Source organism: Rousettus aegyptiacus, unplaced genomic scaffold, assembly GCF_014176215.1.
Source record: "Rousettus aegyptiacus isolate mRouAeg1 unplaced genomic scaffold, mRouAeg1.p scaffold_m13_p_5, whole genome shotgun sequence".
Classification (NCBI taxonomy): domain Eukaryota; kingdom Metazoa; phylum Chordata; class Mammalia; order Chiroptera; family Pteropodidae; genus Rousettus; species Rousettus aegyptiacus.
Genome location: NW_023416308.1, coordinates 74,918,250 through 75,033,709, shown reverse-complemented (window position 1 = coordinate 75,033,709; position 115,460 = coordinate 74,918,250). Strand labels below are relative to the sequence as shown.

Here is a 115,460-nt window from a genome sequence, read left to right as displayed (position 1 = left end):
TAATTCACTAATACATTTTACCGAAGACAAAACAGTTCTGAGATCAAGATCTGGCCTAAGATCATCCAGTAAATAAATAGTTGTACCAGAGTTAGATCCAGATTTTGTGGAAACTGAAACTTATACAATAGTCATGAGGTAAGAAAGTGTTTACCCAGAATAAGAAAAGAAGTCAAAACAACTACACCACACAATTTAGGAAAACAGCACAGTGTTTTTTACTAACTGTTGTGAACATCTCTAAAATACATTTTTTCCCCTGACAATCAGAAGGATTTCCCACAGACTAGCTTCTGGTTCTGTATATTTCAAACCTGTTTCTCGGTGTCTCCTCTATTGCCCACATAAAACACATCCATGTCATGAAATGACCTCTGGATACAATACCTTGATACCACAGTGCTGAGTGAGTTGGACAATGGTTAGGAAGATTCCTAGAAACCATTCTCTACAGGAAGGCAGCTAGCAGTGATTTATCTATACGCAGAGGTGACTGAGAACCACAGAGCTGTATCCCCATGAACCTGAATTAAATTGATCCCCAACTCAGCTCCCACTTAGCCAGATCTTAGAAATGCCATGGCCCCTCCAACCACCTCACATAAAGGGAAGTTGGGACAAAGGCAAGTTGGAGTGGAAAGAACTAGCAATCTTAACTGACTGTGGTTGAAGTGTTGTACCTTTGCAAATTTCCCAAGGACATGATATGAATTTTTTGTGGAGGCCTGTCCCTGGACCTAGGGAGAGGCCCTAATGCTCAAGCAGCATTAGCTTCCAGCTGAACCCACCTCTGGACTGAGCTAAGATTTGAAGGAGAAGATGAATTCCTTGTGCTTAAAACCTCTCAGGATGGTCAGGGCGAGGAGACTCCAGGAGTCATCACAAGAGGGACATGCGGCCAAGAACCAGGGTTGGAGTAGGTATGCCTGAAGGGGTACCCAGGGACAAGGGGTCCAGGGAGTAGTCCTCTTCACTAATATGGCCTCTGGCCAGCAAGAAGCCACGAACAATTGCATCTGTGAGCTTACTTTCTTCTCACCCTATGCATGGCAACTGGGAGGAGAAAGTATGAAGTCTCCCTGCACGATTCTACTGGTGATAAAATCCAGCAGAGGATCAGACTGGGACCGGAATGAACATCCCGACGCCTGACCTGGAGTTCCTTTGGCCAGTGCAAACCCATGCTGGGAAGTTGCAGGACAAGCAGGTGTTCCATAGGAGCCAGGAGCCAGGAGCCATGATTGGAGCACAAACAAATGAGGAGCAAGAACCCATGGCATCCTTCGCATTATTTGGAAATGTTCAATTCTTTCCCCCTAACATGCCCCTATGTGTGATCTTCTTTACCTAGCTGGCCTTCTTCATCTCCACCTCACTAAATCCTACTTCATGAAGTCCTGCCCAATCTTTCAGGCCCAGCTCAAAGGCCACCACCTCCAGGGAAACAACATGGTATAGGCGAAGGAAGGTGGGTGACAACACCTTAGGGAATCTAATAAAAGATACAGACTCTTCCTGAAAAATGCACACAAATATATACAGACTTGTGCATCTGATTTCAGAGGCTGGAACCATCTGAAGCCTGGCTCTATACCTCCAATGGAGTGAAGTAACAAGAACAGAGCTATAGAATCAGTCAGATTTGAGTTCAGATCTTGACTGTACCACTTACTCACTCATGGTGTGACCCTAAACAAGTGATTTCACTTTTTTGCATCTCAGTTTCTTCACCTGGGAAGTGAGGTTGATCATTCTCATCTCCTGTCTCCAAAAAGTGAAGACCAAATAATGATAACATACTTGCTCACAGGCAGTGCACCTGATGATCAGTATTTATAAGTTTCCTTCTCCTTCCCTGGTCCCTGAAAGAATTTAAGGAGTGCGTGAGTGGTGGGGAGGGAAGGCAGAGAAGACAGAGGGAGGAGGCTCCACTGAAGGGAGACACACTCCCTTTGCCCTGCCCTGGCTACAGCCCTACTTGTCCCCGTATCTCTCTTCCACTGTCAGCCAGGGCTCAGCCTCCCAGTCTTATCTCTCTCCACAGCCAACCTGGGACAGCTTTTCTCAACCAGATTTACATTTTTATTGATTTTCTTTCTCTCTTCCAGAGCGGTTCCTTCCTTCTGTTTCCCCCTTTTGCTTTAAAGTGGGCTTACCCTGGAAAACAGCAGTTCTGGAGCTAGCCAAGAAGTAGTGATTACAGGATATAACCATTCACCATTCATTCATTCATTCATTCAACCAACTAACAAATTCTACATGGCTGCTCCAAGCAGCTATGCTGATCTTTCTGGGGACACAGCCATGTGTCAAATACAGGAAACTCCCAGTATAAGTAGGCGAGCTGACAAACAGTAACAAAAACATGAGCAGTCACATAGGAGAAAAAGGGCAAGAAAAGGAAGCCACAGACTCTTCCCAGAACCACCAGGGAAGGCTTCGCAGAAGAGGTTAAATCAGAGCTGGCCTTCAAAATTAGGCAGGAAGTTCCCAAGTGGAGAAGATGGGAATGGGCATAGAAAACAACAGGGTGAACAGAAAGGAAGGCACGCGAGAACGAGGCGTGTCTGAGATAAGAAACAAAAGCAACATGGCTGAGGTGTACTGCGCATGCAAGGCAATCAGAAGAGAGAGGAGACCTGAAGCTGGAGACTCCAGCAGGGCCCAAGCCTTGAGTTCCAGCTGAAAGCTTTGGATGTCTTCCCGAGAGCAAAGAGGCGCTCTTAAAGCATTGATTGATGGATTATCCCACTGGCTGGTTATTTTAAGCAAAGAGTGACATGACAAGATTTGTTTTAGAAAGGCCATTGGCTGTACCCTGGGAGCTTTGAGTGGAAAAGAGAAGCTGGAGGCCAAGCACTCAGGCAGGAGACTGGTGCGCTAATCAAGAGGAGAAGTAGGAGGCTCTGAACCAGGTCAAGAGAGGCATCCTAGAAGTGGGGACATCTAAGCTGAGTCTTGAAAGATGAGTAGGAACACACCATGTGGAGAAATTGGGAATAGTGTCCAGGAAGAAGAAACTGCACAGATAAAGGCTCAGCATACAGAAACCTCCTGGCAGGCTTGCAAAATTTCCACTAGTTCAGTACGGCTGCAGTGTGGCCTAAGAGAGAGGTCACAGTGAGGAATGAGGCTGAAGAAGTGGGCCGGGGCCCCCAATTTCTCTCAGGTGGGAGAAGAGAGGGAATACTGGCCACTTGTATAGAGGTGGCTATATGGGGCTGCAGACCACGAGAGCCCTGGGCCAGGGGTGTTCTTTACTCAAAGTGAACCTTTCCAGGATCACAACACTTTACGTATTACAAAGTCCCTTCATGCTTGATGCTCACGGTTTCCTAGTGAGAAATGTGGAATTGCGATTATTATCCTCATATATTGGATAAAGAAACCGAGACCTACAAAACTGCAGGAACCTGTCCAAAATCACTCTTAAAACTCCAATGCTTTTTCTAATAAATCTACTTGTCCCTGAAACGTATATACAATAGATGTTATGGCTGCTAACTAAAGTTACTGAAATGAAAAAAAAATAAAAAAGAGGGAGTGAGAAAACATATCAGGAAGAGATTACCTCCTCCTGTCCTCAACCTTCACCCTGGAGCTGGAGACATTCCAGCTGAGAAAACGTTACCAGGTACCCTCTGCTTCGGAATCCAATAGACATGGGGCAAATCCCAGCACACCCTCTTTCCAGATGTGGGAAGTCCCAGCTTGGTTTTCTCATCTGAAAAATGTGAGTGATAAACCCCACTTTTCAGGGTTTTGTGAGGATTTAATGTGATAATGCAGCACTATTGTAGTTAACTATGGCTGAGTAAAAAATTAGCAACCCAAAACAACAAATATTTATTATCTCACAGTTTCTGAGCTTCAAAAACCCAGAAGTGGATTAACTAGGAAATTCTGGCTCAGAATTTCTCAAGAGGTTGCAGTCAAGGATCAGCCAGGGCTGCAGTCATAAGACGGCTCAACTGGGGCAGAAGGAGCCACTTCCAAGCTCATCTCTGGTTATTGTCAGGCTTCCATTCTTTGCTGGCAATTGGTCAAAGGTTCCAGTTTTTCTATGCAAGCTTCTCCATAAGGCTGCTCATGACATGGTGCCTAACTTCCCCCAGAATGAATGATCCAAGAAGGAGAATGTGTGTTACCCAGATAGTAACTGCATCTGTTTATAATCTAATCTTGGAATTGATATACCATAACTTTTGTCATATTCTATTGGCCACACAGACTAACCCTGGTAAAATGTGGGAGAACACAAAAGGGTATGGATACCAGGATGTGCGGATCATTGGGAACCATTTAGAAGCTGGCTTCCACAAGTGCCCAGCACAGTGCCCAGCATACAACAGGTACTTATTTGTTAGTAGCCGCTATGATTCTCCCAATGTTCAGACTTGCTGAAAAGACAACATTCAGACATAAAAAGATGACAGCTTGGCAAAGTAGACTGTGACTTGAATTAGCAATGCTGAATTACATGGTAGAAGAGAGTTTGCTGGGCAAAGGGGTAGGAATCAGGGAAGGCTCCCTGGAAGAGGTGGAGAGGAGAGAGGAGGCCCATCTAGAGAGGAGACAAGAGGGGGTAAAGATGGCAGGCACTGTTGGTTGCCTTCCTGCAGCCAATCTCCTCTTCCTATTCCAGTAGCAAGGTGTCCAGCAACAGGGATGATATAAACCATCCATGGCAATGCCTTCCCCTTTGCCAGTGAGTGGCCTAAGAGTGGACATGTGACCTCTTTTTGGTCAATGAGATATAAGGGGATTGTCTGCTTGGAAAGCTCTCTTCCTAGTTAAGAGAGAGGCATGAGAGGAGGAGATCCTTTTGCTCCCATGCTTTTCCTTCCTGCTTGGGAGGACATGGTACTTGGTGCCACAAGAAACATTTTGCAATCACAAAAGGAGTCTCCCTCAAGGCTTACAATGGGAAAAGCCTGGGTCATCAGCAACATGGTTGAATCACCAGACCAACTCTGGCTCCACCTTCCTCTGGCCTCCTTGTTAAAGAAACAAAAGGTTTAAGCCACTCTAAACCAGGTTTTCTCATACTTGAATTCTAACTGATTCAGTGAGCAAAATATTTCAATTCCCTCTGGGGTTATTTCCTTTTCCTGAGGAAGGTAGAGTGGAAATGTGGAACAGGAAAGGGCCCTTGGTTGGGAGGCAAGAGCCCTTATTCTAACTCCAGCTCTGCCTCTGAGTTTCTCTGTGATCTTGAGCAAGTCCCAGCCCCTCTGGGCTTTTTATAATCATAGCTGATATTTATTGACTGTTTACTGTGTGCCAAGCAGTCTTTTAAGAGCTTCCCTTGCATTATCTCATTCAATACTCATATCAACTCTGCTATGTCAATATTATTATTCTGTTTTATGGATAAAGAGACAGAGGTCCAGAGATGTTAAATAATTAGCCAAAGGTCACACAGCAAGTTAGTGCTGTATCTCTGGATTCTGAATTACAGCTCATCTCTCCCTAAAGCCCATAATGCTATACTGCTTGGTGATTAAAGGAAGCCTCTGGACAACATGACCTCTAAGGGCCTTTTCAGCTCAGATGTTCTTTGATTTGCTATCTCGTTTCTAGCTACATTATGAAAAAACCAGCTTATCCTAGAGAAGAAAGAAATAGGGACTGTCTTTAGCCATCTGAAACGCTGTCATGTGAATGGGAGATTAGCCGTACTCAGTGCAGCTTAGAAGACATGAACTGGACCAGTGTGGGGACACTACAAGGAGAATGCATCTTATATAAGGCAGAATTTTCCAGCTGCTATTCGGCATGGGGTAGAGGTATGCACAGAGGTTATGACTCCCCTGCCAAAAGGTTTATGGAAACCTACATTTGATAAACCTTTGTCAGAATTATTGTATTGAGGAGGGATGGGGCTGAGTGGCTTAAAACTTGTGGTAGGAATTAAATGGGATAACATGCTAGAATACTCCCAGCACTGATAAAAATAGAGGAAGTGGATAAACTACTGTTTCTTTTCCCCTTGGACACTGAGATTCTTGGATTTTAAGATTCTCTAATATGGATTTTGGGCTCTTTGGTTCTAATATTCTATAATTCTAAAATTTCAACACACTGTGATTGTGCCCTGCTAAAATGCTATGATTTTAATACTCTAATTTTCCATGATCATGCGCCTCTAGAAGCTGAGCAGTCTATGACTTTTATTTAATAGTCTGTAGCTTTAACAATCCAAGATTCAATAAAGTATCTCTCACCAGCTCCAGAAACATGAGGGAGTTGCTCTAAATAATGTGCTTCAGTGAACTTCACGCACCTAGGGCTACTTCCTCTCTCCCTTTTATCACTTCACTGCCATCCTCCCCACACCAGCCTTGGGCTCTCCATTCCAACCGACCCTCCTCCCTGATCCCTGCCCCAGCCCCACTCTGCTATCTCCAAACCCACTAAATAGGTACATTCCCTCTATCTGCTGGTGATAGTTCATTAAACAAGAGCCTTCTCTGTGCCCAGGCTTGTGCTTATTACAAAGAGGATATAAAAGAATGAGAAGGCATGGTCATGATTCACAGGGGGCCTAAGATCTAGGGACCCAAGTTCTTTATTTTCCTTTAAACTCGACTCAAACTCATTTCTACCAGCAATATTTCCTTGATTGACACCAAATATAAAACTCATTTCTACCAGCAATATTTCCTTGATTGACACCAAATATCTAGCACCAGTAAACTAATTACATGTGTGAAGATCTGAGCTCTTTGGTTGGTTATTGTGCACAATTCAACTTATCGTTTAATTCTATCTCCTTGCTTATATTTGAGGTTTCCCCCTAAATCAAGAGCATGTCTCTTCAACCAGACTGAAAGTTTTCCAGAGGAAGATCATGTCTTCCCCACCATACTGGAGGCTCCATGTAAACAGGAGCCATGACTCCCTTATATCACATTTGAGTTAGAGTAAAAATAACATAATGCTCCTCCACCAGCTTAATAAATTCTCAAAGTCAATTTCATGTCTCTACCATTGCACTGAGGATTTTATAAAAGTAGAATCCACATCTCCCCTTAGAATGAGGAAGTCCCCAAAGCCAAAGACTGGGCTTTCATCCCTAAACTGGGCGTTGTCTCCTTGAAAGTCAAAGGTCTAGGGCTCTCTCCTCTCTTTTTATTCCTTCAATCCCAGCCTGGAACTCTGGCCAAAAGAAGGGACATTTTTTTCTAAGGCAGATAAGGCAGAAAAGAAAAGATTCAGGAGGAAGAGAAGGAACTCAAGCCTCTCTTTAACATGTCCAGACACTCTCTTGCTTCATACGGGGCCATCTCCTAAAAGCTGCCATCCTTCTGCCGGTGCGGGCCCCTCCTAGATCCTCCCAGCAACTCAAGCAGTAAGTGAAGATGTCAGCACCTTGGACAACGCCCAACCCATTAGAGGACTCTGGAGCCAGCGGAAGCCAAGCTCTCCAAATCCGTTAGCCTCCGAGTGATGGATTTCCTCGTTTCTCAATTTGATTAAAGACCAGTAGATAACCAGAGCGCCTTGTTCCGTTCTCTTCTCTCTTCCTGATGAACATAATTAACTCCGTCAGGCTGGGAATACTTGTTCTTAAATACTGCCTGCCCAGCCCCCACCCAAGCACGAGTCAGTAATACACAGCTAGAACACTGAGAAGACTCACACATTTTTTCCTGGGGAATGGGGGTAGGAGAGGAAATTCCCTCCGAGGAAAATAGAGGCTGCGAATGGAATTTGAAAGGTGGTAGTTGGGTAAAGAAAACCCTGAATCGAAAGTCATAAAACTTGTTTAGTTCTGGCTTTGCCACTAATCTAGATATGATCTGGAGCGAGTCACATGTCCTTTATGAGTCAATTTTTCCATTTGTAAGATGAGGATGTTGAATTAGACAATCTCAAATGCTATTTTCAGTACTAAGATTCTATGGCAGGCAGGGAAACCTTTAAAACCGAGAGGGAAAGAGACTTGACCGAGGTCACGTAGCAAGCCTCTGGCAAAGCTGGGTTTGAATTCAATGGTTTCTGGTTTCTAATTTAATGCTATTTCACTTGCACAGAACTTCCCCCTTCATCCACATTACAGAGTTTGTTGCCAAGGTATGAGGCTGAAGAAGTTGAAGACAGGTGGAATTGAATTCACTGGTGCCAATAAAAGAAAACAAAATTTAAGATATGTGGAAATGCTGATCTCTCTACAGAAAGCAGAAGGAGTAGTAGAAAGAATTAAAATTGTGGGAACAGACCACTTGATAGAGACAGAAACACAATCTCAAACTCAGAGAAGCCCAGAAAGATTTTTTGACTTGTGCAAGGTCATCTAGTAAAATCCTCTTAAAGAGAAAGTGTGAACTCTTATTCCAATCAAGGGTGCTTCTGTCAGATAAGAGAAGGGAAAATATTGATCAACGAGTATACATTAGGTTATTAAAGTGTGCACAGCTCTGTTCTATGCATTTTTGCAGGGATATAAAGAATGATACAAGAATTATGTTCTCTATATCTTTGATGTGCTGCTACTTCTACTTGGAATTACTTCCAATGCATCTATGCATGTCCAAGTACTGCTGTTCCATTAAGACTGAACCAAAAGTCTCCCCTGGAGGAAAGGCATCCATAACCTTATCCAAATGCTATTTCTCCCTCCTCTAAATCCCTAAAGCATTTTGTTTCTGTTTTCTAGTACTTAGCATCATCTGACTTATCAGCTTCTATTCCTTCCCCAAAGAAGAGAGAATGGGGGTGAGGGGGATAGAAAAAGAGAAATGTTTGTATTTTACTCAGCTTGTAATCACTCAGAATTCTCAACATAAGATTTGAAATGTAATAGAATATCAGTAAGTATTAGGTAAATGGAAGGATGGATGGATGGATGGATGGATGGATGGATGGATGGATGAATGATGAATGTAGATGTATGGATGACAGAGAATAGATGAAGGGATGGATATGTGCATTGGTGAATGGGGTTATGGGTTTATGATGGGTGAATGGATGGATGGACAGATAAGTACATGAACAGATAGGTGGATAGAAAATGGATAAATGGGGGCAGTCTATTTGACCTCTGACCTTGCAAGTACTTCCTTTTCCACTTCCAGGGATGGTGTTGGGCATTCAGAATGGTCCAGTATTTGACATACCAGCAGAGGCTGTCCTACATTACAGCCTCTATCAAAAATAGGCTGTCTCAAACCCCTGGAGATAGAATTGTTTACCTTTATACCAAGAAGGTTAAGAAAGCACCCCAATTGGCATGTGGTATATGCAGGCTGACTTTGAGGAGTTTGTTTTGTGAGACCTAAAGTTCTAATGAGGTTGTGTAAGATGAAAAACATGTTAGCAGGGCCTATGGTGGATCCATGTGTGCTAAATGTGTTATTGAAGAGCAAAAAAATGTTATGAACATGTTGAAGGCACAAGTACAGAGTCAGAAAGCTATATTTTAAAAAATGAAGCTTTTTTTGACCAATGGAAAAGAAAATGGATAGATGAGTTGGTCAGTAGGTGGGTAAATGGAGAGGTGAATGAGTGCGTGAATGAATTTATGGACAGCTGAATGGTATGTAGGTAAGTAGTGGGGTTTGTGAATGGATGGATTAATATATAGTTAGTTGTGTGGGTGAATGAGTGGATGGATAATTGCCTAGTTTTATAGAAAGATAAATGTCAGGGTAGCTCAAAAGAAGAATTATAGGAAAGGAACATGGAGATGTTTCTAATATTACAAAGATCATTTTCATGGAGACCTTCCATTGCTAATGTCAGAAAAATGACTATGGGGGTTAGCTGACTCTGTATCTAAGCTGAGTCAAAAATGTAGGAAGGCCCCAAATATCTCAGGCAATTTCAGGCTGTATGTATCAATGGAGGTCTAATATCAAGATCAAAAATAGGTGATGGTCCTGCCCTGACCCAAGCTCCTCAGGCTGCCCTGGAGCCTGTGTGCTGCTCTATGCATCTGGGATGATAACATCTATGGCTTGTCCACAAAGGAGAGAGAGTGAGGAGTAATCTGTGAAGTCTACAAAATAAATTGGTAAAAGAATCAGGAGTGTTCAGTCAGGAGAAGAGCAAAGTCAGGGGTGATAATCATCATTTCTCAGTATCTTGCTAGCTTTCCAAGGGCAAAGCTGGGTCCCAGAGGAAGTCACAAGGCTGAAGTCTCAGCCCCTTGTGAGAAAGACCATAATACAAAGGAAGGACTATCTTAGGGGAGTGAGTTCCTCATCTCTAGGGGTACACAAGTAGGATCTTTACATCCTTTATCAGAAAAGCTGCAAAGTGGGGACATCTCTTCCCATCTCAACATTTAATCATCTGTTTATTTCTTCATTTCTCAAAAAATTAGGTTTAGCTGTGCCCTGTGCTCAAATCAGAATGCTGGGAATTTCTGTCCAGAACTGAGGGTTTGGGGAGATTTGAGAGACAAATAGGATCTTAAGGGACCCTCAACTTTCTATGTAGGAGAGGCTTGAGGAATGAAGAGGAGCTGAAAATATTCCTTTAGAGATCCAAATGACTGAGAAGGGGGAGAATCAGAGCCACTCAGAGCCAATCCATGACCTAGATTCCTTGTAATTAATGAGCCTACGTCACTGATGTGTTGGCTTCTGATCAAGGCTGTCTTCCCAACCCCGCCCAGCTCTCTGGTATGAGAAGATTAAATCAATTAGGAGGAGGAGGAGATCTGGCTGGCGCTGGTTGGGAACAGCGGATAATTCACTTATATAACAGGGGATTGAGGTTTAGACTTGGCCCTTGAGTAGTGGGGGTGGATCCCAGACCCAAGGCCCTTGGGGAGAGACACCAGGACTTGGGAATGAATGTGAAAGGGGAAAGGGAGTCCAGAGGAGGGGACAGCAGAGACCCCAGGCAGAGGTCTATCTTCCATCTTCTTACTAAGAACTAACCCCCTGTTCTCTGGGCTATGAGAGAACAAAATTTAAAAAATCACTTTTTTTTTCTAATGAGGGGGTTCAACCATCAGATCATTCAACAATGAAAATCTTACATCTCCTTAGTCTGGCATTTAAGGTCCTGCAACCTCTCTAGCCACATCTCCTGCCTCCAAGGGGTGAGAGTAAAGGTCCTGGTTTGTCCTTTGTGCCAGATCCTAAGCACTGAAGGTACAGAGAGAAACAGACCCAGTTCCTTTAGAAGTGTTACCTACTGGGGGGACACATACCCACAACACTCTGTGCCAAGTAGTATAACAGAAGCCTGCAGGGGCAGGGCCCAGAGGGCATACAATGAAGAAGCCTCCTAGGGCCAGTTCCTAAAGGCTTCCCAGAGGAGGTGCTACTTGTACTCACTGAGCCTTAAAGGAAGGATGGATTCGTCGAGTTCATTGAGCTGACCTGGTTGAGGGAGGGCCTTGAGTGGAAGGAACAGCACGTCCAAAGGCATGGCAATGTACAAAAAGCTTGGCATATATTCGGGGAATGAGTTGGTGTGGATGGAGCCTAGAGCGCAAGGTAGGAATGGGGATATGAAGCAGGAGACGTAGCCAGGTCCAGGTCTCACTTCTGATGGCATGCCAAGAAAGGCCTGAGGCAATGATACCAGAGTCTGATCAATCCAAGTTTCCTGAGCAAGGACAGTGGGCCAGGCCTTACACTGGAACTGGGAGTAGGTGGGAGTAAGGGAAACAGGCGAACCAGATTCTGCCCTGCCCTCCAGGAATTCTAGAAGGGCACATGAGTATTTCCCCATGCCAAGATGCATAGTTACTGCTTGGCTCTGGGTGGGATCCAGATCTGGCTGCTATCTCTGGAGTTCTACTTGTTGGCTGAGACTGCCCACAGCCCCTTGCCTAAAGACTGAGATACTCAGGCAAACAGTCTTGCTGGTCAAAAGTGAGCTGGTCTTGGGGCCTGTTCCTGCAACCTAACTGGCCTCCTGAAGACCAGATCTGTGGCAAGCAAGGTCCCCATAAGCAAAGTCAGATAGGCAAGAGATAGTAATGGGCTGAGCTGGTGTCCTGGGGATGGAGGCAAGGTATGGATTGAGAAACGTTTAGAAGGTATACTGGAAAAGTCTTGGGAGACATCCAGGTTTTTTATCTGGGGTGTTGCCATCCTCTGAGAAACACAAGAGAACGTAAGGGTGGGAGAGGAAGAAGATAAGTTGCAATGGTTTCAGACTGCTCAAGTCACAGGATTCATCAGGCGGAGGCCCAAGGAGACAGGAATTCAAGTGAACTGCGCACAAACTGCCTTCAGGAAATGGGCATGTGGCAATCCCTCTCTTGCCTGCTCTCTCTCTTCCTTCATTCTTTCCTTTAGGAGTTCTGAGTACCTCCTCTCTCCAGGCAGGCTCTGGGCTGAGCAGTGAGACACAGATCTAGGGTCATCTTGTTCTTTGTTTAAAGGCCAGAATTAAGCACAGCACTTCTAGTACATCGAGGACTTGTTTGCATGAAAACTTTGGCTTGGAATTGAAGTTAGTGTCTAAAATTTATTCTACTGTTGAAAAGATTTAGGAACTAAACTTTGTGGCCATAAGTTACAGAAACTGACTTACACTAAGCAAAACAGAAAAGAAGTATTGGCAGTTCCACAGGGGAGCTCAGAATGGATGAGAAACCTGGAGAACCGAATGAGTGGGCAACTGAATTCATAGCCAAGGTCATGCCATAGGCACAGCTGGTCCCAATGCCTTCACCAGCACGGCCTTCGAATATCTCCACCACACTGCACACTCCCATGTAGCACAGCTACATGACAAAGCACAAATGAATTATAAGAAATCTTCCTCCTAACAGCACTAATTGTCACATCAAAGTTCTGAGCCAGGTAAGTCAGGCCAAATTGCCAGGGTATGGCAGTAGGAGAGAACTGGCCCTCTCTGGGTTTGCAATGGAAACCGGGGTCCTAGTTTCCATAAGGACTCACCTACTGGGAGATTCGCTCAAAATACAAAGCAAGAAATTAGTCATAGGCAGCAAAACATGCGACAAAATGTCCACAACACCTTCACTGAAGGCTCACTATGTGCTAGGTGCATGATTAGGAGTTTTATGTAAACAAATCTGTAGCGCATCTCTCTAACTGGGTAGTGATTGATCCCATTTCATGGCTGAGGAAATTGAGATTTTAGTGGTGATATAACTTTTCCAAAGAAAGTGATGGAGCCAGGATTCGAATACAGGTGTTTTTTGTTGTAAATAAATTATGCTGTCTCCCAAATTGTAAACTCAGAGCACTTGTACTTATAGTTCTTAACTTTAAAAAAAAAAAAAAGTGTGAGGCACATGTCTTCACCCAACGGTTGATGGGATAATGGGATTCTGAGTAATTTTTTCCTGCTTCTTAATGTTTTTCTCTACTTTCCTTTTTTTTTTTTTAAAGGGGCATGTTTTACCTTAGTAATCATAAGAAAAAATAAAGTAAAAGTGTTTTAAAAATTATAGCAGTGTTAACAAAATTATGGAGAAAATATGCACAGAAAAAAGACTTGTAAAGAATTCGTCAAAAAAGTCTGGATCGTGGAATCATGGGTGTGTTTATTTTTCTTTCACCTTCCTATTTTTCAAATTTTCTATAGTGCACACACTGAAAACAAAAGTAAAATAAGTTGAATTTTAAAACCAACCATAGAAATGATATTAACAAGGAGATGGTACTGCCATGTCTTAGTCCTTCTAAATTCCTATAGTCATGTCCTAGTGTGGTTTGGAAAAAAGGTAGTTCTGGGTTTTCTGGGGGCAGCCTGGCAGTCCATCGCAGTATCTGCTGCCAGAGCTGGCATAGCTGGCATGGATCAGAGTCACCAGTTATCTCAGACTGAACATTCTGAGCCAGGGTGGGAACAACCCGGTGTACCCACCTCTTGTAACAATGTATATGTTACCAGGTCCTACTACACTGTGAGGATTCTGCTCTGGAAATTGGAATCCAGCTCTCTGCTGATTTTTTTCTCTTATTTCCCAGGCTTTGAGTTTACCTTCCCCTTTGTGAACAGAGCACGGCTGCTCAGTCATATAAGTTTTTAGGCCCCTCTGAGATGCCTTCTGCATCTCCTTGTCTAAGTTGCGAGCCTCTGGCCCTCTCTCCTCCTTGCACTCCTTGTTGGCATTGGCCAAGAGCCATGGGTAAACAGAGGATAGAGACTTGGTCCTGTCCTGGCCTGTCTGGAGGGGGAGAGAGTCCTCAACCTCAGGAAGACTCCAGACTATTCCTTGCCTCGGGAATGTTCCAATCAGATGAAAGAGGCAGTCCCTGTTTTACAGGAGCTCCCAGTGTGATGAAGAGACAAATGGGGAGAAAGTGGGGGCTGATGCTTACAAGAAGGAACGAGTTCCTTGACTCCTAAACCTTCTGCCCCAGGACTCCCACACCTCCCCACCCCAGCCTCCAGGTTGGACAGTCACTGTTGTGAACCCTCCTGCCCTCCAGGGTCCTCTGTTCCCTCCCTCCCCTACTTCCCCAAGCACAAGAAGGTTTCTTGTGCTCTGTGCATCTTCAGGTAAGTCACCGCCACACACATTCACACGCCTATGCACACATCTAAAGTGCTTCTCAGTTTCTTCCTGGGCAAATTGAGGGAGCTAGATAATCTTGAAGGTCTTCCAACCCAGTGGGGACATTCTGTGTCTCTTTAGCCTCTTCCCAGCTCCTCCCCCTTCCTCTCCCTTCTCAGCATCTTCACTGATCTACTCCCTCTTCTCCTTCCAGGTACATCTCTTCTTGCCAAGCCCTCACAATCTCCAGGCGGAGGTCCACTTTGGCTCCTGCAGTGGCCAAGCTGCTGCAGTAAGGGATGCAGTGGGGTAGAGTAGAGGCAGCCGGGGAGGGAAGAGGGCCCAGGCCAAGCCCGAGGTCAAGGAGGCTGGGCAGCCAGCCCTAACAGCCCAGGCCAAAGCTACCTCAGCCACTTCAGCTAAACTCTAGCAAGGCATCTACACTTAGGTGGCAGCTCCAGAACTGAGAGGCTCATGGGGGTGGGGAGAGTCTTCTAAGGTCAGCACAGTCTCCAGAAACCTCTCCAGAAGCCACAGAGAGTCCCAGCCCAAACCCTGGAGTTAGAGATAAGAGGAAATGACACTTCTTTCTCCCTAGGAGAGGTGACTCAGGTCCTGGAAAGCTAGCATCCAGGGCTGAGAGGGTCCCCAGAGAACACCTGCTGGATATAGGAATCTCCACCACAGGCCGTAGAGTCTCTGCCCACATGCCTTCCAGGGCAGGAAGCTCATTGCCTTCTACAGGAGCCCACTCCTTTGAGAGTTGGTTCATGCATCAATTATCAAACTGCCACCAATGCCTCCTCTGTGCCAAGACCTGTGCTGGGCTCTGGGGTTGCAGAGATGCATGTGGTCCCTGCCTTAAAGGTGCTCCCCGCCTACGGAGAGAGGCAGATACTGCCACTCACCACAATGGGGATGCCATGGGAGCCCAGAGGTGGCCCTGAGCCACCCCTGGGATGGGGCTTGGGGGTAGGGCAGTCAGAAACTTCTTCCCAGAGCAGACAATGGACCATGGGGGCCCTGAATAAGCAGGCAGTTTCGATTACTACCTAAGTGCTGACAAATTCCAGCTTTGCATCTCCAGCCCTGACACAGCTCTTGAACTCCATACTTAAATATCTAACTGGCCCTTCAATATCCCCACTTGGCTATATTGGCATCTCTAATTCATTAGGACCAAGGCCAAGTTCATCCTCTCTGCCCACCGTGTACTTGGTCTTTCCACTCTCAGTGAATGGTCTCATTATCCATTAGCCAGACACCCTGGAGCCATCCTTCCTCCTTGCCCTATATCCAGCCTGTCACCGAGCCCCAAACAACAAAGCCATCACTTCTCTCCACTGCCACACCACCACCCAGCCCAAACGCAAGAATCTTCCACCTGTAGTCCTTCAAGTTCTTATTTGCCTTCTTACACTCAGCCCCCTACAATCATGTAGTGATGGTGATCTTTCCAAAACGCAAGTAAAATGGTCACCTCTCTGCTTAAAAGCCTTCACTGGCTTCTCCTTGCCTTTGGAATAAAGGTTAAAATCCTGAACGAGAACTGCAAGGGCCAGCATAGCCTGCCCTTCGCAGACCTTGCCAGTTGTATCTTGGCAGTGCCCTTCTTCCATCTCGACCTTTTGTCTCCAGCCCACCTGGCTTTGTCCCCCACCTCAGAGACCTTTGTACATGTTAACCACTGTCTCCCCCATAGGAATAAGGACTTGGCCTGCCCTCCTTCCCTCTTCCATATGACTCCCAGGACATCTGTTCTTTGCATGTTCACTGACTTCGAACACCAGTCTCTGGCCCTTCTCACTTGAAGGAACAGCTGTGGGACACAGCAGGTGGTTTACAAAGTAACCAGCATGCTCAGAGCCTGTGGTTCCAGAACCTCCCAGCATTCTGAGAGGCACGTCCCTGATTCCAGCTCCCAAATGCCTTCCAGAACTCCTACTCCCATCTTGTTCTCTTCTTCCATTACCAGGCTGGGGGCTGAGAGTGGACAGTTGGCAAACCTCCCATCCCCTCAGCCTGGACTCTTCCAGAGCCTATAGTGGAGCCCAGAGATGAGGGCAGAAATGAAGTAGTCAGGCTAGTGCACTCCACCTGGACCCTCGACCCACATGTTCTCTGGGTTCCCGGACAAGCTAGCCATCCTCAGGCCTCAGGCCAGGAATCGTATCCTCTGTGCAGTTTGCTGGGAGTCCCGGTTTTCCCTGGGCTCCCATAGCACTCAGTATGTCCAGCACTGTCAAATTTGCCTATTGTATCAGTTTCTCTCCCAAGACCAGAACTTGGCTTAATCAGGGGCTGTGTGTTTTCATCTCTGCACCCCAAGTCTAGGTCAAGGGTGGTTTTAAAGGAGAAGCACAGTAAAACCTTGGCATTAGAATTCAGGACTAACATCACATAAATATACGGCTTTGTTTTCTTTTTTACATAAACTACTGTTCAGCTCTGTCTCCTTCCTTCTGAACTTTTTGTGAGAAGGTAAACCTAAGAGTCTGACCACTTCAGTTTTGATCTCAGCTTCACTCCTTACCAGCTGTGACCTTGAACAAATACTTAGCTTCTCAGGGCCTGTTTCTTCCCCTATAAAATGAGAACATCCTTCTCTAAGGGTTCTCATAATTAAATGAACTATCATATGCAAAGTGTATGGCATATGGATCCTGGTGACCACTACATTTTCTTCCTTTTCTTGCTCGAGAATTCTTTCCCCTCTCCCTTACTCCAATCTTTGAGCCCTGGTAAGGACTTGACATTGACCTCCACAAACTTGAACCTATGATTGTCACTTACAGATCAAGTCAATTCAGATCATTTCAAAACCCGATCTTGCCATCTGACACAGTCACTCTCCTGCCCAACAGATTTTGATACACGCACTTTACAATATGCCTCATCCAAGTCCTTCGAAAATACATCAGGCCAAGCAAGTCAGCTCGGAGGACTAAGCCCCAAGCAGTGCTCTAGTCTCCCCTCTAGGCTGCCATTGATCGATCCACTTATCGATTCTGCCCCACTGGCTGTCCAGGTAGCCAAGGACTCCCCTGGAGTATTGCTATTTGATCCCGCCCCCCATCTCACATTAAAAATACTTTGGGAGATGTTCCAAATGCCTTTTTGAAGTCAAGATTCGCAGGACTCGGATAGACCCCCTATCTGTCTGTTCTCCCAAAGGCACAGTCAGGGAGGCCTGGCTCGATTTCCTTAAGTAAACCCATGCTAGATCCTGGAGACCACTACATTTTCTTTCTTTTCATTTTTAATGACATAAATCAGTCTTTTCCTGCTGTCTTTATTAGTGCTGTTAAATCTGGAGAGAATTTTCAGTCCTCAGTGAAAGGTCTCACTTTAAAATGATCAGATTAACCTAGGCACTTGCCTCAACAGTTGGCTGTTGGTCGAAAATCGTTCAAAACAATTAAATGAGAACCTCTCTCTACCACAAGAAATTTGCTTTCTGAATGAAGAAAGGTTTTCTATAGGAAGAATAAATTTCTGTCCTGCTCTTTTGAGTCCTTATAAATGTGGAATAGTGAAATTCAAGTAATTGCTGTCTTCTTGTAATCTTGAGTCAAACATTCACTTGTTAAAAATATAACAACATTGTGTCTTAATAAAAGCTTAGCTGTATATTTTAAGACCAAGAATATAAGCTTGGCCGACTATGACTTTCAAAGTTTTGTAAGATTACTGAGAACACAAAAAGCTAGTACAAGAGGGAACATAATGAAATCCAGCAGGAATAATTTGTAATTAGAAAACACCGCGCAATTCTTCAGCCAGGGATAATGGTGAGCCATCTTAAAAACACATGTGTCCCATGCTGGGCACTGATGAGCCTCATCAGACACACTCCACTGACGTTTTTCACAATACCGAAGGGCCCCTAATTGCTAGTGGGTGCAGAAAGGCCAGCTTCTTTCTACTCCTCTCAGGAGATCATGATGATTAAGAGCAGGCCTGGAGCCAAACAGCCAGGGGTGGTATCCCAGCCAACCTCCTATTCACTCTGTGACCTTAGGCAAGTTACTTACCCCCTCCGCCTCTCAGTTTCCTCATCTTTAAAATCAGGAATGAGTATCACTACCTTTCAGGGTGGTGGTTATGAAGACTGAACCAGCTGCCATGGGAAGTCCGCCTGACCCAAAATGTTTCTCTCCTACTCCCTGGTTGCTACTGGGGTACAAATGGGCAGGACCAAAGAAGGGTCTCCTTCCCCCTCCCAATACTGCTGCCTCTCTCCTTTATTAGGGACACTTGGCCCCTGCCAGAAGATCCAGGCTGTGTGGAGGCGAACTGGGGCCACAGTGGCCCTGCCCTGAGGTCCGGGTGTCCTCTCCTCCTCAATGTCCCCAACCCCACACTGGACGATGCCTGGCCCTGGCCCAGCTGGCCTGCTGGTGATCTGCCCAGGCTAAGCGGGGGTGGCTCAGCTCCAGGAAGGGCTAAAGGTTCTTCATTTTGTTTTCTCTACAGCTTAACCATCTGGGGTGGGTGGAGGGGTAGGAGGAGTGGCAAAAAGGGGAGAAGAAATACACTGTTCCCATACTCCTTCTTTCCTTGCCTCCCCCGTGGACAGGCATAGGTTGTGTTCATTCCAGATTGTCCTCAGCCCCAGGAAAGCTCCCCCCAGGGGCCCCTTGCATGCCGTCTTAGGGGATGAGGGTGGTCTGCCTCTCCTTCTCTATAGCACACCCATTATTCTTCCATTTGCCCTCTCTTTTCATGTCCTTCTCTGGCTCAGCAAGTCCTGCCTGTTGAGTTCAACAGCTCTTCCCAGCCCTTGCCACATGCCTGTCCCTCCCTGGGCTGAGCACAAGGAGCAAGGAGACGATGCAGGCAGGGGCTCCGCCCTCCAAGCACTCATTTTATAACAACATGAGCACAGGCTGCAGAGCACACAGCCTGAGCTGGACTCTCCACTCGGCCGCTTTCAAGCTGTGACCTTGGGTCAACTACTTAACCTGAGTGTCCACTTCTTTATTTAAAAATGGGGGCCAAAGTACCTCCATTCCAGAGAATTAAATACAATCATATGTGTAAAGTTCACAACTCAGGGCACTGCATACAGAAGTTACTCAGTCAAGTCTGCCTGCCCTCTCTCCCCCCTCCCTCCTTCCTCTCTCCTTCTTTCCCTATAGCCAGCTCTCTCTTCCAGAGGAGAGGATCATAACGGAGTCTATGGTAGATGTAGAGCCCTCCCCCAGTGTGAGGAGGGGAATGAGCCAGGGTCAGATGGGCCTGTGTGGGGCCAATCTCTGTGCTGAGTGGTGTGGGGGTGCAGATGAGCCATGACTCCGCCTGCCAGGTGCTTCCCTTCAGAAGCAGACTCAGTCCTCTGACCTCCTTTTCTCTCTCCCAGTGGCTAATTAGGGCTGATTGTGGGCTCCTTTTTAGCCTTTCCTTTTCTGAACTTCCAACTGGCTTTTCTTTTCCTTCCCCAAGGCAAGGGTACAGATACACTGGCAGGGCCAAGCTGAAGCCCCACCTCAGCCAGGCCCGGCACTAAGGAATGGGTGAGAGCTGTTTATCCTGTGTGCCATGGGGGCTGCTGAGGCACAGAGTTTGGGATGGCCCCAACAGAAAACTACTTCTTGACTGCTCAGGCTGCTGTATGTCTGTCCTAAGGTTCCTGTCCTAAGTCCAGGAATATGCGATGCAGCCAATAATCAAAGTCCTGGTCAGTCGTCAGGATCTTCCTGCCCACCCAAAATTTCCAGAGAGTAGTGAGCTCAGAGATCCCCAGGGATCCCTACCTGAGGCTGAATGCTTTCTCTACCATTTTGAAACACAGTTGAGGAAATCTAGAGATCTAGAGCCTGACCCACTGGGGGAAACCAGCACTAGATCATCCTGGTAAATGGCCAGCATGAGGCTGGAAAGGAAGAGAGGCTCCAGGGTGGCAAAGAACCTCCTGTTCTTGAGGCCTCGGCTGGGGGCAATAGATGGTCTGTCTGCAAAGAGTAGAGCTGTGGGGGGCTCCTTCATGAACTGGGAGCTCTAGCACTCTAGTTGTAGGAAGTGAGTCAGCCACAAGTCCCAGGACCAGGGATTAACTGAGACCGAAGGTGGGACCCAAATATCTTCGATCTCTAAGAAAGGACTGACACCATAGTGAAATAGAGCTGCTCCAGCTGGGCAGAGGGAAGGAAGGCAACAGTGGCTGGAGCAAGGTAGGATTGCCACTTACAAAGAAGCACAGATCAATGGAAAGAGTAAGCAAGTCAGGGCGATGTCACGTAGGAATTCTGAGAAGCAGCAGAAAAGGAGACAAGAGGGTAGGGGCAGAGCAGTCATCAGGAAGTCTTCCTGGAAAAGAAGTGTCACTATGGAGGTCAGGAAATCTGGTGTCAAGATTCAGGAGGTGGCATCCTGGGTGCCAGGGCCTGTGCTGGAGTTACCTCTGCATTCTAGGTGGATGCTGGGGGTGTGATGCTGGAACTACTCAGGCCAAGGTGTCCTCCATGCTTCAGCTCCAGCGGGCAGGAGGCTGCCACATGTTCTCATCACGCCTTCTCACCTGGAGCCGGAGCCTGCTGGCTCCTCTGATAATGGCTTCCAGGTGTGTCCTCGGGCCCCTGGGGGAGACATCCTGAAGGACGTACTTCCTTCTACCCAAGTCCCACCCCTCTCTGATCACCTTCAGCTGCAGAATCTGGGCTGTCCTGGGACAGGTCACAGTGACTTGCACAATATCACTCAAGGTGGAAGAGGTATCGAAAGTCAGATTGCCTGCTTCTCTAATTGACTACTGAGCTCTGACTCCCCTCATTAACACCATTTCTGGCTCTTCAATACCTTCAGTGTGTGGGATCCGGGGGTAGCATGAAAGTTGTCTTATGGAATAAGATGACTGATAGCCTTCATCTCTTTAGGGAAAGGGGTTGGCCTGGTGTTTCCTTGTGAGACTGAGTGTTTCTGTGGCTGTGGGTCTCCATGACTGTGAGCCTATTTCTTTTTGTATGTCTGTAATGCTTTATATGTGTGTCTTTGCAACTATTTGTCTATTTCTAAGGCTATGTGTCCAAGTGCTTCTCTGCGTATTTCACAGCAAAGTTTCCTTGACCATAACAACAAATTCCATCAGCGTTTATTGTCTAATAAAAGAAAGTCCAATATTGCCCTTCCTGCTTTACCTCCCTAAGGCCCTAAGTTTCCATTCCATAGTTATTTCCAGCCTAAATGGGGAGAATCTGATTTATGCTCTGCGGGGGGTGACTTGGACTCAAGAAGATGAGAGGCTTGAGGCTGATGAACTGCAAAACAGCAGGGGTGTCAGAAATCACTTCTTTGTGGCTTGTAGCAGGCTCCCAGCTCCACGTACCTTGTATTCACTGCAGTGGCCCATCTTTTGGTATGCTATTCTCTTGGTCCAGGTGGATGCTCGAGTGAGTCTGTGCTGTTGGACCAGAACTTATATTGACCACCAGTTTTATTATCACTATCCTCACCACTCTTTCCTTCATCATCACCACCACCACCACCACCACCACCATTACCATTATCACCTCCTCTACTGACATCACCACCACCACCATCATTCCCATTTCTGTCACCATCAGCACCACGCCTAGTATATCACAGTCACTGTCACTATCAACACCACTGTTCCACTAGTAATGTCAAGGATTTCCAGTTACTTTTCAATAGCTGTTTCCCCTTCTTCCTCAGTAATAAGTACCACAACTTTTTGCTGGCACACTGCTTCCCAATTAAGAGTAGTATATTTCTCAGGCCTTTTGAGGCTAGTTAGATATAGCCACATAAGTGAAAGTATTGAATGAAATTATGGAAAGTACCCATAAAGGCAAATGGTATCCTTATTTACCCTTTCTCTCCATCTGCTACCTGATGTGATGGCGCGTCCTCCAGCAGCCTTTTTGTACCGCAGGAATTAGGACTACATACTAGAAAAGGCAGAGTGGGAAGACGGTAGGAGTGTTGCTTCCTCATGACTGTGGAGAAACCACTGAGACTCTAGACTGTTACATCTGGACCTTCCTATGAGAAAAAAATGAACTTCTATTTCTACATCATTTAAGAGAGTGTTGTTTGGGGCATTCTGATGCGTACGGCTGAACCTTAACTTGATTAGTATACATCACCACATATTAGTTTGCTTTTAAGTAGTCCAGGCCAATGATTTCTAATGAGAAATGGCAGGGGATGGGCAATGCGGGGGGAGAGGGAGATCGAATTCTGGAAGACTGAATGATTCCATGATTCCTACCCTTAGGAAGCAGCCATTCTGACGCAGACCGTGGCCAGGATGAAGACATTCAGCACCACGGACAGATCACAGAACACAGTAGTGAGGAGACAGGGCAGGAGAAAGTGAGAAGAGTTGTGGTGGTGGTGGTTTTCCTCAAGATATGTCCATTAACTCCAACTCTGTGTCAGGCATTGGGCCAGCAACTGGGATAAATACCAAGACACATTTCTACCAAGTCCACATTTCACTCCCAAGACCAGAGCAAGCAGATCAACATAAGAAAGCTTTCTAAAGCAGAAGGGATTGAGAAGCCAGCTGAGGTGGGGACAAGAAGACTGTGTGAAAGAATGGACAGAACACTGAAGAATAAGAGACCTGTGAGTAGGGGGGGGCTCCAGGTTGGAAGAAGGTGAGTAGGTCATATGGTCTATGAACTAAATGAGAGTATAGCACTAGGTGGGAGTTAAAGAAGTTCACAAGACCCTTCTGATCTTCAGATACTGAATCAAAAATTCCAGTTTCTGGCCCCAGGAACCTACAGATTGTAGAATCTGTGACTAAGATTCTACAATTCTAATCCTAAGGTGCTGAGTCAGTTATCTACTGCTATATAACCACCCTCTCACCCCCAGAACTTAATGATTTAAAATCACAACCATTTTATTTGTTCACAATTATGAGTCAGCAATTTGGGCTTGTGTCAGCTGGGTAGTTCTCCTGGTCTTATCTGGGATCACTCGGGCAGCCAGAATCAGCTGGAAGATCATGTGGGGAGCAGGTTGGTCTAGAGGGCTTCAGCTGGGATGGCTCATTTCTTTTCTCTTCTTCTGAGAGGTCTGCTTGGACTTCTACATATGGAGCTCTCAGGAGAGCAAGAGGAAGAGAGCCCTAATGCACAAGGACTTTTTAATCCTCTGAGAGGTCTGCTTGGACTTCTACATATGGAGCTCTCAGGAGAGCAAGAGGAAGAGAGCCCTAATGCACAAGGACTTTTTAATCCTCTGTCTGCATCACATTTGCTGATGTCTCAATAGCCAAAAGAATTCACATGGCCAAACCAAAGTCAGTATGGAAAGAATGGGACAGCATAAAAGTATGGGTACAGACAGGCAGGATTTATTGGGGAACATTCATTTGACAACCTATAGAGGATCTAAGTGTTTCATTCACCACTATTTATATTACCAGTACCATGAGCATCTTATGTTCTGATTCAAACAGATGATGGTTCTATGGCTGAGTCTGTGGTTCTTAGAATTCAATGCTTTGATTTCAAGATTCTATAATTCTAGACGTAGAAGGCTTGGCACAGCCCAGGAGGATTATGAGGATGATGCAAAGGAAGTCAAGCAAACTAAGGTCACTTCCAGATCTAAGCATGAACCTACCTGCCTCTCCATTCCCACCCTTTCCCCCAACTTCTTGCCTGGAGTAGAACAGTGACATGAGCACTAAGCTGGGAATCAGAAAAGGTATATCATTAATGTGAGTGATCCCAAGCATAGCCCTTTAATCTCCCAGTGTTCTCATATAGCCAACAGAGACATTAATCCCTGTCTTCCGAATGACACAGAACAGTGGTGAAGCTTGGAGGGCTGGGCCCACTAACTTCCATTATTAGGAGGTTAAACCCTGACACAGTATAGGAAGAAGGTTTTGCTCCCAACTATTCAAACAGCATCTACAGAGGCTGAGGCCCTGAGTTTTTAGAAAACTAAGATTTAAATAGGCTATTGCCCTTTGTCTGTCCTGATCTCTACTTAAGAAAGAAAGGAAGGAGGGGAGGAAAGAGGAGAGCAGGAAAGAAGAGGAAAAGAGTCCAACTCTGCCCCTTCCTCTTTCTCCTATCCATGCTTGCCCCTGACTCAACTGAGTTTACACTGGAATCCTGGGGCCAGATCCTACCTGGCCTTGAGCCTCAATCTGCTGCCCTTTAGCTTCCCCAAAAACAGAACTGTGAAAACAAACAGTAGCTCTATGAGAGGAGACTTATAACAAGGAAGCAATTCATGAAATTTTACAGCTAGAGGAACCAGTGGCAACCCACCAGCTGAACCACCATGAAGCACAAGTGAAGAAATAGAAGCCCGGAAAGGGACAGGGTCTTGCTCACAGTCACACAGCTGGCCAGCAGTAGACCAAGACAAAAAGCCAGATGTGGGGCACTCCCCTTTTCTAAAAATCTCAGTTTCCAATTTCAAACCAGGGATAAGAAACCCAGCCAGGGGCACCAGTTAGAAATTATAAAGCACTGTGTTAATGTAAAGAATCAGGTTTCCCCCCCATGGTCTGAGAGTCTGGGGGTGGTGGTAAGAGTGGGTTGGGGGATACTTATGACTTTCAGAGGACTCAACTAGCTCATTTTACTCTAGCCTTTCCCCAGAGGCCCAGGCCACAGAGTGGAGGAGGAAGGTATTAAATATCAGAGAGTTATTTAAAAGCCAGTTGTTCATCCCTCAGAAGCAGAGTGTGGCCTCTGCTGACTCAATGGAGAAAATGAATCTTGGGCCTATGGATTTTCCTGTGTCTAATGGAGGGGAGGGGTAGTGAGAAATGGGAACGGCAAAGCTTGCAGTGGAGTTTTCCCCTCCCACCAGTGCAGAAGCTACACAAATGGAGAACCTGGGACATTTCCCACTATCTAATGACTGAGCTCCATCATGTCAGCCCTGACCAGCTCCTCCTCCACTGCCTCAGAGAAAGGGGGAGCAGAGGGAAAGAGAGGTTGCGATGATAAAGGGATCCTGGATCACTGGCTGCTACATCAGACTTAGGAGAAACCCCAAACCATTCTACCACCACTTACTTTCTAGTTGGGATGGTGCCAAGTTCAAGGTCACACATTGAGAAGGTAGGGGCATCAACTTGGACAAATCACAGTATTACCTTCCTCTCCATGATCCCCATCCCTAAAAGACCAAGGGGCAAAGGACTCAAAAGCCTTCCAAAAGCATCTTGTCTTCATACATACCTTCTTTGCAGATAGGGAAACAGATCTGAAAAGACAGACTTGCCCAAGGACTTTAATAATGCAGACCCCTCTGGCAGACAAAATGAAGCTGGAGGTGGATGGCAGAGGGGCTACCCACTGTGTGACCTCAGGAAAGTCACCAAACCTATCCAGGCTCCCTACTAAGGCTCAGTGGAGCTTGCAGAGGGCAGGACTTTTGTGGGGGAGGAAAAGCCCAGTGGAGGAACTAAGTAGAGGAGACAGTGCCTTGGAAGGCTGAGAGGGGCTCTCAGGCCCAGTGTGATAATAAGTTCAAGAATTAGGGTCCAGAGTGGCTAACATGGGGGATTCTTAACCCAGCACACGGAAGATGATAACTTTGCTTGAGAGGCTAGGGGTGACTCACCTGCTGAATCCTAAGGAAACCCTGAGGACATTAGCTCTATGCCCACAAACTCCCTTGGGATCTGACCCAGTCACAGAGAGAAAGCCTAGGATGGGGAGGGCTGCGGCAAAGGAGAGGAGCAGGAAACCCGAGCTCCTATCAGGCTTGGGTCCAGTCAGCTGTGCAACCTTGGGGAAAAGCACTTAACCTTTCTGAGCGGCTGTCTCCTGGTGTAGTGTAAATGGGGGATCCTCACCTAGCCTGCCTCACAGGGATGAGAGGATCGAGCCAGAGATTGTTAAACCATTACACAGGAAATCAGTCCTGAGCCCTAGGTACTGACAGTCAGGGGACTCAGGGGAGCTCTAGCTCTCTAATCAGTAAATGAAATTCAAAGGAGAGAGAAGGAAACCATGAGACTTCCTGGAGGCAGCAGAACTCAAGCTGAGCCCTGTGGGGCAGTGGGCTGGACTGGAGAAACAGAGTCAAGGAACGAAAGCACTCCAGGTGGGACAAGCAATTTGAGCAAAGATACTTCCACTGGATGTCTCAAAGGATAAACACACAGCCTCACATGCAATTGAACATATGTTTATTGAACACCTACTATATGCTGAACATTGACGACCCTAAGATAGAAGGGGCTGGTCCTTCTGAGTACAGAGATTTCCCCAGGCTCAAAGGCTTGGCTCCAGGGGAACTTGGACAGAAACAGGGATACCTGCACAAAGAGAGGATGGTGGTGAGGAGGCCAGGTAGATGCATAGAGAGAGACAGCAAGTGTCAATTCACTCCTTTTACTACCTACCATGAATTGGGGAGAGAGGAAGATAGAACAGAGCAAAATGACATGGGAGATAATTAGTCCCAGAAATGGGCAATGCCTCCTCCAGAGTCACATGGCCGCATGGCAGGATAGGTGCTAAGGTCCCCAGACCCTAGATGATATGGCTTTTCTTGTTTTGAAGCACTTTTCACTCACTTTATCACAACAGCTTTAGAGGACTAGGAAGGATAGGAATTCAGAAGCCCACATACTTTCCAGAAGTAAAAGCTGACCGCCCAGAGGTGATGAAAGTTCCGAGGTCACACCAGACTCACCCTAGCATCTAATCTTGGCCTTAGCTTGCTGGGATCAGGATGAGATTTCCCTGTGGCACTTGACCCTCTCAGATACAGCCACTACCTTGGACAAAGCCCTGGGCAAGAACCTTAGGAACATGTTTCCAGCAAAGCCCTGCCAACCACCGGCTTTGGGGCAAGGCCCTGGCCCTCTGGCCTCAGTTTCCCCATTATAAAACATGATCATTTCCTTGTGCTCAGGTACCTAATGGTTCTAGATTCTCTTTGGGTCTTCTTTCCCCAATTAAGGTGTCTAGCACCCCCTAATCGAGGCTGCCTACTGCTCTGCATGCCTTTCCCAGGGGGCCATCAGCCAACCACGAACCAGTCACCACTGCCTTGGGAGCTGGACTGTGATTCCTCACAGGCTGGAGGCAAAAGGGGCTCTATGCATGATTGGCCATGCCTGAACGGATGTATGTGTGAGGTTGTCTACATGTGAGTACACAGACTCCAGGCAAAGCAGTCAGTGGGACAGGGAAGCAGATGCCTTTTCTTTCATTCATTCATTCATTCATTCATCCATTCATCCATTCATCCATTCATCTACAAACATCTACTGTACATCTTGTGCTAGTCCCTACACCGGAAGCATGACAGTGAAGAAGAGCCAGTGTCTCCCTCTGGGAAAGATGTCAGAGCTAGGGCTTGGAGCTGATGTGAGCCAGAGTTGGGAGGAGTACAAGAGCTGAGGACCCAGCCCTAATGGTATCTATCTGAGCACTTGTGCCCATATATGAAAAGACATCATAGCTTGTTACCTCCACAGACCAAGAGCATAGTGCAGGGCAGGAGTGGACTCAGAATGTGTTGGCCAATTTCTGGATGCACATGCTGCATGCATACGTCTATGAGCTTGCCCCTCTGAGAATGCACCCAGGAACCTGCATGGGCCCAGAAATATGAATTTTCAAGTATGAATGTGCTTATGAATCCATGGATACATACAAAGATGCATTTAAAGCTATGTTCATATATGCACATGTATGAATGAAACTACATGTACTTGCATTAGGCACATATGAGCCTGCCTGGAACTCTGCACATGCTTGTGCAAGCCTTACTATTCATAAATGCGTACACCCAAGTGAGCATGAGTCTGTGTACTCACATGTAGACAACCTCACACATACATCCGTTCAGGCATGGCCAATCATGTGCAACTTACTGTTCTCATATGCCAACCTAGGAGCGATGATGGGGATAGGGGATTGAGAGGGGAGGGGAGGGCCAGCCTACCTCCCACCCCTAGGATCAACAGCCCTAATACTTAACATTGGTCCTTGCCCAAGACCAAGTCACCACAGGGTCTACCTCTTCTCCTTAAGTGGTATTGATCTATTGATCGATCTGTTAAATATAACCTTAGGGAAGGAGTCAAATCAACAACTGTCACTAATTCAGGAAAAAGAGACTGACTGATTCTTAGGTGGGGGGAGCCTCTATCCCGACCAGCTCTGCTGATACCAGAATGGCCTACTGGATCAAGTGTCAGCCTAAATAATTCATGCCAAGGCCTGGAGTGCTCCCTTCTCAGGAGCTCATCTCTTTAAATCAGGTCTGGAGCTTCCCAGTTCTGCCAAAAAAAAAAAAAAAAATCCAAAACAAAACAAACCTATAAACAACTCACTCAGCCCTGGCCCTCTCTGGGACCCCCTCCCCCATGCTGCAAAATCTGATCCTGTTCTTCCAACCACTGGAGCCCCAAACCCTTCCCCCAATTCAGCATTTACTTTGGAGGGAAGGAGGGGCAGTTTATGGCGTCCAACCCCAGAGTCCTAAGACCCAGTAGGACAGTCTAGACGGGTGCCTGGGCGCTGGGGCAGGGAGGGGATAGCAAAGAGCTGAATCACCACACCCACCGGTCCGACAGCCTGGGAGAGTGCTTGGGGGAGGAGTCCAGGCTGGTGGAGGAAAGATGAAAGAACTCTAGGCAAAGCAGTCAGTGAGTTGTGGGGGGAAGAGGGGAGCGGAGGGAAAGAAGGAGGGGGCGTTGCTGACTTCCGGGGGTGGGGTCGGGATGGGGTCGAGAAAACGCTGGTCCTACGGTACTTGCAATGGTAGTACCCTAGCCAGGACTAATGTAACCAGGGTCGCAGCTAGGGGGCCGAGGCTGGGGATTTTCCAGTCTCTCCTAGCACAGCCAGAGCTCTTCTCGATCATAGAGATTAGGATGTTAGGATGAGACTGAAAAATGAGTATCTTTCTCAACCCACCCCTCATCCTGTCTGCGCTTGTCAAGAGAACGCTGAAGTCCTCCCCCAAATTCTTGTTCCATGGTGCTGACCCACCTGCCAGCTTTCCCCAGTCCCGCCCCGCCCCACACGTGCGAGAGAGAGAGAGAGAGACAGAGAGAGAGAGAGAGAGAGAGAGAGAGAGAGAGAGAGAGAGAGAGAGAGAGGAGGAAGGAACCACCTTAAACATGGGAGGTGGGGAAGACGAGGGGGCAGCAATTCAGAACCTCGGAGAGCCAAACTTCTCGGCACCCCCGGAGCCCGAGAGTGGGTAAGAGAAAACGCAGCAGCCGAGAGCCCAGATTCTCGGGAGCCTCCCACCCCGCCTCTCGGCGAGGAGGGCTCAGAGACTCAGTTGGGGGCGGAGGAGGAGGCCGGGAGGCAGGGAGGGGGGAGGCAAACCCTGCCCACTCGGCTCCGAGCCCGGGATCGCCGCGGGAGTCGGAGGCCAGTGCGCAGGGCGAGTAGGGCACCGGGGGCGGGGGGCTCCGCTCCCCGCCTGACCCCTTTCGCACCAGCCAGGAAAGTGAAGGCTGCACGGACTTTAGAGCCCGCAGACGGACCGACCGCGACTGCCAGCCTCTCGGGGTCAAGGACTTGCCCCACCAGCCCCCCCTCCCCTGCCCCCCAGGCGCTCCGAACTCACTGGTGAGCGCAGCAGCCCGGGCGCTGAATGCGGGGGCAGCCGCGATGGCCCCGCGCGCGGGACAGCTGGAGCCAAGGGGGCCACTGCTATCGGGGCTGCTGCTCGTGGCGGCGGTACTGAGCCAGCCCGCCGCTCCCTGTCCCTTCCAGTGTTACTGCTTCGGCGGCCCCAAGCTGCTGTTGCGCTGCGCGTCGGGCGCCGAGCTCCGGCAGCCGCCGCGGGACGTGCCTCCTGACGCGCGCAACCTCACCATCGTGGGCGCCAACCTGACGGTGCTGCGCGCGGCCGCATTCGCCGGCGGGGACGCGGACGGGGAGCAATCGGCCGCTGGTGGCGTGCGCCTGCCGCTCCTGACTGCGCTGCGCCTCACGCACAACAACATCGAAGTGGTGGAGGACGGCGCCTTCGACGGGCTGCCCAGCCTCGCGGCGCTAGACCTGAGCCACAACCCGCTGCGCGCCCTGGGCGGCGGCGCCTTCCGCGGGCTGCCGGAGCTGCGCTCTCTGCAGCTCAACCACGCACTTGCGCGGGGAGGCCCCGCGCTGCTGGCCGCACTGGACGCCGCGCTCGACCCACTTGACGAGCTGCGCCTCCTGGGCCTGGCGGGCAATGCGCTGAGCCGCCTGCCCCTTGCCGCGCTGCGTCGGCCGCGCCTCGAGCAGCTGGACGCGCGCCTCAACGCGCTGGCCGGCCTGGGCCCCGACGAGCTGCGCGCACTCGAGCGCGATGGCGGCCTGCCCGCGCCGCGCCTGCTGCTCTCCGACAACCCCTTGCGCTGCGGCTGCGCCGCACGCCCCCTGCTGGCGTGGCTGCGCAACGCCACGGAGCGCGTCCCCGACGCGCGGCGCCTAAGATGCGCCGCTCCGCGGGCGCTGCACGACCGGCCTTTCCTGGACTTGGACGAGGCGCGGCTGCGCTGCGCAGACCGCGACGCCGACGGTCGCGGGGAAGAAGTGGAACTCGCCGGCCCAGAGCTGGAAGCCTCTTATGTCTTCTTCGGGCTGGTGCTGGCACTTATCGGCCTCATCTTCCTAATGGTGCTCTACCTAAACCGCCGCGGGATCCAGCGCTGGATGCGCAACTTGCGCGAGGCTTGCCGGGACCAGATGGAGGGCTACCACTACCGCTACGAGCAGGACGCTGACCCGCGCCGCGTGCCCGCCGCGGCAGCCCCTTCCGGCTCCCGCGCCACTTCCCCGAGCTCGGGCCTCTGAGCTTCGCTTATTGGGGGTCGAGGGTGCCCCTGCCAGCTTACGACCTTACTGGGCCCGTCTGCCCTGGAGCCGTGGATATGAGACACCCGCAAGCTTGGGGGCTTTTGAGACATGCCGCTGATCACCCCGATACCTTTGGATTATGGCATTGCCACCCACACACCCAGAGGCCCCAAGCTGTATCCCTTTCTTCTCAGCTGCTGAAAGCTCTCACTTTCAATCCCTTCTGATTCCGGAAACCCTACCCACCCATCCTAGGCTCTGGCGCATCCCTCAGGAACCACCAAAAGGCCCCTCCTCCTTTCAAGGCTCACCCAGAGACCCTATCCTAAAATCCAAAAGCCTTGAGACTGCCTCCACCAGCCTGTGCTTTGAGCCCTGACTTCCCAGAGGGAAACATCATCCTAGACTTCATGGACCCCATTTCCGGCTTGGAGCCCTCAGCTCCCTTCCTAGAACTCGGGCCCTCATATCCCATTCTGGTCTCAGAAGCAGAGCACTACCATGAGGTTTCTGTGAACTTTGATTCTTTTTTCTCATCCCAGGGCTCTGAGCCCTCCATCCTGCATAGAGACCCACATCCAGAGGCCTCTGAGGGTTGGACACCCTCCCGCAATCTGAGGATGTATTTCATACCACCTACTATGCCAGCTCTGGCTCAGGCCCCTCCCTTTCTTGACGAAGGCTTGGGGCTCAGCTTCATGGGTTTCTCCCATCCCAGGGACAGGCACACCCCATTATAGCCTTAGTGCAGAGCCAATCCTCAGCCTTTCCCCCCTGGGACTCTGATCCCCATCTCAAACTCTTGTCCCCAGTCTCAAACCCTCAGCTCTTTACCCTGGCCTGAGTTTCATTCCCCTGCCCAAGTGTTAAGCTCTCGACTCCCCCTACATCCATAACTTGCACTCACTACCCACATCCTCCACTCATTGGGTCGGAGTCCAGTGAGGAATCTATCCCTGGGATGTGCCCACTCCTTTAATGCTTAGGATGAGTTCTCCAGCTCTGCAAGACAGGTGCAGGTGCCACACATCCCCAATCACACTGGCAGGTCCCCGTGGGGAAGGGAGAGTCCTGGGGGTGTGAAGTCGGACCTCGAAACCAGAGTCACCTGTCCATCATGGCCCCAAAGAGGGGTAAGGGAGGGGACTCAGGGCTGGGAACTGCTGCCCACGTGCTTTTTCCCACCCATGTGACTTTCTCCCCTAAGGATTCCTTGCTGCCTGCTCCCCGCCCCCAATTGCCTTCTGGAAGAGGAAGGAGGTCTAGCCTCCTGTTTCAGGCACAAGCTCTCATATTCAGGGTCAGCCTCAGCACCCTGCCTTCTGCATGATCCCAAAGCACAATTGGTGAGTGGGGAGGGGGCCGCCTCTCCCTGACTCCCACTCCCTTGGTCAGGCAGAATGGCTGGCCTGTGCTGCCTCTGCACACAGGAAGTCACCCTCCTTCAACATACTAGCTTGAGGCCTGCCTTCCTACCCCTACCCAAAACATCTGGAAGTCCCTTGGGCAGTTTTCTATAAAGTCTACAATAATCTTCGATACTCTACTCTTGTAAGTGGTACCATGTCATTCCTGCTGATTTTGGGGCATTGAGGAGGGGTGGTGGTGGAAGGGGACACTTTGGAGGGCATTTTAGACTGCCTTGTGGTGAGGCAGTGACTCTTGGTGTCTTCTCCCAGACCGTGTGAAAAGAAATGGGCTTTGACTGCACACAGTAGGATTGCAGCTAGACACATAGACATTGGGACGGCATTGCTCTTCAAACCAGTCTGCTTTTTATCCTCTGAGATATGGTTATCTATAGCCAGGGTGAGACCCTCCACTTCTTATGCATCCTCTTACCCTTCCATTCCTCTTTGTGGTGGTGGGGATGGGGGTTGGGGGGGGGGGGAGATGCAATTGGACTGACAAATGCTAGCATCAGACGAGGCTGCCAGGGAGGAAATCCAGCCACAGAAAATCGAGGCGGTTAATTCAGACAGGAAAGAGAAGGGTTCATTATTTGCTGCTTTGGCATCATCCCCTCTGATGAATTACCTGATATTCCCTTATGTCATTTCTTACCCCATGCTCTCCTGGCCAGAGGGGTAAGAACTGTCTCTTTGGTATATGAGAGGCTGAGAAGAGAAGCAGCCTAGAGGTAAGGGTGTGAATAAAATGTCCACTTGAGATATGTGGAGCAAGGATGCAGGTGGTTTTGGGCCAGTAGGGCCAGGGTTAGAGGCTTATCTCCTGCCTTAAGGTTCCCATGCTGGGTTATTTTGCATTCAAATTCTCAGAGCTCTAGAATCACATGGCAGAAGTCCAGAATTCTGGCATTTTAGAATCTTAGTACCACATAACCCTATAACTTGTGCTTCCTAAACACTGAGAAGAATCTCAGAGGTAATGTGAAAACCATGTCCTAAGCTACCTCAACAAGGAGCACCTCATCAAGGGAGCATCCCTTTCAGAGCCAGAGGAATATGCCTGTGACTGCCTGGCAGTCCCAGCTTTGCCTTGGGGTCAAGAGTGCACCCAGGAACAGCTCTATATAGAGTTGGAGACCGGAGACAGCGTGTGAGTCCTTGTCTCCTCCCAGCAAATTCCCTACCCCTTCTCCTTGTCATTCCTCATGAGACGGGCTAAAAGTCTCTTGAAATTCTCTTGAAATTCTCTTGAAGGTCAACAACCTTCAAAGGGTGCTCTGCCAATCCTCCAAGACAAAATAGTGATTGTATCTCTAACAGAGCACTGTCCCTAATAGGTCAGCTCCCCAGTCCCAAAGACATGCCCTCAGATAATGTAGGCAAAGACTGCAATAAAGCTGAAGACTGCAATAAAGCTAAAGTCCTGGCAAATAAAATGTGCTATTAGCTGTGGGTTCAATGTCAACAAAAATCTTTGAGGGTTTTATATGAGAGCTGCTACTAAGCTAAGTGTCAAGTCAATAGTTGTCAAAAATCCACTGATTGAGTGCCTAATGTATGCCAGTTGATATTTAACTTTAGTGCCCATTAAATATTATCTCTGGGTTGCCACCCTTCTTGCAGCCTATCAGTGGCCTTTGGCCTTATGGACTATCAAAAGGTCCCCGGGGCCCCCAGTCTTGCCTCCTCTGCAAATCCAGCCATTCATTCAGCCTTTACTGAATATAACTTTTCCAGTTTCAGAGAAACTAATGACTCAGAGGAGGAGTCACATTTAACCAAAGTCAAGAGAAAAGGAATCCCAAGAAACTGAAAACTCAGAGTAAGGACCCCTGACACAAACTAAGGAGACTTCTTAGAGGAGGTCACATTTGAATGGGGTTTAAAGGATTAGTAGGAGTTTGCAGAACAGAGAAAGATCGGAAGTATCAGCTTGTGCAAAGGCCTGGAGGCAGGAAGAGAATTTGAGAAGACCATTCATGACTGGGGGTAGGTAGGAGGATGTATGTGGGTAAGAAGGTCTGCATTCCTCACATTCTCCACTGGGAAGCACTAGAGGGACCTGGGCCCTAGGAGGAGACATCGGGAAAGTGGAGATGTGTGGGGCAGGAATGCTACATGAGGCTTCTTATTCCTTCCTTTTTTCCCATCTTTTTTGTACCAGGCCTCATGCTGGGCACTGGAGATATAGAGAGGAATCAACTAAGCCACGGCCACGGGAGGCCAGAGGGGCAGGATGATAAGGGAAAGGGCCACTGGAGGAACCCAGAAGAGACTCTGCAGGAAAAAGTGAGCTAGAGGGAACCGACTGGCCCTCTCCTGAGACCCTGATGCCACCCACCCACTCCAGATCCTCTCTCAGCCTCCCCTTACAATCATATGCTGTGAATGCTGCTGGGAGTCTGAGGTGGGCAGGGGACAGCAAGAGCCAAGTGCCAGCAGAAAAAAACGCCATCCAGGGCGTCCCTTTAGAGAGCAGGAGAGAGAGTGCGTGTAACTGTCAGAAATGTGATAGACATGAAACTAGCTATGCACTTTGAAATAGATGTCAGACTTCCCAGGGTTCTGTGACCCTGCAAAACCTGTGAAATTTCCTCTCAAAAACAAAGGGAAGCCATGATCGTTATCTCCTTGAGAAGTTTGTCTCCACTGACCCCTTTCCTCCCCATGCCCCTCAGGTCATGGGTACAAAAGGCCCCGCTAGAATCCAGAGAACAGAGTTGTATTCTGAGCTCAGCATGACTTACCATATCATTTGATCCTTAGTCAGAAATACCAGTTGAACCCCTACTGTGTGCTGGGTGCTAGGGATTCAGCAGTGAACATGGCAGAGCCAAATCCTGCCCTAGTCTGACACTGAGCTTGGACATACCTGCCCTCTCTGGCTCCGGGTCCCTTCTGTCCAGGCTGGGGCTGGACTTATGACCTCCAGAGGCGCTGCCTGCTCTCACCGAAGTCCATCTCCTTCTTCATTAAGTCTCTGCCTGGCAGACTCATGACCCTAATTTATGGGCATGGCCTTTCCCAGACTGGGAGAAGTGACCAGGGAAGTTAATATTCCTGGGGTAATGCACTTTGCTGCCTTCAGAGTCCCCTCCTCCAACCCTCTCCCTCACCGCCCCCACCCTCAGTGCTGCCTCAGGGCCGTTTACTCTGGATGGCCAGTCCCATTCAGAACATCTCAACTAACCCTTCATTGTACTGGTAGGGAAACTGAGGCCCAGAGAGTACAGGAGTCCTCCAGGTCACACAGGGTGTCAGAAGCAGAGCAGAGTCAGAGCCCAGGATGCCTTTAGGGCTATCCCTGCCCTGATCTGACTTCCTACATCCTCACTCTGTGTCTCCGCCCCTGCGGACATTGTCTCCTGGCAGCCAGACCCAAGCCTGTGGTGGCCTGGAGATGAAAAAAGAATGAGAAAAAGGAAAGGGTGGGGAAGACTCTTCAGCCTCCATTAGCAACTTCCAGCAGGTCTCAGAAACCTGCTCCAGCCTCCTACAAGCAGAAACTCTGCTGGAGGATCCTTTTCGATGCAACAGTCATCTCTCCCCCTTCCTGAGAAGAGAAAGAGCTTTGTTCTGGACCTCCCAGCTCTGAAATTTCAGGCATGAAACTCATTCTTCTGAGCCTCTCCTCTCCACTGAGCTCCAGCTGAGGTAGACCAGTTCCTGCTCCTGTTCTCAGTAAAGACAGGGTCACTATGAAAATGGAACACAGGGTGACCACCTAAACTAGGAAGCTTTGGAGAGTGAAAGAGACCACTATTAATAATTACATGGGAACAAGAATGAGCCTTGGGCTCCAGTGACTTTTGACAAAACCTGGAGGGGAAAGAAAAAGTGCTAGACTGCTAGACTAGCTAGTCTGCTGGCAATGTATAACTAACACTCCCCACCCTTGATCCTGTCCTCCAGCCACACAGAACTACTCAGATTTTAGTAACTGAGCCCAACTATTCCAAGCCCCATACCTTTGCTCTCACAGTACTCTCTGCCTAGGACGCCTTCCCCACACCAAGAATCCCCTCTGCTTTCCTGACCTCACTCTCTTCCTCCTATCACTGTACCCCTAGACATTTATTTGTACTGATTAGTTTTCTTGCCCATTGTCAGCACTAGACCAGAAGCTCCCCCTTGGAGCCCAGTTCCCTTTCGGGTCCTCAGATCTCTTGCACAGAGATTTGGGAGCACTGCCCTTGCTCCACAGAAATCCACATCACAGGAGGAAAAGCATCACGCAGGGCTCATGGCCTCCCTCTGCTGCACATCAGATGCCCACGCCCTTTGACTCTCACAATCTCCCTCTCACTTCATTGAACTGAGGTTGCATTTACATACGATGCCTTCAGGGCCAGCTCCTTGTTGCCGTTCAATCAAGTGAGAAAACAGAAAGAAAATGCAGCTTTAGAACATGTAATAACACAAACATAATTTAGCCTTAGCTTCTTGACTTTGACTTTTTAATACAATTATAGCTTTCTGGCCCTCTGTTTGGAATATTCGTCCAGCATCTTATCTGAGCAACATGCGCTCCTGGCTCGGCCTTGGTTCCTTGCCCCCAGGAAACTGCAGCGACATCTGTTGGCCGAGTTGTGTCAAAACGGAACTCATTTTAATTTTTCATACATTCGCCATCTTCTGGTAAAAGATGGAAAAGCTCCTTCTTTCATTTAATCACGATCCATTTGACAAGTATTTTATTAAGTGCCCACTGTGTGCTGAGCACTGGGTACAAGCTGAGGATACTGTATTGAAGGAAAATGACAAGGCATATGCCTTTATCAAATAAAAATAGTAATAACGAACACTTCTATTTGCTTACTATGTGCCAAGGATTGTTCTAGGCACTTAAGACATGTTAACTCATTTTAGCCTGATGACAATTCTATGAAGTAGGTATAATAATTATTATATTATATTACAATTATTATATTATATAATGTTATATAAGGTACACAAATATGATTTGTCAAGGTCACTCTCGCTAATAAGGGGCCAAGTTAAGCTTAGAACCCAGAGCCATGTGCTTAGACTATAAACAAGTAGATAAGCAAGATACTTCTTAGGAGAGAAATAAACAGAGCCATATAAAAGCAATGGGGAAGGGTATCCTTTAAATGGGGTCATCAGGCAGACTCCCACTGAGAAGGTAGCTTACCCTGAAGAATGGGAAGGAATGTGCTTTGTAAAGAGCCCACGAAAGATTGACCCAGGCAGAAGAAACAGCAAATGCAGTTTCTTCTTTAAAACGGAATGCTCAGATATCTGATGGGAGGCTAGATCTGGTCACTCTACCCCTAAATACCTCACTAATCCATACTTTTTCTGCTTCCCTACCTTGTCCCAGCCTCTGCATCTCTCAACTGGATGGATCCCTGCCCCAGCTTCCTCTCTGGTTCCCTGCCTCCAGCCTCCCCCTCTGGTCCATCCTCCACGATGCAGCCAGAGCGATCCTACAAATGCATGAGTCCCATCACTCTCACTGTCCTGTTTAAAAACTGTCCCACTATCTTCACGGTAAAAACCGAGCTCTTTGGTCTCATTATCTGTAACCTCCCTCCCATCTCCTTCCAGCTCTTCATGCTAGCCACACCGAAGTCCTTACAATTCCCTGAAGGTCCCAGGATGTCTTGCCCCACTAGGCTTCCCATATGCCATCCATTTTACCTGGAATGCCCTCTCCTCATCTACCTACCTCATTCTCATTCTTCAAAACTCAGCTGAAACAATTCCTCCTCCAGGAAGCCTGCCTTCTTCCCCATCTCACCCACCCCAGCTGAACGTGATGCCTTCTCCCTGGTGCTCCCATGGCATGCATGAGTACACATCGCCCCCCATCTCCAGTATCCCTAAACAGCAATTCAGAACCTTTGTTGTCATGCCTTATCTTCATGAATCTGTGAAAGCCTTAAAGGAAGGGATTATCTTATTTATCTTCAGGGCCCAGCATAAGCTCCAGCAAACGGTATATGCCCAGTAAATATTGTTTGCAACTTGTAAGCTATAAATTTTTAGTTTCTTTTTTGCCCCCTCTTTTTTTGCTTTCTTATTGATACATATTTGCATAGAGTAAAATCTTTTTGGCATACAATTGATTTGGACAATCAAGATATGGAAAAGTTCCATTACCTGTCCAAAGTCCCTCCTGCTGCCCTTTTGTAACCAACTTCCCTCAACCCCAGCCACTAGCAACTAATGGTCTGTTTTCTGTTCCCATAGTTTTGCATTTTCCAGAATGTCATATTAATAGAATCATGCATATTTGTCCTTTAAAGTCAGGCTTCTTTCACTAAGCACAATGCATTTGAGATTCATCCATGTTGTTGTAGATATTGCTACTTTGTTCATTTTTATTGCTGAGTAGTATTTCATTGTGTCGCTTCAAATAGTTTATCCATTCACACCAGCTGAAGAACATTTGAGTTGTTTTCAGTTTTTGACAATTATGAATACAACCATTATTAACATTCAGGTACAAGTTTTTGTATGAATGCAACTTTTCATTTCTTTTGAAAGTGGAACTACTAAGACTTACAGTATGTTTAAAGTTGTAAGAAACTGCCAAACTGTTTTCCAAAGTGTCTGTACCACAGCACAGGGAATATAGTCGATAATATTTTAATAATTATGTATAGTGTCAGTTGGGTACTAGACTTGTCAGGGTGATAACTTAATAAGATGTATAAATATCTAATCACAATGTTGTACACCTGAAACTAATATAATATTGCAGGTCAACTGTAATTGATCCACACGGGAGATTTGGCCTGCTTCATTTCCGACCTGGACCAGTTCACCCCTCCTTAGGCAATCTGGTAGTTCCCCGCTCCCAGGAGGTCACCATATTGATGCTGAACTTAGTGCAGACACCCGATCGGCATAGCGCACTACAACCCACAACTCCTGGGCTCAAGCAATTCTCTTGCCTCAGCCTCCTGATTAACAGGGAGTACAGGTGTGTGCCACCGCCCCTGGCGGTCAACTGTAATTGAAAAATAAATTTTTCTGTATCATTTTGCATTTCCACCAGCAGTGTATGAGTTCCTCCACATCCTCACCAGCTCTATTTATGGAAAAGACAATAATTAGAATGCCTTTGCACCTTTTTGGAAAATCGATTGACAGTATATGTGCAAGTCTATTTCTGGTTTCTGGATTTTGTTTCACTCATACAGGTATCTATTTTTTCACCACTACCACACTGTCTTGACTACTATAGCTTCATAGTCTTGAGATCGGGTTGTGGAGAACTCCAATTTTGTACCTTTTAAAAATTGCTTAGTTACTCTAGTTGCTTTATCTTTTAATATAAATTTTAGAATCAGCTTGTCTACCTAGGAAAAACATCCTGCAGAAAACTTGATTTGGATTTCACTGAATCTATAGTCAGTTCAGAGAGGATTGGTATATTAACAATATTGAATCTTCTAATCCACGAACATAGTACATGTCTTAGTTTGTTTAAGTTCTCTTTGATTTCTTTCATCAACATTTTGTGCTTTAGAGATGGGCACAGGGATTATGCACATATTTTGTATATTTTGTTACATTTATACATAAATAGGTTTAGTTTTGTGCTATTTTAGATGGTATTATCTTTTTATTTGGCATTATCTTTTAAATTTCAATTTCTAGTTGTTTGATATTACTATACAGAAGTACAATTGATTTTTATGTATTGATCGTGTATATTGTAATTTATGTAAACTCACTTATTAGCTTTTTTTTTGTAGATTTCTTGGGATTTTCTACATAAATAATCATGCCATCTGTGAATAGAGACCATTTTATTTCTTCCCTTATAATTTGGAAGTCTTTTATATCTTTTTCTTGCCCTACTTCACTAGCTAGGACCTCCTGAGCACTAGGGAGGTCTTAAATGGTAGAGAATAATCATCTTTGCCTTGGAGGAAAAACATTCAGTCTTTCACCATTAAGTATGGTGTTAACCGTGGATGTTTTGTAGATGCTCATTGTAATTTAAGAAAGTTTAGTGTTTTTTTCTTTACAAATAGATATTTAATTTTGTCAAATACCATTTCTTCATCTATTGAATAATTCAGCTACATTCAGTAAATTATTTTTCATTTTCATTTAATTCACAGTATTTTATAATTTTCCTTGTGATTTTCTCTTTGACCCATTTAGAAATGTGTTGCTTAATTTTCCAGTATATGTGAATTTTCCAGATACCTTTCTGTTTCTAGTTTAATTCTGTTATTGTCAGAAAAGATATTTCTTGGTGAATGTTCCATGTGCACTTGAAAAGAATGCATATTTTATAGTTTTGAGGTGAAATGTTCTATTAATGTCAACTAGACCAAGTTAATAGCGTCGTTCAAGTCTTCTACATTCTTACTCACTTTCTGTCTTCTGGCTCTGGAAGTGTTGTGGGTTTGTATATTTCTCCTTTCAGTTCTATCAAGTTTTGCTTTGAATATTTGGAAACACCATTACTAGATGCATATACATTTAGACTTGTTATATTTCCTTGGTATGTCCACACTTTTATTTTTTATATTATGTCTCTCTTTATCCCTGGTAGCAGTCGTTGTTCTGAACTCTACCTTGTCTAATATTAATATAGCCACTGCAGTTTTCCTTTTTATGATTACCTGCACAGCTATCCATTATTTTATTTTATTTTTTACTTTTAATTTATCTTTGTCTTTATATTTAAAGAGGGTTTCTTGTAGAGAGCATATATTTGGATCTTGTATTTTTAAATTTAATCTGATAAGCTCTGTCTCTTAATTGTTATGTTTAGATCATTTATATTTAATATAATTATTGATATTGTTGGATTTAGGTCTGTCACTTTTATTTTTTGTATGTCTCCTCTGTTTTTTATTCTTTGGTCCCAACTTTCCTGCCTTCTAGACTATTTTGATATTTTTAGTATGGTATTTTAATTTATCTATATTTTTGGCTTCTCTACGAATCACAATATACGGTATACTTAGGATTAATATTGTATCACTTCAAGTATAATACAAAAGCCTTAGAAAGAAATAGATCTAATTACCTTCCCCCACTAACCTTACATTATAGTTATCATATGTTTCATCTATATACATTGATAACCCTACAGAAAATTTATAATTTTTTCTTTCAACAGTTATTCACATTTTAAAGAACTTAAGAGGACTAAAGTAGCCTCTTATATTTACCCAAATAATTACCATTTGTTTTCCTCTTAATTTCTAAAGATATGAGTTTATCTCTTGAATCGTTTCCTTTCAACCTAAAGAATTTCTTTTAGCTTTTTTTCTAGAGCAGATCTGCTGGTGACAAATTCTCTTAGTTTTCCTTCATTTAAGAATCTCTTTATTTTACATCATTCCTGAAGAATATTTTCACCGGATCGAAAATTCTGGATTGACAATTCTTTTCTTTCAGCACTTTGAAGATATTCCACTCTCTCCTGGCCTCTAAATTTTCTATTGAGAAAGCCGCATCAAATCATCATTCTTTGTAGAAAAAAAAAACATATAATAATGTGTCATTTTCTCTAGATACTTTCAAGATTTTAAAATTTATCTTTGGTTTTCAGCAATTTGGTTATCGGTACCTCTATTTGGTTTTCTTTGAGTTTAACCTATTCGGGATTTGCTTAGTGTCTTGAATTTGAAATTTATGCCTTTCATGCAAATATATTTTTCTGCAACGGTATCTCTCCTCTCCTCTGGGAATCCAATAACTTGAATCTTAGACCCTATAATATTTCATAGGTCCCCGAATCTCTTAATTATTTTCAATCTTTTTTCCTGTTTTTCAGATTGAATAATTTTTACTGATTTATCTTCAAGTTCATTGGCTCTTTCCTAGGTTTCCTTCATTCAGCTATTGAGCCTATCCAGTGAATTTTTTATTTTAGATGTTCTATTTTTCAGTCTTAAAAATTTCATTTGGCTAATTTTCTAGTTTCTTTATCTCTGCTGAGAACTATCTTTCTATAAATTTCAAGTTATAATAGCTACTTCAAACTCTTTTCTAATAATTCCAAAATCTAATTCATCTTAGGGTTGATTGTGTTTTCCCTTGAGAATTGGTCATATTTTTCTGGTTCTTTAAATGTCAAGTAATTTCATATTGTGTCCTGGACATTATGAATGTTATATTATGTAGACTCAGTCCTTTTATAATCCTTTATTGGATGTTGATTTTGTCGTTGTTTCAAGAGGCAATCAACTAATTTAGGTTGAGACCCTAAGTTCTGTCTCATCTTCTGTTGGTGGTGGTTTTAATCTCAGCACAAATCCATAAAAGAGAAAAGAAGAGGAAATTTACCCCATGCAGATTACTTCTCCCAATTTTGACTCTTCTGCACCATCTTCCTGTTTTTGTTTAATTTTCAGAGTCACTAGGTAGTTGCGTTTCAGATGTAATCCAGTAAGATAAGCTATAGTGGACTTAATCTGTCTTGAACAGAATTTGAAACATCTATCCAGCTTATTTTGGTTTACTGGAGCTTTTTTTAAAAGCTAGAGAAATGAAGTCCCAAACCACTATGAAGACAGTGAAAACAGGAGAAAAGCTCAGCACTAAGGCAATAACAAATACTACAGCCATGCTGAAAGTCCCGGTTAGATGTCAGAGCACTCCTTCTAAATTGTGGTATCTAGGATAATGTGATTATTTCTTTTTTGTGGGGGGGGGGGGGGAGGATGAGAAAATTAAGGAAGAGCTGGTGATTTGCCTCTTTGATCTCTGATCTAATCCCCTGACCTCCTGCTCTGTACTGCAGGACATCAACCATTGCAAACTACATTTCCCAAGATCCCTTGAAAATTAGCTTTTAATCAGATTCTGCCAATAGGAGGCACAGGCATGCAACTGGAGGGCAGAACAGGAGAAACCAGAGTATTTCTCCCACTCTGCTTTGTGCAGCATCCCAGCAATAGCTGTGTTTGTTCTGTGGTCTAGGTTCCTCAGATACCCTCTCTCTCCCTCATCATTCCTGCTGGGCTGCCCTAGTTCCTCAGCTCCATACCACCACCTCCTCTTCCTGTCCTTTCACCCTACAGGTAGTCATGGTTTCCTGTTGTACCTGATCTCTGAGTTGCCTTACATCCCATTTGCCCTTTCAACTCTTGCAACAACTTTATAACAAGTTACTTCAGTGAAATTCCTGCTTCTGGAATACTGGCATAGCCTCAGTTTATCTGGACTCAGACTGATACAGTCCACATGAGAGAGCAGAACGAAAACTCTAACTCAGGTCTCCTGATTGATATATCTGTATTTTCCCACTGCCCTTCTGTGGCTGAAAGGAAGCACCAAGGAAACAGACCGCCTTTGGGCTAACCAGAAGGGCAATGCTTTGATCTAGGTTGCACATTATTTTACAAGAATGTAAAAAAAAAAAAAAAAAAAATCGTTTTTTACATATATAATCAGTTTTCTAAAAAAGTCATCTTATATTCATCAGTATCTTCCTTTTGTGTTTATATAGTACATTAGAAGTTAGAACTCTGAATATCCCTCACCTATATTCTCACTCCTCCCATGTGTTCTTTTGGAACAGGCAGAGGGCAGGTCATGGAAAACTGCAGTGACTTCAGAAACACCTAACAGAGCAGCAGATGAGAACCAAACAAGAACAGGGGCTGGAACTGGGGCTGGAACCGGAGCAGGGCTCCAGCTGAAGCGGTCATGCCAAAGAGAAGATGGAATTCAGTGGTATCTGAGAGTGATCAGAGTTTTGGCAACTTTTCCAAGTCCATAAGGCTGGGAAGCGGTGGGGTAGGGGGAAGGAGAAAGCCTTCTTGGTAGTTTCCAGAAGTGCGTGGGAGAACTTGGTTGAAGTCACGGTCACAGACAAAGGAAGAAAGAACCTGACTCAGCCATGGGCCCTGTCCACTCATCCAGGATGTGAGGGACAGCATTTTCTAGTCTATGTCCTACCAGGGGCTTATGAGACAGAAATAAAAGCACAGCCAGCCTCTGTCACAAAAGACCTTAATGGTCTTCTATTTATGATTCTTTTATTCATTTGTCCTGTTAGAATTGAATAAACTGTAATAACTTATCTGACATAATAAGGAATGCCACAGGTACAACAAATAAATCTGGGAGGTGGCCCAGGAATAAGGTAAAACAAAATAATCACTTAACAAAAGGGCCACAGACTTGTAGACCTGTCCCAGCCACCTGTCTCTGCCTACTCCCAGTGCCCGCACACAGTCACTGTGCCAGGCTGAGCGCCGGCTCCCATTGAGTAGAAAGAGGAACGCCACTCACCACAATGTCTGTGCCTGGACCTTAGCAGAGATGTCCCAGTAAGATGGTGCATCCTGTACTTGTTCCCCTGAGTGCTCTGCTGATCTGCAGTGCAGGCCATGACTGCATACCAAGTTTGTGAGGCTCCCACCTCTCATATGATACCATCTCTCTTATCCACCCCTCCTATAACCCTTGTAGTAATCTCTGTGAGGTGGACAGAGCCTGGCACTAGCCCCCACATGGAGGCCTGAGGTCAGTGGGTTCCCAAGGGCACACTCAGACAGAATGTAGAACACCAGTTGGCACAGTTTCTCCCATTCCGAGTGGCTTGCTGTGCCCTAAGTTTACATTTTCACCTAGAATACCCTATAGGGGAGAGGACAGGCAAGATTTGGTGCCAAGGGCTGGTCCAGGTCTCACCCAAGTGCCTACCCCTTAGCCCTGGTGAGGGGCCTGGGAACAGGGGCAGACTGGCAGAGAGAATTCGAGAGACTGCAGGTGGGAGACCAGCCCCTCTTCAGTCACCTCCCTGTGGCCCACACACTGTGGTTGTCCACCAATGTTGGAGTAGAATCCTATTAGAATTGCTGGAGGGAAACTTGCTGCCTAAAAGGTTTCTGGACAGATCCTGCCTTCACAGGACTTTTGTCATAAAGTCCCTTCTCAGCATTTCTTTTATGAAACCCGGACTTCCATCTATCTGGCTGTATATAAAGAGGAACCTGACATTAGTTTCTCCTTCTCCCATCACACTGCTCCTTCTGTCATCCCATGGTCCTGGGCCAGGAAAGTTGGATATCATACTGGGGTGCAGACACTAGTCCTGGGGTAAGGGTTGGGCCTGTTTCCTTGCTCCACAATTCCCCACACTGCATGGGCCAATATCAGGGTCAAGATCCATCTTCACGAAGCACCGGGCCCCTGCCCAAATGAAACCTCGGCTAGGGCTTCAGATGGGGGTCTAAAAAGTCATTGTGTGTGTGTGTGTGTGTGTGTGTGTGTGTGTGTGTGTGTGTGTGTGTGTGTAAGCAAATGCTGGGGCCAGGGTTTGTGATCCAAGTATCTTGGTACTGGAATGCTGGAGCCATTCCAACATGAAAAGCAAGAATAGAATCGTGCTTGCTGGTTTAAGATCAAATCTCAGAATGGTGGTTGAAGAATTGTTTCTTCAAAAGAGTGTTTGAAGGTAAAACCTCGATAGGCAAGATAGATGAAAGCAGAGTTGTTCTGTTAAAAGTGGGAATGGGGTGAGGGCTAGAGACCTAGCCTATGCCTCCACTCCTCTCTTCCCACTTTATTGCCCCTGACAAAGCTCTGTGGAACACAGAGGTTCCACAGCACCTGGTTTGAAAACCACTGTGTTAGAGTGTCTACAGATCATGAGTCCTAGGGACCTGTGCTTTGACTTCTGTTTTAGGGTGAAGAGTTGGGATAGAGTGCTGGGGAAGGAGGATACTCCCCTTTCAACAGGCCTCTCTTTGAAACTACTGTGCAATGTCCCTGCAAGGGAGTGTCAGAGGTGGTGATCCTGCCCTAACAGGCAGGCCATTTCAGTCCTGGAGGGAGGGCAAAATGATGGAGCTGCCTGGGCCAAGATAGCAAAACACCAGGCCCAATGTGAGCTTACACATGAGGGTGAAGAAAGTCTGTTTTGGTCCTTGTTGATTTAAAAAGTGTCAGAACAGGTATAGGCCTATGTTCATGAGACCCTATAAGAGTTCAAGATTGGGGCCTTATGCCTTCCTCCAGGAGGGGTGGAGAATGTCCAGTCCCCAGTCGCTGGAGGGAGAGAAGCTGCCTTTGTGAGTTGCTGAAACCACGAGGGGATAAGTCAGCTGGGGCTCAACTCTCAGCTTAAGAGGACTGGGTTTTCCCTGAGCCCGAATTCCTCCCAAGTATCATCCAGAAGCATTGGCAGCTCTGGTTGACCCTAGAGGGAGCCTTGTACTTTGAAGGGAAGGAGCAGGCAATTTCTATTCCACCTCACCCTTGCGGTTCTTTGATGGAGTAGTGATTCCCTAACCTGGACCTGAGCCAAGGCTTCCTGGCCTCTGTATAGGCTGAGAGATGGGAAATGACACTGAGCCTGGGAAGGTCCAAGATGACCCCTGTCTCAATCAATGACAATATCTATATCTTGTTTCTCTGTCTTGGTTACTGGGACCACTATCTGTGGGCATGACATTCTTGAATATTGTCTCAATTTCCCTCTCAGCTGGGTCACCAAAGCCAAATTAGATGCACTGCATTCTGGTAGATACCCATCTAAGAGAGAAGTGGGGAAGTGATGAAGATCGGTGGGAGGAGGGCTCAGCCCGCAGCAAATTCCCACGTAACCTAGTGCTACTCCCCTGAGGTGGTAGGGCCAGGGCCATACAGCCATTTGCAAGGTACAGGGCTGACTTTCATCTCCACTGGACCTCATAATTCCTTGAGCTATGGGGGGAAGGGATTACTGTCCCATTTCTCTAGTCAGAGAAACAGGGCCCAAGAGCTTGAGTGATGTGCACAAGACTACTCAGCTGGTCAGTGACAAGCAGGACTGAGAGGCATTATGGACTTCCAGGGCAGTGTGCTTTTCACTGCACCATGTGGGAACCAGCTTGTCAGTAACTTCTCCAGCTCAACCAACACCCCAGGTGAGCCCACTCTCGCCTGTCTGGGCCCTGGGGCTGAGGAAGCCTGTGAAGTCCTACCAAACAACCCAATCCTTAATTTCTCATAGTTGGCCTTCTGCCTGGGGATTTTCACTCAGGGCCATGCTCTTCCTTCCTGCCTAGAGTGCTACCTACATGCCACCCCCATAGACCACTGGAAAGTCCCTGACACTGTGGGCTGGTGCCTGGGGCCCAGTAGGGCTCCCCAACCCCCAGTTTCACTCCAAAGGCTCACATGGCTCCAGATGGAGAGGGGCCCTGCAGAGAAGGATTCAGTCGTTTTGGGGGAACATAGGAGGAGTGGGGTCTGGAGCCAACCAGAAACTTGGAAAGATGATCTGGGCCTTTCTCTCGGGAAGAGGCCAGAGGAAACACTCTGGGCCTGGGTGGCCTCTGGGCTGCAGCTCTTGGCTGTCCAGGAGGATGCCCGACCCAGGGGCAAGTGGAGCTAAACTCCAGACTGTGCACCATTCACAAAGCTGTACATTTGAATATGGGCTGAGTCCACCTGGAAAGGGCACTGTTTCTAGTTCACATCAAGGGACTATATGGACTAGCAGTAGCCATGGAGCTCTGAATGCAATGGCCCCTTGTTCCTCCCCTCATGACTTTCATCAGACCATGAACTTCCTGAGGACAGGGCCTAGGACTGACCCATCTCTTTGTCTCCAGTGCTTCGCACTGAGCAGAGAAGTTATCAGCCAAGGATCGTTAAGCCAAATTCAAATGAACTTGTCCACTGCCCTTCTGTAGTCCTGTGACCAAAGAGTAAAGAGCTAGACATGGCTATGATGCTTTCTACAGCTGGAGAAGTCTCAGGTAAACACTGGGATATACTCAAAAGGATGAGAGAGATGTTAAGGGGAAGGATGCTCATGAAACCAGCCTGACAAGTCTTGTCACTAGTTGAGGATGGAGGAGGGGAGGTTTGTAGGGGAGTGATTATCTCAAATCCTAAAGGATCTTGTACCAGCCACAAGGTTTCCAGAAGAAGACACTGGAGACCATATGTTTATCATGCACTGTTCTAGCATTTCATCAACTCTAGAGCTTCCCAATGAGGTGCAAAGCGCCCTGCAAGCTCTGATAGGGGCTGGATGCCCAAGGCACCTGCAGCTAGGACCCCAGAACTGGCCAGGGGAGTGTGACTGTCCCGAGCTGACTTGGTCCCGACCTAGGGTAAGGGTCCCTAGGATTGAGTCTTCATGATTTTCAGAAGGGAAGGGCTAAGGTGCAGTGCCAAGCATGGGAAATAGTTGCCCAGTCTGCCCCAGGAGGGCCTGTACTGAAAAGGGTTGAGATTCAACTTGTATAATAAAATGTATTGTCTCCCCTTTCAGACAGTATGGGACAGAGATAGAAGGGATCAGGAATTAAGAGAGCCCCTTGCCCCACAAATCAATATACTTGCTTGGGTATAAGGTAAACGTCAGGAGTCTGCATCCACTGGGGGTTGAGAGCTATTGGAAGTACTGTCACGAGCCCCTCCTCCCCCCACCCATTCTTCAGCCAATACAAGCTCTGTCCTTTTGTGACACTTGGACCCTAGGGCCGAGCAGCTCATACTAACTGTGGCCACACCTTGACATCAGGCAACCCTCCAAGCACCCAAGGAAGGCCCCTCCCAGGCCCGGGGATAGGAGTAGGGGCTCTCCATGGCCCTGCCACCTCTAGGTCCAGTGAACCCTCCTTGGAGGCAGACAGAACAGTCAGTGGCTCTGGCTCCACCCGCCAGACCAGAAGCTTTAATGTTTACAAATTCTTAGGAGCTAGAGCTGGGGGGCCCTTCGTGATCATCCGGTCAAACCCCTTGGTTTTCTAGGTGAAGAACTGGGACCCAGAGAGGGAAAGGAACTTGCCCAAAGCCACACAGTAAGGGAGCATCAAAGGCCATAAGAGAATAGATACCTCTGAACACTTATTACTTCATCAGCTGCCTGCTCTGCTGCCCTGGAAACACCCCAGGTCCCAATTACACTAACACTAGCCAATGGGTTCTGGGTTCCCATGACACTGGGAACTACTGGTGGGGGGGATCATTAATTCCCCAAGTAAACAAAGGGTTTTTGCAGCTCAGCAGACCCCTTTCTCTTAGGTGAAGGCATCTGATGTACCCTGCCACTTTCTGGGGAAGGACTGCCTTTGACTGTGGGCCTCAGCCACTCTCTCCCAGCCTGCAGGGCCAGCCCAGTCCAGCCCTGGAGAACTGCAAGGGGAGGCAGGAGGACACGGGTGGCCCCAGCCCCCTCTGGACCTCCAGCCTTATTTCCCATAAGGGATCACCGATTGTTCTTAAGTCCACAAAGGAAGAGAATAGGGCTGGTTCTCACCTTCCCGCCTTGCCCCCATCTCTCAGAGCCACCTTTCAGGAAACCTCTGGAGCTTTGCCTCACTCTTCTGAAGACCCTTCCTTTTTCTGTCTCTGTGCATATTTACAGATAGAACACACGCATAAGATATAACATTAGCTAGGAGGTTACGTACTGACAATACTTAAATAGACTTGAGCTAGTTCACACAGCTTGCCTTAGACTAGGGAACTGCTGGTAAGAAAGTCAGTCCAGTTACCTTTCTCCATTCCCGGGATCTACACCAATGTCACTGTCAAACACAAGGGTGGGGATGGGTGGAAGGGGAGAGGTGCTTGGTGGCTCAGAACTACAAAAGGCATTGAGAATCTATTCATAGTCTGCCTTCTCAGCCAGAAGAGGGTGGCCTTCAGCGTGGTCATCATTGAGTTGCCAGACTGCAGTAACCTCCTAGGACTGTGAACATCCCTCACTTGTCTCGAGCCCTCATTCCCACCCCTCCAAGCCCTTGTGCCCCATCCTCCCCTCTCTGCTCCCCATCCTAAGTCAAATTCCAAGGCCAGAGCCATGGTGGCCTTTCTGGGCATCAGAAGAAAAGAGGGGGGATGGAGAGGTGACTGTAGTTAGAGGGGTGAAGGTGGTGCATGTGGCCCCTGTTGGCATGGTGATGTGGGGCCCATTCTGAGGCCAGAGGTTCACCACATGACCTGGAAGACCACTGGGCCCCCCTGATAGAAACTGGAAGAACAAAGGGGAGGGGGCACCAGAATAGGAAGAAGACGAATAAGCAACTTAGTGCAGGAAAGTGGACCTGGAGCTGCCCAGGGGGAGGGCCAGCCCCAGTCTATCTGTCGTTGAGCTGTGGAGAGCCGGTACCATCCTCCTCCTCTTCCTTGTCGTCCTTCATGCCTTTCAGTCTCTGACGGGCAAAGTCCTCAAACACAATGTCATCATCGCTGGTGGGAAAGACAAGGAAAACGGGGTGTGTTTGCAGGGCAGGAAGAGTAGGCTTATCCAGAGGGGTCAGAGGGCTGGCCCAGCTGGATGGGGACTCAAGCTGGCCTCCAGAGCTGACCTTGGGCAGAAAGGCCTGCCAGGCTGGCACATCTAGATATCTACCAGTCGCAGTGGACTGTTCACATCTGGCCTCCAGCCAGTTGTGGAAATACCAGAAAGAGGCATGAGTTTGCCTTTCATGCCTAAGGGCTGGAAGGTAACCCAGTTCTTGAGAAGTTAGGGTGGTGGGAGGCAGTGTGGCTGGGCTAGAGCCAGAGGAAGAACTTATTCTCACTGTGAAAGGCCAGGCCACCAGTAGTTTCACGACATACCCTGAATCCTTCAAGAACAGGCCCAGAAATCCCACCCACTGACCCAAAGAACTACCCTCAGGAAGCATGTTTGTGCACAGGAAGGAATGGGCTTGCCTTACTGGAAGAGAAAACTGTGAAGGTCCTTTCTCTAGGGAAGTAGCACATTCTACCCTGAGGGATCTTGGACAGAAAGAGGTCCGGGGGTGGTGGTGGCAAATCTAAATAGGGAGGCAGAGGAGGGTTTGGTGGAGAAAGGGGTGCCTGAGTGGGGTTTCAGGATTTGGAACTACCTCCAAGAAGAGTGAGGTCCTTTCTACCACGAAACATGTTCGCTTAGTCCCACCCGGGTCCCCTGTCCCCAGAATTCAGCCAGCTGCATAGGGTGTCCTCATGGGGTGACTTGAGACCCCACATCCCATATATCTCCCAGGGGACAAGGGAAGGGTGGATGGATTTGGAGCTGGAGCGAGAAAGCTGCTTGGCCCTGGAGGTGGTTCGTGATGTCGGCCCAGGTCCTGCCCCTCTGGCCACTTTCCAGTGATGCGATGGCCTTTGACTGCAGGGAAATCCGCATTGGTCCTCAGGAGTCAGAAGCAATAAGATCCCCAGAACTTTCCCCACCCACAGCCTGATTCCACTGGTTGGCTGCGTGCGAGGCAGAAGAGCCCCAGCCCAGGGCCACAAACCAGCCCTGTGTGAGCCGAGCAGGCGCTGTGGATGGACGAACGGACTGACCGACGGACGTGCAAGGACGAGGGAGGAAGACAGACCCCACCAAGGCAGGAGGAAGAGGAACAGGCACGGAGGGTCCTTCAAGTCACATGCAGGCAAGCGGGTTGCTGAAGAGGCGGGCAGAGGTGGCTCTCAGCAGACGGGGTTAGACCAGCTGCTCCTCAGGGGTTAATAAGCATATATGCAAATGACCCCTGTCACTCCGCCCACTGCCCGAGGCCCGCCCCCCAGCCATCTGCAGGCAGGGTTCCGCTTACTTTGTGTCAAGTTCTATGAGATTGGTATCCACTGGCGCCTCGTTCTCTGGAACTAAACACAGGGTGGGCAGACACCCATGGGTTAGTAGTGAGTGGGTATGAGGGTACAGGTCCCTGCCCTGAACAGCCACCCTAAGATAGGGGGGACAAAGGAAGAATGGAGTGGGGAAAGGGGGCTGGTCTGGTCTCAGAAACACCCCAAACCATCCTAAAGGCACGGGAGGAGGATGGCCCCAGAGGCCCACTGCATCCCCAAGAGAACAGAAAATCCTCTGGGCCCTGCTCTTTTGCCATGTCTCCAATATGACTTAAGATTCATTTCTCGTATGCATGACTTTCACTGGCTCTAAAACAACCATTTTTTCCTCCTGTTTTCACATCTCTGAACTTGGGGTATTTTTATAGTCAATGGCACTGCATAGTTTAATTGTGGGGACATTTTTCTTTGTGGTCATTCTATAATATCTCTTTCAACTGAAACAGTCTCAGACTTAATGAAGTATGGGGGTGGTGTGTCCAGAGGCCATCTTACCCTCATAGCCTCTTTCCCTACACTTGGATGCAAGACAAGGGTTCCAAGCATGGCCAGTAGGCACCCCACCCTCCACTCCCAGCTTCTCCCCTCACCCCCATGGAGCAGAGCCAGCCCTCTCTGTCTCCTGGGGAGTCAGATGAAAATAGGAGTGTGGACCTCACAAAAGATCCTGGGGAGCTGGGGAAGACGGGCAACCCTGGGCTGAGGGCTGACCTAGAGGGAGGTGGGGTGATGGGGAAACATGGCAGCTAGTGGAGAAGGGGGTCAACTATCTGGAAACCCCCCACCCTCATGACCCAAAGTTCCTGCTTACCTTCCCGATGTGGGGGTTCTTCTTTGGGCTTGGGGTGCATTAGGGTGAAGGGCAGTTCCACGGCCACATCACTGAAATGGAGACCCAGACCCAGTGAGCCTTGAGCCCAGTCTCAGGCTGTGAGACTTAATGCCCTGTCAGTTTGAGGGCTGGGGAGGCTATTATGGTCAGAGGAGATAGCTCTGGGCTGAGAGGTAGGAAATCTGGCCTCAGGCCCGGTTCTCCCATTCTCTGAGCCTTAGTCTCTCTAGGAGTTGAACTAGGTGGACCTATTCTCCTGGCTTCAAAATGAAATGGAAACCCTCCCTTTCCTGAGAAGGATCCCTGGGTTCCCACAAGCTGGGAGGAGGCATAGGGGTGGGAAAAGAATGCCAAGGACAGTGTGTACACCTTGGGCACTGGTGGCTCAACTCGGATGGGCCCCATGCTTTAGGGCTGTCTACCCTGTGCATAGAGGCTTGAAGCTGTGCAGGGATGAAGGGAGGGAGTCGTAGAGAAGAACTGGGGAGCTACTGCCACCAGCCAGTGCTCCTGACAGAGCCTCCTCTCTCCTTGGTTCTGACAGAATAAGAGCAGACACCTACATGGTATTGACTCTGTGCCAAGGACTATTCTAGAGTAATTCTAATCTTCATAACCATTCTATTATTACACCCAGTGTACAGATTGGGAAACTAAGACACGTGGAGAAAAAAGAATTTTGCCAAAGACCACACAGCTCTTAATGGGAAGCGACAGACAGGATTCATACCCCTAACCAATAAAAGTGATAAAAGCTCAGAATTGAGAAAGGGAGTCTTACCCAAGTTTTGCTCTCCACTCTTACAAATGCAGACCTGAAAGCTCCTCCTTTTACCTTGGGACGGTGTCACCCTAGGTTGCCCTGCCAACTATGAGTGCCACCAGGCACATCCTCATGTAACCTTGCTGCCCAGGGCCCAGCTGGGCGGGAAGAAGGAACAGGGGAAGAGGGCGGGCAGGGGCATAGGCTATGCAACTGGAAAGGTCTGTTCTGCAAGCCCCACCACTCAGTGGGGCACTTTACATTTTCAAGTCCCATTGAGCTTATCTGGAAAATGGAATAACGATGCCTAACTTCTAGAAACACTAGGACTTCCAGGTGATGGTGTAGGTAAAAGGCTTGGTTAAACTGTGAAGTGTGTGCCTGCCAGAATCATTATTTTCCTAAGGCAGTTGAAATAACGTGGCTTCTTCTTCTTCTTCTCTTTTTTTTCTTTTTTTGCATTCAAAGGGGATTGCTTTTCTAGGTTCACTTGGAAGAGTGAGCTCTCAGAACGAAGGCTGGTAGAAGACTGAGTTTGCAACCTTCGCTAAAGCCATACAGGATATGGAAGAATCTGGACCTTAACCTTCCACCAGGCCATGAGTAATCAAGGGCAGGGGTTGTATCTGACTCCTTTTTGGGACCTCGGCACCTAGCATAAAGCTGGATACAGTCTGGGTTCAGGAAATCTTTACTGAATTAAAATGAACTGAACTGAATTGAATTAATTTCACCTCTCCAAAGGGACTAAGATTTCTTGGGATGAATGATATGCCATCTTGTGACAGGAGGAGGCAAAACCATTGCATTTGGGGAATGTTCATTTTTAGGATGTACTTGGATCCAGCTGACAACATAGGAATTGTGTCTACAAAAGCAGATCTCCACAGGACCTCTTCTTAGCAACACTCAGCCAGCAGTTAATTCTCATTAGTGCAGAAGTTTGAAAGCCATGAAGCCTGCATTTCTCCAAAACATTCTGTAATTCAGACTAATTGGGAACCACTCCCCAGGTCATTGGAGCCAGCTTTGCTGTCTGCAAAGGTCCTTGTCACTTGGGTGTGATGCAAGAGCAGGGTAAGGTTTTTAAAGCAGAAACTATGTATCCCTAGTCCCTTCTTAGTCCCACCGCATGCGTGAGCCTGGCAATTGAAAGTGACTGCTAAGATTCTTTCCCACCCAGTGCCTTGCAGTTCTGGAAGTGTGTTAATCAAGTTGAAGGGAGAAACTTTACCTGGACGCAAGATCTCCCAACAGGCTGGGTAGGTCAGAGGAGGCAGAAGTGGTCAGAAGAGAGTTCAGAAAGGGAAAAAACAGAAAGCATGTTCATTCACCACCCCTGCTGCCTGTCGGGGTAGAAAAGACCCTGGGACACCCACCCACCCACCCCCTGCACAGCTGTAACTGCTCATTCGGGGACACAAGGACATGGCATTAGCCCTGCCAGGGGATCTGGGATCTAGGCCTGGCTCAGCAAGGCCTCGATGAGCCCCAGGATCCTCATCTGCAGAGGAGACATAAAATAACCCTGTGCTGCCTGCCCTGGGGAGGCCCAACTAATGACAGAAGGAAGCAATTTAGGATTCACCAAGTAGTTCTCAAGGAAGCAGCCTAAAGCAGACTGTGGGTCCTGCAAGAATCACAGGACACGAGACTTGGGATTTGCAATTCTGAGATGTCCTATAATATGTGGTCAGTATTATATGCTGCCACCTGCATGAGGCATTATTCTTACAATAAAGGGGACTTGATGTCTAATATTATTAGCTTTACAATCTTTTTGTAGAAATTTATGAATTAGGAAAAAAAGACCTGTGATGAATTACAATTCTTAATTCCAAGTTTATAACATGTAGGCCCAATATGTGCAGGGAAATAGTTCTTTGTGAGCCTCCCTCCACCAGACTATGTTCCATTGCCGTGACCTCAGTACCCAGCCCTTAACTGAGATTAGGGGAGATTTCAGGAAATGTTTGAGGAACTGTTTGGGCCTCTGTTTTTCCATATGCAGAATGGGAGAGTCAAAACATCCCCAATCCAACTATGGGATTCTTGGCCCCTTTAGCCATTTCCCTAGCATATCAGCATGAGCATAAGTGGGGGTTGCTGCTGTACCCCAAGTTGTGATGAGGGGCGCAGAACCCCCTGGAGACCCCATTGCTTAGACTCTGAGGAAGTCTCCCCACCCATGTTCCTAGAGTGAGGATAGGGAAGAGAAGGGGGAGGAGGATGGAGAGATGAGTGGGCAAGGGAGGAGCTGAAGGCCTCTGAACCTGGAGAGGGGAAGGGCACAGAGGAGGAGAAAGAAGCAGGAAGGATGAGGAGCAGGAACAGACAGTCCTCAAGCTTGGTTCACCCTCAAGGTGGATGCGGCTAAAGGTCCAGCAAATAGATCGGGGCAGTGGGCTATGGGTGGTCAGGGGTAACCCCTCAGCACTTTGGGGTCCTGGGCTTGGCTGGAGCACTCACCCACCCCGCGATACCACCAGCTTCACTTTCACTTTGTAGGAAACAATGATGCCCAGGATCTCTCTGTTGGCTCCTTCCCTCAACCTGCAAGGCGACATAGAGGAGTCGGTTTACGGGAGCTCACTGGGTGGGGGAGACATGGCTGGGGTGGGGTGTGGTGAGGGGGCAGGGGCCATCCATCCCCCTCCTGAGCCGTTCAGCCATGAGCAAGCAGAGAGCAGTGTGTAAGAAAGGTAAGCTCTGCCCTGAGGGGCGGGAGCTTTGAGCCCTAGATTCCACACCAGGCTGAGCAGCCCTGGGAAGCCCCATTCTTCCCTGGGCCTGAGTCCCCACGGTGCTGAGAGGGGCAGCAGGCTCCTCCTACTCTCCAATGAATGGACTCTGCTTCTCTCATTGCTCAGCAACCCATGGGGCAAAAAGAGCCAGACAGGGATCAGGGGAGTCAGTGGCAGGGGAGGGACCAGGGTATCAGTGAAGACCCTGCAGGTCTTCAACCACGTCTTGGAGACAGGTAGAATTTGAGCCAGGGTGGAAGGAGAGGGCAAACGCTCAGAGGTGAGTGGCCGGCATGTGCAGGGGGTGGTCAAACACTGTTAGGGCTGGAGCACAGGGTGCATGTTGGGAGTCCTGAGCGGGGGGCTGCAGAGGCAGGCCTGAGCCCCACTGAAGGGTCAGATCACAATGGGTAGGGCAAGACAGTTCCCCACACACCCAGGTCTTTTCAGAGAGTCAGTGATGGCCATGGAGAAGGAAGGACCATATGTCTCTGGGATCCCCGCGGTGCCTTTGAGGTGCACTCCCATATCTGACAGCAGAGCCCAGCACTGACTAAGGGAGCTGGGTCTAAGGGTCCATCTTGTTCTCCAGGTCACCCCTGGACAGCGGTGGGAGTAAAGGTAAATTTCCTGGCAGTTCAAGCTCCTGAGGATGGGTCCTGGATAACACCTGGGAAGAGGGTAACCCAAGCCTTGTGCTGGCACTGGTGGGATCAAGGTGGGTGTGGATCCACTGGGGGCCAGGTGAGCATCCAAGAGCCTGGGACCAGGGAGGGCAGGTCCTCACAGGGTGCTGGAAGCCAAATTCGTGTCTTCGTGCTTGAGCTTCCCATCCAGGGCGAGGCCCCGCTTTTCTCGATTGTTGGCCAGGAAGGGGGTCAACGTATAGACCTTGCAGAACGTTGAGCTGGGTGCCACTGTGTCACTGGGAGGAAGGGAGGCAGGTGTGGACATGGCCGTGCCCCCACCCAGAGCCAACCCCAGCTCATCCAGAACATCTCAAAGACCACATAGTAACATTAAAAACATGTTTTTAAGTTGCAAAAATACTTACTGCTATTACATGTAAAAGGACACACTTACAGAAAAATTAAATGAAATGCAACTACCTCCAAAAATTATTTGCAGGGCCAGGAGAAAAAATAGGTGTGTTTTATAGTAGGAGCATCTACTTCCTTTAGGTGAGAAAACATATTTCTCTTGAGATCTTTCCTCTTGCCTTAGCTGCAAACAAGTATGCTCAATCATAGTAACTCTCCTCAAACCTAGATTTTTAAAAAATTTATTGTCTACCCTCCCACACAACCCCTTTTACCTAATGAGCTGGATTATTCCTTTATCATATAAGTAAAGCTGTGTACCTAGTGCCTTATCCTTTTTGCCTTGGCTGCCAGGAAGCTCAGAGCAAAGTATTTCCCTTTAATCTAGGTTTCTGATGCGGTGTAATTGTGACTCCAGTACTCTTGGATTCATCAGCTCTTATTTTGTCATCCTAATTTTAATTTTTTTTTTCTTGACTGTAGCATCCCTTATCTTGCAGCTAAATCAAGTGGATATTTTCTAGAAGACTATTCAGGATTATCTATTGCAAGTGGCAAGGAAGTCTGAGGCCTGCCCCCACCACTGCAACTGGACTCAGGCTCTCTCTTTTCTCCACTCAATCCCACACGCCCAAGGCTGGGCTTATGCTCACTTACTCAGCCTCTTCCATGGCCACAGGGCACTTGTACTGGGCTGTGTTGAAAAGGCAGATGTCCGCATACTGGCGCACTGCGGAGGAAGTGGGAAACAAGGTGGTGTGAGCCACGGGTGCAGCTCCCAGGCACTCCTGGCTCTCCCGAGTTGGGGCAGTTCAGCCCCAGGCAATGGCCAGAGTCCACTGGGTGCTTTTGCAGGAGACCACCCCCATCTTCCACTTAAATGGCAGCCCAAACATACTCATTCCCTTCCATAACCAAAAATCTTTCCCTCAAGGACAGCTTTGCCCAGAGCCCAGACAACCTCAGAGGAGGTGGCTTCAACAATAAACTCATTACCTGGCCAATAAGCAGCCTGTGTTACCAGCCTCAAAACCTTGCCCTTTGGTTTAGAGCAGGCCCTGGGCTTCCCTGTAGGCCAGTAGTTATTTATAAGGCTGTTAACAAGGAAAGAGCCTTCAGCTACTCCCTACTTTTGGGAGGATTCCTTCTTGCCCACTCCCTGGTCTGGCCTGTGCCCGGGTACCCGAGATCTTGATCTTCTTCACTGTCTTGTTGGTGTTGTTGGTGACATGAACATTGACGCTGATGGGTTCTCCATGGTAATAGATCTGGGAGGGGTAAGAAGGGAGAAGGGTTGGATGGAAGGATACCAAAACTCTAGAGAGGAGAGACCTCACATGCGTTTAGTGGGATTCCCCAGACCTTGGTCACTCTGACACTAGCCCCAAGATCATCAGCCACTTCCCACTGATGCTAAGCCACCAGGTATGTTAGACTTCAGTTCCTCTGGGGGACCTTGAAAGATAATTGAATTGGAAGGTGATATTCCTGGGCTCTAGTCCTAGCATGGTCACCGGAAATAGCGATAACAATAATAATAACAATGATAATGAGGATGAGAGTGGTGTGGCCTTGGACAGGTTACCTAAGCCTCAGTTTTCCCCTCTGTACATAGGGAAGTTGGATTACGTGACATATCAAGTCCTTGCCAGCTCTGGCTGCCTGGAGTTTTAGATAGAGGAGGGTCTAGAAGAAACGGGAGAAAGGTGGGAAAGGGTTGGCTGCCTCACTGAGGGAACCAGCTCTGAATCTTCACTGTAGGGCCTCAACTTGCATCTTGCCCCAAGCACTTGCCTTCGGCTGTCTCCTGAGAGGAAGAAGGAGTGTCCACAGCTCGGGAAGGGATGAGGGTGCGGGGAGATGGTGAGAACTCAGGACCCTTCAGGAGCCATACTGACTTTTGAAGTCGATCTCTTCCTTTGGGCTCATGTCTGCCTCTGCTATGCCTTTAGGTCCCAAGAGGCTTCCCTGACCCCTAAGAGAAGCCTCAGGTCTCCTGAGCTTGTGGTCCTAGGGCTGAGGGCAGAAGCTCCTACCCAAGAAATCCTGAGGCCATGAGAGAACTGGGATCTGAGGTCCCTGCCCGGGTTGAGTAGTCTCCACCCCACCCCCACCAAGTCTGAGCCTCTTACCTCCTTATCCAGGGAGGCCTCTAGATGCAAAGGCTTGTCTGACATGAGGAACTGCCTGGTGGTCTCAGCTGTGGGCTGGGGGCCAGGCCTCTCTGGGGCATACTGAACCTTCCTGATAACCAGGCGCACAGAATTCCTAGTGGAGATGGGTAGAAGGGAAGATGACTAGAGTCAACTGTATCCATTCCCTTTCCTTGCAATCCTTACATCCCTTCCCTGCTCAAGGGACTGCTATGGCTCCCCATGGCCTTAGAATCTAGTACAAATTGCAGAGGTTGGCATAGGGGCCTTGTCTCCAATTGGCCCAACTCTATCCTCTCCCACTCTGTTCCCAGCTACCCCCACTTCCTCACTATCATCCTTGATGCTCTACCTAGTCCAATCTCCGAGGCTGCACTTGCATCGGGTCCCCTTCTTATAATACTCTCTTCCTACTGCTTCTGTCCTCATTGGCTCCCTTCTTTAAGACACAGCTAAGTGCCTCCTCTTCCAGGAAACCTTCCTGGATCTGCCCACTTGAATCTTCTCCTGGTCTAACCTCCCACATCATCAAAGCTGAACCACTTGATGGCAGCACTTCGGGTGGGTCTATGTCTTGGTGGCCAGCAGGACGGTAAGAAAGGGACTAAGTCTTTACTTCCTGCATCTCTCGTGTCACCTGACATTGTAAACTCCTTGAGGACAGAAATTTTTGTCTAAATTGTTCACTGCTATATTCCCAGCACCTGTGACAGTGCCTGCCACCTAACAAATGCTTGCTAAATATCTATTAAATACAAATATGCAGAGGGGACAAGGGCCCCACGAAGAAACGGGAAATCGGGGAGGTGACAGGTTCAGTGAAGGGACATGGATTTGGTCAGGAGGATAAAAACCAATGAAGAAGATAAAGACCCAGTGAGAGAATGGAAACCCAGAGATGAGATGGGGCTTAATGAAGGTGACGGGGGTGCTCAGGGAGGAAACAAGGATGCAGGGATTGTGAGATGGGGACCCAGTGAGGCAGTCTCTGTGGCACGCTGGGTGCGCCGGCATCCTCATTGCTTAGATGAGTCGCCTCCATTCCCTGGAACCAGACAGCCAGGGTTAAAGGCCTAGTTCTCCCCTCTGTGTCTCATTTCCTCATCTGTAACACAGTGACAATGGCAGGACCAACCTCTTAGGGTAGTTATGGGGATTAAATTAGCTCACACATGTCCATCACTTCGCATAGTGTCCAGCACTTACAGTGTACTCGATAAATAACAGTTGCTATATCATTATTAGTAGGAATTCTGATATGGACTTAAAATATCCCATTGGTGGAGAGGTGAAGGTGGTGGCTCTCAGCGTTGCTCCTCTTCCTTGCTCTGATCAGGCTCCACCCTCACAACCCCCTCCTTTCTCTTGGTCTTGGGCTTTAAGAAGAAAAAGGGGACAGAGAAGCAAGGGTGAAGGGTCCAACCTCCCCATACGCATGAGCGGTCCAGGCTGGAGAGAGAGATGCCTGAAGTACACGCTGTAGCCACCAGGTGGCAAACTCAGCCCACTTCCTAAGAAGTAGCGGTGCCCTCAGCCTCCTGTAGGACCAGGCAAGGATGCGTTTAACTTGGACTCTGAGGCAAGCATGAGAGGGGGGCTGAGTACCTCACCCCAGGAGTCAGGGCCAGTTGTTTCCGGCTTCCAGCTTGGGGTCTCCGTCTGCCCAGGGCTGTGCCTCTCCAGGAGATCACTTCCCCTCACTCTCTCCTGGGTGGGCTCACTTTCTCTACTTCCCTCCCTTGCTTAGAAGCCTCCACTGATTCCCCTTCCCCACCACCTGCTGCTGATGGCCTCCCAGGAGCAGAACTGGGAAATGGGAGTCCAGGATGGCCTGGAAAGAACTCGGTCACTATTAAAAACAATCTGAATTTCGGGGTTTTCCCCAAACAAAGCAAAAAGACATGCAGTCTGGAGGGGACAAAATCAGAGGCAGGGAGATGCAGGAAGCAGGTACAGTGATGTAAAAGAAAAAATGCTGAGGCCTGAGTCAGAGCAATTGAGCCACCTCCCCCAGGAAGCCCTCCACGACCTGCCAGCCTTCCAGAGTGCCCTTCTCAGAGCTCCCAAGGCTGGAATGTGGGCCTCCCTCTGGAACACTTCCAGGTTTGTTATTTATCTCTTCTTCTGCCTCTTCCTGGGCTGTCTCCCTTCCTCTGTCAGCAGGCAGCCCACACCCAGGCCAGAAGCTGCACCCTTCTCACCGCTTGTGGATCTTCTCCTCCAGGTTCTCCGCACAGAAGGCTTTGACTTCATAGTCCACACCACAGGCCTGTGAGGAAGGGGGTCACTGACCACAGGGCCTTGGAGTGGGCAGGATCCCAAGACCATGGTCGGCCACTCTTTTGATTTACAAACAAGGATGCTGGAGGGAACCCCAAGCTCCCACTGCCTGACACCCTCTCAGTCCGACTCAGGAGCCCCGTGCTAGGCCCCAGGGCTGTGCTGCCTCCCTCTACAGCTGCCTCTGCCATCTGACTGTCCCACAGAGTTGCTCCCCAGCTCCCCCAACATGGGGGCATCCAAAACCGCCCTAACTGGGCTCCACTCTCCAGACTCCTGCCTCATCGGGGTGGCCGTCCTCACCAAGGCAGCCACCAAGACATAGCAACCGGCGACTCAGCAGCCCCGTTTGGGACGATCTCCTGGGTGCATACCCTGAACGGGGGCGAAGCTTCAGGGTCTCACTCCACCCTCCCCGCGAAACGAAGAGGCGCATCCTATTATCTCCATTTTACAAATAAGAAAACTGGGGCTCAGGGATCTGAGGCCTGTGATGCTGGCGGGGTCACCTCTCTCTGAGTCTCGGTTTCTCCACCTGTGAGGCGACTGCATTTCCACACAAAGTGTGAGGCTAGATGGTAGTCCAGAGAACATTTTGGTCATGTTGCAGCCAACACCAAGGTCAGCACGAGTGACTCAGGAGAGCCTGGCACCTTGACACATAACTGAAATGTGGGGTGAGGATGACATCGTATCTGTTGCCGTCTGAGAAGAGGCTGCTTATCTTAGGTGGGATTGGACTGGCCTAGACACAAGGAGGCTTCTACAGGGAGGGTTCCATCATCTCCTAGAGAGAAAGCCAGGGACCTGGGGACACAAGTGTCCTGCATTCAGAGAGATGTTCCCTTCGGAGTGACCCACCTTCCCTGTGTCTTCAGGCCCCGGCTGCAGCGTCACAGAGCATGGAAGGTTTGGAGGGATCTGTTAAGAGGACAGACAGAATGAGCCTCCTGTCACTTTCACCGCAGACCTCCCCTTATATCCCACCCCCACTACCCCACATTCACCAGACCAGGGGCCCCTAAGGACAGGCACATCTCTTCCATCAGAGTGATGGCTCCAGAGAACAGACTATGTCTCCCCCATCAGACCATGCCAAAGCCACGCCCAAAGGCCCCTCTACTAAAGCCAAGGACTTCAATATTTTTCTAAAGGGTTTAGCCTAGCCCAATCCTCAGAAAACAACAGTTGAAAAAAGACCTTTCTGTGATGTCTACTGTTGTGGGTAGAATAATGCTTCCCCCACCAAAGATGTTCACATCCTAATCCCCAAAACCTGTGACTATGCTACCTTACAGGCCAAAAGGGACTTTGCAGGTGTGATTAGAGACTTTACAGTTGTGATGAGGAGATTATACTGGATGATCCAGAAGGGCCAGATATAATCACAAGTGTCCTTAACAGTGAAAGCAAAAAGCAGAAGAGTCAGCGTCAGAGTGATGGGATATGAGAGAGACTCACAGGCCGTGGGAGCCTGTACACCCACAATGGAGAGGATGATCCGTATCCTCTCCCCTTCTCTAACCCTCCCAGAGAGCAAGGGGATTTCACTGACTCAGAGTCTGAGAAACAGGACATTTTAAAACCCAGAATCTTGGAGTCTCCAAATGGACAGGTGGCAGAGCAGGGAAATCTACTCGCTACCCCTTGTTTGTAAGCTGGGCTGAAGCTGGACAAGTGGACAGCCAGTCTGAGGGAGGAGACAGCCTCGTAGTGACCCAAGAACCGGAAAGGGCTCCTTCTTTCTCTGCAGACCCTTGGATCCCCCTTTCTCCTTCCAAGGATCTGGACTCAGGAGGGTCTGAAGAGTGGCTCAGAGGTAAGGGTGGCATCCCTGGCACAAGCCAGAGAAGAGGCACTTACCAGGCAGCGTAAGTGACAATGCCCCGGGTCTCAACAGACATTGGGAAACTGGGCGGCGTTTAGCTGCTGCCCCAGCTGCCCCCATGTGCCTGCCCAGAGGGCTTCCTATAGGCGGTGCTTCTGGAATGGGGCCCCAGGGGCCAGCAGTCCCTGACCTCAAAGGTGAAAGGGTAGGCGTGCTCGCCCAGCTTCTTGATGAGGCGTTCCTGCAGCCGTGTCAGGGGCTTCTTGTCCTCAGGGGCCGGTGGGAAGGACTGCACGTTGGCCACAAACAGGTCCTTGCGAAAGGTCAGGCCCAGGACATCCAGGTCCTCCCGACCATAGCGGAAGGCGCAGGTCAGTGTCACATAGACTGTGGAAGCAGTGGGCACTGAGGAAGGGCCTGAGAGGGCAGCAAACAAGCCCCCCAGAGCACAAGCTGTAGCCCTGAGATTGGCTCAACTGGAAGCCACGGGTCTGTCCCAAAGTTCCCACGGGGAGAGCTGCACTGCCCTTCGGACAGAGATATTAGGTACCTGGAAGAGCCACCCACAGCCTGGCCTCCAGGAGGAGGTGGGGCTGACTGCTGGATCATTTCTGTCTTCCACCCTATACTCCAGCCCAGGGGATGCGAGAAGGGGACAAGGTTGGTGGGAGCTGGAGTAGGGTGGCAGGACTGGGGAGTGGGCCTGGAGGAGAAGCATGGTTGGAGAGAGCAGAGGGAAAGGGAAACAAGTGCTGGACGACGTCTGGGAGGCACGGAGCCTTGCCCCAGACCGACCCCTGCCTCCTTTCTTCCTGCTGACCTTGGGCAATCCCTTCACCTCCCAGCAATCAATTTTCTCTTCTGTAAAACGAGACTCTCGCTTCTGCCTTGTTTGCTACCCAGTCTTGGGATTGTCATGAGATATTGATGTGAAAGTGCTCAGGGCATTGAAATGGTTCTCCCAAGTGGTCACGGGCAGCAGCTCTGCCCCAGGCCGGAGGAGGCCAGGGCACTGGGTCTGATGTGCAGTTGGGGCTATGGGGATAAAACCAATGGGGATGGGAAGGGAGAGGCAATAAGATTGGCAGCTGTCCTGCCTGGGAGTCAGGGAGGTCCTAGGCTGGAGGCTGGAGGGGGAAGAGGAGTCCCCTGGACAGGCTGGGGGGTGGGGGCCTCACCTCTCCTCTCCTTGAGATACTCAGGATCCACCAGGACCACACCATCTGGAGGAAGGGTAAAGAGTTGAGCAGACACTCCCAATCTGACCTGTCAAACTCCTAAGCCCCAAGCACCAAGCTAAACCCAAACCCAACCATCTGTCTGTCCAAAAGCACCAGGAGAGAAATGGGGAGGCTAGCGCAGAGCGGATGGCACCACCATGCCCCCCCCCCCCCGGCCCCCGAGCCCCAGGCTGGCCCTACAGACCCAGCTGGTGACTTTGGGCAGGTTACTTAACTTCGCTGTTTCTTCATCTGTTAATAAGAATAATAATATGGGTCCAAACCCTTATTATCAGGTATACTTTGGAATTTAAAAGTTTTGAATTATAGAAAAGCTATATAGTACCTCTTCCATATATTCTATATCACACTGCGTAGGGTCTGGGCAGCACCGTGATCAAACCCACTGATATCTCTACCAGGAAATGTGAATATTTTCACTAAGAGGCTAAATAAGGCATAAATAGCCTACTATCCATTCAGGTCAGGTTTGCTACTAAATAAATCCTGTGTTAAACTTATGAACAATTTTCGGCTTTTAGAGCTTTTTGGATTTGGGATTTGCAGGTCAAGGGTTGTGAGCCTGTAGTTACTACCTCATAAGGCTCCTGTGAGGACTGAACAAGTTAATATGTATAAAGTGTTAGGTAGTGCCTGGCGCATGTGACACCACAGAGAATGTCCCAAGGCTTGGCCTTGGGAGTAGAGTCCAGCCAGATACAAAGGACATTTTCTCTGCCTAGAATCCAGGAGGCCATAAATACTGGCTTAGAGTCACCCCCTTGCCTGACATCCCTAGTCATCTCTGGCCAAACTCAACCCAGCCATATGCACTGAACAAGCAAAATTCTCTCTCTGCCCACACTCGAACACTCCCCACCCCACACTGTCCTCCACAGCTGCCCTCTCAGGGAATCTCAGAGACCACGTCTGGAAGCGAGTCTCCCAAGGGGACTCGTTCCTATCCCAAAGCTGGGCATGTCCAAGGGACAGCTAGTCAGGGGAGTGTCCACCTGTCCTCAAAGCCTGCCATGCATCTTCCCTCTTTTTACTGTGGGTGTTCCCCCTGTGACTGAGCACCAGGGGTTCAGTGGAAAAGCAGTGCAGAGGGCATCTCAGTGAGGGCACTCCCCCAACCAGAGGTGTCAAGGAAGGCTCCCTGGGGGAGGAAGGCTGGAAGTCAGGCCTTAAAGGGCAAATAAGAGTTGTTAATTAGATGATGAAGGGGGTAGCACAAGGCAGGCAGCAGGAAGAGCTTGGCTCTGAGGCCTGGGAGGGCAGATTCTGGAGGCCGGTGGAGGAAGAAGGGCCGGGCCTTACTTTTAAGTGTCATTGAAATACGGTCATGGGGCTTGGACTTGTCCCTGAGCTTAAAGTGGAACCATGGGGATAGTTAAGCATTGGGAAGACATAATTAGCTCAATGTTAGGATGGAAAATATATTTCTCAGTGTGAGTCATTTGATCAACTCTGGACAAGGCCCCTGAGCTCTCTAGGTCCTCCAGAGCCCAGCACAGGGCCTGGCATGAAGCAGGTGCTCTGCGAACCTGTGGTGAACAGCTCCTAGGGTGCTGCTGTACTGGCGAAGCTGGTTCCTCCTGTTCCTGCCCTTCCCCCAGCCTCTGTACCACCCTGCTGCTGTCCTTAATAGGCTAATGGGTTGGAAACTGCACCTTCAAGGGGCCTGGTCTGCCCCACTTCCCCTGCTTCCCCTGTCCTTTTCTCCCTGGCCTCTGGAAACTCACCCACAGGGTCCACGAGGTCGATGTGGTCCACGAAGTCTCGCTTTCCCAGATAGACGGTGAGCTGGGAGGAAAGGCGCAGGGGCGTTAGCAGCTGTGGGCCCAGAGAACACACCCCTAAAAAGCGTCTAGTCCCTGACCTGGAGAAAACCTTGGAAGCTGCCTCTGAAACTCCTAGACCCATCCCTAACCCTCACTGAAATCCTAACTGGTCTTGGACCCAAGCCCCAGCCCTAATACTAAGAATGACAAACCCTTGTACCAATTTGAAAGCACCTGTGAAGAAGCTGCTATTGTTCCCATTTGACAGAGGAGGATGGAGGCGTGGAGTTATCTTCGCTCCAAGCACCACTAAGGGCAGAGCAGCAACAGTGGCAAAGAGGTCTGTTGAACGGGAGTGCTGGGCAAACCTCCGAGAGGGACAGGGAAATCAAGGGCAGGCACAGAGGTGTGGGACCCTGGACACTGAATTCTGTGAAGTCTGGCAGAAATCCAGTCATGTGAGGGCCAGTTTTCTGAGCCATGAGAAATCCAGAGCTGGTGTCTGACTGCGTTTCCAGCCTTCAGGGAAGACCCTGAGCTAGAATCCAGAGGGGCATCCTAGACACTTTCTGCTCCTCCACGATCCTCCTAAATCCTGATGAGTCTCGCTCCATCACAGTTCTCGGTCGATCCCCTCCTCCCAGTCCCTACAGCCACTCTTGCCTGAACTGCACACCAGTCCCTCCATGGTCTGCTGTCTGCAGCCTCATTCCCCCTTGGCCAGACCGGCCATCCTAAAATGTAAATCCAACAATGCTAGTCCCATTTGAAAGCCCTTTAATGGTTCTTCAGTGCCCAGAGGTACGATGACAAATGGGTTTCATTCTAAATGCCAACTCTGATCGATTGGTCCCAGCTGCCTGGGGCCCTGGGCTGAGAAAGAATCTAGGATGGAATCCCGGCTCAGCAGGAAAGGTGATTGGTAATATCTGCTATGGGAGCACACGAGGTGCCATTTGCCAGCCCAGGCCAGAAGCCCAAGCTCCTAAGCCTGCCACAGGACTCCCTAGGACCCAGCCTGTAACCTCCCTGTCTCAGCCCCCGATCCCTCGGCCTCCCTCTTGGCGTTCAGATGCAACTGCCGTGACCCCCTACACTCTCCCTAGGATTTAAGTGCTTGTTCAGAATGCCCCTTTTCGCCCTGCATTGCCTGAAAGCACGTGCCTCCTAGGGTCAGCTGTCCCTGACCACCAGGCTGTGTCTTGCAGGCCCTGGGAAGCCCTTTATCTCACCCCTGCCACTTTACATAGGAATGGTCGGTTTCTTTTTTTCTTTTTTTTCCTTTGTTTTCACGTGGCGAACACACTTATTTAATATGGGAGGTAGGGTAATTCTGTCTCTGAGAAATGATTAGGTTCCACATCTGCCTGCCCCATCTGGCTGTGCGTGGCACAGGCTGTGTCCCGCTTATCTGAGTACACCCTACCCCAAACCCCACCCGCCCTCTGGGACCTGACATGAATCATGTTGGTAATATCTATTTGCTGAACTGAGAGGAAAGCAGGAGGGAGCCTGAGGCCTATGGAAAGAGATGAAGCCAGAGTTCAGCAAAGAGGCTCCAGGGCCTCTGACACCAGGGCAAGCAGTGCCCTTGAGGTCTGTGGCACTGATCTAATTACTGCACTCACACTGAAGCCTCTCTATGATAGGCTGCATTTCCTTCACCTGAGCAGCGGCTCCTTAAGTCCAAGGGAGCTGTAATACGCCCATCCCCTAGGACAAAAACTCTCCAGAGAGGACCTCACGCTCTGTGGTTAGGGCTTCCTAAGGACCTCAGAAGGAGGTGTGCAGAGTCCTGCATGGTCAGTAGACATGCTCAAGAGAGAACAGAGTCTGGGGTCAGGGAGGAGCCAGGGCGCAGCTGTTATACACTCACCTTCCCATTCGGGCTTGCCTTCTTGAACACCCTGTGGAAAGAAAGAAAGGGAAGGTTGGGGTTAGCATATCCTGTCTGGGAAGGCCACTCCTCAGCAGAACTGAGGACAAGGGGCCTGGGGCGATTTTCAGTCACTGTCCAAGCCTTGAGAGCTGGAACAGTGCCTGGCATAATAAGATCCCACCAGTTAAATCGCTACCCCCTCCCAAGCCACCGTTAATGCCATTACAGCTCTCCAGGGCTCCGGCCATGGCCCCCTTAGTCTATTCTTCAACCAGCAGATGGAGGGAATCTTTCAAGATATAAGTCAGATCACCATGCCACTCACTTGCTCAAAGGACAAGCCTTGCCTGTGCAACTGCCCTGCTTCCTTGACTTCCTGGCATCACCTCCCACTTTTTTTCCCTCACTTCTCCAGCCACAGAGCCTCCTTGCTGTTCCTCTAACACACTACGGTGATTCTTGCCTCAGGGCCTTTGCTCTAGCAGTCGTCTCCCTGGGGACACTCTCCCCCATAGATCAGCTTACCCAACCTTATATGATGGGGCACAACCCCGTGCCCAGCCAGCACTCCCTTTCCTTCTCTCACTCTACTTTTCCTTTTTCCATAGCACTTGCCACTTTCTAACCTACTATATAATTGCGGATTACATTTATGCCTGTAGACTCTGCTAACATGTCAGCTCCAGGAGGGCTGGCATCTTTGTCTTTCCTGACCACTGACGTATCTCCCAAGTGCCTAGCAGGGTGCACACAGTAGGTATTCAGCAAATGTGTTAATGAATGACAGGTAGCAAGCACTCAATAAATATTAGTTGAGTGGGTGAAAGAATGAATTAGTGAAGGAATCAACTGAGAAACTGAAGCCTAGGAAAGGGAGGGGGTTTGCTTGCGGCTACACACCAGAGCATTGGATGCAGAGTCAGGCAGAGGCATGGTCCCCAGCTCCCGCCAAGTGCTCATGCTTCTGGAACACACTGCAATCTCCAGCAGCTCCCTCTGCCCTCTCTCTTTAGCTGGGTCTGGGAGCCTGAAACCCCACCATCAAGCCTCAGAAATGCTCAGAGTAATGTTGGGAGGGACAGAAGGAAAGCGAAAGGGACAGAGACCCACAGGATGAGAGAAGGTGTTAGAGGAGGGAGGGAAAGGAAAGAAAATACAGGAGAGCAACATGGCCCAGAAGTGTGAAAATAAAACATGGAACGAGAGATGAAGAAACAAATGAACAAAAAACAAAGCAAAAGAGAGAGAAACAGTCATAAGCAGGGAGAGAAGGAGAAGACACAGAGCTAGCAGTGGAGCAGGCCGACGTGTTGCCAAGAGGGATCACACAGCCCAAATCCTTCCCCAGGGGCAGGAGGTCCAGCAGGCATCCAGGGCAAGGCACAGTGAGGCCCACAGTTTCACAGCGACAGTCACTCCCCCAAGCAGGGGAGTGGGAGTTGGCCATCCCCCACATACACCCCTTACATATCCCTTACACATATACCCCTTACAAGGGACCACTGATGAGTCTGAGCTTGTCTTGCAGAGAAGGGCCTGGCACATCCCTCCCCCACCTCCCCTAGGAGTTCTGAGCCTTTCTCCTCCTCATAAATATTTATCAGTGTTTGGAGTGTGAAGATGCCATAGTCAGCTGGGGTGTAATAATTGCTAAAGTGAGAAAAAAAAATACAGATCACATGGTTTGAATCAGCAGCTCCCAAGTTGGGCTTGACCTGCAGAGGAGATCAGAGATCCCTGAGAGGGACAAGCGACATCCTGGTCACAAGAGGGCCTGGGAGTCAGGCCGGGAAGAGTAATAATCAAGAAGGGAGAAAGAGAGAGACAAAGGAAAGGGAGGTAAGAAGGAACTAGCATTTGTTGAGTGTCTAATTAATTATTTCTCCTAACAGCACTATAAAATGGGCATTATAACTCCATTTTATAGATAATGAACTAGTGGTTCAGAAAGATGTAGTAATTTGCCCAGCAACATACAATGAGCAAGGGCCTAAGTCAGGATTCAGACCCAACCAAACTGCCTATCTTCTTCCAGAGTCTGGGTACTCTATATCCAACCAACCCTGCTGCTTTCCTAAAGCAGGTGTTTTTATCAACATCAGGAACAGAAAAAAGGAAAACGAGGGCAGGGGTGGGGAGGGGAAGAGGAAGAAATGAAAGAGCCATTCATTAAGGGATAAGAAGGAGAGTGAGGGTGACTGGAGGCAGGAAGTATGACTAGTGGTGGGGAATGTCCTGTCAGCTAACTCAATCAGCCCCCAGTGGGGGACCACCTCCTCAGGAAGCTGGGATACTAATGGCTTCCTCAACAACAAAAGCAGCTGCCAATGCCTGAGAGCATGTTATGCCTTAGTCCTGTCTCTAAGTACTTTTCCCAGAATACTGCTGATCCTTCAACAATCCCATTTCAGAGATGAGGAAATTGAGGTTCAAACTATGGCTGCCTGTCTCTACTTCATCCTTTCCACCCTGTCCCACAGCCAAGCCCTCCTCTAAGCAACTCCACCAGCTTCCTGACCCCAATGCTGTCAGAAAAAAAAGGCCCCTAGGGGGTACTTCCAGGTCACTGGGACCCCTACATGTGCGGTACCACACAGATGGCTTCTGTCTGTCCACTCTGAAGAGGAAGCACAAACACACAAGACTGTGGTCAAAGCCAAACTTCCAGGTTGTGGGATGGCTGGGTCTGGTTTGCCCCTGAGTTCCATCTATGCCCCACAAGCCTGACTCTCAGAGTCAAAACTGGGTCTCATAAGAGAAATACCAGTGATTTTCTAGCTGATTAAGGCTCACTGGAGACAAGGAACAGGAAACCACCAAGGGTAGCTCAAGAAAAGGAGAAGGGGGTATGATAAGGAGGCAAAAATCTCACGAGAAGAATGCGCAGGCAGGATGCACTGGGGCTGGAGCCAGAAACGGAGAAGCCATCAGCCTCTCAGACGGTTGCTCTCTCTCTCCACCTCTCCCTCTGGGGCTGCATGTTCTCCCAGATGCACTGCTCTCTGCGCGGCTGCTCCATTGTCTCTTGTGGACCAACTTTCTCTGCTTAGTCAGGGCTTTTCTGCTCCTCCATCATTTTGGCTTACATCTGACTCTCACTCTGACCCTGTTTCTACTCTGCCTCTTGCTGAGCTTCCCACTGTTAACTGCTGAATGGCCCAATTCCAAATTCCCAGGAGAGGAATTTCACTGGTCAGCTTTGATCAGGTGTTCCCATGCCTGAGCCAATTGGCTCTAACTAGGATGTGTCATGTGGTCCATGAGGAATGGGCAGAAGACAGACAGTCTATAGAGCAGCAGTTTTCAAACTAGTGGTCACAGCCCATTAGCCAATAATGAAATCAACTTAAAGAACTGCCACCAGCACTTTGTTGGTGTTTTAATGGAATAGAACAGAAGATGTAAGCATGAGGTGCGGATAGCAAGGGTATAATAGATACTACTATATTTATGAACCTTCCATTCCCCTCTAAGGCTGGGCAAATTTCTTCAGTCCCATGAAGTTAGGCATGTTCATGTGGCTTGCTCTGGCCAATGAAATATGAGCAGAAGTGCCACCTGTCATTTCTAGGCAGAGCATTTAAGAGCTAGTACGTGATTCCACATGTCCTTTGTATTAGTTTTCTATGGAGCCTATAACAAATGGCCACAAACTTAATGGCTTAAAACAACATAAACTTATCTTACAGTTCTGTATTTCAGAAGTTCGAAATGTATCTCACTTGGTTAAAATCAAGATGTTGGCAGGCTACGTTCCTCTTCAAAGGCTCTAGGAGCAAATCTGTTTCCTCACCCTTTCCAGCTTCAAGAGGCCACCCATATTCCTTGTCTTGTGGCCTCTTCCTCCATCTTCAAAGCCCACAACAGCAAGTTGGGTTCTTATCACATCGCATCACTCCAACCTATTCTGCCTTCCTCTTCTAATTTTAAAAGACCCTTATGAATACATTTGGCCCCCTATTTTAAGGTTAATTGATTAGCAACGTTAATTCCGTCTGCAACTGTAATTCCCCTTTGAACTGTAACATGATATATTCAAAGGTTCTAAGGATTAGGATGTAGGTATCTTTGAGGGGACATTCTTCTGCCTATCTCACTCTCTTTTCTCTGCCACAGAAACCAGCGGTGATCTGAATGGGGCAGCCTCCAGCAACCTAGATTCCAGGGCACTCCTGCTACATGACAGACAAGTAGCATGAAAGAGAAAGAAAGAAGGCTCTTGCGCCACTGAGATATAAGGTTGTTTGTTACCGCAGCAAACCAGCTTCTCCTGGCTGATTCAAAAGGCATCATTCAGTGAAACTTTCCACTTTAGGTGAAATGAGTTACGACATTAATTTCATGCTGCGAAGTTTTAAAAATCCACTGTTCTAGAGAAACATGCCTAAAACAAGCATGTTCTATCAGTGTCTGCAGTCTGTTGTAGCCTATTTCCTGATTCCATCCTATCAAGGTGATGCTGCCAGGTGGGCTGGCAGGTCAGCTCTCCATTAATCAGAATGTTGACTTCTCCAGTGAGCTCCATTCCCCACCTGCAGCATGGAGTACTTGCCAATCAACTTAGACACTAATATTCGGCTGTTTCTTTGTGAGCCACCAGTCCTCCCCAGTGTCTGTTATGCCTGTAGGAAGAGGCCTACACCACAAGGAACCCAGAACAAAGTATATCCCATGATAGATTACCCAACAACCAACAATCCTGTGTGGTAGAGCCAAACGATGGAATATTACATAGCAGTAAAATTATGGATGCATCCTTTGTAACACAGGGAGATGCCTATGGTAGCATATGAAGCAGAATAAATCAGGATTCAAAACAATATATTTGGCATGAGATCAATTTATACTCATTAAATATCAAAAGAAAAAAATGATCAGACTTAATGTTGTTAAGATGGCAATACTCCTAAACTTGATCTACAGAGGTAATGCAATCCCTACCAAAATCCCAGCTGGATTTTCTACAGAAATGGACAGGCTGATCCTAAAATTCACATGAAAATACAAAGGACCCAGAATGGCCAAAACAATCTTGAAAAAAGTTGGAGGACTCATACTCCTGAATTCACAACTTAATACGAAGTTATAGTAATCAAGGCTATGTGATACTGACATAAAGATAAACATACAGATCAATAGAGAGAATTGAAAGTCCAGAAATAAGCCTATATATATGGTCCATTGATTTTTGACAAGGGAGCCAAGACAAGTCAATGGGAAAAAAACAATAACAACAGTCTTTTCAACCAAGACAAGTCAATGGGGCAGGGGTGCGGGGGGGGGGGGGGGGGGTGCGGGGCGGAACAGTCTTTTCAACAAATGATGCTGGGACAATTAGATATTCACAGGCAAAAGAGTGAAGTTAGACCCCACCTCACGCCATACACAAAAATTAACTCAAAATGGATCAAAGACCTAACTGTAAGAGCTATAACTATAAAACTCTTAAAAGAAAACATGACCTTGGATTAGGCAATGGTTTCTTAGATGTGACGCAAAAAGCATAGGCAACTAAAAAAAAAAAAAATAGGTAAAACTGACTTCGTCAAAATTAAAAACTTTTGAGCCCTAAAGGTTACTTTCAAGAAAGTGAAAAGACAACTCACAGAATGGAGAAAATGTTTTTGAATCATGTATCTGATAAGATCTAGTACCTGGGATATATAAAGACCCTATTACTATTCAAATAACCCTATAATCAAAAAAGGACAAAAACAAGTGTTGTCAAGGATGTGGAGAAACTGGACCCCTCATACACACCGGTGGGGATGTAAAGTGATAGAGTCACTTTGGAAAATAGTTTGGTAGTTCCTCTAAAAGTTAAACATTGATTTAGCATATGACCCAGGAATTCCATTCCTAGGTATATAACCCAAGAGAACGGAAAAAAGATGTCTGCACAAAACTATATACATAAATATTCATAGCAGCATTATTCATAATAGTCATAAAGGGTAAAAAGAAACACAAAATGTCCATCAAATGGTGAACGCATTTTTTAAAATGTGGTATATACATACAATGGAATAGTATTCAGCCACAAAAAGAGATAAAGTACTTATTCATGCTACTCCATGGATGAACCTCAAAAACATTATGTTAAGTAAAAGAAGCCAGACACAAAAGACCATATATTGTTTGATTTCATTTATGTGAAATGTCCAGAATAGGCAAGTACATAGAGACAGAAAGTAGATTAGTGGTTGCCAGGGGTTGTAGAAGGGGGAAATGAGAAGAGATTGCTAATGGGCAGGAGTTTCTGTTTGGGGTGATAAAAATGTTATGGAATTAAATAGTGGTGATGCTTAGACAACTTTGTGAATATACTTAAAACCACTAAATTTTACACTAAAACTATGACTATCATGGTATGTAAATTATATTTCGCTTAAAAAATAAAACTAAAAACAAACCCCAAAAAATGAATGACAGGAAAGGAAATGTGCCTAAATATTAACAGGAGTTGAAAGAGACTCCCTCCATGCACCTACATGCTTCTTTATATCTGTTATTTTTCCATTCTGTACAATAAGCATAAATTACAAAGATGCCAGGGCTTCCCTGACAAGATATGTCTTATAAAAAGTCTTGGTGAAAGGAGAGTCTGCAAAAAATATTGTAAATGAAGTAGAGAAATATGGATCCTAGACTCTGGATCCTTTGATGTTAGAGCCTCTGGTTGTATAATTTTACAGTCCAGAGTCCACATCTCTGTGATGCCTTGGATCTCTCCCTAGGCCTGCTGGGTCAGCTATTAGAACTCCTGTGCTGTCTTCTGCTCAGCTATCTCATTCTCCAGGAAGCCTTCCTGACACCCTCCAAGTCTGGGTTAGAGGCCCCCCAACTCCCACTCCCAGTGTGTCCCCATTCACAGCATTTCCCACACTTTATAATAGTCTGTTTACTCACCCTCTGCTTCATTTATACAACTTCGATGAGAGTAGAGATCTTATTTGCATGATTGACATTGGATCCTTGGGGCATAGCATGGTGCCTGGGGCACAGTAGGTGTTCAATGAATAAATACAGTCTGAATGTTGTTAAGTGAATGCTCTAAGAGAATTAGTCAGGAATGAGGATAGATGAAGTTTAAATGATGGTGACGGTGAGTGGATCCAGGGATCTCTTCTGCCTATACTTCTCTTTGGCTGTCAGGATCAATGGGTATTGGGCTTAGAAAATGCTTCATAGGGGCAGGGTTTCAGCCACATCAGGTGGAGTCAGGATTACAACTGATATACCCAAACCGGCCTCTGCTCAGCTTTAGACCCAATAGCTCTCTCTCATTATTCACTTACCTACATTTACACAGCCCCTACCACTGCCAGGCTCTGGAGGTACTAAAATGAATAATTCCTGGTCCCTGCTGACAAAAGGTCATGGCATAGCCAAGTCAGAGAACTCCACCAAGCATGATGTCCTGTATGCATTAAGTTCTCCCTAAGAGCAAGGTGCTGTGCTAAGCACCTAACACAGATTAAGAAATTATCTTATTCCATCTAAATACTCCCATTTTTTCAGAGAAGAAACCTAAGACTCGGTGATTCTAAATAACTTATCCAAAGTCATAAAGCCAGTATCAGAAAACTCATACAGACAGCAACCCCACAAATGGGGCCACCTAGGGGAAATCGTTTAGACAAAACACGTCTTACTCAACATCAGAAAAACCATCCTGGGGAGACTATCTGTAAATGAAGATTCACTATCAGTGACTTGAGAGCATTCCTCTGTGAGCATCAGAAAATTCATGTTGGAGAAAAATATTACGAATACAGTGACTGCGGCAAGAGCTTCAAATATTATTCTGTCTTCAGTCGACATCAGGAAGTTCATCCAGGAGGGAAACCAGGTGCCAGTTCCTGCTCTAAGTGTGTCACAAATATCAACTCATTTGTTCCTCCAACAACCTTGTAAGGAGGTACTACTATCATCCCCATTTCACAGATGAGGAAACTTAAGCAAAGAGAGTCTAAGTAATTTGCCCAAGGTCACACAGCTAGTGAGGGGCAGAGCTAAATATTAGAGCCCAGGCAGCCTGGCTCCCGAGATTGCACTTTCAGCCACTCACAATTCTACCTTGTAGGTGGGATTGTGTGGTTCTGTCTGGGAAGTTAAGAAAGGCTTCAAGGGAAGAGAGAACAAAGAGAAAGATCCTGAAAAACACTTAGAGGTAAAAAGGTGACGACAGCATTGCAAGCGGAGGCCTGAAGAAGGCTGCTGAGCCCACTGGGTGCTTGGTGTGGCTAAAATGTGTCCTAAGTGCCTGAGAGAAGCACCAGGGAGGCAGATGGGCCAGAGAAGGGTCCACTCATTGCCTGGATCATCATGAAGCACCTCCATAGACGAGGCCCTGGGCTAGGTATGGAGGGTCTTAAATACTAAGGTAAGGAACTTGGACCATATAGAAGGCAAAGGGAGTGATAGGTATTTGGGGGAAGGAAGAATGATTGGGGAAATAAGGACTGTATTCTCAACACAGAGATGCCCTGGACCCCATACCTTTCCCCCACCCCTTTCCCTGATAGAAATGCAAGGGGGGCATTCACTCTCAAGTATAGCGCCCTACATTCTGACCCACTTTCCTGGGTGTGAGAACAGCCATCAGGGAGCAGGGAGGTGTGAGGAGCAGGTGGCTGTGGCAGCAAAGAGGTTTCTAGGGCCCTTATCACACTCTCTCTGGTAGCAGAGTTATTTGTGTACAGGCTTGTCTGCTCTGCCAGAATTGAACAGGCCTCCCTGTGTCAGAACATTGCCTGTTTGTTTACCCACCATTAGTGCACCTGCTTCTCAGGACAGCCCGGGAGGGGGAAAAAAGGAGGAAGACAGGAAATGTCACCCCCATTTCACAGATTTGTGGAGCCTGAGATCACAGTGCAGCCTGCTTCATTTCCCAGATAAAGAAAGTGAATCCCAAGGGAGTGAAGAGTCTTGAGCTGGGGCCAGGAAACTCAGGCTCAGAGACTCGCTGGTGTGCCCAGAGCCACAGACAAGGAGGAGAGCCCCAGGCTTCTGGTGCTCCTGTTGTATTCTGGCTCAAAATCCCGCATGGCTCACTTGGACCTCTTCAGGCTCTCCGGACACATGGTGGTGTCTGGCAGATCTGAGTGGCAAGGGATGGTGGATGGGGGGCCTGATCATCGCAGCCTCTGGACTTTGCATAGACTTCTAGGCAGACAGCAATTCCTTTAGCCTCCTGTCTCATTCAGGGGTTCACTTTGTGGCCACAATTTTGTATTTGTGGAGATTGTCAGGGGGCAAAGTGCAAGGAAGGAGGGGAGCCACCAGGGTAGCTATGACAAAAGGAGAGTTTCTTAAAGGAACATGGGCCATATTCTGGTAACACAAGAAACTGGAAATCTGAAAGCCAAAGGCTAATAAAAATTTGACCAAGTGGGCTGGCAGCTGGATCCCAAAAAGCCCACAGTGAGCACCTGAATGCCCTCCAGCCTTCTCTAGAGAAGGCGGGAAGGGAAGGCTGCTGGCAGAAGAAACAGCACAAATGGAGAAGCAAATGGACATCGCCTGAGTCCTGTCTGACCCCAGGTGAGTTTAACATCCTCTCTGAGGCATGCTTTCCTTAGTCTGGAAAATAGGGGTGACATCTACCCCATAGATTGAAGGTCTATATAAAGACTTGGTACCTAGTAGGGAATTGATAAAGGTACTATAATTATTACTGTCATTACCATCACTCCCCCGGCCAACACTCTGCCCTCCCCTCCAGTGCTCAGGGGAGAGTTCTTGCCTTGGGAGGAGGTGGTTATGTTTCCCCTGCTAGAGTCAGGGAAGTTTTTTAAGTTGTCTGTTTCCTTCCCGGTCTTAGATTAAAAACAACAGTTTAGGACTAAACTAAACTCCAATTTAGTCCCTCGCATTCCAGAAATCTCTAGGGACAAGCCCTGTTATTCCCTCTTTCTGTACTAGCCTTCCATCAGTTCTCCCAACTGCAACCCCTTCCCTCCTTCCTTCTCAATGTCACCTCTTCCAAGAAGCCTGCCCTGACTGCTTTATTTTAAAGCACCCTTGCCCTGACTCCTCTCAAGGAGGTGGGTGGAGGGGGGCTTTTTATTTCTCCTCCCCCCTCTGTCCTTCCCTTCTTCCTCTTTCCATCCATCTTTCCTACCACCCTCCTTTCTTTTCTTCCTTTTATTTTTCCAATCTCTGACCCTGGCACTGCTCTTACCTGCAGGAAATACAGCCCCTGTGCCCTGTTCCCAGGGCACCTATGCTCTGAAGCAGGGAGACAGATGTTCCACAAATAAAAAAACCCTCCCTCAAAAGCACAGCAGGAGGGTAGAATGAGATGATGATGTGCCCAGCTCAGCCCTAGGCACACAAGAGCCACCCAACACAGGTGCACGTCTCTCCCCCTTCCCTCCATCCTGTCCCTCAGCATGCACATGGGGCCTGCACATCTCCATTCTTGAGTAGATAACCTTGAAACTAAGATCCTGACAAACTCCAGTGAGCAGGAACCCTCTTCCTTCAGCCATTCATTTTCCTGGGTACATAGTCAGTGCTTAAAAAATATTTTGAATGAATGAATAAATGAGAGCCAAACTCTGAGCTCAAAACTGGAGAGAAATAGGACCTGGGCCAAGCAGCGAATCAGGCGTGGGTGGCATGGCCACCTGGATGAGACACAGTGGGGCATGTGCAGCCTCAGCAGGAGCCCATTAGATACAGATAGAGTAGCCGCAGACACAGGGCAGTCTGTGATTTTCCCAGCAGGAAGAGTTTATTCAAAGTTTTATTGGTTTTCTTTGACAATTTGAACATATAAACTTTAAGGAACATATAACATGTTAAAATGAAATATTAGATGCAGAAGCATTACTTTTTTCCCAGTCTCACATTTATAACATGTCAGAACAGATCAGTAAGGCCGGGATTCTCTGACTCCCAACTCATCAACTATTGTGGGGGCCGGTCAGGAGCTGAGAGCCCAGTGATCAGGGGCTCTGTAAGAAACTGAAAGCTACGTCCTAAGGTGACAGCTCTTTCTTGAATTTTTGGGATGGGGGAAATCCATGCCTTATATTTAGTCAGATATAGTGCCCTAGATGTGCTCATACAGGCTCGTAAGAGCCAATCGCCACATTCTTAGGAATTTTGCAAGCTAGTTGTCAAATACAGCCCTTGTCAGTGGCTCTATACTGGGGGTGAATTTGTCTCTCAGGGGACATTTGGCAATACATGGAAATATTTTGGGTTGCCACAACTTTTTTGGGGGGGTGGCTACTGGCATCTTGTAGATAGAGGCCAGGGATGCTGCCCACACTATGTAGGGGGTCAACCCCCTCCTCACCCCCAACGAAGAATCCTCAGTCCAAATGTTAGCAGTGCTGATGGTGAGAAATCCTGATAGAAATTTATAATTAAATATGTTATATTAAAAACAAAGGGAATACATACTCAAAACTTATCACTTATGGTTATAAATTTTACTATGATGCTTTGAGGTCATTTACGTCTCCTGATCTGTAGGGTGGGAATGCTATATGATGGCGTCCTACCGTGTACTTTTTCCCAACTTCATGTTCAATGACATCACATTAGTAGGGTGAAATCTCTGGTGGGAGAATTCATACCACAGAAATAGGCAAATACCACAACCCAAGCCCCCTTTTTTTTCTTGACAGCCAATTGTCACCAGTGTACCATTGGGTGTAACTCTAAGTACAGAAGAGAAATTCACAGGCCTGGTGGACGCTTCTAAGTTGCAGCCCAGGAAGACAGCTCAGCGGCAGCCTGCTGTATGCACTGCAGAACAGGGATCTGAAACACGGCCACATGCATAAACTCTACACGCTTCATACACACACACCATGCACGCCATACCCACCCCACACCTACACCCATAGACACATACACCCCACACATACCCACAGACACCACACGCACATACTACACCTCAATAAATACCACACGCCCTACACACATACCCACAGACACCATGCCCACACATACACAACACGTCACATTTCACACACATACACACACCACACCACACCATAAACACATTGTACACACTTGCCACATACATCTACACCTCACATATACCATAACTCACACCACTTGTATACCACACACACTTATACATACCACACACACATAGACACCACACACGCGAATATTAAGCACACCCCACTACTCACCTGCATCACTCTCCCCGCACACATCTCACATACAACCTCACACACTTATACCATACACGTACCACACAAATGCTCTCCAACAGTAGCCCTCTAGCCAACAGAAGACTAATCAAATAATGAGAAAATAAAAGAAAAACAGTTGGGCTGACCACATTCTTGAATGTTTGAGCACCTTCACCTTTACTACTTCCTGTGGCGCACCTTTCTCCATGCACCCCTATACCCAGCCTGCTGTGGTAAAGGTCTGGATACCCCTCTGGGAGCACTGCCCAGTGACCCCGTCTCAGAGCTCAGTCCCCTTGGCTACTGGAGCCCTAACCAAGAGGTCACCCACCCTGCTCTGTGCCCAGTTCTCTATTGGCTCCGGAGGTGAGCCTGAGTGGCTGTGGTCTCCAGAGTCTGGCCTCCACCCCTTCCCAGAGCCCATGACAAGCAGTTCCCTAGGTGACTCCACCTACTCAGCCACTTCAGCTGCCACCAGATGCTGGTAAGTCCACACCTCCATCTCCAACCAGAACTTCTCTGGCCCCACACCCACCAGCCTTAGGACACCTCTACTCGGATGTCCCCTGACTTCTCAGACAAGTTCCTAACAGACTTCCTGTCTGCCTACGACTGTTTCTCACCTCAGGTCAGCACACAGGAAGTGCTCAAGACACACCTCAATTATGTAAATCCTATAAAGAGAGAAGAAAAACATACTTCCTCATGAGGCAGATATAAAGTCTTACCCCATTTTACAGATGACGGTCCTGAGTTTCTGTGAAGTTAAGGGGCCAGCCCAGCAGCAGCAGCCAAGGTGGGGAATTGTGGTGTGGAGGGAGACCCTGGGAGACCCAGAACAGGGGTGTGTAGGCGGCAGCCGCCTAGGCCAGGCAGGCCCTGTAGGATCTGCTCTCTCTAGCCCCAAGTGAGGGGGTTAGTTACAAAGAAAAGGAAAAGGCGTTCCTGATATGCGTCCTGTTTCCTCTCCTCCTCTGGGTTTCTCGGGCCTTGGAGGGCGGATGTCTCTGGGCTGGCAGCACTCGGCCTGTGCAGGCTGGCTGAGGGTAAGGGTATCCAGGGTCCTTTCTTCCCCAGCAGTCTGGCCTCACGGAGACAAGGGCTCCCTGGAGTCAGCCTGGGGCAGGCAGTGTATTCTCATCATAGCCAGGCTCCTCCTGTCCCTCTGACTCTCCCATAAAGGCACCTCCACGGGGAAGCCTCCGTGTCACCCTTACTTGCTATGGGGACCCCTCTACAGTCCCCTTTCTTCCCTTCCTTCTTGCACCACAGCAGCCAAGCCCATCACTCTGCTTAGCTCTCTGTGGCTACTGCCTATAGACTTGGGCTCCCCATGAATCAGGTGGGGAGGATAGAGGCAGGGAGGAGGCAGGCAAAGACAGAGACCATCAAATGAGGCTCCTTTAGTGAGAGCTGACAAGAGGAGCCTCCCCACTAAATAGAGGGAAGAAGTCAGATCTCCTCTGTGGATTAGGATTTCTCTGAGGGAAGTGGCCATGACTCCTCCATCAGATAGGAGGCTTCTGCAGGACAAAGGTCATTCCTCCTTCCTCAGATAAGGAGCGACAGGAGGACAAGAGGGCTATGTCCCCTTCACCAGATGGAGCCCCAGAGAACAGGAGCCATGTTCCCCCACCAGATGGAAGTCTCTCTCATGGAGGATAATAAGGCCATGGCTTCTCCATCAGACTTGGAGCTCCCGGAGGGAACAATCCCCATCTGCTGCCTCAACAACAGATCCCAGAAAAGACCTGTGCTCGGTCTAAGGCACAAAGAAGGGCTTCCTCCTGAGGCAGAATCGGGGTGAGTCTTGCCCACATCCTCCCTTGCACAGGGTCCCGTGCCAACTTCTCATTCATGCCCTCAACTCAACTCAAGCTTCCTTGCCATTCTGAAGACAGCCTTGTGTCTGGGCAAAGACCAGTAGCTATCTGTTCTGGCCAAGCCATCAACTTCTCTAGAGATAGTGAAGTGAGCAACTGGGAGATCCCTGACAAGAGAATTCCCAGGACAGGCTGTGCACCAGCTTTGGTCTGGATGTGCTTAGATATACATGCTGAATAGATCTCTGCTCCTGGCTCTGCCACTAACTAGGCAAACCTCTTCCCCCGTGGCCACTAATCACTCTCCTCCTCAATCTCCCAACTCTGTTAGCACTTACCACTGGCTAAAGTGGCAGGAGGCATTGGGAAGAGGGACAGCAGGGCCCTTCCCAGGTCCTGTCTTGAAGACATCACTGGCCTTCCCCAGGGGGGCCGTCCTGGAGCCTGGTCTAAGCTGCCTCCACAATCGTCTTTCCTACATGTGCCAGCTCCGGGGACCTGCTATTAGTTAGCATCGATCCACAAAGCGTTTTGCCTGCACATTTTATGAGCTCGGCCTTACCCAGGCCCCAGGGGGCTGGGGGTAAGAGGTGGAAATGAGCAAGTCCAGGACACTGGGCAGAGCGAGGGAGCAGCTGAGCCCCAAGACCAATGCCCAGACAAGCCCAGGGCCCACACTCAGTACATGCTAGCCAAATGTGCATTTGCTGAAAAGCAACCCGACTGGACTTGGTAACTTAATCTGGGTTTATTTTCTTATCGAGAAATAATAATAATAATAATGATTATAACTGATGTTTATTAAGTGTTTAATACAACCTAGGCACTATTCTAAACACTATATTAACTCATTTAATCTTCACAAGAACCCTATAAAGTAGATACTCTCATTATCCCTACTTGACATATGAGGAGACTTAGACACAGAGACGTTAAGTAACTTGCCCAAAGTCACAGAGTGGAAAATAAGAAATATACCATCTGGTAAATTAAGAAGTAAAAACATAACAATGCTTCTGAATTTTAAAAGAATTAGATACTATTGAAAGATACAATTTATCCTAAGTATGTTCCAAACCAAATGTATTCATTATTAGACATATTGTGGTACAGTTTAGGATGTAAAAGGTTCTATACGAGAGCGGTATTCCAATGTAAAACACATGCTTATTGGTCATCTCAAAATTATAGTCATCCTTCTTTTGAAACTTTTAACAGTAGTTTTATTAAAATTTAGGAATAAACTATAATAACAATTAAGATTTGTCATGTATTTGCCATGAGTTAGGTACTTTATATGTTTATCATGTTTAATCTCGAGGACAACTCAAGGGGGGAGAAAAGGCATCATTCCCTCGAGGCAGGCTTTCCTGTGCCTCCAGGATGAGGGTGCCTATCTCATACACCTCCTTGGTGGGTGTGCCACCTCCCTCCCAGCCCAGCACGGGAGCTATTCCAGGCCAGAAACGTGCTTGGCACAGAGAGAAGTTGCATTACAAAGGAGTTAAGAGATTGGGGTTGGGCAGGCCTATCACTTCATCAGCCTGGATTTCAGCTGTCTGGAGTGTTAAATGAGGCCCTGGCACACAGTTAGAGCTCTGTAAGCTGTCAAAATACTAACCACAACCACCACCACAATAAACAGCCTGGCTGGTTGGCCTTGGACAGGTCCTTGCCCACCTTAGGCTTAGCTGGCTCACTGGCCCGCAGTGGGGGTCATGTTACCTCACAGGAGCCTGGACAGTGGAGAGGAGATAATGGGTATGAGGAGTTCCTGGGAGGCTGGAGTGCTGGGCAGAGACTAAGGCCTGTTATTAGGACAAGGATGAATTATCGAGCATTTTTAAGAAATGCATTTCCATTACTTCCAAGAACACACAGGTCTGCAGATGAAGTAGTAACAATGAAGCCAGCCAAGAGCAGTTGTCCGTGAGGCAGCAAGCAGGCAGGAGCATTCTGGGGCACCTCCAAACCTCTTCCCAAACCACACCCTAGGGCTTGGTAACAAACACCCCCATTCTCACCCCAAACCCTCCATGTGTCCCTCAAACCAATTCGCTTTCTTTTTCCTGGGGCATAGTGAAAAATCTGCCAAGAGGCTAGTGCTGGCCCCTTCCTCAGCCACCAACCTGTCTGGAATGACAACTTTGGAACCACCGCCACATATCCCAACCTAGATGCTCATTTTTCTCTGAGCCCAGGGACATGAAACAAATGGTGATGGACATGAGGAAGAGCAATTGGGAACAGGGTCTGAATCTCTACCTTGGCACTTAATGGTTCCTCACTTCACCTGTCCTTACCTAGATAATGGGATAATGTGAGCGACCTCCAGGGTACTAAAGGGAATGAACAAGTTGATGTCTGCATATGGCACATAGTCCCAGTTTGATATAGAAATGGATTAGTGCACCTGGAAGTGCCAGGGTGAACAAAGCTATCCAGGGCCCTGCCTTCATGTGGCTTAAAGTCTAGTAGGGAAAAAAACTTACGGAATCACGCATAGCCACACATAGTGGGGGTGGAGGAGCCTTTGACTACTATGCTTCATCTCCCATCATTTATCTGGCACTCTCTGTGTATCTATTGGACCATACATAGGCACTGGGACATGGGCCCCCTGGGGACACTTAAAGTGTGGTGGATGAGCTTATAAAACGTGCCCCTTAAGGTCTGGACACTCCATCCCTTAACACTCTCCTACTCCCTCGGCTCAGGTTTCACCTTCATCAGGAAACTTCATGACCAACATAGCCCCCTTGGTGTCCTGATTATCAGCAAGAGGTCCTGGGCAGCGGGCATTCCCATCACAGAAAGAGAAAGGCCTTGTACCTAGATGCTTTGAGCTGGGACTCCTGTGAGTCAATCATGGGGGCCTGCTCAATTCTAAAGGTTGGATTGCCATGTGGGGACCTTGCCCAAACCAGAACCTGAGAGGCCAGCTCCTTCGTCGTCCTGCCTCTGACTGTCACAACTATAGTGACCTTGAGAAGCAGAGGGGTTTGTGGTGAATGCACTGCCCCACCTATGATGGGGGTGACAGATGCACAAACCAACAACTATTCTGCAAAAGGTACCACAAGATGGGGTTATAAAAAAGGTGACAGTAACTCCTGGGGGAAGAGCCTCGGTTCTTCATACATAGACAGGGGCTGCTGAGGAAGTTATAGAGAACAGAGAACAGCTGAGCTAGGACTTGAAGGATTAAGAGTTTGTCAAGGTATGAAAGGGAGAACATTAAAGTTACATACATATGCATGGAATTATACATCCTTATATATCAGAGCGCCCATTTCAAAGCACTATCTCATTTGATTCTCTCAAATCCCATAATGTTATTACCTTCCTCCCCCATCATACACACATGCACACATGCAAGTAAAAAAAGTGAGGTGCAGGAAAGGCAGATGATAAGCCCAAGGGCAAATGGTGACTGCCTTGTGAACAGAGTGAAGGGGTAAGGATGGACGTTGGCTGAGATGGCTCTCTTCTCACGAAGGATGGTGGTTATTTTTATCAGGCAGCAATCCCCTTCTGGCCTCTGCTGGTCTGTGGCACCCTCCTCCCATCCCCAAAATACATACATACTCCTCTGGGCCCCAGGGCCTCTTAGAAGGGGCTCTGGCAGAGGGACAGAGCAGCATGGCCAGGACTGGGCCCGGGAGGCAGAGAAAGAGCCAAGCACTCTCTAAAGTCTAGCTTGGAGGCCCCGCCCCACCCTCTCCCACTAATCCTGAGTACTGATAACCTCAGCCTCTCTCAGTATAAATCTCTTCTGTCCTCTCCTTGCTCCTTGTCTCTTCTCTCACAGCCGCCAGCCTCTTCCTCTCCTCCCTCCACCCCTCGCCCTCCCCAGGGATCAGTGAGCTCAGCCTTTCCCATCAGCCATCACTGGGAATGATGGGAAATGCTCGTCAGGCCAGGAACTGACAGGAGGCCTGCCTTAGCAAGGGAGGAGGAGAGGGAGGCTTTTTGAGGGCAGCTGGGGGCTTCCTGGGAGCAGGGCTCAATTCTGCTGCTTCCTAGAAATCCCATACTGGGCCAAGGGCACAGTTGGCCTGTCCATACAGCACACTCTAAATAAGGTGGGATCCCACTGGAGCTGGATGGGGCCTCATTTTATGGATGAGAAGACAGGTCCAGAGAAAGGAGGGAAAGAAAGTGTACTGAAAAACTGACTACCATGTCCCAGGCACCGTTTGAGCCTTTCATATTTCATGTCTCATTTAATCCTCACAACTTCCCTGCAAGGTATGTATGATAGGCTGAACAGTGGCCCCCTGAGATGCTACGTCTTAATTCTGGGACTTTGACTGTTAACCTTACATAATAACAAGGATTTTGCAGATATAATATAGTTAAGGATGTGGAAATGGGGAAATTACCCTGCATTATCTAGGTGGGCCTTGTGTGATCACAAAGGTCCTTATAAGAGTGAGGCGGGAGGGTCAGAAAGAGAAAAGGTAATGTGACAACAACAGAAGTATTGAGAGACTTGAAGATGCTACAATGCTGCTTTAAGATGGAGGATGGGGCCAGGAGCCAAGGAATGCAGACGGCTTCCACGAGCTACAACAGGCAGAGGAATGATACTCTCCTAGAGACTCTGGGAAAAAAAGCCCTGCTGGCCCACTTCAGGACTTCTGATATCTAGAAATGAAAAGAATAAATCTGTGTTGTTTTAGGCCACTAAATTTGTGGTAAGTTGTTACAGGAACAGTTGGAGACTAATACAGTAGGTAGCCCCACTCTCATTTTGCAGAAGAGGAAACTAAGGCTCAGGAATGACGCATGGCTTCCTCATGTCCTGCATGCTCCCCTCTGCAGCACACCAGTTTACTGGGTATCGCTATGGGCTCTTAAGGCTGGAGCCCCTTGGCCAGTGCTTCAGGGTCGTGGGGAGAGTCTGAGGAGGAGGCAGGGGTTTGCTGCTGCAGGGCCAAGGTTGAGGACAGGGAAGGGATCTGCGGAAAGTAAAGCTCTGTCTCCAAGGGATTGTATAATGGCTGGACCCTTTTGGAGCCAGTGATTGAGTCCTGCCCTACCCCGAACTATGAAGCAGGGAGGCATGTGACACAGAGGAAGGGCCTTCGCTATACGGCTGGGCTGGGTGGGCCTGAGTATTTGCAGGGTTAACCGAGATTAGATGAAATCTCCCCATTATCTTTCTTTGATCTTCATATAATCCTTGGGAGAAAAGCTCTTAACCTTCTTCCCATATTACAGGGATTAAAATGAAGTCCCAAGGTTAGTGACTGGTCCAAGTTCTCACAGCTAGTAAGAAGTTAAATCTGGATATTTATAATGACTGACTTAATGAAAAGCATCCCATCCATGACTAATAGCTATTGAATGCTACTTGCCTGATACTGTGTTAACTCAGGCTGGCATTTTCTCAGTCATTCTAGAGGCAAGCCTAATCAATCTGTCTTCTTTCTAAAGTCCTTTAACTGCTCCTCACAAACTCTTTGCAGTCTGGCCTCTTCCCTCCCTTCCAACCTCTCCTCCCATGTTCCCTTGCCTCCACCTCCCGCCCTCCCTCCAGCCACACTGCCCTTGGGCAGTTCCCCAGAGCCACTAAACTCTTTCTAACTTTGGAATCTCCCACAGGGCTCAAGCCCCACCAACCCGGGTCCACACACAGTTGTGGTAAAGAAACTACATGTTTTGGTCACTCTTGCTCCTCATGTGTAAGGGAGAGGGAACAGGGCCCAGGGTCAGCCCCAGATGGCTGGAGGCCTAGGAGGCTGGAGCTGAGAGGGCCCGAGTAAGCAGGTCATTTCTACACAGCAAAGGCAACAGCAGCCTGGATGTGGGGCAGAATGTGTGGTGTCACAAGCTGGGGAGGCAAGCCCTCCCCGAAACGCAGACCCCAGGACACCAGAAATGGAAGTAGTGGGGCTCGAAGAACGTCAGATCCCACCCCTCAGGGCACACATGGCAACTCAGAGGCCAAGAGAAGTGAAGGACTTGCCCCCATCCCACAGTGTATCACTATGTGAGTCTGTTTGGGGTAGTGATCAAGGTTTTGGGGCCACTAGATGAGTGACTTTGAGCAAGGAGCAAATCACTGATTTACCTCTAAAATGAGAATAATAATAGTGCCTCTCCTGATGAATGCATGAGAAGAATCCATGCAGTAAAAAGTCTATGATAAATTAAAGCTGCTTCCACCATTGAGAGAGCTGGGCCTGGACTCAGGACCCCAGATGTGGGCGCTCACCCCTCTCCGTGCTCTAGCCGGTGGGTTTAATTTAACCTCCAGATTGGACCTGGAGGGAGAAATGGGCACTTAGCTGTCTCCAAAGCCACTGCTTCTGGACCCCCAGAGCTGATTAGATCTTCATCTTGCCTGATTATCTCTAGGAAAGGGATTATCAGCCTCATTTTCCTTACAGTTAAAGAAAGGACCCCCTCACCGCTCCCCCTACCCCTACTCCTCCAAAGGAGCAAGCCTGGGCTAGAGGGGATCCTAATCCAAACCTGAACTCCCCACATTCACATGAAAGGAGGGAAAGAGGGCTGAGCACTTCCTGAAGGTGACGCTGTGCTGGGAGGGCTTCAGTGCAATACCTCACTTTGACCTCACCACAGCCCACTGAGAGAGGGTTATGAAGCCCATTTTGCTGAAGAGGAAGCTGAGGTTCCTGAGCATTAATAACTTGCCTGCCTGCGGCACCAGCTGGCAAAACCACATTCCTACACTGCTCCAGGAAGTATCTAGGAAACTGCCCATTCCTATGCTAAAGCACTGTGGTCTAGAGCAGTGGTCCCCAACCTTTTTGGCACCAGGGATTGGTGCTCCTATGAGAATCTAATGCCTGATGATCTGAAGTGAAGCTGAGGCGATGATGCTAGCACTGGGGAGTGGCTGCAAATACAGAAGAAGCTTCGTTTGGTTGCCCTGCTGCTCACCTCCTACTGCGTGGCCTGGTTCCTAAGAGGCCACAGACGGGTACTGGCCCACGGCGCGGAGGTTGGGGACCACTGGTCTAGGGCCTTTCTGAAGGGAAGGAACCCAGAGCAGGCCCTGAGGCCTCAAGGCTGCCTTCTAACTCGCCTTCAGCCCCTGTGGCCCATCTCCTCCCTCCAGGCCTTATCATCGCATCTCAGCCTCCCTGCAGAGATCTGTCATTAATAACTAGGAAAAGAACACATTATAATGCCATTGCCTCCATCTGCACAACGTTGTCTACCCCAACGCCAAGTTCACGTCCACTTTGCCTCACTTCATCTCAGATTTTTACTTATTAGGCACTTCCTCAGAAAGCCTGGTGACCCCCAACTAGGTCAGATACCCCATTAGGCACTTTTGGAGCACTTCTCACAGTGTGCATCTCTGGCAGGCTGTCTCCCTGCTCCAGATCATAAGCCTCATTAAGCCAAGCACAGTGTCTGGTTGCTGCTGTGTTACCCCCAGAGGTGTGCCCAGCACTGGCACACGGCTTCAGGAAGCCACTCTCTACTTGCCTGGGCCAGGCACTGTGCCAACTGCTAAACCGAGGCATTACATTTAATCCTCACGATTATGCCAGAAGGTAGGGACTATTGCCCCGGGGACAGATGAAGACAGTGAGACTCAGAGAGAGAAAGTCACTTCCCCGAGGAAACCCAGCTGACAAAGAACACGGCTGGGACCAGCACCCAGGACCAGCCACATAATTTGTGGGCCCAGTGCAAAATGATAATGCAGGGCCACTTGTTCATATTTCAAGATGGAGACAGAAGAGCGTGAAACTATTTGTAAAGCCTTTCTGAGCTCAGGGCCCTGTGTGACTGCAGAGGTTGCAGCCCATGCAGCGACCCTCGTGTTCTGACGCAGACCCAAAACCAGGCTCCTCCCACTGAGGTGCCCTTGAGCATCTGTCTGTAAGGCAGTGGTTCTCACGGTTGAGCACCAGTCAGAATCACCTGAGAGGCTTGTTAAGACCCAGCCTTCCAGGGCCCACCCCCAGAGTTCTCTTCAGTAGGTCTGAGGTGGGCCTGGGAATTTGCACTTCTAACTGTTGCATTTCTAAAGGTGATGCTGATGCCAAGGATCGAAGACACTGAGACTCACTACCCCGAGAAATGCATATTTAACAGAGGCATTCCCAATCCAAGACTTTGTGGAAGGAGAGATTTAGGGATGGACTATCAGGGCTAAAGATGTCCTGAGTTCTTAAATTATACTCGGTCCAAAAGGCCAGCCTTGCTAAGAAGGATAGCAGTGTGGGAGAGGAAGGGGAGAAAGGAGAAAGGAGAAAGGAAAACTTTACACAAATTACCTTGTTTCATTTCTGTAACAATCTTGAGAGGTATCTTCTATTATCTTTATTGTAGAGGAAACCATAGTATAAAGAATTTAATAATCTGCTCAAGGTCACAGTCAGGAAATTATGGAGACCACAGTTGAATCTGGTTCTATTTTACCTGTTGTCATGAAGCCTGTTTCAACCAGCTGGCCCTGACAGGTTCTAATCCCACAACCTGCTCGGTCCAGGGGCACAGAGCCAGTAACCTTGGGATGCATTTACAGTCCCAAATGCTGGCAAGCCCCCAGGATCCCCCTCTTCCACTGCCTGCCCAGCCCAGGCCAGCAGCACAAGGACATGGGGCCCAGTTGAGGGGGCTAATTGCTGGCATCATTCCAGAAGGCCAGAGTGCCCACTCCCAGATCAGAGGTTCTTCCCATATCCAGGCCCTTCTCTCCAGCCTTCCCTCTAGCCACTTCCCCAACATACCCTAAACACCATCTGTTTCAGAGTTTACACAGGCTGTTCCTTCTCTCTGGAATGCCCTTCCATCCCTGCCTATCTGTCCAACTCTTACCCACCCTACAAAAACCCAGGTCAGCTATGTCTGCTCTGGGAAGTACTCCCTCAACACTTCGTCCTTCCTCAAGGCTCCATCATGCTACTTTCTGCTTCCCTGGAGCTTCTCCAACCATTCATTTTATAAATATTTATTGAGCATGGCACAGTGCAAGGTGCTGAGGATACAAGGCCCAGACTGAAGTCCATCAGGCCAGGGCATGGGTCTGCTTCACCCTGTGAACCTCTGCTAGGAGGGGCCGACAGAGAGGGGGCCAATGAAGGTCCCCAGGGGGTGATGAGGCCTCATCTGGGGATTTGAAAAAGGTGGAGGGGGTAATGCAAATTCTACATTTCAAGACACCGCCAAGTTGTGGGGAGCAGCTCCCCAATGCTCCCATGCCAGAAGTAAAACTCCTTGGCAAAGCAGAACAAAACTACTACCAAATGAACACAAGGCATGCTATGTGCCTCTGTGCCAAGGGGCTGTGTTGGTTGTGGGGTGCCCCAGGAAACTGAAGCCCAGAGGGAGAAAGGGATGAGCCCAAAGACCCAGGCAGAGCAAGAGGCGGCCCTGGGATGGCCCCGAAGCCTCTTCTCCTAGGAGATGTGGGTTTTAAACGGTGGAGGAGGGAGGCGGCAATATGTCCTCAACCTGAGGGACATGCCCTGCAGACTCCTCCTCTGGGGCAGAAGGTATTATGGGCACACTCTGGAAAGCCATGGCCCACAGAAGTCCCACGTGGGAGACGATGACTGGTGTCTGCCCAAGGAGGAGGGGAGAGGCTGGAGTGGAGCCAGGCTGGCAGAGGAAACATCTTGAGAGGGAAGCGGGAGGAAAGGAGGAGGAATGAGAAAGGAGGAAAGAGCCAGACACGCAAACACCTCCGCCTAGTCTTTCCAACCAAAACAGAATCCCCAGTAGACTGAACTTGTGAGGAAAAAGACAGAGATAGAAGCTGAGGCCTAAGAGGGGCAGGTGGCTGGGAAGGTGCTAGGAGCTAGAGCCTCTGGAAGCTTTAGGGGCTGGGTCGCCCTGCCAGTGGTGGGGGTGGTGCGGAGGCCCCATCAGTCACCAGGGCCCCCTCAGCTTTATACCCAAGGGGCCAAGGCTCAGGAGGAAGGGAATGTGAGCTCCACCTGCTCACTCCTACTGCTCCTTCAAGACCTGCTCAGGTATCAACTCTTCCCAAAACCCTCAGACCTGACCTCTGGGCTGGCTGGGCTCCAATACAAGGAATTAGCACAAACTCAGAAAATACTGTGAAGCAAAACTGATCTGATGGCAGAGTTTAGGCCTAGCCCTTAGAAAGCCCACAGTCCAGTGGGGGAACACACGGAATTCAAAGGAAAGAGTGTGGGCACTGAAGCTGCTCTGGGCTCCCGGACAACCAGGGGCTGGCAGCCACTTTGGGCCACTCCACAAAGCCACGACAGAGGCCTTTTCTCTGATAGGACACACTGCTGGCATCGCCTGTCCCCTTCTCTCACTGCGCGCGCGCTCTCTCTCTCTCTCTCTCTCTCTCTCTCTCTCTCTCTCTCAGTCCTGGGAGCTGGGGAGCTTCCACGGACCTGGGTTCTGATGCTACCTCTGGGACTTGGACAAACCCCTTGACTTCTGTGGGGCTCTCCATTCCCTTGCCTATACAGTGGGGCTCTCCTGTTCCCATTCCCCTCAGGGTAGGCAGAAGGTGAAGAATGGGCCTCCAAGCCATAAGAACTGAGGCCTCTAGTACGACTTTGGCACATGGGAGAGAGTCCCACCCCCACTTCACCCCCACCCCATCCCTGGCCTGCACCCCCTTTCCTCAGACCTCCATATGGTACAGCCAGCCTGGGAGATGGACTGTGTTCAAGAGAATAGGCAGCCAGGCTTGGCACCAAAGAAGAAGAGTGGCCCCAAAGCAAATCCACTTCCTGTCCAGGGGACTTTTCTCTCCTTCTTCTCTCCTTCCCTACTCATACGCCCTCACCACCACTTGAGAGGCTTTATTGTAATGATTTATGTCTAGGCTTTCCCTCACAATCCTCATCTGACTGGCTCTAAGCTGCTGGAATTTAAGGCTCTTTCTTTCATTAAACTTCTTATCATAGTGAACCAGTCTGCCTTGGTTGAAACCTCCACTTGCTAAAGGCCATCAGTCCAGTGACTCCTCCCCCCTCAGCCTGTTTCTGCCTCTGTGAAAAAGGGCAGACAATAGAGCCTACCCTAAAGGGCTGTTCTGAGGATTAAATAAACATAGTGCCTGGCACCTAGTAATACATATTAGTCTATTACTATGAATAATATTCAACAAATATTTGTTGAATACCTACTATGGATCAGACACCATTGGCCACCAGGGACATATGGTGACTAGGGCAAATTTGTGCAATGGAACCTGTCTATATGAAGTTTCCCTTCCGGCTAGGAAGACAGTAGGGCCCTGGACTGTACAACTCCAGGGGGTGCCATGGCACAGATCACAATGCCAACAGCATCCCTTGCACATGTGCAGCACAGCAGCCTTGCAAGACGGACATCGAACAAATAAACAGCATGTGGTGGCTCTTTTGATAAATGATATCAAGTGCAGTGCTCCAAGAGGCCAGGATGGGTGACCTGACCAGCCTGAAAAGTTGAGAAGGCTTCCTCAAGAAGTAGTATCTGAACTAGAAGCTAAAGAAGCAGCAGTAATAATTCTGGAAGGGACAAGGAGTTTGCATTGAGGCAAAACAAAACAAAACAAAACAAAACAAAACAAAACAAAACAAAACAAAACAAAACAAAAAAGAACCTGCAGGTTGAAGGCTCCAGGGGAAGAAGCCAGACTCACTGAAGGTACCTCATGAGGAAGATCGATAGGCTAGGCCAGCAGTGGTCGGGCAGCAGGGCCTGGTCACTGACTGGCCTTGGTCAGGGGTTGGGATTTTACTGTCGCTGTGATAAGACATTAGTGGGGTTTCAGCAGGGAAGGGACATGATGTAGTTATGCTTTAATATGCTCACTTTGGCTGCTGGGTGGAGAATGGAAGGGGCGAGAAGATAGAGTGGACACAGGGAGACCAGTGAACGAGCAGGATCAATAACAAGATTACTCTAGGTTCAAATCCCCTATCTGCCATTTATTGACTGGAATAAAGATCACAGCAGCACCAGTATCCTTGGATTGATAGGTGGATTAAATGAACAACTTCGTGTATATAAAGAACTTGGAATAATACCTGGCCCATAGAGAGTACCGTGTGTTTAGCTGATATCATTCATCCAGGTGAGAAATGAAGGTGGCCCAGATTAGAGAGGCAGCAATGAGAGAGAGACAGACATGGGCAGATTCCAGGGACAATATCACCAGCCCCTTAGCCAGCTCCAAGCACATAAGAGACCCTGAGCTAGAACTGCCCAGCTGAGCACTTTCCACATTCTTGACCCACAGAAACCGGGAGGTAAGAAGATGGATATTGTTGTTTTAAGCTACTAAATTATTGGGTGATTGGTTATGTAGCAAAAAAATAAATGGAACAGCTCATATTGAGAGTTACCTGGAGGGAACCTCCTCTCCCTACCACCCCCAGGTAAGAAGCTCACCTTAGGAGTAAAAAAGATGTGCAGGGGTGAGGAAGGAAGGTGACAGCCGAACCTGGGACTTCTGCAACTTCCAGAATTCTGCCCTCAGGAAGTGACTGGACAGTTTCAAAGTTAATCACTTCAGCATTATTTGCAAGAGTAAAAACTGGAAATAATGTAAATACCAAATAAGGGGATAGTTCAATAAACATGCACGTCCACATAAGGAACTTTTTGTGTGGTTAACAAATACGGAAATTAGGATAAGTTAATGGCACGGGAAATGAGGAAGGAAAAAAAGCAGTAATACAAATGTCACAGAGGGTAAGCCCAACTGTGTATGAGGGGTGGCGTGGGGGTGGGGGGTGGTGCTGACTACACCAAAAGGGAGGCAGAGGCCCAGTCCTTGAAGCCTGGAGCCCAGGCAGGACCCCTTGACCCCCATCTCAAGCCCTACCCTGGCTGGCCAGCCCCAAACACTGTCCATGCTTTCTCTCACGTTCATATAATCTTTCTTACATTCCCTCATAACCTCGAATGTATAAAAGAAACTGCACATAGTTATTCTCTGAAGCATTTATCTCAGTCTGTTGAGAGGTTGCTTCCAGGTGTATCTGCTGTCAAACTCAAATAAATCTTTATAAAGATTCAAAAAGAAAAGTCTGTCCACTTTTCATAAATCAAATCTCAGCAGATGTGACACCTCAGGCCCAACTCAGTTCCAAAAACAGGCTGGTGAACTATGCAGCTCAGAGGTCTGGAGGCCGGAAAACACTGAGAAGAACCCCGGAACGCAGCCAGTCTGATCTTTCTGGTATCAGGTAGGGAAACTAAAGCCCAGGGACTTGCTAAGGTCCTCGCAAATCCAAGGCAGCAGCCTTCAAAACCCAGGGCGTTTTCAAATGCCATGAAGGAGGGTTGCCTGGTTCTGGGGAGACGATGCCTGCTCAGGCAGCTCTGGAGAAGCAGGAGGTGATGAACACTTTTCTTTAACAGCTGAAGCTGCAGGTGCAGCAAGGGGAAGAGGGTGCTGCAAGTATGACTCCTGCACCAGGATGTGAGGGAGCTCCTGAGAGCAGGCCCTGAGTCATGCTCACAGCTGTGTCCACAGAATGCAACCCAGGGCCAGGTTCACTGGGGGCGTTCAGTAAATGAACAAATAAATAACAATGTGAATGAGCGAGACTAACAGTAGCTAATACTTATTCAGTACTTTGTGCCAAGTACTAATCTAAGCACTTTATAGATATTAAGTCCTTTACTCCTCAGGAAAACTTCCAGGTTTCCATAATAAAAGATTAAGATTCCCATAATAAAAACTTTATTATTCCCATTTTATAGGTGGAGAAACTGAAACAAAGAAATTGTCCAAGGCCGCGCAGCTTTGAACCCTGGCAGTCTTGTTGAACCCTTAGTCTTAACCAGTCTGCCAAACTGCCACCCACTTGACTTCTTTATTTACCCTGTCACAACTGCTCACTCCTGTACCACCTTTTCCCTCGTAGCTTCCCCCAGCACCCGTGTCTCACCCTCGGTATCCTTTCCTAACAGATGTCACCTTTTTGATTAGCAATTTGAAAATATAATGTATTGGGGAGGGAGGGGAGGGTGAAATTCCCAGGACATAAAAGTTACCATTTTAAAGTGAATAATTAGTGGCACTTAGTACATTCACAGTGTTGTGTAAAACCACCACCAGCTCCAAAACATTTCCATCACTCCACAGTAAAATCCTTCACCCATGAGCAGTGTCTTCTCCCCACCCCTCCCTTTTCCCAGCCTCTGGAAACCACCAAGGTCAGCTTTCTATGTCTATGGACTATCTATCCTGGACATTTCATGTAAGTGGAATCATATAATATGTGACCTTTACGTATGGCTTTTTTCATATAGCACAATGTTTTCAAGGTTCATCTGTGTTGTAGCGTGAATCAGTACTTCATTCCCTTGGACGACTGAATACTATTTCATGGTATATGAATAGACCATGATTTGTTTATCCAGTCATCCACTGATGGACATTTGGGCCATCTGTTTCCCCTTTTTGGCAATAGCGGATAGTCACTGCTGCCTTCTGATTCACAACATGACTCCATGAGTAAGGGCTGTTGTTCTGTCTCGTTCCCCAGAAGGTGACACTGAGGTTTATTTGTGGTAGAGATGGTGACTTGGACTGAAGCCCCCTACCTCCCAGACTACAGTGTCTTTCCCTACGTTCTCATCTCCCAGCAGACAGTCACTCATCCACTGAGTCACACCTTCCCTGGGCATCAGTTACCACATGCCAGGCTCTGGGCCAAGTGCTGGCAACACAAAGTAGATGGCTCAAGCTAAGCCCCAGTCTCCACTACAGTCTGAAGCCACAGATATAGGCTTCTGCCCAGCCCAGGGGTTCCAGGATCCAGACACATCAAGTTCAAAATGAGTAGAGAGGCGGGAGTGCCCTGCTCCTTTTCCTTCCTGGGTCTCAGCTTTTCTCCCTGCAAAGACGGAAGATGGAGGCTCCAAAGATCTGCATAGCAAGACTATCCAGTGGAGAGCAATTGCTAGACTGGAAGGGCCTTCAGGAAACATAAAACTTACAACCCTGGAGAGGGGAGGGTGCTTGGGACCAGGACAGCCAGTGAAGGCCTCCCTTGCCAATCACTCATTTTGCCTCCTAGACATGGATGGACTAGAAAAAGCACTTTGCTACTTGTATTCACTATTCCTTCCTGCTATGTAACCTGGAGCCAAACTTTCCCTGAGCCTTCTCTGCTCAAAGGCAGGAGCTCAAGGGTCAGGAATTCCAGATTCTAGGTTTGGAGGAGTGGATCAGCCTTAGAAGGCCCTTCCTGTTGAAGACTACACCCATTCAAGCATAAGATGGTGTGGCTATGACCACTAGAGATTCATAGAAGCCATTCCCTTCCTTGCCCTCCAAGAAACCGCCTCCTGCCACACATTAGCCTGCTAATGGGACCATCCTGAGGGAGTATCTGACATTCAGTATGGGCACAAACAGTATCAGCCCTCCTCAGGTCCCCTTCACACATGACAGGGGCCCAACAAATACATGATGGATTGATAAATGAATGAATGAATGAATGATCAATTCATTCCCAACTTCTACCCTGTCTTCCCTAGTCTATTTTTCTACACAGCTACCACATGAACCTTCAGGTCCTGCCTGCCTGGCAATTAGTTTGTCTTGGGCAAACTAATTTAGCTGAGCCTTGATTTCCTCATCTGTAAATAGGGTCTCTACTTACGGGATAAATAGGAAGATTTTAAGAGAAAGCACATACCAGCACCTCACGGGCTAAGGAGGAAAGCACATACCAGCACCTCAAGAGCTGAGCTATTGAAGGAAAATGTTTCTCTTTGGCTCCCCACCTCACGCCACCCCTCCCAGCCCTAATCCTCCAATCTCTCTCTGTTCCAAAGGCTGGAGGAAAGAGCCTCACCCCTGGGCTGGCCCCTGGCTGGATGTGACTGTTTACGCCAAGCCCAGCCTCCCAGGGACAAGTTATTTTCTCTGCTTGTAATTAATTGCAGAAGGTCGGCTGGGTAATAAACTCTGCCGGGGAAATATAAACAGTTTGCACAGAGCTCCAAATCCATTGTGAGGCCAGCAGAGAGGGTCTGGGGAATGGAAAGTTCTCCTTCCAGCCAGAGGTGGTGAGTACACTGAAGGGCAGAAGTGGAAGGACCCTTGGAGAGCATTTGAAGAATAGCAGCTGACGTGATTTGGGCGCTTACCTTGTTCCAGGCACAGCTGAGCACTTATCTGGGACCACTTTTTTCCTCATTTTAAAGAAGAAGAAACTGAAGCTGAAAGAGGCAGGGTGACTTGCCCCAACTAGAAAGTGGCTGGACTGGAAGGGATACCTAGCCTGAATTCAGAGAAGGGAAAGAAAAGGACAGCCATTCATTCAACAAAAATGCACATGTGCCCTCTGTGCCAGGCACTGGGACTTGGGGACATAGCTCCGGCAGCCCTTGCATTCCAATGGGGAGAAGCAGATTTTAAATGCTGACCAAATAATGATTTGATTACAGGGATGCTAAGAAGAAAGGAAACAAAGTCGCTTGTACAGAGAATGTCACTGCAAGTTACAAGCGGCCATTGGATCTCTGAAGGGCAGAGACCACACACCAGGCCTCAGCAGGAGCACATAGTAGGCGCACAGTATGTGAGTTTCTGACGAAAACTCAGCACTCTTTTCTTTTGGCCAATGCAGCTTCTCACCAACCAATTCAAGATGTCTCGAAGGTACTGTGCCAGGGCTGGGGGTATAATGATGGAAGACTAAAACATAACCCCTGCCCCCAGGGAGCCTACAGTCCAACTGGGTGCTTGCACAAAAGGGGTAGAGTGCAAGATAGGTCGATAAGGGTTATGGGACAGGAGAAAGGGACAATCAACATTTATTCAGCAGCTACTTGTGCCAGGCTCTGTGCTAAGCCCTACATTATCTCATTTAAGCCTTACCACAGCCCTGGAGTGGAGGGGAGGATATTATCACCCCCATTTTAAAGATGAGAAAACCGAGGTTCAGAAAGATTACATAACTGTCTCAAGGTCATAAACATAAGGAGTGATAAGAGTGGGATTTGAAACCTGGACTGACACCAAAGCCCATGTTCTTTTCTCATAGCCCTCACTGCAGTCTCCTCCCTCCCCACACTGAAGGGGCCACTTAAATCTCAAGGGCCAGGAGGCAACCCTTCCCTGACTCTGCAAGGGGAAAGCAGCGCCCCCTACTGGCCGGGCTTCCTTTCTGCGCAGGGAAGGTCAGCTCTGCCTGCCTGGGAACTTTTCTCAGGCACAAAACTGTTCAGGCTCCTCACCCACCACCTCCTAACTGCCACCCAGGACCAGGAAAGTCAGTTTAGACTTCCACCCTTCCCATCCCCCCACAAAAGGGCCACTCAGTTTACAACAGCCCCTTCCCAGGGAGCTGTACTTCACAGTTTATAAACACTTTCACCCTCTTAGCTCATCTGAGCACCACCACTGCAACCCAGCAGCCTGAACCCCCAGCAGCCAGCATCAGGCACAGCACAGCACTGGTGAATTTGAAAGACAGCAGAACTGGCTCCATCCCAGTGGAAGGGTGGGCTCCCCTGAGCCATCTCCATCCAGCTTCCGCGAACATTTTCTGAGTTCCCTCAACAAGCCTGGGGCTGTACCAGGCAGTTTTATCTGTGGCACATTATCTAAACCTTCCTACAGCCTTTTCAGGTAGGTACTATGTCCACTTTGTAGATGAGTGAGACTGAGGCGGAAGCCTTTCCAGTCTCTTATTTATACAGTAGGCAGAAGCTGCAGGCTTGGCCTGGCCCAGAACCGGCTCCTAAGATGCCTTGAAAGTCCTCCTTCAGCAGGGAGGGCTTTAACTGATGATCAGGTCCACATGGTGGGATGAGATCCTTCTGAGGACATGCAGCAATGAGGCACCAACATCCTGGCACAAGGGACCACCCAGCCAGATTGGGGGGCAGATCTAAGCTTGAATGAGCCTGAAGCTCATATAGTTTAAAAGCCTTCTTTAAAACAACAACAACAAAAAAAGTAAAAAAAAAAAAAAATCTTCCTTTTGCACATTTCACAAAACCTCTGAGCACGTAGACACATGGCTGGGCCTTGGAAAGGGCCCTGGAGCGTGAAGGGCCTGAAGCTGCAGCTGTACCGGCCTCATGGTGAATCCGCCTCTGGGCTGGAAGAAGGGCCCAGAGGCGGTCTGGGTACAACCCGTCTTCACAAAGGCCCTGCCTCCAGCCCAACAGACAGATGAGGCTCTGGAGGACACTCCTTCTTCCTGTCACGCATCCTGCTGCTACCAAACCCTCCCTGCAGTTGGTCCAAGTCTGACTGTTTTTCTCTCTTTTACAATGGTTTCAGAAGAGGCGGAACCCATCTGAACGCAGGGCTTGCCCACAGGGTGTGTGTGCACGTGCAGACAGCACCGCTGGATTTCTTTGTGATCCTGGAGCACATACCCAGGGAGATCTTTTTATGTCTGGATGGGCAGAGTCAGCCCCCACCTGTCCCTGGGACCCTGAGCAAGCAGGAGCAGATCTATCGAGAATGCCATCCCCAAATATTTGAAGAGCATGACACCGTTTACCAGTGTACCCACAGCCCACACATCCTATATGGCCCATGTAACAGCCCTGGGAGGTATGCAGAGCAAGTTCTATTGTCCCCATTTACAGAAAGGGATAACAAATGACACTTGTTGTGTACCTACTATGTGCTAGACATGCCACGGTGCCTTCCATAAATAACATCTTATTAACACCCTGGCAGAAAAGGCTGTATCCCCATGGAACATGTGGAGAAACTGAGGCCTCACTCCATCTCTGGGCCTGGGCCCGAGGATGGGGCTGCAGCCTCCCAGGCCCAGTTTCTACCCACTCTCATCTCAGTCTGGAGTGAACAGCTCAGAAGGCAGTGGGCAGACACTCCGCAACACAGTGGGTCAGGGAGCAAGAGGCTTCCAGCTTCTGAGACAGAGGAGCAGCTGAGGGCCTCATTATGGGCCTTTCCAGAAAAAGTGGAAATCAATGACTGCTCTCTCTCTGGATGTGTCAGAGGAAGAGTGCGTGGGCCTTGGAAGCCTTAGAGACTCAGGGTCTTGCGTCTCCCCGTAACCTGCGAAGCAGCAGCAGGCTCCATTCCCGCATTCCACCTGCTAGGCCTTCCAGACCCTTCACAAGGCCTCTCCTCTCACCCACGAGCCAGCTGCCTAGCACTTCCGCTTGCTCGTCCGAGTCCCACCTCTGTCCTTCCCTCATGATTCACTCACTTGTGCATCTGCTCCATAAAGCTTTACGAAGAATGTAACATAGACTGACCAATTATTTCCATTTGCCCAGAACTGAGGGGTTTCCCAAGATGTAGGACTGAACAGCCCCAAGAGAACCGGGATGCTCGACCACCCTAATGTACCATGTGTCTGGCCCTGCACTGAGGACACCCTAGACATGGTCACTGCCCTCAGCAAGCTTCCTGTCTGAGAGTAGGTATCACTCGGTGACGACCACTGTCAAAGGCACCTGCTCAGCACCTCACACACATTATCAACTGCAACTTTATAATGAAGGTATTATCTCCTCTGTGGTATACATCAGAAAACTAAGGCTCAGAAAAGTGACATGACCGGTCCAGAGTCAGAGCTGTAAGTGACATGCCAAGAGTTGAACTCAGATCCAGTGAGACAGATAAAGGAAAGAGCAGGTAAGAAAACAGAAAACTATAAGTACATGTTTTATTTAATTGATTTTGTAGCCCCAATAGCTGGCATATCCTAGAAAATGTGTGGAAGGAAAAAGAGGAGAGGGGGGGTGGGGGAAGGAGAGAGAGAGAGAGAGAGAGAGAGAGAGAGAGAGAGAGAGAGAGAGAGAGAGAGAGAGCGAGCGCGCGCAGATGCCTTATGCCTTATTTAATCATCTCCAGGCTGGAAAATCCCAACCCCCAATTCAAAATATATACATTTCCCTTTTCACAGTCAGTTTCAGCTGTTTTCCTCCAGCACCAGGGTCAGGAAGGAAGTGAGAAGAAGGAAAGAATGCTTCTCCTTTGGGTCAGCAGCTCGGGGCTCACTTCCTCCAGGAATCTTCCCTGACTCATTCCCCTACCCAATCCTGTTCCCTGTCTGAGGCCTCTCAGGAGTCCAAGAGATACCAGACACACGTCTGCCCCCTAGCACAGAAAACCGACATGTCAACAGCCAGCTACAATATAACATGCCATCATGGAAGCCTGGAAGGCACTAAAGGAACACGGAGGAAGGAATTGACTGTCTGAGCAGGGAGCACGGAGTCAAGAGAAGGCATCATGCCCATCTTGCCCCAGCATGCAGCAGGTGCCCAGCACAACATGTTCAATTGAACCGCACTGAGGTGAGGTTCAACCTTAAAATATAGGGGAGATTTCACTAGTCAAAGAGACTGGCTTGAATAAAGGCCCAGAGGTTTGGAAAGTACAAAGACTGGAGAAACATCCAAAACAGTCAGTAGAGCCAGAGTGTTGGCTGTATGGTGGGGAGAGATGGGAAAGGAACATGAGTAGGAAGTTTTGTACAAACTATGAAGGGACTCCAGTGCCACCTGAAGAATGTGGAATGTCCTATGGGAAGTAGGGAACAACTGATCGGTTTTTAAGCTGGGGAAGGGCAAGGTCAGATGTGAATTTCAGAAGAGGAAGTGTTAGAGGGTTCAGACTGAGCTGAGGGACAACAGAAGACTACTGCAATAGTCCGGGCCAGAAGTGGGGCTTGGACTGAGCTGGTGGCAGTGGAATGGGGAGAAGAAAACCACTTGGGTGATGGGGAAATGTATCCCTCGCCATCAGGTTGGGTACCCCAGGGGTTAGGGTTAGGATTTCTCTTCTTCGTGGAGCTCTGTACATACACACTCCCATTCCTCCAGCTCTATACTCGGATGAAAACTGAGGCTAGGAAGAGTTAGTTCAGTCTGTGGCCTGGGTCAGGGCTCAGTCTAGGACTCAGTCATGGTTCTTTGTTTGAAAGTTCTTCCTACTAAAAAATTATACCTTTTTTCTTTACTTTTGCAAAGTTGATTCTGCAAAATAGTGAACATCAGAAATGGCTAAATTGTTTCAAGTATGCATACTGAGTCGCTGCTGCTGAAGTCAGCACTTAAATAATACAAGAAATGAATATGTGCATATTAACCATTCAGTTATGTCCTGTGATCATCTTTGTCATTTTTAGGATATTAAAAAAAAAAAATCCATTGCAAAGAAAAAGTCCTCCTTACTGAGTTTAAAAATGCCTCCAGGTTTCTCCCACTGCCCTGGGGCTATAAGGACCCATAATAAAGTCAACCTGCTACTGTGCTGGGTGTTTTCATTAGCATAGATGGAACAGAGAAAGCATAAAAACTTTATGCCCAGAGGCCGAAAAACTTACCACAGACACAAAGCTGCTGACAGAGAGGCGGTGAAAACTCAGGTCCCTGCCTCTCTCCACCACACCCCAGGCCCTCAGAGCTATAGCGGTAGTACAAGCAACCCCACCCCGCTACAACCCCACAGCCCCAAAGCCTAGAGCTGTTTCTCATAAGACAGTTTCCCGACTATTTCATGTCCATTGCTCACCTGGAAACAGTCATCAGACCTCTGCAGGGGCTCTTTGCAGGAGGGAAGGCTTTACCCCTCCCTGCCCTCTGCCAGAAGAGGCCTGGGTAGACCCTGGTTTCCATTGGAGGGTTTGCTGAGCTTGGTGTCTCCTGGCATACCTGCCCCAGTTCCTCTGTCCAGGACGCTAAGTGGCAGAACTTTCACTTTCACCCTAGATTTTATGTCCTCAAGCAGTCTGCAGTCCCTGGACACCCCTTACTGACAGCAGATGAAGTGAGTGCCTGGCACATAGTAGGTTCTTAAATATCTGATAAAGGAAGTCAGTCCCGGATGAAAACATCTGTCACAAATACCACCAAAACAAGCATCCCCTGTGGCTCACCTCAAACTCATCTCCAAGGTGGGCTCCTCTTCTGAGGAGCTGCCTCTGACACCTCCCCACTGGGCTTGCTCTGCTTGAATACAAACTGATCCACATTATCTCCCTTTTTACAACGTTGCAACGATACAGCTCCTTTCTCCCAAAAGATATGAGCAGCACCAGGGCCAAGACTTGTCTGTTTCCTCTTCATACCTCAGGTGCCTGGCCCAGGGCCTACAATGTGGCAGATAAGCACAGAAGTAGCTGTTCACAGGCACCAACTTGGGAGGACAAGGGTGGTCAGATAGAAAGGGTATAGGCCAACCCTGGAAACGCCTAGCCGAGAGGCCCCAGAAGTGGCGGTATTCCTCATTCTGATGTTCCCTGCCACCCCAGAACCCAGGAGGTCTGGGCCCCACCCTATGAGAAAGAGCATGGTCTTAGGTAGGAGACAGAAGCAGAGCTGCTCCTTAAATCATCCTCCCACTAGGAGAGAGACATGTCACTAGAGTGGGCCAGGCAGCTTCAGGGACCTGCCTTGAGTGGAGGTCTGGGTCAGGCACCCAGCAAGTGCTTGAGAAATGTTTGTGAAACTGAATGGAACAAACTGAAAAATGCTGGCTATTTGTTCCTCTGGCAGAGAAACCAGCTCCCCTCTGAGGGTCTTTTGCAAGCAAATTATTTCAGGACATGGCCTGTTTCCTCTAATGAGGCTTCTCCCCCTGTGCAGCTCTGCTCCTAGGAGTATGGGAAGGCGGGCGGTGCGCAGAGCCAACCCCAGTGGCCTGCACTAAGGTAGCACACACAGCTCTCCTCCCAAAATGATATGCACCTACCACCACCCCAGGCAGGGGCATCACACAGAGACCTCTCCAGCCCAGGAATTCTGTGTAAAGCAGCACCTCCTCTGAGGCCCCTCTGGGGAGGAATGAAAGAAGGAAGCAGGGAGTCGTTAGGAGTTATGTAACCAGCTTCCTCAGAGTCAGAGGCCCTGGCATGTCACAGCCCAGTGCTTTGGGGAGAGGCTGGGGGAGGGGAGGCGGCTTTCTTTCCTACTTTTGCTGCCTCTCCTCCAGATCTTGGCAAACCGCTGCGTCAGGCGCTGCTTTCTAAGCACCCCGGCTCCAAGGAGGTACCTCCCGCTAGGGGTTAGGAACCAGGAATGGCTGTTGTTGTCCCAGTGTGTGAAATAGTGGCCTGCTGGCTTCCCTGGCAGAAAACCAGGCTCTAGCCTCCTCACTGGCAGCTGGGAACAGGGGCTAAGAGAGAGAGGCCTTTGGCCCTCCACACTGCCCACCCATTCTCCTGGCTTCCTGCCCCTCATGTCCTCCCCACTTCCTACTAGAAAATCCACCATGGGTGAAGGGCCAAAAGGGAGGGATCCCCGGCTGCCCCAGCACCACATGGTTCCACCCCTGCTCAGCTTTGGGCAATCTCACTTCCCTTTCCTGCTATCATATGAGTGTCTCCTCTAGCCCAAAGCAGGACCCCACCCAGCTGTGCGCACAGTCCAGGACAGGCCAGGAGGGAGGGGATACAGAAGAGAGCGAGCAGAGACAGAAAAGCTGAAATCCACTCCCAGTCTTGAATAAAAATAATGACTTTTTATCAAGTCCTTAGTCTCTCCGCCCCCAGCCACCACATGCATTGGGAAATATCATTGTACCTGTTTCACAAATATGAAAACGGATGCCCAGAGACTTTGAGACCTTAGCCCAAAGATCATGGAGACAGTGAGAAATATTGCTGGACAGTAAAGTCGAGTCTGTTCGACTAAAACCCATACTCGAACCTTGTGGCTCCACCTTCAGGGAGCCCCCCTCACACACTTGGGGGTGCTACTTGGGAAATTCTTAGACTGTTGGAAAAGACACTGTGCAGCCTCAAATATTCACTCACTAAGGACACTAGCTTGCTAGAAAAGTCATGAGGACAGGGCAGGGATAGGGCACAACAGAGGCTGAGGGGCTTGCCTGCTGCCACCACAGTCTACCCTTCTGATGAAACTACAGCTACTCAGTCTGGGCTGGATCAGACCCATACACAGTCTGCCCCTTCCAGAGGACAGGGCTGCTAGCGGCCAAGCTACAACACCACCTGCTGTCGATGGCTTCTCCCCTTCTAGGTCTAGAACAGAGAAGGAAAGGTCCTAGTGACTTTCTGGGCCAACGCCTCCCCTGCTTCCTGCTTGACACATGTAAAAACTGAGGCCCAAAGAAGAAAAGCAGCTTTTCCATGGTATCATGGGGACAGTAAGAAGTGAGGTCCTGTCTCCCAGGCCAGAGCCCCTGCCCCTGAGTCATGTCACTTGGGTGCTGTCTGTATATAGCACTTTCTCTCATTTGTCTCTCTTCCTGCCCCCCTACCTGCTCTCCCCACTTCCTGCTTCCTTTTTCCAGCTCTGCTCAGCAGGCCCAGTGTCTGAACTCCCCCTGCACAGCATCCTTCTCCTCATGTCTTTTCTGAGCCTCACCGTTCCCACCCCCTTTCCCTCCACTTCTCTGAGCAAGGAGCAATTCTTGGGTGGTTTAATTAGCTGATTATGACCTCAGCCTGCTGGATGCAGTGCCCAGAACTCTGTCCTCAGTAATTAGGTGGGTTATGAGTACTTGCCCAGAGGAAGTCGATGCCAATTTCTGTGCTCTCCAGCTGCATAAAGAGCTCCTTGATCACCAGTGGGTCATCAGAAGCCATGGTCCCCTCCTCAGGCCAGGTCAAACCACACTGGCTATACTGCAGCCAGATCCAGATGTCCATGCTAAAGGGGGGACTCCCTACCCTCCCGTGCCACTGCCCAGGCTCGGCAATGCCTGAGGATGGGGATGATGAATTTAGCCCACCCTCTAAGGATCGGAAAACGATGGCTGCATGGCTGGGGTATGTATTTAGAAAATCGGATTAGGACAAGCAGAGAGAAGAGAGGATGACACTCTAGATGCAGGTAGCAGCAGGAGCAAAAGCACGGAGGCTGGAATGATCCACCAATACCCTTCCCAGGTACCTCTGGCTGTCAGAAAATACATTCTCCCGGCAAGGTAAAGCCAGTCATCCAGCGACCTCCTCCCCTTGGTCACAAAGACTAATCTAATGCCTGTGGCTCTGAGCCACCTTTAGATATTTCAGAATCAGCAATGATGTCCCATTATTCTCACCAACCACATTGCTTACCCCCAAGTGAAACACCTACATTCAGCCTCCTTTGCTAAACAAATATTTACAGAGCTCAGTGCCATGCCAGATCTGCACAGGTGCTAGGTACAACAGACCAAGGCCAGGTACCCTTGGCCTCACAGAGAGGACGTCACAAGTGTGCAAATAACCAGCACCCACGCAGAGAGAGGGAGAGAGAGAGAGAGAATGACACAAAAATTCACAAGGCACTCTGAGATCAGCGATCCAGTCCTTAAAGGGCAGGAAAGATATTGTGTAGGGTCAGGCCATCGCCCTTGTACTGAGGGCCAATGATAAAACAGTCTTGTGCTAATTCCTTTGCAACCTCATAAGTGAATCAACCAGGGTCCCTTCTTGGGGGAGCTCACAGCCTGGTGAGGGAGGCAGACCCAGCGAGAGATCATTCATGAGTTAACCTCACATAACACTGCCCTTGTGCCAGGGACTGTCTCTAAGCTTTACCTATTTTAAATCATTTAACCCTCAGACAAACTACCAAGGAGGCACTATTACTATCCCATTTTACAAATGAGAGAGCTGCAGCAGAAAACGGGTTAAATAATCGGGACAAGTCACCCAGCTGGTAAGTGGCAGAGCTGGCATTTGAAACCAGGAAATCTGGTTCTTGTTAGAGCCTACCCAGTATGCTAATCAGCCTGTAATCTAGGCTAATCAGATCACAGAGGGGCTGTGGACATCCAGGGAAGGGTGTCCATGAGGAGGGAACAGCCTGGGCAGAGAGAATTAAACCTTGGAGGACCTGCCAATTACTGCAGGTGCTTTGAGAGGTGGAAGGCTGCTGAGGAGAGGACCTGTGGGAGACAGCACAACCCATACCACCAAGCGCCTGCTTTCCCTGGTCTGTAGCAGAGGCCTAAGCCGCCCAATCCCCCACTCTGGTCCTCTAGAAGAAAAGTCACCCCAAAACATGCTAGAAGAAAAAAGAAAAGGGGTGACACAGCCAGAAGGGCCTCACACATGCTGGCTGATTTGACTTCTACAGGAACATCAAGACCCAGAGAAGGTAATGTCGTGCCCAAGGTCACACAGCAATGAGTAAGCATTAGAGCATACCTCTGGGACCCACCTGAGATGATGCATCCCAGCTGTCGACTCTCCACCCTCTCCCCTGGTCTTTTGCCAACACCCATGCCCATTGACTGCATAGGCTGGGAGAAGGGAATGAAGCTGCAGAAGGAAACATATTGCAGCTTCTCTCTCTCTGAGTGCACCCAGAGGCTCAGGGCCAGTATGTGAGGGACCTCCGCCTCATCTGGGCCCATATCTATTCAGTTTCTGGGCCTCTGCGTGCATCCAAAGAGAGGAGTTGCACTCTGCACGGCCAATGAACAGCTCAGACCTTGAGTGAGGAACCCCACCTCCTGTTGGCTTGATGTCAGCCACAGCACCCCACCTTGATCCAGCCTCTTTAGCCCAACAGACAGATCTCTCTTTAGGTACAGCAAGCCCCAAAGGACCAGCTGTGATCTCAGCCAGGCCCAGCCCAGCCTTAGGTAGTGAGAAAAGCTGCTCAATTGCTGTGGTGACTTCAGTCACACAGAACTCCAGGGACCTATCTGGCCTAGTCCCTGGGCCCTGATCTCCCAGGGGCCTCGTCTGGCACCAGGTCTCCCGGGAAGGAACAAGCAGTTCCTGTAAAGTGGTACTAAAGATGGGTCAGTCCCAGGAAGGAGGAGGCATGTCTCCAGAGAGATGACCCTGCCAGGACCCCTTGGGGGATGAGGGAGGGTGTTGAGACAACAGCGTCCTTTGTTTCCCTCTTGAAAGCAGCCACCCTGTCCTGCCCCAACCCCTCTATTCCACATCCCCTACTAGGACACGATCCACCCCTGGGGCAGAACCTCTCCTGCACAAAGGAGGGAGAGTGTCCAGGAACCTGTTCTCATCCTAGGGGTGTGCTGGAGACATGCCCCACACTCAGGAGACCCCAGTCGGATGTAGGAGACGTGGCTCCCTCCAGCGGAAGTCTGCCTGATGAAGGAGAAGCAGGCTTTATCACCAAAACTCCATTCTGCTAGGGGTGATACATCCCCTCCCTCAGGACTTCCTAATATAATGGAGGAGACCCCTCAGTACCCAGTCTAATGTTGAAAGCATGGCTTCCATACTTAGGATTTCCCAATGAGAAAGACCTAATGTCAGCACTTAGGGAGTTCCTAGGCTGAAAGCAGAGGCAAGAAGGGAGAAAGGAGTTCAGTCCCATCAACAAATCCCTGCCAGACATCTCCTATGGACCCAGAGATGAGTAATGGACCAGCAAACAGGAAACAGAAATAGCCCCAAACAACAAGGAGCTCACCAGCTGGGGAACAAAGATACCTGGGTATGAATAAATGAGTAAGAACGTGCCCTGAAATGCACCTACCCCAGCATCCAAGGCCCTCTCTCCAGGGCTGCCACCTCCCTCAGCAGCCTCACTCCTCACACTCATGCATCTCGCCCACTATCTGTACCTTAACATAGGCTCTTCCTTCTGTCTAAACCACCTAAGCCTTTCCACATGCCTCAGGACCCATCTCAGGGGGCACCTCCTCTAGGAAGCCTTCCCCACAACCCCCAGCTTGAGGCAGATGCCCCTACTTCCCCTAGCCCATGGCCTCACATTCTTCCTCCAAGAGTCTCACCCCAGCTCCAGACCCTGAGAACAGCAGGGTCTTCTCCCTCTCTTCCATCCCTGGACCTGGCCTTGTCTGCTCCCTCGAAATCTCCTCACCATCACCAGCCACATCTTCTGACTAAATCCCAGGGGTCTTTCCCCAGCTCATCTTCTATTGGTTCTTCTCTGCATCTTTGACTCCCAGGACACAGCCTCCCCCATGTCCTTCACTCCATTCTCTACCTTCAGCCATCGGTGCTCTCCAAAGCCCCAGCTGTCCCTAACCATCCTCTCTTCATAGTCCATACCATCTCCCCATACCATGTCATCCACAGTCCCCAAACCAAAGACTTTCAAATCCCCACCTCCCACCTCCAACCCTCCTCTGATCCATCTATGCAGAAGTCTCCCTATATTCTTCTCAACTTCTAGTCTGGCTCCCTGCCAAGCTACTCCCCCACCGCAGGCCTCATTAGATGGCCAGCATGGTCACTCTGGCAGCAGTGGAGGATGGCCTGGTGGAGGCCAGGAAGCCATTCAGGGCATGCTGACCCAAGTCTGTTCTTTTTCCATTGTCAAAGCCCCGAGGTGTGGCCTGCCCATGACTCAGGACACCTGAACCCATGCTTCAACCTCTGGCAAGGAGGCCCAAACTTGGAAGAAAGAGCCACGGAGAAGTCTGAAGCCCAGAGGCTGGCCCAGAATTGGGGATCAGAGCTCGGGGATCAGAGATGGTGGATCAGGCTGAACACTTCTGTTCCCAGCAGCCCCACAAGTGACCCTGGCCAAAGCCACAGGACTTCCCCATGTTCTAGCCAAGATGGGTCACACAGAGCTTAACCACCAAGATAGACAATAGCCAAGGCTCACAGAAAGCTGGTGATTATGTGTCCTCATCACACCCACCCTCTTCCCCCGCCAAAAAAGAAGAATTCATAAACATCCGTAGGAAAAGAAAGTCTGTCCCACCCCATTGCCTCTCAGGAAGTCCCTACTGTTATCTAACTGATCTTCCATGTTGCCAAGTTAAGTAAGAATAGCAAGAACAAGATGGGAGGATGGGGCCGCCAGAGAGGTGGGGGAGGCCAACTGTGAGCCAGACAAGCCCCCTCCCTCTGTGTGAGAGCATGGAGCAGCAGAGGGGCTTTGTGTGCAGACAGGCCTGGGTTCAGAAGCTTGTTGACTGAATGTCAGTGGACAAATTGCTTAATCTTTCCTTGTTTGTTTCCTCATCTGTGAAATGGGAACAAAAATCCCTACATTAATAGGATCATTGAGAGATCCAAAGGAGAGCATGCATGTGATGCCAGACACATACTAGACACCCAACTGATCAGGCTAACAGGCTCTACCTCCTTACTCATGTTTCTCAGTTCCATCCTCTCCACAGGCTTCATTCAGAGTTCACCTTCTCTAGGTTCCTCCTCAGGCTCCTCACTGGTCTCCCTGCTTCTAGGCCTGCTCCTTCTATTCACTCTCCTTGACATTGCCAAAGGCCCCCTCTGAAATGCAGATCTGCTCCCATCCCTCTCTTCCTCGCTAGCCTCTCTGAATCACCATGGACTTTGGGAGAACTGCCTTTCTCCTTAGCTTTGACATTCCAGCCTGTGTTTACCTCTTAAGGCTCAACCAACATCCCTGGGCCAGCCCCCAGCTGCACATGCTGCTTCATGCCTCCAAGCCTTCAAACATTCTGCACCCTTGGCCAGGAATGACGTCCCCGATCCCTCCCCCTTGGCCTCTTCATCCTTCCAGATGAAGCTCAGTAGTTCCAAAGCTTCCTAAGAAAGCTTCCTTCACTGTATTCCATGACCCCCACCCCCACCCCCCACACAGAGAGACTGGATTGGGGACTCCTCCTTAGCCTCCCACAGTACATGTCACCCTGCATTATAATCACCTGCTCTGCTCTAAATCCTTTGGGGACAGAGTGGAGTCATTGATCTTGAACACCCAGCCCCTGCCACTCAGTCAACTTTTGTTGAATGAATGCACGATTGCTCTCAGAGCTCTTCGTAAAAGCAGTCAGCATACTGCCTGCCCTGTAATGAGTCCTATCCAGGTATTTATCTCATCCCTTCTTTCCCCTTTGACCCCGGAAGTTCCTAGAAGGCAGTGACAGTTTCTGACTAATTCCCATTGTCACTTTTATATGGCAGGGTGCAAATCCAGGTGCAGAGATGGACACAATGACTCCTGACCCTTAAAATATTGCTTATTCGTCGTTTCCTCATCTAAGTCCAAGATAAATCAGAGTCCCATGGCTTATGGAACAAGGCAAGGTACAGCCCATTATCGATTTTGCCTTTGTCTTCGAAATTACTCAGGAAACCTGTCTGGAAGGGAGACGGAGGCCTCCTGGGGCTGTAGGAAAGACTGAGAGGGAAGCGGGGCTACTGTTGGGTGGAGTATGGCCAGGTCTAGGCTGCAGGCTTCAGGCAACACCTATTGCCCTGCCCAGTGAATTCAGTAACCACAAGGAGAGCCCTGAAAAATTTAAGTGTTAATATTTTCAATTTACAAATAGGAAAACTAAGATCCAGAAAGGTGAAGACAATTACCCAAGGTCCCCAAGTTTCCCCAGTGAGCTAGAGGCAGAACGGTGCAGGGAGAGGATCATGGAAAAGGTTTCAAAGACAGGGTCTCCAATAGGTGCCTGGCTGCTCATCGTATTCCCATCCTGCTGACAACCTATGGCAACAGGGAACCAATGACATTCCTCCCCAAGTCACAGAGAGTCAAGCCGAGGCCCAAGAGGAGATGAGTCACCCTGATGGCGAAGCAGCACAGGAGGAATGAAGGACAAGAGCAAGGGCTCCTGACTTCCCACAGGGAGATAAGTCCAACCTCGATGGCCAGGGAGATCTTGGCTTTGGGTGACATGGATATGGTAGAGAAGAGAGTCACGCAACCTTCTGCTGAGGACAGAGACCTGCTCACAGTACTGGCCGGCAGGCTGCAGTGGAGACTAGCCATCACGTACATACAGATGCCTCATGATCTTCTAGAGCATCCCCACCAGCCTGGGCCTCCACACAGAGCAGGGCAGCCCACCCTGGTCTCAAACCTAGGGTCCACAAGGGCATGGCAGTGCACGAGGGCAAGTCACAGAGAAACGGGAGGAATGGGCTCCAGCCTCAGCCCTGCCTCTGATCCCTCCCAACCTTAAGCAAGTTGGGTAACCTCACTGAGTTCTGGTTCCTCTTCTAGGAAGAATAAAATTAATCTTGAAGAGCTGAATAGCTGGGAAGCAGTTTCTAAACCGTAGGAGCACAAGTTACCTCTGAGCCTCAATTTCTTCTTCTGGAAAATGGGAATAATCTCTGGAGGACCTTTCTCATATTGTTGAGAGTGTCAAATGGCAGTGGGTGTAAACTTGCTTTGTCAGTGGTTTCCAAACATGACGACCACTGGGGCTGTTTCCCCCCAGTCTGGTAACTTCCTCAATGTACATCTTTGACCCCCACACTATGTCTAGTACACAGTAGGTACTCAATAAATAATTATTGGAAGCAATGAGTGACAGAGGAAGTGTGGAGAGAGGGAAGAGAGAAGGGAGGAGTGAAGCACAAAGATAGGAGAGAGGAAAGAAAGAAAAATGCACACGAGGGGGGTTGCAGAAGGTGTAAGAGGAGGAGATAAGGGAGAAGATTCTATCAAAACTTAAGGAAGTGGGTAAACCGAAGGGGCAGATCTAGAGTGACAAAGCTGAGCACCTAACCAGGGCTATCCCCAGGGTCCTCCCTTCCCTAGCTGCAGCCCCCTCCCCTTTTTGTCCCAGTTTTCCATTTTAGAGGCATAGCGTCTTCCTTTCTGAGTTAGGGAAGGCTCCTAAGAAGACAGGAGCCCCTCTCACCATCCTTAGCTCAAAATAGATTCTGGCCCGCCACCCGAGGCCTAGGGAGGTCAAGGGGAAAGGAAATACAATGGGTAGGATGCAGTTTTCCCAGGCTCCAGGGGGGCTCCCACCCTGTGTGGTATGTGTGTTTCCACTTCTTGCCATGTGGGGACTGGAGTGTGTCAGCAGCCCCAGGGTCTCTTAGCTTGTGACAATGTGGTGCCAGTTTGTGTGGGCATTAGTTTGATTCGTGTCTGTGAGGTCATCGTTGGTGTGATCTTGCAAACAATGTGTTAGTGAGATATGTGCCAGCACATGTGTTCACTGTCAGTAAGTGTGACAACGTGTGTGCATCAGTAACTATTACAGCGAGTGGAAGTGACAGCGTATGTGTATCACTATAGACCATATGTGTGTGCCAGCATGAAGGCGTGTTAGAGTTGATGTGTGTTGGAGTGTGACCTGTGTATGCCCACATGACTGTCAGCAAGAATATGTTGAAAAGTGTATACCAGTAAGTATGTGTCACTGTATGTGATGAGTATGTGGCAATGAATGTCAGTGTGCGTGCCAGCATGAGCATGCCCATGGATGAGTGGATGAGTGTGCCCGTGTGTCCACATGAGTGTGTGTGCCATTGTGTGTCAACCTGCCTCCCCCCTCCCCACCCCCCGTGCATCTCTGCATCTGCTGGCCAGCGCTGGGTGTCAGCGAGTGAACGTGTGTGAGTGTGTATCTGGCGCCAACGAGCCAGGAGCCAGATGGGACAGCCGGTTCTCGTCTCCCGGTACCCCGCCCACGGCGCTAACAGAGACCACACGGAAAACCTCTGAGGCAGAGGAGAGCTGGATGCCGCCGAGCCTGGGGCTGGGTGACTGCGAACGCAGAGCCAGAATGCGGACTAGAGCCCCTGCCCGTGCCCTCACCCAGGTCGCCCCACACACACCCGGCCGGGCCACCGCCCGCACTCACCGTGTCCCTTTGTCGCCCATGGTCCGAGGCGGCCGCAGGGAGGTCCGCGGCGTCAGCGCCCAGGCTGGAAAATCCCCGGCCGGCAGGAGGAGCGCGGGCCAGCCGGCTCCCGGCTCCCTGCTCCGCCTCCTCCGCTCTCTGGCCGCCGCCGCCGCCCCCGCCCCGGTCCCCGCCCGCCAGCCGTGCCGCACAGAGCCCAGGCCGCGGCCAGGGGCGTGGAGCAGTGCGGGGACCGTGCGTGTGTGTCTGTGTGTGCGCGCGCCGCCCAGCGAGCCGCCGGAGCAGGGCAGCCAGACGCGTCAGGGCTCGCAGGGTGTTTGGGGGTTCACACGGGTGCGTGTCCAGCTGCCCGCGCGCGTGTATGTCTGTGTGTGTTTCTGTGTGTGTCTGTGTGTGGTGTACGTGAGGGCGCACGCTGG

At 48.8% G+C, this 115,460-nt stretch overlaps 2 protein-coding genes and 1 pseudogene across 22 annotated transcripts; 2 read left to right on the top strand and 1 right to left on the bottom strand.

The window, feature by feature from the left end:
• The first annotated feature begins 9,059 nt into the window (after positions 1-9,059).
• On the top strand, positions 9,060-9,428 carry LOC107519121 (annotated as a pseudogene).
• A 20,608-nt stretch (positions 9,429-30,036) lies between these two features.
• On the top strand, positions 30,037-32,104 carry TPBGL (trophoblast glycoprotein like). The gene has a single exon (XM_016161452.2). It carries the CDS (start codon positions 30,037-30,039, stop codon positions 31,204-31,206), a length of 1,170 nt encoding a protein of 389 aa, XP_016016938.1. The 3' UTR covers positions 31,207-32,104.
• Positions 32,105-43,271: 11,167 nt separating this feature from the next.
• Positions 43,272-115,188, bottom strand: ARRB1 (arrestin beta 1). 21 transcript variants are annotated; one of them, XM_016161542.2, is made up of 17 exons: positions 108,077-112,008; positions 104,465-108,046; positions 68,663-68,693; positions 66,748-66,808; positions 64,961-65,005; positions 63,973-64,199; positions 62,816-62,875; positions 61,876-61,943; positions 59,654-59,789; positions 58,705-58,789; positions 58,179-58,251; positions 57,269-57,406; positions 56,207-56,290; positions 54,972-54,995; positions 52,954-53,024; positions 52,106-52,157; positions 51,204-51,672 (listed from the first exon to the last, which is right to left on the bottom strand). In XM_016161542.2, exons 2-17 carry the CDS (start codon positions 104,473-104,475, stop codon positions 51,450-51,452), a joined length of 1,389 nt encoding a protein of 462 aa, XP_016017028.2. In that variant the 5' UTR covers positions 104,476-108,046; positions 108,077-112,008; the 3' UTR covers positions 51,204-51,449. The 21 variants fall into 21 exon arrangements, with proteins under 21 accessions (XP_016017031.1, XP_016017021.1, XP_016017023.1 ...); XM_016161545.2 differs by lacking the exons at positions 51,204-51,672; positions 104,465-108,046; positions 108,077-112,008 and adding exons at positions 43,272-50,762; positions 115,042-115,183 and having other exon boundaries at positions 63,973-64,169; XM_016161535.2 differs by lacking the exons at positions 51,204-51,672; positions 104,465-108,046; positions 108,077-112,008 and adding exons at positions 43,272-50,762; positions 95,013-102,332.
• Positions 115,189-115,460: the final 272 nt, after the last annotated feature.

Coding starts and splice junctions, on each gene's coding strand:
- TPBGL (XM_016161452.2), top strand. CDS start 30,037: ATGGCCCCGCGCGCGGGACAGCTGGAGCCAAGGGGGCCACTGCTATCG.
- ARRB1 (XM_016161529.2), bottom strand. CDS start 95,215: ATGTGGACGTGCATGTTTATTGAACTATCCCCTTATTTGGTATTTACA. Junction 54,996..56,206: donor CTGGTGGTATCGCGGGGTGG/GTGAGTGCTCCA, acceptor TGACCTACCCAG/CCTGTTGGGAGATCTTGCGT. Junction 51,673..52,105: donor CTCATAGAACTTGACACAAA/GTAAGCGGAACC, acceptor ATTTCCCTGCAG/TCAAAGGCCATCGCATCACT.